This window comes from Pholcus phalangioides, unplaced genomic scaffold (genome assembly GCF_987345545.1).
Source record: "Pholcus phalangioides strain wild (caught in Gottingen) unplaced genomic scaffold, Ppha-v1.0 ptg000003l_1, whole genome shotgun sequence".
NCBI lineage: Eukaryota > Metazoa > Arthropoda > Arachnida > Araneae > Pholcidae > Pholcus > Pholcus phalangioides.
The window spans coordinates 20227825-20360906 of record NW_028301596.1 but is presented as its reverse complement, the minus strand read 5'-3'; the positions used below and the strand labels follow the sequence as shown (position 1 = coordinate 20360906).

Genomic DNA, 133082 nt, shown 5'->3' with positions numbered 1-133082 from the left:
AACATAGGCTGCATTTTTCCTCCAATGTATTTTCTATTTTCTGAATCTTTCATTTTACATTAAATAGTTCAAAAACTTTCAGGAAGTTAAGTAGAGGTATTTCTGGGAAAATATCCTGTGGTTAACATGAGTTAATTGTGCTTGAGTGACAATAATTCTGATGATGCTTGGAGCTAAAATTCAGCTCACGACCCGGCCCTTTTATGTTAGCTTGTGCATACATATCAACAAAAATGTTTTTTTAACTGAGGCAGAAAAATTATTTAAAAGAAAATCTTTGTTCGCCAAAAAATTAGTAAGCCAAGCTATCACTGTAAATAGAAAAAAAATTCATCTGATATAGCCAAACTGGGAGAAGGGAAAAAAAGTTATCCGGAACTATTAGCCGAAACTTGGAATCCTTGTGGACATGAAAAATATTGTTTTTTTTTCCTTGGTATGTAAATTTTTTAATCAACAACTGACACCTAATTTTTAATAATTTTTGTCACTTCTAATCCAAAAGGGGGGTTAGTAGCATTCTTCAAATATTTTCAATAGATGAAGATAGAAGTACTTTTATACGAACTGCCAGTAAAAGTAAACAGCATTGCAGTTGGAGCAGTGGTTCTCAAAGTGTGTAAATGGGGCCAATCTATGTTAGGAACATTGCACTGAGCTGTCGATATTGATGTATTCAGTGCTTTGAAGTGATTTATTATTAGACTGTGCTGGGAACATTGACTGAGGCAAGAGAGCCACTGAGCTAGTGGGTTAATAACCTTAATTATCTGTTACAATTTTTTCCAGATAATCTGGTGATGAGCTTTTCTTTTTTCACTTTTTTTTTATTTGAATTTTTTCTACTATGTATTCTTGATTTAATTTTTAAACTGTATTGCAATAAGAGAGTATGTGGTTGTAGCAAATTTAATCTGTTGTTAAATGCATAGATTATTAACCGCTTCCCTTACCATCCGAGCTATTCGGAAGGATCACACAAACTTTTCCGTGCTTTAGAGGTGTTTTTTTAGGGTGGAAAAAAGTTTTTTTTTCATTCATCTCAGTGTTATATATTTTAATTGTATATAAGAAAAATTGGTGATTTCATGACACAAAAGATAATAAGGAAAGGATAAGAGAATACTTGAAAATGTGGTGTACTTTTAAAGGTGGCTACACATGTAACTGCAAGCTTAAAAAGTGTACATGTTAAATTTTTCTGTACTGTACAAGCATGCTCAAGCATCTGTAGGATAATTTAGCATAAGCATTCTAATTGTATGAATGACTTGGAGATATTGATTATGCATGCGTGAATATGCCACACTTGCGCAAGTAAAACTAAAGGTGTGTACCAGTTTTCAGTGTTGGTCTATTTTGTTGGCAGTTTTTCTTTCATACTCAAGGACGAGGGCAGTCAAAGCAAGCTTATCACCCAAGCTTGGCATATTTCAAGTACAAATTGGCAGTGGTGGCTGCTAGGGCACTGCTCTAGGAGGGGTGTTAAATGTGAGTTGAGCTGCGCCCCTTCACAATTGGTCTTAGTGCAAGCATACTTATACTTTATAGTGACAAAAGGGAAATTTTCCTTGTTTGTACAAAGGCATTGAACATGTGTGCTTGCAAAACTCGCAATTACATAGCTGCCTTTATCCTCTTCAAACCCAAGTCAAAGGGGCTGTTCAAGTATTACGTAAGCAAATTTTTAGCCATTTTTGATCCCCCCCCCTCGCCCTTGTCAGCAAAATTTCGTCATCAGCTCTGCCCCTCTGAATCCTAACTCATATTTTCATAAAGGGTGCTTGATGGTGTAAGCATTATCCAAACCCCCTCCCCCCCTTGTCATCAAAAGTCAGCAAATCGGAACACCCCCCCCCCCATCGATGATGATGTAATACTTGAACGACCCCAAAGCTATTAAACATTTTTTTTATTGATTTGTATTTGTTGTATGTCAAATGCTCTTTAAAAAGAGATTTTTTCAATTTATTGATTAATTTATGTCAAACTTTGCTAGGACCATTTGAGTCAGGTCTTGAATTGAAAAAAGAATCATTAAAAACCATTGAAAACAAGGTACCTGGAACAAATCAGATCCACTGATCTTTTTTCACACATTTTCTTTTGTAAATTCAGATTTCAGTTTTGGGGATTTATCACTGGCTTTAACTATACATAGTCCCAATTTATAGCCAAAAATCTGTATTTAGTGTCATCATAGTATCATTTTTCTATCTCGTAGATGGTTTTTTCTCAGCCCAATGTATCAAGAAAATTTATTTTCTATCTTATGGTTATAGCTGGTATTTTTACATGTCACCATCTGTTCAGTTCTTTTTCAACATAAGAGTTATACTTATCTATGCTAACTGAAATATTTGTTGTATTAGATATCAGAGAGGTGTGATTGTATAGTGAATTCTGAAATTATTTAATGGTCTTTATAGTGAAAATAATTATCCATAAAGGATGGTATTCTATGTCAGCTTTGTTTTTTCAATTTGAAAGTATTAATGATATAATCATTGAAATTAATAATGTAAAGGTCTGTAATAATTCTTTATCTCAGGTATGGGTATGCATTCTGCCATTAATTGTAAATTATTAAAACCATGAGTTTAAGCAAATAATTTCAATAGACACAGATACAGTAAATTGAAATGCTGCAACTTATAGCAGAAAGTTTTTACTAATATGTTAAAACACTGTACTGTGTTGCATAGGTTTTTGAGAAATGTGGCTTTTTTTCCTCACTGTACACTTAAGAGCTATTGAATTAAAGTTATATATATGCAGGATTAGATCTTCTGAGAGGTGGCTTTTGCAGACCTATAGCAAAGAAATGGTTCTGGATGGTGTGGCTGCTTACTAGCTTTGATGTATCAGCCTTGAATGGCTACTACTAAACCAGACATGCACCTCGTCCATATTCCTCTGCGGAACTTCTAACAAATCGGTGCATGTTGGAATGTGTGTACATATAGTGAACCTTCCGTAAAATTTGTTTCTGCGTAATGCTTGTTGTGCTGCCATCTGCAATCAATTTTTTTTAAACTATGAGTTTTTGCTCAACTCATAGTGAGTGAAGTGTAATGAATGAATAGTTATACCTTGTAGGCCTGTTGCTTTTTGCTGCGAGACTTTTTAATGTGGAGATCGGCTCACATTCACGCCTCGAAGTTAGGAACCGCAGAAAACCAACTTCAGCAACCACCACTGCAGCGACGGTGGTGTTTGAACCTGGATCCTCGTGATGCGAGACCATCACTATGGTCACTATGACTGCTTGACCACCACAACGGCTAGCCTTAAATAGCTACTACTAAACCAGACTTGCACCTCGTCCACATATTCCTCTGCGGAACCTCTAACTAATTGGTACATATTGGAATGTACATGTAGTGAAACCTGGCGTGAAGTTTGTTTCTGTGTAATGCTTGTTATGTGTAGTGTGCTGCCATCTGCCACCAGTTTTTCTAACTGAGTGAAGTTATTATGATTGAATGAGTTATCATTGTAGGCCTGTTGCTCTCTGTGGCGAAGCCTTAAATGGTTGAGTGATTTGTTGTAATGTGGTCTGTCTATCCACTGTTACCATGTGAACTAACCTACGTTCACCCCGCTCACCCATACGCTGTTGGCTCTTGCAAGAATTCTTTTACCGGAATTGATGCACTCAAGATATATATGTACCCTTTTAACACCATGGCACATGAAAATCCCAGTGCTTGTACGACTTCTGAGATGAGAGTTACCCATGCGTCGGGCTCTAACAATTTGCTCATGATCAAATGCACAAATATCTTTTGTCTTGTTCATACTGCGTTTCTGTCACAGGCTGCTCATTGCACCTCTTTTGCACTTCTTTCGCCAGCTGTGTCTAATTCAATTGCGGTTGAGCATATGTGGTGTAAGTAAGTTTATACTCTTAAAAGTGTCAAATAAAGTCAATAAGTTAAATAGAAATAGGCTACTCATGGGTTTTCTTTGTATGATATTATTTACTATTTCAGTGAAATGACATTGGTATGTGTTTAAGTTTTCTTTGTTACCTATATTGAGATAACAATCTGAATTTTGTAATGAACCAAGTATTCATAGCCTGATGTTATTAAAAAAAATGTTCATGTGGAAAATCAGTGGTGTAATGTTTGCAAACTTTTTTTCCAAATATCAAGTCAGTTTATGAAATTTGCATTTTGGATATTCACACACCACAAACCTCTGATTGTGATTATTTGCTATCCATTAAACTGAAAGAAAAAAATACCAATAAAATATTTTCTCATATTTTTAAGCGTCGTCTTTTTTTTCAAGTGCGTGGAGTTCACGATTTCAAGAGAGTGGGTGCATGGCAATTTGAGGATTTACCGATTTGTACCATTATTTTTGGATGATAGAATTTGGCAAAAGAATTCGAAGAATTCTGTGTTCAGGAACAAAAGAAATTACTGCAGTAGGTAAAATGTAGGGAGTGGCTATGAGCGAGAGACATTTTCCTGGAGATCCTTGAGTATTAACTAAGTAAGTTTACTTAGTAAGCAACTAATTGAGAACTAATAAAATAGGTCTTCAAATTATCATCTATGTCACAGTCATACCACGGTCAATAGGCAGAAAAGCATATTACCGAACCTTACATTGACAGGAGGAGAAGAGAAATTTTGCGTCCAGTGATTGGTTGCAATGAGGGAGTGACGAAAGAAGCATTACGCCACCATTGGCGCGGTTCTTGGCGAAGATGAAGACAGAATAGCAATTGCTTTTCAATTTCCTTTTTTTTTTTTTTTTTTTTTTTTTGCCTACCGTTCTTTTTACTTCCTCGCGTAGTCGCAAACACTTTCCTACATTTTTATCGTATTCTAAATTTGATCGTATGAATTTGTGATTTAGTCAGAAGGGGGAAAAAATTGCCATTCTGCTTTCATCTAGAATTTTGCTAAGAACTCTGCCAATGGTAATGTTCTACATTCGTCGGTCATTGCGGCCAATCACGGAATTTAGAATTTCCTTCCCGCTCGTTTCAATGTAAGTATGCGACTGGGACCTTCCCTTAAGAGCCGATTGTGAACTTATCAGGGCTACACAACTTTTTCGGTCCACCGGCCAGTAATATTTCTGCCACTCGAAAGCCAGAAACTTGATACTTTATTTCAAACCGAGCACAACTCAGGTCTATCACCATCTATGGGCGATTTACTACCTAGTAAGTTGTGCACCGGAAGTGTACCTAACAGTCTGAGTGCGTATGTAGTGTTTGATTTTTCAGTGCTACTACAAAACCACACATGCACCTCGTCCATACTCCTCTGCGGAACCTCTAACGAATTGGCACATATTGGAATGTGCGTGTAGTGAAACCTGACGTGAAGTTTGTTTCTGTGTAATGCTTGTTATGTGATTTTTTTCAGTGCTGCCAACTATATTTCAGAAGTGAGTGATGTGCTATGATTGAATTACATTTGTACTGTTTGTTGGTTTGTTGCACTCTGTGGCGGGACTTTTTAAAGGGGGAGATCGGTTCGCATTTGCGCCTTGAAGTTGGCAACCACAGAAAACTAACTTCAGCCGACCATCACTGTGGCAACGGCGGGGATTCGAACCCGGAACCTCGCTATGACCACTCGACCACCACAGCGGGAAACTTGCATACAATATAGGGTGACCATATGACATATTTTATGGGACATTCCCGCAATTTTGGCTGTCCCAACTTTTTCTCATAAAATATTCTGTTTTCCCCTCTTATTTTCAGCGAGGGTTATGTGCATTTTTGAAATTGAGAAATAATATTATTTTCATGACATATTATGATAATTATAACTCAATCATAACTAATTATGAGAGGAAGTTTAGGCACTAAAAATGGACGAAATAGGCAGGCAAAAAGCCTAAAATAGGCACTGAAAAAAGGTACATATTTATAATTTTTGGAACGAAGACTAAAAGTCGAAATAAAAACTAAGGTATTAAGGGTCCGAAAATTAGCTGAAAATTGGTTGCATTTATTCCATCTACTGCTGTTTATAATTAACTGATTTATTATCCAAGTTAAATTGATTTCTAGCCCAAAATAAAATGTTAGTAGACCCTCAGGATTAGGTCAATTCCAGGGCCATCATTACCAGACATGGAGTCCGTTGAGAAAATGATACGTGGGGCTCTTAGTTGCAAATAATTCTCGTTTATTTGTTGTATTATTTGGAATGATCATTATCTTTTCTATAGTAGAAACCATATGTATATAGCTATATCTTGTTCTATATATTATACACTGCTCAAAACAATTAGGGAAGCACATGGTTTTAACAAAATTACGCAAAGATGTATACCGATAAGTAACATAAAATGAATCATCCATAATTTAAATCCTAGCAGGAAACGGAAGAAGAAAACTTCATATGCAAATCAAAGTTCATGACGTCAAAAACCAGAAAAACGAGATAAGGGCAGAAATCGGGATGTTGCAGAAACGTCTGTTTTACTGCCGTAACTGTGAAATTCGATTGCGCAGTATTGTTTTTTTGAGACAAGGTGACTTGAGGGTGTCTCAACAACGTGATTTACCGAAATCCATGGCATGGCGTGTTATAGGCAGACTGGAATCCGGGCAAACACAACGTAGTGTCGCGGACGCTGTTGGAGTCGCCAGAAGTGTTGTTGCAAGGCTGTGGAATCGATTCCAAGAAACAGGAAATGTTAGACGTCGACCAGGGCAAGGTCGGCCACGCGCCACTACAGCAACTGATGACCGGTATATACGGTTCACAGCCCGTCGAAACAGAACAAAGAATGCTACGCAGCTGCAAAGACGGTTGCTCTTGGCAACAGGACGAAGGGTGTCCAGCCAAACAGCACGTAATCGGCTTCATGAGGGAGGGCTCTATGCACGTAGGCCAATGGTCTGCATTCCGTTGACCCCACGCCACCGTGCGGCCCGAAGAAGATGTGCTGCTGAACATCGAGATTGGGAGCAACATGATTGGAGCCAAGTGCTGTTTACAGACGAGTCCCGATTCAGTCTGGAGTGTGACACCCGACGTGTTCTGGTATGGAGGGACAGGGGCACTCGAAATAACGCCGCATTCGTCGTTCGTGAAAGGTCACAATACAGACGAGCTGGTTGGATGGTATGGGGTGGAATCAGCATAGGCGGACGTACGGACCTGCATATCATTCGGAATGGCACTTTGACGGCCCGAAGGTATGCAGACGAGATACTGCGACCTCGTGTCATCCCTTACGCTGGAGCTATTGGAGATTCCTTTGTTTTCCAGGATGATAATGCCCATCGGCATAGAGCTCGTCTGGTGGAGAACATGCTTGAAGCTGAAACAATACAGCGTATGGAATGGCCAGCGTGCTCTCCTGACCTGAACCCAAACATGCTCGGACGACGCATTGCTGCGCGACCAAGGTCCGAGACTTGCAGATTGCACTTCTTGAGGAGTGGAACAGTATTCCCCAAAGTCTGATCGATAACCTCATCGCATTCATGACAAACAGGTGTGCAGCAGTCTTAGCTGTTCGAGGAGACCACACGCCCTATTAAAACTCATGCATAATGTCAAACAGTACTTTTTTTTATCGTTTACATGTAACCAAATTGTTGCCCTAAATCATCTTTTCATGTTTTTTCCATATTTTCAAAGAATTAAAGCTTAATTCCAAATTTTTTTACGTCTTTTTTCTGTATTGCGCATTGATACGCGTGTACTATCCATTGTATGACAAGACGTGGCTGTCTCGCACGGTTTTCTACACTTTTTTGCTTGTTCCCCTAATTGTTTTGAGCAGTGTATATTGTTCTATTGGCAAAGCCAGGACAGCACCGCGGGCGCGACCCCCCCCCCCTCAGCCCCGACACCCGCGACAAAGCCTCGCCGGCGTGGTCCACAGCGCCCCAACGCGCCCCGCGAAGGGAGACCCCCGACCAACCCCCACGAACCTCCACCGCGGACACGAGAGAGAACCCGCCACAGGACGGAGACACCACCCTATCAAGAAAAACGCGAAACGCCTCACGACAAGGGCCCCAACCGACGCACCACGCACGAAGCCACCCTACCTACCAACACCCATTCCCGCCGTTCCCCCGAACGGTCCCCCCCCCCACCCGAGGAGCCACATGCGTGCGTGACAGTCAAAGCCGCAATTTGCCCAAAGACATGTGCCACATCATAAAAAAAAAAAATACACTACAGATATAAACTGAAGAGCCAAAAAAACTGGTACAGGCATGCGTATGCAAATAAAGAGATATGGAACCAATCAGAGTACGGCGCTGCGGTCGGCGACGCCTATATAACACAACAAGTTTCTGGCGTAGTTGTTAGATCGGTTACTGCTGCTACAATGGCAGGTTATCGAGATTTAAGTGAGTTTGAACGTGGTGTTATAGTCGGCGCACGAGAGATGGGACATAGCATCTCCGAGGTAGCGATGAAATTTGGATTTTCACGTATGACCATTTCACGAGTGTACCGTGAATATCGGGAATCCGGTAAAAAATTAAATCTACGACATCGCTGTGGTCGGAAAAAGACCACGCAAGAACGGGACCAACGACGACTGACGAGAATCATTAAACGTGACAGACGTGCAACCCTTCCTCAAATTGCTGCAGATTTCAATGCTGGGCCATCAACAAGTGTCAGCGTGCGAACCATTCAACGAAACATCATCGACATGGGCTTTCGGAGCCGAAGGCCCACTCGTGTAAACTTGATGACTGCACGACACAAAGATTTACGCTTTGCCTGGGACCGACAACACCGACATTGGACTGTTGAGGACTGGAAACACGTTGCCAGGTCTGACGAGTCTCGGTTCCAATTGCTTCGAGCTGATGGACGTGTACGGGTATGGAGACAACCTCGTGAATCCATGGACCCTACATGTCAACAGGGGACTGTTCAAGCTGGTGGAGGCTCTGTGATGGTATGGGGCGTGTGCAGTTGGCGTGATATGGGACCCCTGATACGTCTAGATAGGACTCTGACATGTTACAGGTACGTAAGCATCCTGTCTGATCACCTGCACCCATTCATGTCCATTGTGCATTCCGACGGACTTGGACAATTTCAGCAGGACAATGCGACACCCCACACGTTGAGAATTGCTACAAAGTGGCTCCAGGAACACTCTTCTGGCTTTAGACACTTCCGCTGGCCACCTAAATCCCCAGACATGAACATATTGAACATTATTGAACATATCTGGGATGCCTTGCAACATGCTGTTCAGAAGAGATCTCCACCCCCTCTTACTCTCACGGATTTATGGACAGCCCTGCAGGATTCATGGTGTCAATTACCTCCAGCACTACTTCAGACATTAGTCGAGTCCATGCCACGTCGTGTTGCGGCACTTCTGCGGGCTCGCGGGGGCCCTACACGATATTAGGCAGGTGAACCAGTTTTTTTGGCTCTTCAGTGTATTAAATTGGTCCTCTGCAGCCATTGCCGAGAGAGGTATTCCGTGAAGTGCTATGAACTTTGACTCTTACGGGTTCTCCGCATCATCTTCGTCGGTGAGATCTTGTTCTGCATATTCGACTCGTCTGTTGACCAGTCTGGTATATCGCCCGAGTTGGCCCCTGTTTGCTGGTGTCGTCTCCTCGTCTGGGCTGTTATCTTCATCCAGTTTGGCTTTTTCTAGGTAATTTTTCAGGAATCTGACCATTTCCACCATCTTCCTTGTAGATTCAGGTAGATCAGGTAGATTGGTAGTATGGTGATGGTAAATTACCATAGATGGTGATAGACCTGAGTTGTGCTCGGCTTGAAAGAGATGACGTGAAGCTAATGGGGATAGTCGGGAATCTGATCGATAGAGAGTCTTGACAAATTTGAATACGATTGCAGAATGGGCTAATGAATGGAGTATGACCCTTAGTGTTGATGAGTGGTCCCTCATTTTGGTTCGAACAACCAACGTTTCATTTACAAGTTGAATGATGTTACTACCCCGGATACAACTAGGGTCAACGATTTAAGAATTCGCATTGACGAGCGGCTTAGGATTTTTTCCCTAATCACTTCAATCATAGAAAAATGTATGACAGAACTACACATATAGTAAGCATTACACAGAAACAAACTTACGTTAAGTTCAAACCACGTACTCGCACATTCCGGCATGTACCAATTCATTAGAAAATCTGTTGAGGAATGTGTACTAGGTGCATGTACAGTTATGTAGTAGTGGCCTAGGTTTTCTGAACATTGTTCAGCGGTGGTTAAAAAATCGATTACAATGCTTGATTTCATTCCTGAAAAGGTCTCTTCGCGTTCTCCCAAAGTCATTCTTCGGCTTTTCCGAGGCTTAGTTCGTCCTGCACGTATGCTGTTAGGTTAACAATAGCTGAAGCAGAGTTGGTTGCTTTAGCTGGTGTTGGTTAGGTTTTGGAGACCGTACTTACAGAGGGACATAGACTTGGTTGGGGGGGGGGTGTGCAGAGAAGAGGTACGTGTGCTCTTGTTCGCCCACAAGCTTGGCTTGAGCTATGAACAAAGACTTGATTTCTTGAATATGTTTATATTGGAAGAACGCAGGTTGCGAGGGATATGATCGAAGTACTCAAAAATTTCAATGGAATAGATATCATGGACCATGAGTTATTAATGCACCGTCACTCAACTGCTTTGTCAAGGGAACACCAGTATCGTTTAGTAAGGGACAATTCCAGGTTGTGGAGTCACGGGGAGTGTTTTCTCTTATAGGATTATTAATAAATGGAATAGCTTATCCCCAGGGGTGTCGTGAATTTTAACACAATTGATACGTTTAAAAAGAAGTACGATAGACATTAGTGGGATAAATCGAAAAGATATGCATTCTTAGATAAGACAACTATAATATTTTTTATGGGGAGTTGCATCATATATTATTGATTATTATTATTTTTTGGTGATATATGCTTTTTTATTGGTGATATTTGACATCCGTACTTTTATGGGCATAATTTTTCAGCCACCTCGTTGGGCGATTTGCCTGTTGCGGCCTTTGTATTTGTATGCATGTACAATAAATAGAGCCATGGTTTTGTTTGCAGTGCATTGGTGTAAAAAAACAAATCAAAACGTCATGAGCCCCAGAGCCCTGTCTGCTCCTACTTCACCTTGTGTGAGTTATGACATCAACTGATGACCTCTTGGAAGAGTCATCGGTCAGCTATACATATATAATCCAGTCCAATGCCTGAGCGAAACATGTTATGTGAAAGCATGTGGAGAGAGAGAAACAAATTTATATAAATTTCCTCTACTTTTTCTCACACAGGCTGTGATCAGCTGAAGCAAAATCATTCCCGTCTAACACCATCCGGTCAAAGGAAAGTTAATACATGGCAATACCACAAGTTCTCTATCCCTCAGATCACTTAATCGCGTTGAAATGCTGCTAGAAGGGGTTGGGTGGAGGGATTTCTGATGATAACTAATACCGAGAGTAGGAAAATTTGAAGAAGAGTAATTCTGTTGTCCTCAATGTTCAAAATATCCAAGTTTTACAGCCTCTGAAATTCACTAACAAAATTTAAAGATATGTAAAAATAAGCATTTATGGGCAGGAAAATTTCAAAAAGGCATTTTTAGTAAAAAAAACATTTTACCAAAAAAATTTAAAATTGGCAAAAAAAAAGGCATTTATTTCATTTTTCCTGAACGTCCGGGCTCTATTAATTATCTACTCTATAATATAAAATCACAAACTCGAAAAGGGCCTGTTTCTAAGCAACCGAAATTAGTGACGATTTTATGTTACGGAAATCTGTTACGTTTTGTTACGGAAGTCGGTTACGATTTTGGGTCAAGTATTCATTTAACTCTAGCATATATCGGGACCCATTTGACCCATCGGGACCATGTTATATGCATGTACCGAGAGGCTCCCACATCCTACATCAGGGCCCTTGGCTGGAATTTAGATGGCGAGCCCCCAAACCAGCTTTTCAGGGGCCCCTCTGGATCTCATTGTTTTCTTGCTGCTTTAACGTTGAAAAATTTGCGATAGCGAGAGCCCAAGATATATCCAGTCTGGGGGTCCCATAAAATTTGCGAATTCGGTCACGGGTAGTTGAGTGGGTGGGCCTGGATTTTATTCGCTGGTAAAACGAATACAAATAAAAATTATTCATGGCACTCGCAGCGGGGGATGACCGATAAGCTTCCAAGTCGGGGGCTCCATGTTTACAGGTTTCATTTTGGGGGCCCTGGATGAATCTGATTCTTTTTTTTTGTTTAACATTGTAGAATTTGCAACAGCAGAAGACCGAGGTAAATCCAGTCGATTCCCCACTAAAAATCTGATTATTGGGTCCCCGCTACTGGATGGAACCCTGGATTTCTTTCGTTGTAAAATTGATGAAAATTTAAAATTTACGTGGCCCCTCACCGGGGAGATGTCCGACAAGCCTCCAGGTCGGGGCCCCATGGAAATGTTGACAGGTTTCATTTTGGGTGTCACTTGATGAATCTCATTGCTTTTTGTTGTTTAACATTGTAAAATTTGCAACAGATCGGTAGCCGGAGATAAATCCTGTCAGGGGCTCCACTAAAATTCAGCGAATTGAAGTCTGGGGACCCCATGGGCAAGTTTTCTGGGGGTACTTGATTAATCACATTTGTTTTTTGTTGCTTTATTATTGCAAAATTCGCTTCTTCAGTAAGCTGGTGCTTTCACACGTCCCTTTCCATAGCACGCTGATGAAGTGGGACGAAATAAACAAGATATGTTGTGAAGAGAAGTTGGGGAATGGGGGGGTTGGCCGCCAAAGGCAGCAGGGGGGCAGAGCCCCCCTAGTATTCATATAAAAATATACTTTTCTCACATATTTGTCAACCATATACGTTTTCTTTTTTGGCGAAATTTAATTTTTGCTCATGCGACTTGTGGTAATCACATTTTCCGTCATTGGCGATTTTGTAGCAAGTTTTATCAACTTGTCTTTGACAATTTTTTTGGCCTAGCAACTTTAATTACCTACGGCAATTTTTTTGGCTGTAAATAACAACTTTACTTGGCTTTGACAATTTTCTCGGCTGTAATCGGACGATCAACTGCACTTGCCTTGACCTTTTTTTGACGATATCCGGTATTCATATGAAAGAAATATGGGCAGTTTTGGTATGGCATTTATCGTGTTGGTGGGTGCGTATTTATTTATACTTTTCAACCGGGGCAACTTTCACGGACCGGATGGAACCTCTTGACGAACCGTATATTGCCTGCGGGCCGGAGGTTATGCGTCACTGATTTATACGAAAGTTCACGAATGTATCTATAACTGACCATGTGAATTTAGAATTGAGCATTTACGTGATCGGGTGATTGAGTTGCGTCATTACACAGACATCTCAGAGATTACACAATAGAGATTTGAAAATACATTATAAAATGTCTCTATAACGCCTTGGCTTTTAAAAAAATTTAAAGATATTTTTTTTTTAGATTTTGTACAGAAGAAAAGTCCCTTTTACCAGGTTACAGCCGAAACGAAATTCTTCAGGTATAAACAGAATTTTCCAATAGTTAAATTACTCAAAATTGAAATGTAATTCCGAATTTAGAGAAGAGAAAATAGATTCGATTTCTGAAAATTTCATTTAGACCAGCAGAGGGCAGGAGCAGTAACCATGATGCAGATGATCACGTCGGTGGTCTTGCGCTTCCTGGGATACACCGAGTGCGCACAGTCAGCGTCTTCCCGAGACTTTTCTAGCGGTGACCATACTCTGCAGAAATTCGAGTCCGAAGTCTACGAATACGACGACGACGACGAGGTATGCATTGCTTACGTATTTTATAACTTTCTGGCTAGTCTATTCCATTTCACAAGTATTCGGGATCCATCAATGTCTTGGATCAGAAGCAGGTGCGGATCCTATGACTGATTTCTCCTCTCCTTCCCCCCCCCCCCCAAAAAAAAAGACTGGGAACAGAAATAATACAGGAAAATAATGGTTCTGGTCCAGTATAATACAAAATACAGGACTACGGTCAACTCTGCAGTGAACACAAAATGCTTATGTCTGGTTTCATTTCTGCGAGGTTACTGTTCGACACATCAGTGAAACAACCCATTCAAATATCATTTACGTATGTCGGAGTTGCTATATAGGTTGATTTTGATTCTGATGAATCAACCGTGCTCGAGGGCCGTACTCATGTACAGCCCGGTCCAATACTCATTCTCAAAATAATATTTGCTACCAATTTTCACCTTCCCCTGCTGCAACGAATCATCAGCGACGTGGGATGTCTCAATATTGGTGAATATTTGCTTCAGCTAGGACCACAGCCTGGCCCAATACGTAACAAGTTTGGGCATAGGTGAGTAGTGTGACCGCTCCATCATTGGCAATAATCGTCAAATGGTCGAAAAGGTTGGTCGAAGAGAACGACCAGCAGTTTCCCGCTCCCCAGCCTAAGACAAAGAAGCTGCCTTCCTTCCCGATCTGGTCGGAGAACTCCAGTAGTTCCAACGCACGTTGACGTGTTGGAGTGTTCTGAAAGCAAATATCCCCCAAGGAACATTGGTCCAGGCTGGGCCAGTGTGTATAGCCAGCCTACGCCACTGGGTGCTTCATTGCAGCAGGGGAAGGGAAACATCGGAAGCAAATATTTACGAAGGACTATTGGGCCAGGCTGCAATGTAAAGGAAATATAAAATCTCCTTTATTGCCCTTTATTTTTGCTTATCCGTTATTTCTTCTCTAAGGGCTGGACACGAGAGTGGCCCTGACTTTCCAGGATTGGCAATTTATCAGCAATTTTAGCGATAGTTGGCAGCAAGGTAGTAGTGAGACGTGGGGGGGGGGGTGCCATGGTGGCCTGTTTACCCCCCCCCCCCCGAAATACGAGGGAATGACTGAAAAAAAAGGGGAAAAAGATGGCCAAATCTGTTGTTCTATCACTGCCCCCCCCCCCCCCGAACGAAATTTCTTTCTACGAGCCTGGTTAGCAACTTTACTTGCCTTTGATAATTTTTATGGCTATAATTGACAACTTTCCTTGTCTTTGATCATTTTTATAGCTGTAATTGACAACGTTCCCTGTCTCTGACAATGTTTTTTCTCTATAATTTAGCACCTTGACTTGCATTTGACAATTTTTGTGGCGACATTTCGTGATATCCCGTATGGATTCCGATTTTCTGTTTCCCGTATTTTTATAAAGAAAATATGGTCATCCTTGATATTTATGATGTTGCGTGCATTGTTACTCTCCTACTGGAACACGTTCGGTGGGCCGGATTGAACGGGAGTGAACCCCTTGGTGGGCCGTAGTTTGCCGATCACTAACCTATGCTATCATCGCTGATCACCACTGGTCCGCGGACCATAGGGTGAGAAACGCTGGATTAGTAGATATTGTTTCAGATAATGTCTCTCAAAAGCACTTGAGATGGCAAAGCACGAAGCTATTTCAAGGACAACACAGATCTATTTTACAGAACAGTTATTTACACGTATTCACAAGCAGCGACGAAACAAGCTAAACAGAGTGCGACTTCTCTCACATACTAGAGATCTCATCTTGTAAAAGCTTAACAAACTGCTTTTAGTTTGGCTGTGGCGGCGCTTATATACAGTTAAAGAAAGGTTCGAGATAGTTCTACCTAGAACACCTTAATACATAATATGACCGTATCTTCATACCGTATATGAAGGCGTCTTAGTTCTACCTATAGCCCCCATACTCTCATGAGATCCCACCCTTTTCCCTGACGTCATGACGTCTCCAACCGGGGCTAAGACGCCTTCATATATTAAGGAGTTCTAACCGGGGCTAACGAGAAAGAGACCCAGAGGACCCAGTTGGTCACGTGATCATCGTTTCTGCTCCGAGTGCCATAGCCCTGTCTTTCTCCTTAGTCCCGGTCTCCAACTTATCGACGCTGTCGCCAAACGAGCCAAGTTTGTCGTCAATTTGGCGGGATTTACAGAGAAATGCGTTAATGGCTATGTACAGGTGAATAATAAATGATAAATAAGGACTATTTACATGGTTTTCGTAACAATATTTTCATTTATAAAAGAATCACTTCTCCAAGCGCAAAATAGGCGCACAAATCAATCATCTGCAGCTCGTCGCGACGCCTCGGACAAAGGTTGGCGACGCACACTTTGAGAAACACTGAGCTAGTGGGTTAGACACTCCTGGGAAAACGATTCAGAATTCTGTTAAATCTTGAATTCCTGGCCGTAAGTACGAGAAAAGTAACATCGGAAGCGCTTTGTTTTCTGAACGGGGTAGAAGTTTCCGACAAAGAAGCAATTGTTCCTTCGAATCTAGTTTTTCTTTTTGGTTGTTGTTGTTGTTGTTTGACATCATCCATGTCATCATGGGATAACATCAACGTTGCTTCCAACTTTCCGTTTCTAATTTAGCTTTGATTCCCGTCTTCCCCAAAGTTTTCTGGCATCGTGTGCCAGAGAAGGGTCGTATGCTGTGAGATTGGGCTCGTCCTAATGAAGGCTTGAAAGTATTTAAATTGAATTCGGAGTTAATACAACTCACACGAGTGCTGGAGATTACTCTGGAATAAATTTACGTTGAATTGTTGTTGTATGTGTATGAGAGAGAGAAGCGATCGTACTTCCGAAGGCTGGAGTTCGATCTTTGCTATGACCGCTGAGTGAAGAGCTGATTCTGATGGCGTATCTGTGATTCCTCCCGCCATTCCAGCGCCTATTTGATCCGATGTATTATCCGCGAGGTCCAGAGATTGTGCCTCATAAGTACACGAAGACTTACATACCCCAATATAAAGTACTCCCGGGTAAGCTTCACCTGTTCGAGGTAAGCAATGAGTTTCTCGGTGACTTGCCGTCCATCCCGGATCTGCCGAAAGCTCCGGGAGACAAGAGCGTCTACCGGCCGGACTGCAGGCCCCTGGTCGGCGGAGAAACGGGGACTGGTTGCTACCACCTGTTCGCTCAAAGCTTCGGGGTGAGTTTTTATGGTGACTTCTCGAAACATCTATTCATATCAAGAGGCGATTTATGGTTTTGCCAATTTTTCATTTTCTGCCCCTCCGAACTGGCCAACATGGGCTACAGCCCGATTAATCCCCCCCCCCCCCCCATAGATACGTTTTTATCTATAAATCATTCTTTGGTCACTCACATGTTGTCACACTCTCTCTTGGTCACTCTTTTGCTCATTCAAGGTCATTCATATGCTTTCATTTAAATATAAGCACACTTTCACTCGTTTAGATGTATCCTGGGAGTTTTATGCTCCCTCCCTCTCCCTCTCTAGGCCACGCGTTTGATCACTTTCATGCCTGTACATTCTCGAGGTCACTCTTTGGGTTGCTCAATGTTCTGTGGTTCATCTTTTGTTCACCAACATGCTCGCACACGTTCTAGGTCACTCTTTTTGTAGCTCACTAAACTACTCCCTCCTTCTCTAGGCCACTTTCCATTGGTGCCCATGCTTGGGGTGCTTTTCTGGTCGCTCACATGATCCCAAACTTTTCTGGTCACTGAAATGCTTGCACACTCTCAAGGTCATTCACATGCTTGCATTTAAATATAAGCACACTTCACTCGTTTAGATGTAGCTTGAGCTAAAAAAAGGGATTTCATATTGAAATGTGGCAGTTTCATGTAACGCAACGTCTTAAAACATTAATTATGAACTGTTTGTGTTGCATTTTATGTGTTATGTCGAGTTTCTCGTGTTGCAGCGCCATCTTGAGTGAAGTATCAAACTTTTATTATTTATTTAAAAAGAAACTAGACGCTTTGATGAGAGTATTTTGGTTCAAGCCACACCATTCTTATGTCAATCGGTGGATTTTCACAATATTAATTTTTAAAATGTGTGAAAAAATTTTCTCACCGGCCCTATTCAAATTTTTCCGGAGCCTAAAATTATAGGAGTTCTTTGTGGGTCCCACCTGCCCCGGCCGAAATCGGGCCCCCTTGTACTGTCAAATATTTTATCCTACCAACTCCCCATTCAATCCAAAATGAAAAATATTTTTAGAAAGCATTGTCGCCTACTCCCAAAGTTCTTTCACCCATGTGAGGGCTGCACTTGTCAGAAATGTCTAAAAATGCCATAAGTTCTGCTAACACATTCAAAAATACAAAATTGCAAATCCGAAAACCTTCCTCATTGACGTTCTCATCGAAATTCATGATATAATGTTTATATCTGATTACTATACTATAACTCCTATTAAATCCTGCAATGATTACATATTTTAAGCCGCGTCTATGGGTAATGAGCAATGACATTCTTCCCTATAATACCTATCATAGATAGGAATACATTTACATACAAATGTAAGTGAGAATCATTTACATATTTGTGCTATGAGACATAATTCGGTCGGAGTTGTCAAATGTCAGCAGCCAGTTTATATAATAATCTTCTCAATCGATAGGACGATTGCTTAATTCTATAATTCCCGCACACACTCATCATTTTAATGCACGTAGATTCCTATTCTTACGATCGACGTGTAGACTCTAAAATCGAAAGGCTCGTTTGAAAAGCTCTTTTTTTTCGACAAAGGAGGAAAGAGACGTGAAATCCCCCTGGAAAGGAGTTGCGCAACGCTGTCAGCCAAATGACTAGTTAGTGCTTAGGTCTGCAAGGCCGTTCGGAAACAAAAACGGGCCTCGAAACTGCTTCCAAACGCTTGATGATGATGGGGAATAGAACTTTGCAATGAGAGAAAAAGAGCCCCAATAAAAACAAAGGCTTTTTTTTTGTGTGTGTTTTCTTTACGATGTCAATGATAGTGATGTAATTTTTCCGCCAAACGAAAACCATGACCCGGCAACGAGATCTTTTCAGTGACATTGAGAGATAGGTCTTTTATAAAAGCCAGTAGATTTTTTGAAGGACTTCCTTTGCGTTTTTTAGCGACGCCTTCTGTTATAATGGTTTGTTTCTCGGATAGAGGAGAATATAAACTGATATAACTGTGTGTATGCTGAGGATTCGTCTATATGTAGTTTTTCTTCTAATTTCAAGAAAGATAGAGTAGTAGTGATATCCCGTATTTATGATCGCAATTTCCCGCTTTTTCTTTGACGAGGTAAAAATGACCCTAAGTATGGAGATACAAATTTTATTGTGAATCCATATGGATATTACTGTAATATCAATTGCAACAATTGATTAATTTTCCATCCAGTTAGAATTGAATTATCAAATCTGCCAGCGGAACATCTACGCCATCGTCACGGACCACCTCTGGTTCCTTTGACCATAGGTTGAGAAACGCTGTATTGGGTGATCATAATGGCCTGTGATTTTACGGGACATTCCAGCAATTTTCATCGTTAAAAATTTTTTATAAAAAATGTCCCTTTTTTTTACATTATTTTCAGCGAGACTTACTTGAATTTTTGACAACATGATTTAAGATTGTTTTTATGTCTTATAAATTTGACAATTTTTTTGCTTGTAATTGGCAACTTTACTTGCCTCTGGCAATTTTGTTTGGCTATAATTGGCAACTTTACTTGCCTCAGACGATTTTATTTGGCTGCAATTGTAATTTTACTTGTCTTTGACAATTTTATTTGGCCGTAATTAGAAACTTTACTTGCCTCTGACAATTCTATTCGGCTGTACTAATTGGAAATTTTTCTTCCCTTAATCAATCAATTTTTTGGCTGTACTTTGGCAACTTTATTTAGTTTTGGTTGCAATTGGCAACTTCACTTACCTTCGACACTTTTTGGCTGTGATTGGTGACTATTTGCGTTTGACAATATTTTTTTGGGATGTAATTGGCACCTCTACTTGCCTTGGGAAATGTTTTGGCCGTAATTGGCTATTGCACTTGCCTTTGAAAATTTTTTTGGCTTTAACTGGTGACTTTAATCAACACCATCTATAGCTAGATTAGTAATAGGAGGTGTTGCACCTACTTGCTTTTGGCAATTTTTTAGCTGCATTTGGTAACTTTACACGCACTTGGCGATTTTTTTTTTTGCGATAATTGGTGATATCCATTATGGATCCGATTTCCGTATTTTTATGAAGGAAATATGGTCAGCAGAGGAGTTTATCGCGTATTGTGTGTATTGATACTTTTCTACCAGAACACTTTCGCGGCTCTCGTCGGACCGCATTTGGCCCGAGGGCCGGAGGTTGTACACCCCTTCTATACAGGCTGTTCCAAATTGTTTGCATAGTGGATATCTCTGAAACCCTTGACTTTAGAAACATACTGTCAGTTACAAAAAGTTTTCAAATGGAGCAGTCTCTTAAAATCTAAAAATTTGTTTCAGGAGTCGTCAGGATACATTAAAAGTTGAAGAAATTAACTTTTTATTCCCTCCCCATGAGCTAAAAGTTCCAATTATTGAAATGTAGATTCACTATGAAAAATCACACTATTTTTTGTGTTTATTTACACTCAATTGTGAGTCCATAATTTTTTTTTGTATCAAGTGAAACTAGCATTGGCGCAACATCCGTTTCTGGAAGCAACTCTAGGTACTTTTGAGACCCCATATCTCCGTACTGGAGTTATTCAGGTATCTGAAACTTGGCATATCTAGAGATTCCTACAACCTGAATTAAATTTCTAAATTTGACATTTTTATTATCTGTAGTTCATGAGAAATTTGAACTCAAAGTTTCGTTATTTTGACACTGACTGACTCACAAATCATCAAAAACCCCAGGCACTTCTGGTAGCCCCAGAAACATGCAATTTGGTACGAACGTAGTGTTTGTGGGATACAGATAAGGGAAAATGTAATTTTGAAAAAAAAAGAGGACTACGGAACTTACAAAAAGAAATGAAATCGCATCAAACATATCACGTAAAATATGTGGCCGTCTCGAATTCTTTACCCGTAATAAGTTGCGATATCTGATGTAGAGCAATGTCTAATGCTGTTATTAACTGTGACACTTTGATTCACAAATCTCGCCAAGGCTCTACACTTTTAGTTGAAGAACATTTTGGGACTCGGAAATTACGCAGCACCAGGATGTGCTCTGGCTAAGTTCATTAATTATACGCTAACAAATGATGTGAATATAATGTGAATAAGAATACGTGTATTTATAGAATTGACTTGATTTTACATAACATGGTAAGGTGCAATATGTGCTGTGAAGCGGTAGAGCCTTGGGGGTAGTTTGTGAATCAAAGTGTCTCACTTAATAATAGCATTAGACTTGGCTCTACATCAGATATCACAACTTTTTACGGGTAAGGAGAAAATGTTTTTGATGGGATTGACATTTCTCAGTATTTCGGTATATTCTGAAATAATTTGTGCCCGATTTCCCCTCCACCACAAAATATACAAAATCGGGGCAATGGGAGAAGGGTCCTAAACATTTTCGGAACCCCGATATTGTTGAGACACAAACACACCCCACCTGGCACCGCTATTGCAGTGGAATCTCTATAACTCGACGCTTCAAAAGTATCGATAAACACGTCGACTTAAGCTTTTATGTTAAGTTAGCGAGGTTTCATTTGATCTCGTTCTCACGATTTTTAAATATCATTTCTGTACATAGTTTCGATTCATTCATTATACGGGGTGTCTACTCTTATCATTGTCCAACGGCTATTTCCTGAACCTTTGGCTTTAGAGACAACTTAGACAGATTTGATGCAGACAGATAGAAAAAAATGTTTCAAATGATGTCGTCCATCATCTTAAATGCCGTTCAAATGAAAAAAGAAAAACATTAATAAAAAAGTTACAAAATTTATATTTTCATACTGCCCTCGAACTGCTAATTAGAAAGTTGTTGCCCTGGCGAGAAGCGGGGAAAGAACACCGTAAACCAGTGATTCCCAACGTGGGCGTTGGAAAGTTTCAGGGGGGCGGTAGAAGCTACAAGTATAACATAGGATATCATGGGTTTGATTCCGTTGGGGGCGATGGGAGAAAAAAATTTCTGAAGAAGGGGGCGATGGGACTAAAAGGTTGGGAAACTATGACATAAACTAATGGACGACGCTCCTTTCCCTTTCTTCCCCCCCCCCAACTTTCCTCTCATTTTTTAATTCAAATATCTAAGCTATTAATGCGCTTCGTAACATAGAAATTTTTTTGTTGGCCTCAGTAGAGACAGGGCAACAACTTTCTAATTAGAAGTCCGAGGGGCTCAGGGAGTCAAGCCACGAGCCTACTTAAGTGATCTGAAAATGAGCCACGGGACGCTTAAATGCTTTGGAATTGTGCCACGGGTCACTTGAGCGATCTGTAAATGTAACGCTTAGTTCATTTTTACAAAATTACATTTGAGAGGTACAGACCACAGTGCCGGGGACCGTGCTCGGGGGGCCTCAGAAAAATGAGAAGTAGTTGAATTTTTCCAGAATTTGCTACGTAGGGTCTCAGAAAAATCACTTGGCCCGGGAGCCCATGATGCTCTTAAGACGACCCTGACAGGCCACACGTAACCCTCCCGGGCCACATTTGGTCCGCGGGCCAAAAGTTTACCATATATGGCTTAGACCGCGATTACACTATAAAAGTTTTATAAAAGGACTTTTATCAAACTTTTATAGTGTAATCCCGGCTTTAGAGCAGCGGTTCTCAACCTTTTTTGATCCCGGGGGCCGTATCTGGTATATAAGTGCTATGGCGGAGCCCCGTAGGCCTATTTTTTATTTATTCATCAAAGTTACTGATTTACTTTTATTATTCAAAACTCATTTATAATTTTTTTTTTTTTCAAATTTACCTTTTTTTTTTATTTTGCTCGAGCGGCCGCAAAGCCCCTGGGGGTTCACAAGGAGCACCGGTTGAGAATCGCTGGCTCAGAGGGTGGGTCGCAATGAATTCCTTAAAGAGAAATTTAGAGTTTTAGCATTGAAATTAACAGAAATTGATTATTGTAACATATAAAGAGTTATCTTCAGAAATTTCATTTTTTTTTAATGTTTTTTTTTTTTTTGCATCACAAAAATAAATTTTTGATCGTCATAGAAGTACGTGCGGGCTGGCATAGGGGGGGGAGGGCTCTTGCTCCACCCCCCCTTCCCCGGCATGCTTCTCTCATCCCAATATGCGTTAGGAGGTAGGAGGCAGATCTGACGAAATTTTGCTGACAAGTCGGGGGAAGGGGATCAGAGTTTTTCTGACTTTTGCTGACGGGGGGGGGGGGGGGGTCAAAAATGACTAAAAACCTGCTGACGTAATATTCGATGGCCCCTAAGGAGAGTCTTCGACAAAAAAAAAAAAAAAAGCAACGACAAAATGTTGAAATATACGTCGTCGTAAGTTATGCCGTGGACATTTATTAACTGCCAATACATGAGCAATTTCGGAAAATTAGTAGCGATAATTTATTACAAATCGTAGTCGACTTAAGCGGGATCTGACCATCTCGTGTCGAGTTAGAGAGGTTTCTCACGGTTGAATTCAGTATTGTGCCAATCATGACAATAATTAATGTCGAGTTACCGAAATTCTCTACTGAATTTTCGCACCGCGCGCGCGCGAGGTCTCCGCGTCTGCTCTCCACCGATTTTCAATGCAGTTTGTGATTTATTCTTGTTTTACACTGAAAACGGCGATGATCTAATAGAATTGATATTTTCTCCGTTCAAGTGGTATTTACATTTTTCCCGAGGGTTTCATATCAAAGCGATGTTTAAACGCTTCGAGAGAACTGGCGTTTTTCATAGATATTGTCATCGCTATACAGAAACGAGCCACGACATCAACTTGTATGACCTAAACTCATTAAGTTGTGGGCGTCACACAAGAAAAACAACTCTTTTTTTTTTCGGGGCACCCTTTTCTTCTTTTCCCCACAATTATTCCTTGTTTTTTCCTTATATTCTTTTATATTCCCTTCGCGAGATCAGAATCATAATAATCATTGTGGTTGTACATTAAATAGTGATCAAGATAATAGAGAGGTGGGGGTGGGGGAAGGGGGTGTCTCAGCGAATGTTTTATATGATAGACAACAAACACATTCAAAAAATGATTTCTTGTCCTTGCTTTTCGGTGATGCGGACCAGCGATCCGTAACCGCAAAAATTCTCAAAGTGATAGTGACGTCACGTGTGACTTCACCATCACATCGATCGAAACTTTCCTCGATGCTGGCGGAGTGTCTGTCCACACACACACACACACACGCACGCAAGCATCATTCGAATCCCGGCATCGTACTCCTTTTGCTCAGCACGCGAATCCCGGTATTGTCCGGATGCCTCCTGATCCCTGTGCAACGTGCTCCAGATTCCTCCGATGCTAATAATCAGCTACTAATGAATTTTCGGTTTTAGTGATCGGTGTTTTGGATATATAGAGTCGTGTACCCCCTCATTCACTAGACCGTCATGCCATATGTTGTGCAGAGGAATGATAACAGCCGGCCTGTCAAAGTCTATCTGGTATGTAATGTCATGCAATATAATCGAAATTTCTTCAAATTAAATCAATTTAGATCGATGTATATGTTTCGTTTTTGCCTTGAATTTTCGTGGTTAGACGTTTCAAATTACAATCACGTATATCGGCGTTTCTCAACATGCGGTCCGCAGACCAAAGGTGCTTCTTGGATTCGGAAAGGTTGAGATATATTAGTAATCAGTGTTTCTCAAGCTTTCAGAAAACAAAGACCAGCAAAATGTCTAAAACAAATTGACGGACCATTTGTGTCCCGTATTACGGGACATTCCTGTTATGTTCGTTGTTCCGATTTTTTTTATACATTTTGGTCCTGTTTTTTTCAATCGTACTTATTTGAATTTGTTCTGACACACACACACGCACAGAGTTTTCTGTTATTATACACATATAATAATTAAAATTATATTATGATAATTATCACAAAAATTATAAATACTCATTTCACACATTTGTCAGATTGTTTTTTCCGCAATTTAAATTTTGGCATTTTTTTCCCGATGACAATTGGCGATGCCCCGTATTTTACGGATCATTATTTAAGATACCAGTTTACCGTATTTTCCCTCAGTGAAAAATATGGTCATCAAATCATAATTGAATAATTTTTTTCGTGAAGCACTGCTTTTACACTGTACATCTTTGTTTATTGAGATTTGTAGCAGCCTTTTATCTTTCTACACTCTTTATAGCAATTTTAGCAGCAATTAGAAAATTGAATTTAAAGCAATAAATTGAAATTTTTGAGGGAAATTTAGTGGCATCCCGTATTTTAAGATCGTAATTTTCTGCATCCGCCTCGATGATGTGTGTGTGAACCTGAGTATGAAGGTATAATTTTATTTGAACCCATATGGACATTAATAATTACATCAATTCTGCCTGCTGACCACCAACGCCAGGGGTCTACAACCTCTCAGAGACGGCGGGCCAAACTGAAACTTCCCACGAAGCCCTTGGGCTACCGACTCATGTAATTTAGTGGCATCTTAATAGAAGGGACCAACGGGGACCCGAGTTAAGCAGTGACACAAATAATTGAAGACTTTTATGTGTTTTGCAATTATATTACATATTAATTACCGACTTTGATTAGTTCTGAAATAATTGCTTTTCACGTAAAAAGTTTTTGATTGATTACTGATCAAATTAATTAATTCTGAGATTAATTTCAATTTGAGATCACTTTAAATGATTCTGTAATTATTCATTTCGGTAATTCTGAAATTATTTCCCCTTCTCAATATATCTTGGAAATCTTTTCTCTTTCAATGCAATTATTCTTTTATTGATTGTGAAATAATTCCTATCAGAAATTACGAAATTATTTCTCTTATTGATTCATTTTAGTCCTTTTTTCCACTAATTTCGAAATTATTTGCTTCAGAAAATTCTGAACTCATTTCTTTCAGTAATATTCTGGATTTTCATCGATTCAGGAATTATTTCTCTCATTAATTCTGAGTTTTTATCAATTTGTGTTATTATTATTTATTATTTCTTTCATTCATTGTGAAATAATTCTTCAATTATGGAATTAATTGCCTGTTGGGATATGTGACGGTTGCGTGTAGTTACTATTCAAGACAGAAATGCATAACATATATTATGTACAGGACGAGAAGCGAACTGAGACATTGAGTGATGACTCGACTAATCACACGATGGCGCTTTGAGCGCCTACATCAATCATCACTCTGGGGGAAATGTCTTTCTTTTTCTTCGCGCACTTGTCGGCGGCGACGCCACAGACTATTACCCCCAGCGAGCAAGCGAACGTGTAATGTAGGATTACAAGATTAAGATTCACATATTGATGATATAAAAATTTTACAATGAAATGATAAGTAATCTGCATTTGTGTATAAGTATGTATGTGCGACAGGTTGCAATTCAATATTTTGCAAAGACTAATGCAAAATATGAATGTATTCGATGTAAACATATTTGCAAGGATGTGAAAAAAATAACGTAAATATAGGTACACATATGCGAGGGTGTAAAAAATAATGTAAATAAACACTCTTGTGCAAGAATGTGATAAATAATACAAACACATGCGAAAATGTAAAGACACAATGTAAGAATGTAAATGAGTAAAAACATATACAATCAAAAATAAGAAACAAATCGTTTTAAAAATGGACTTTTCGTCCATTTCCCACATAGGCTTCGAGCCCCTAAATCAGGCATCTTCAACCCATTGCTCGCGAGCATCACGGTACTCCCTGAAGCAACCAGAGTGCTCGATGTTTGTGTCTGATTTCGTGCTCGCGAGCAGTTGGTCAACACGCTCCATATACATTGAATAAACATCTTGTACAAATTGCATTCAAGGATTAAATTTCATGTAGTGGTGTGTCAAACTTGCAGTAAGGGTGCTCTTCTTTTGATGATGGGATGAAGGTAGTGCTCGCGACTGGAAAAAAGTTGAAGACCTATGGCGTACATCAATCATCGCTCTGGGGAAATGGATTTCTTTTTATTCCCGCCCGTGGCAGCGGCGACGTCACTCGTCTTTACAAGGGTTTCAACCATTTTCTGAAAATGATCGACGGGGCCACGACAAAAAGCTCCGAGGGACAAATATGGCCCCCTGGGGCCATGCGTTGAAACCTCATGATCCAAACTGTTTAGTTTGATGCAAAGAGTTTTTGATCTGAAAGAACGCTTGCTCCGAAAACATGGACTTCTCTTTTTTTTGTTTCCCCAATTCATTTTCTATTACCCGAGAAAATCTTCCGTTTTATATAAAATGCTTCAAAAACTTTCAGAAAGTGAAATGTGGGTACACGTGGAAAAATATTTCGAATCGGATATCAGTTGATCCGACTGGAGTGGTATTGAGTCTGAACAGATGATTAGCGCAAAAAAATTGAGCTTACGACACGCAGGCGCGGATCTACCTCCCCCCCCCCCCCCCATAGGTGGAGATTGACTTGGAAGTCTGGGGGGGGGGGCAAGGTCATTATTGCTAGGGGGGCACTATGATGATGATGTCAGCTCATATATACATATATACATTAGATCAGTCGACTCCACCTGTGACGCTGGGGGGGGGGGGGGCCCTGCCCCCACGCCCCCCCCGTATCTCCACCCATGCCCCCCCCCCAAGAAAAATACGATAATTTCTGAAATTTTTAAAACTTCTATATGATATGCGTTCAATTAATCAATCGTAGATTACCTGTATCAACGTGTGATTAAATAAATTCAAGAAAACTTCCATTTTAATGGGAAAAATCGGGGCATTTTTGCAAAAAAAATCGGGACGGAGAAGAAAACGGAACTGTCCCAGAAAATGCGGGATGTATGGCCAGAATGTATATTCGGAACAATTTATAAAAAAATTCAACCCGTCCCAACTGCGAGCTCTAGATCCGCCCATCACGACACACGGATGTTTCTTGATTGCGCGTCCATCCAGATATAAGTGTTTCTCACTTTTTCGTTAGCCGAATCCGTATTCGTTATTCGAGGCAGAAAAAAATCACGAAAAAACAAATGTTCGTGAGCCGGAAAGTTCGTAAACTGAGGTATCAAGTCCAACTTTTGAAAAAGAATGAAAATTAGTTTTTTGTACCGTTATTTAATTTATTACACCGCCAGGTAATTTTAGTTGCATTCTGACGACGTTAGATGGCAGCACCACAAGTGCGATACTAGTACGGAAATTTCACGACTTCGACATTATCGCCCACGACATTTCGTCCCCTGTACATTCCGCAAAGTACCGCCCCTGACAATTCATATCCGAGTCGCCCCGGCCATTTCACTTGCCCTGACCATGTGTGACCATATGAGTGGGTGAGTTACCGTATGAGTGAATGAATGACCGTAAGACTGATCAAGTGAGTGGCTAAGTGACCATATGAGTGCAACCAAGTGAGTGCTGAGTGGCCATATCAGTAACCAAGTGATATGGTCACTCGTCACTAAGTCACGGTATCAGTGACAGAGTTTGTGAGTGAGTGACCGTATGAGTGAATGACCATGAGACTAACCAACAGGGCCATCTTAAGAGCACCATGGGCCGGGCCAAGTGATTTTTCTGAAGCCCTACTAGGCAAATTTACAGGCATACTCCTCGAAAATTTCAACCATACCTCACTTTTGTGAGGCCCTCTTCTCTTGAGGTCGTTCCCGGATGGGCCGCATGTGTTAAGACAGCACTGTTGACCAAGTGAATGCGTAAGTTACCGCATGGGCGACAAATTGAAGGGGTAAATGACCGTATGATCATGGGTGGAGATACGGGGAGGGGAATAGGGGTGCAATGCCCCCCCCCCACCGTGTCAAAGGTGGAGCTTACTGATCTAATATATATGCGTATATATGAATTGACATCATCATCATGCCCCCCAGACTTTCACGTCTATCTCCGCCTATGCTTATGAGTGGACAAGCGAGTGATGAGTGACCAAGTGAGTGGGTGCATGATCGTATGAGTGACCAAGTGAGTGGGTGCATGATCGTATGAGTGACCAAGTGAGTGGGTGCATGATCGTATGAGTGACCAAGTGAGTGGGTGCATGATCGTATGAGTGACCAAGTGAGTGGGTGCATGATCGTATGAGTGAGTGACACTATGTGACCGTATAAGTGAGTGACACTATGTGACCGTATGAGTGAGTGACACTATGTGACCGTATGAGTGAGTGACACTATGTGACCGTATGAGTGAGTGACACTATGTGACCGTATGAGTGAGTGACACTATGTGACCGTATGAGTGAGTGACACTATGTGACCGTATGAGTGAGTGACACTATGTGACCGTATGAGTGAGTGACACTATGTGACCGTATGAGAGACGGTGAGTAACCAAGTGAGTGTGGTCACTCACAGAGTTATACGGCCACGCACTTGGTAACTCATACGGTCACTCACTCACCAATGCAGTCACTCGCACTCAGCTTCTTTTGTGGTCACTCTGTCGCTCATACGGAAATTTCCGGGGGCGAAATGTCGGGGCTGAAATTTCCAGATCCCGTAACGATCATGCTTGAGAGAATAGCGGAAAGAAACAAATTATGATCGCGTTTGTGTTTCGAAATTGCGATGTCGGATCAGAGAAGAAAAAACAAAAAAGTTTTTTTCTTCCCTCAACAAATATTGAATTCTGCGCGTCGCATTTGTGGAAAGCTCCTGAGCGATGATGTGGGGGAAGGGAGGGAGGTAGTGTCGACCAGGGGCGGCTGAAAGGATGTGCAACCCGCGTGGCCGCCACTTTAGGAGGGACGTCGAATCAGCGGTGATGCAGAAAATTTTATAGTTCAGAAGAAAAAGTAGTACATATACAGGGGTTGGACAAAATAATATGAACACCTGTGAAATGGGACAAAATCTTTATCAATAGGCTGTTGGCCCTCCTTTTGCATTAATTACAGCTTGTATCCGTCGTGGGATGGACAAATACAAGTCATGCCTCCAAAATACCCCACAAAGGTTCATTTATATTAAGATCAGGGAACTGAGCGGGTCACACGAGGTGTTGCAGTTCATCACGGTGTTCATCAAGTCAGTCTCCGACAATTCCAGCAGTGTGAACGGGCGAATTAATTATCTTCTTGGAACCACAGGTCGAGAATCGGGGAACAAATATTGCACCATTGGATGAAGATGGTCGGCCAGAATACTGACATAAACCACTCCATAAACTCGCCCATCCAGGACAACAAGTGGGCCGAGACCACGTTGAGACATCGCGCCCGACAGCATCACTGATCCCCCCTCCATGCTTAACAGTAGGAAGGAAACAATCAACGTTATAGGCTTGTGCTGGCGTTCTCCTAACGTAAACATGGAATAATGTGAATGACGATTCGTCTGACCAGATGACATTCTCCCATTGTTGTTGTGTCCAATTCTTATGTTCGTGACACCATGTTAGTCGTTTCAAGGCATTGCAAGGTGTCACCAATGATTTTGTAATAGTCACTCTACCTTGTATGTTTGCTGCATGCAGTACACGGCGGATAGTTTTTGTCGATACACCGATAGTTTTTGTCGATAGTTTTTGTAGATGTTATCTGGGATGCTATTATCTTGTGCTTTCTGGCCACAATTCGCTTCGAAACCCTTCTGGGGTCTATCAGCCATCTTCGACTTTCGGCCACTGTTATGCTTGGTAGATGACGCCTTTCCCTGTTTGCTATAGGCTGTCATTACCATTGACACAGTACTTCTCCCGACACTAACATGGGTGTCCGTTTTCATTACTGTGGGCCCGGCAAAACGGGCTCCAACAATCGTGCCTCTTTCGAAATCTGTGAGGTCAGTCATAACGAAGTTTTAACGCCCCAGTATACATCGCATCCGAACGCGATCACTGCTACGACTAGACGGATGTGTGCACATTATCGCCCACTAAATGGGTGAAACTCTTCCACATTAGAGGGCGGGCGTATACGACAGGTTCCCCCGAGTGTTGTTTTTTGCACAGGTGTTCACATCATTTTGTCCAACCCCTGTATTTTGTCTGCGAAATTCAAACTGTTGGATGTGTTGGATAGCAACACGATTCACATAAAAAACTGTAATTTGGGATGTATTTAATCTAGATGGGAGTTTCCGGGGCTTATCCGCTCGAGGGGCCGCCAAAATTATGTGGCATTTTTCAAGTTTTATAATAATACTTTTATAGTGTAATCCCGGCTTAAAATAATCCCAGTTTCCCGTATTCACCAAGTCACTTTGGATGTTTTTTTTTCGTGAAATGCACTTTTGTGTGTTTGCTGTGATTTGCAGCGGAGCCCTTTATTTTCTCGCCGTTCGCATCATATTCAGCAATAATTAGTAAATTGGTCATGAATCGCATTGAATTTTAATTCGAACTTTTTTGACTGCAATTAGTGGTACCCATATTTAGGATCGCAATTTACCGCATTTTCTTCGATGAGATATGGTATCCTTAAGAATAAACATGTAGTGTTTATTTTAATTCGTAAGGATATTACCAATATCAATATTACAGCAATTGAATAATTTTTCATTAATAATTAAATTATGAAGTCTTCCTGTGGACCACCTATGCCATGGTCACAAACCATAAGTTAAGAAACGCTAACATAGAGAGTTTGCAATCACGTAAGTGAACAAAAGAATGACCTACAGAGCAAGGGACCAGGTCATTGAGCGACCAAAAGAGCGTGTGCAGTCATGTGAATGACAAAAAGAGTAATTTAGAAAGTGTGAGCGTAGGAGTGACCTATAGAGGGTGTGTGAGCATGGGAGAAACGAAAAAGTGACCTAGAGAGTGTGCAAGCATGGGGAGGGACCAAAAGATTGTCTTGGAGAAGCAGGCGCATTTATTGGGGTGGGAGTCAAGTCGGTTAAAGCACAAGGAGGGGGAATTCGAGAAATGAGTGATTAAGAAAATTAGACTCTAGAACATTGGAGAAAAGCGGCAAAATTCATGTCCAGTGGCTTGAAATGCTCGCCTATCAATTCACAGGCTTATTCTAGAAAGTTTTAGTTTAATATCTCATTTGTATGCACGTTGGGTGGGCCCATGCTTTAAGACGGAATTGAAACGCCATTCTACATATACTTGAAATGCACATAAATGCTGAAGAATTCCTACACTAAAATACGCACTCCCTAAAAATAGAACTTGTAAAAACTAGAAATGAACGAAAGTCTTCAATAATTTTGGGGGGTCATGACCCTGGTCCCGTTGGCCGACCCGTTAAGGCTGAAAAAAGTAACATAAATGTATCGGAGTGGAGTGGGAATTCTCTCGTATAATAATACTGTGTTTGTCACGGGATTAGGGGAAGACAGTGAGAGGTCGCACATGATGGAACACGTCAGTTAAATTTAGAAAACGGTATTTTCCCGCAGAGTCTGAGAAAGAGAGAGGAGAGAGATAGACAATGTCACAGAGTATTTCGCAACGCTGCGTGCAAATGATTCAAGTTGGCGGCAACTTTTAACTCCCTACTGCTGCTCTTTCGTATCCTGTTGCTTGTTTTCCATCCGTTTGGCTGCTATTCAAAACGAAAAACCGATGCTGTTTTGAAGCTGGATGTGTATAATGCAAAGAGACGAGGGTGGAGACGAAAAATAGAAAGGGCACTTAACTCTCAGTATACATATACACACACGTGATAGTATGCAAAGGAAAAAGATAAATCATTCCTCTATATTTTCTACCTCATTAAAAGAGAGCATGTTTCTACGTCTCACACGTGTCTCACGAAATGTTGTAGGGAAAACCCTTCTCAGTTTGTGTTTGACTGAAAACGCTATCCTTCAGCAAAGCCGCCGTTAAGATTAAAAATGTGTGCCCCCTCCCCATGTTTAATGAAAAATATGTGAAGTCCTCTTATGGATGAAAAATGCCACAAAAATTTTCAAATCAAAAATTTTACATCACATCCGTGAAAACGAACTAAATCAATGACAATTTTTTTATAGTTAAATTATGTAGCCAAGTGTTAAAGTATTGTATTCAGATGAAAGTTCTAGAGTTCAAGTGTTCAGCAAAACTACTATCTTCGCTTCAAAAAAGTGTAAATTATCAAGATTTTGTGGGAAAGTTGTGAAAATCAAAATTTTCGCATTTATTTATCAAAAATGGCAAATTTCGCATTTACCGCATCTATTTCATAAATTCGAAAATTACGTATCCTTTCTTGATACACATCTAATAGATCATTGGTCAATTATTAGTAAACACCAGCAAATCTCTCACCGATGAGGCATCGAAAAATTATCAGCCATTAATCACTCACTGCCGGTGATGAGTAAGATTATAAAATCTTATTTATTTATCGTTATTAAGCTATTGAAACTCGATATTTGTTTTCGGTTTCCCTTTTATTTACTCTGTTTTCTCAGCTTTCACATCAGATGAAAAAAAATAATAATAATAACCGACTTGGCAACAGCATCAATCAAATCTACCAAGGTCTAGTCCACCCTGAACGACTAGATTTCACAGCAGAACCGCTATAGCAAGTCCTGTCTGTTCGTGCTCTTTTCAAGCCCAATAAAATCACAATAAATAAATAAAATATACAGTATATACAGAGTTAAATGATGTCCAAGGCCGCAAAAGGCACGTGATTATGTGATACGAGTTTCTTTTTGTTATACGCACTCAGATTCAGTATTAAGCAGGTGTACTCATCATGCTCAAGGAATTATAAAAAAAAGTCAAATGTAAGAAAAAGAAGTATGATAATAAATAGGAAGTAATGACGTCATTGAAAGGAAATATTGGAAAAAAGAATTAAAAACTAAAAAAAACTTTTTGATCAACAAATAAGCCATTTGTTTTTTTGTTTGGGTGCGTAATCTGCGTGAAACATTCGCCATTTCTTATCGGCACGTAACAGGTGGACTAGATACGTACACGTATCGTGAAAAAAAAGCAATAATATACATAACCACTAGGGATACGTCATTTTCGTATTAACGAAGTAAATGTGATAAATGCGAGATTTGCCAATTTTGATGAAAATATTCTATAACAATGCGAAAATTTTATTTTTACCACTTTTCCCCGCGAAATCTTAACTTACACTTTCTGACGCGAAAACAGGTTGTAACTACTTTCGTTGGGCACTCGGAAATTTACCAGAACTTTCAACTAAGTACAGACTTTAGTTCCTTTTGCGGATTAATGAGAAATTTCCTTGGTTCGAATTTTTTTTTCTTCCGGATGAATGAAAAATTTTTGATGTGAGAGAATTAACATTTTTTGAAAATTATTTCTTTCTATGAATGCAAAATTTCTGATTTGAAAATTTTTTTTGCACATGAATGCAAAATTTTTTGATCTGAGAAATATTTTTGCGGACGAATGTGAAGTTTTTGATTTTTGAAAAAAACACACACACACACATTGCGGATGAATAGAAATTAGTTTTAACTGGAAACTTTCCGGTTATAGGAAATTTTTTTGTTGTTGCGAAATTTGGATTTTTTTTATTTCCTATCAATTCCTCTAACAATCACTAAAGAAGTGGTATGATTATAACTAACCTTTTTCTATAAAAAATGGAAATCCGGATTTCAATGTTTTATTATAACTTGATTATAAAAGGGGAAAAGCTATCCATAACCCTCACATTGTTTCAAGATTTCAAGTTCGCTAATTTCAAAAACGTAAATGCGCCATCTGTGTGTGCCTGGCAAAGAACAGTATGACATTGATAACAACAGTTTGAATAATCAAGATAATGATTTATGTAATCGATCAGATTGAATATTGGTCGGTGTTTTTTTTAATCATTAGCGAAAAATAGATCCGCATCACACAATTTCCCTTGCAAATGCATAGGGGGATTGTCACACACACACATATATATATATAGGCGTATGCCTAGGAAGTTTCGTATTCCTAGAAATGCGTGGGAGTTGCGTGTAATCCTTGAGAAGCGTAGGTGCTTTGTCTGCTCCTATACATGTGTAATGCGTTTAGAAATGCGTAGAATGCGTGCGCACCCTCCTGTAATGCGTTGAAAGCTTTTCACATCTAGAAATGTATGATGGGCGTCAGCACACCGAGAAAAATGCGCAAGAGGTTTGCGTATCCCTAGAAATTAAAAGAACGCGTTTGAAACCTCTTGAAATGAATAGAAGGTGCCTGTGAAATCCTCGAAATGCGTAGAAGCTGTGTAAACCTCTCGAAATGCACAAGTGTGCGTGTGCACCTCTAGAAATTCATAGCTATTCGAAACCTCTCGAAATGCACAAGTGTACGTGTGCACCTCTAGAAATTCATAGCTATTCGAAACCTCTCGAAATGCATGGAAGGTGTGTGTATGCACCTCTAGAAATGCGCAGAGGTTATGTGCACTACTCGAAATATGAAGAAAGTGTGTATGTGTGTGTGTACCTCTTAAAATTCACAGAAGGCGTTCGGAATTGTGTCGAAATGCGTAAAAGGTGTGAATTTGTGCACCTCTTGAAATGCACAGAAGGTATGTGTGTGTGTGCACTTCTTGAAATTCACAGGCGGCATTCGGAATTCATCGACATGCGCAGAAGGTGTGTGTGTGCATACCTCTTGAAATGCATAAGGGTAGGGGGTGTGCGCGTGCAGTTCTCGAAATGCAAACGCTTGCGCATTCCCTTGTTATATTTGTAGTAACAAATGTTTTACACGTTTTCATCACTTCACTCGTTTTTTCCGCCATCGCTGATCATTTTACGCGTACCCCGAATGGTTTTTCACTGTCCCCCGAGGGTATGCGTACCGCAGGTTGGGAACAACTGCCATAAAACGGAAACCCTGCTATATAAAAAGCCGCTCTCCCAATCACACCAAATAAAGACATACTCTATCCTCTTCAAGCTACTGAAGGCCAGCGTCTTCGGAAATGTCTCTGCGACGACGAGACTTGCATACATTGGGCACCTTTAATAAGAAGCGTTCGTTTGCATATCGTTACATAAAAGAGGAACTCGTGCAGTGAATACTCTGAAATAAATGCGTCTATTTATGAATTACCATCTACGACAGGGACGACAGGGATTACGCTCTTCATATCGACGCACGCGATGCGAAGCATATCAATTCCCCTGCTAGTCATCTAGCTAGTTAACATTCGTATCACTTTACGTATAGTCCCGGTGTACGCAACTGGAATACTCAAATCTTCTCTACTCAATGGTATTTATGTATGTGTATGTGAAATTAGTGAAACCACAGCCACAACTAAATACTTAGTCAGCTCGGGGAAGTATGAGTTTCCGCAGGGGTGGTTTGAGAAGAGATCGCTATCCGTGCGGGTCCTATTTTTGGTTCCCCTTCCCCCAATCCACCTTTTTCTTTAGTCAATAAAGTTTTTGCTCCCCTTTCAACTCGGATTTGGCGCCCCATCTACAGCGGCTCCCCCGTGTGGCCACACGAGTCCCGTTTTTTCAAGGAACTTACTTTAATTATCCAGGTGTGTGTTTCCTGCAAGTAAGCTTGCTCTATTTTTACTAGAATCGGGATCGAAAATACTTAGCACAATTTATAAATTTGTATTTTTGGTTAAAAAATTCAAATTATTATCGATAGAGCGTGGTTGTAGTACGTAGAATGAAAGCAGGTCATTGGAAATATGCAAATCAGAGTCCTGTAAAATGCTTGGCGTACGATTAAAAAGCCCATTTCTTAATTTGCCTGTCATTATCGCTCACATAAGGTTTTCATTGGTGGATGAAGGGGTGAAGTGTGTTGGAAACGTTCGTAAAGCTTCAGCCGGCGATTCGTGGCTGAGGTGAAACAACACGGAAGAGATTAAAGAAAGGTTCGTTCAGGTCCAATCAGTCGTTTTGGACTTTCGTACAATATCCTTTGTCGACGAAAATTTGAACTAGAATGTTTTCTGTTCCAAAAAAGAATCCTCTTCGTGAAAATAATTTGTTCGCACAAACCACATTCAAATATACCAATTCCTTCACCACCTACGAATTCTTTTTACGAACTTTTTTGAACTATTTACGAATTTATAGGGCACCCTGTGCACAAACGGGAGAAATAATTTCAGAATCTGCAAAAAAAGAAAAAGCAAAATAAGGTAAATAATTTACGGCACAACATACGCAGTATAAAGACTCCTAAAATCCAGATCATGGCTCATCGCTCTGTCTCAATGAAGAGATTTTAGCAGGCGGTCGAATAAAGCCTGGGCCATGCTGGAAGCTGTGCATATGTGTGTTGCGAACCTAACGTGAAGTTTGTTTCTGTGTAATGCTTGTCATTTGTGGTGCTGCCATCTGACGTCAATTTTTCTAACTATGAGTGAAGTGTAATGATTGACTAATTGTATCGTAGTAGGCCTGTTGCTCTATTTGGCGAGACTTTTCAACGGGGAGATTGGCTCGCATCGGCACCTCGAAGTTGGGAACCACAGAAAACGAACATCAGCCGACCACCACTGTGGCAACGGTGGGATTGGAACCCGGCTCCTTGCGATGCGAGTCCGTCACTATGCTCACTCGATCACCACAGCAGCCACAGACAGTATTTCATTGATTAAATCTAAAATTATGTAGCGGTTACATGAATTTGGTTTGGTGAAATGGTTTTCGTACCTAGCGGTTTAAGAAAAATGGGTAAAGCAGTGTTTCCAAACTTTTTTTTAGTCATGCCCCCACCAAAGCATCTTCCAAAATCCTGAAGTCCCCCTTCCCCCCCATAAAAGACACACACATGGAGGGGGGGGGGGGATATGCGGTCCAAGATGATCGGAAATTGAAAAAAAAAGTAGAAACAGTTTTCTTTTTTTTAATAACGCGATCTTCACGTATTCCCAAGGGATCAGCATGATCCGTCCAGAGAATTTTTTAGTATTAGTAGACATCCATGCTCGAACCGGGATTCGAACCCAGACCTGCGCAGTGAGAAGCTAGTTCCCTAACCACTCGACTGACAGGCGGTATGAAACATAAGTACAAAATATAATAGTTATAATATTTTGAAAAAATTCTTCAAATGCTGTTTCAGTATGCGTTTCAGTATCAATGCTGTTTCTCTCTGCGCTCTTCTGAAACCTTAAATTTACCTGTATCTTCCCCCCCCCCACCCTCCCTCTCTCAGAATCCACGTGGAGGAAGCCGAAAGCCCTATAACATGGTCTAAAGAGTATATGAGTTTTCAACCTTCAAGACAGTTCCAGGCAAAAAAAGAATAAAATCTCCGTGAAGCCCAATGGCCAATAAGTCATACTGTGGTATCTTGATTCTTGCAGTAGCGTCTTAACGGTTAAACGCAGCGGGGCCAAGGGTTTCGGGGCAAACAGGGGAAACCCTACATTATTGGAGAATTTTACTTATTCCGAGATCATTTTTTTTTATTATACATGTATATAAATATGAATTTTCGTTGATACTTAAATTATTTCCTCATTAAACATGACATTTCATTAATTTGTGAATTATTTTTTTCATTAGATATGAATTTCTTTAATTCGGAAATTATTTTTTCATTAAATACGGATTTTCATTAACCCTGAAATTATTTCCTTATCAAATATTAACTTTCATTAATTCTGCAATATAGAAAAATTTTCATTTTTTACATATTTTTTTATCAAATATGAATTTTTATAAATCATGTGATTGCTCCCTTAAAAAAAAAAATCGAATTTTCCACCTTAAAAATCATATTGCCCCCCGTTAGGCGTGGGCCCCACGTTGAGAATCACGAGTTCAAAGAAAGGAAAAGAACCCCCCCCCCCCCCCGCAGTTCACAAGCCATGGAGGGGGGATCGGAAACGCATTACTTGTAGTACCTCTTAAAAAATTGACAAAAATATTTTCATAAATTTTAACATACCTATTGATAAATAATTTCTCAAACGCAGACGCAAATAAAAACACTCGTGAAATGACCTCATAATGACATTTGATATAATTAACAAATTATTAGTTCTACACACATCCGCGAAAATTCAATGGTCTATCAACATCCGTAATGAGCCCTCTTTATATCATAGGGCTCTTCGCCGGTTAATACGTGAATTCAAAATTGTACATTACGCGATAATTACAGCCGAATGAGAGAGAATAATAATAATAACGAAAAACAAAAAAAAATGAATGCATAATAAATGTCATCGTCTAATGAGGACTTCATAATAAAGCGGAAGAGCCCAGTGTGAAAACACATCTACAGTGAGACCATGTAATCATATCTGAGTTCCTCTTCCGAATCGGCTCTACACATTCTTTTTTTTCCCCTCTACATCTTTTAAGCGTCAAAAACAGCTGAAGTAAAAAGATACCGGGCCGAGTGAATGATTCCAGTGTCCAGTTACACCACTGAGCGTGTACGAGTTTCGGCGTCCCGTATAATTTTTATATTTTTGTCCGGTTCGTCTCTAAGAGAAAACGTTGTATATATAGAGGAAAAGAAAAAGGCTTTTCGTGATTTCCTTTTTGAATTGACAAGAGCAGGCACCCAGAGATAGAGATAGAGAGGGGAGAGAGAGACTGGCAGGGTGCTCGGTGATTTCACAGGATTCATCTTCTATCTTGGGAGAGACAAGTAGTAATAAGGAAAGGCGGCGTGTGTTCGCATCATGGTCTTGAAGCATTCGTTTCGATGGAGGATACACAAGGTCTGTTTACATATCGATTTTTTTTTTTTGTTTTCTTAAATTTAACTGCTCTGAATTATTCCGGTGAGTTACTAAAGAAGTGGAGGCGTAGCTGAAAAATACCAAGTACAATACTTATTAGTGAATTTTTGATCCAAGTTTTCATTTTCTTTGTGTTGTTACACAGCATAGATATATTTTGGAACTTATATTTTTAAACTTACACCGTACGGTGAATTTCGAAGCACAGATTTAAACAATGTTATGAAATTAGTTACCGTAATTTGTAACAAAGAAATGACTTATCCAGCTTTTAATGTCAATTTTTAGCTCTAGCGGTTAATACTAAGCCACGGCTATTCAATAACTTTTTTTTTTAGAATTCGAGGGATTCTGATGAATTTTCATAAACGTTTTTGCATTTTCAAATATAACTAAAATACAGCAACCCAATATAAAAGTATAAAATATATAGTATATTTGGGTAATATGGAAAAGCTGGGTGATATGAAACACCTGGTTTTCCTCTGCCTTCAGATTCGGCTTCCAAGTGGAGAACGATAAATAAATTCAAAATGATTCCCATGCTCCGGATGCTATAGAGTCAGTGTCACTCGGTTGTCACCCATCGTCACGGCTGTTATAGGAATTTGTTTTTTCACTTCCAGAATTTACTTAGGCAAGTTTTCAAAAGTGTTTATTAACCAGTATTCGAAATGCGTCCAATAATTTGAAACTAAGCACAATGTACATTACAAGTGTTGTATTTTATTGGGTTGTGCTCATTTTTATCTAGCAGTTCTCTCCGGTTAGATAGAACGCTATTTTTTCACTGATGGTGTGTCGGGTGTAATATGGAGTACTATAAATATTACCTAAGATGGGCTAACATATCTCTTCAAGATGGAAAATAGTTTAGTAAAATAGAAGAAAGGTCTGGAAATGATGTGTGTCATGTTCTGGGTGGGCCCATCTTGACCGTTTTGGGGCAGAACAGGAAGATTGCATTTGCGACTCCAGTAAATAGACTATGACACCACCGCATCATCAAAACTAAATAAACAAACGATGAAATTTTTATTTTTCATTGTCACAGACTCATTAAATCTTGTTTTCGATCAATTTGAATTAGTTTTTTTTTTCATTTTGAACTCCCTCCCCCTATTCCATATTACCCCAGAAAAAGGATTTTTTAAAATGTCGCCCTATTTTTTACCTATGCACCCTGTGCATATTAAGGCGAATACGACTACGAGTCTGTGATTCAAACTTGACATTCATGTACTTTTTCCCCGCATAAATGGAAGCGTAAGGTTCATGCATGTGCAAGCGGTAAAAACTTTCTCATCCCTTTGAGTTTTTTTTTCTTCAATATGTTGTCATCCATTAATTGTCATGCAAAAGGCACCAACTGTTCAACTCTGAGGTTATTTATTTATTAGCACGACCTTGTGCCGACGACTATTTTTTTTTTAAAGTCTTGCTTCAAGTCATAAATATAAAGTTACGTATCTCTCTTTCTATTTACGAGGTTGGTTCACTCTTTTGGATATTTTTCCCGACTTATCTCTATTCAAAGTAAACTCAGGGAAAAAATGAAAAAAAAAAAATCTCTTATCTTCCTTTCCTTTGTGCGTCTACAGTGTGTCATATAATAACTTTTTTCTCATTGTTAATAGAATTAAGGTGAAAGCGATTCCACGAATTTCCTTGTTTATATACAGTAGATGTAATCGAATTTGCTTGAAACAATTTCTAATGAACGAATAAACCCCGGGAGAGGGTATTGGTAAGAAACTCTTTAGTTAAAAGAAAGAGCAACTCATATTTTCCAGTTTTTCTCAATATTTTGTTTGGTTTTATTGTTATGAGTTTTATCAATGACACGAAGCATTACGCTCAAATACTGCTCCAGTATTTCTTGCTAAAGGAATGATTAAACCACCCTATACAGTATAGCCATAAGTCAGTGGGCAATTTAGAGTTCAGAGACTTTTTTTTTCGAATTTCTACAAAAATACTTGATAAATTGTTCTGAAATTTCAATCCCGTAAACCCTATTCATATTATCCCTCACAATTTACAGTAAGAATTTAATCACGAGTGTATTTAGGAGACCGCCAAAAAAATTGAATAAGAGAAAAAATGTTTTTGACCAAACTCTATATCAAAAAAGGCTGCAAATAATTTGCACTATAACACTTTCACAAAATATTTTACCTAACATTTTCAATGTTTATATGCGTTTTCTTAAAAATTTCACATATTTTCAGAAAGCTATTGATGCTGCTTCTAAAAATCCGAATTTTCATCCCATGGTTTTTGCTTATTTCAAGAGTGGAGTTTACAATTAATGTTTACTAAACTTACCGAGAATGTGTCTACATAAAAATTACACATTACAGTGAAATTTGAAATGAAACCAGTTTCGTGTTTCATGAAATATGTGCATTTAAAAAAAATAATTTTCAAGTACGCATGCCGAGAGATATCAATTTTATTTTTCACAATATGATTGCCAATTACATAGAGCAACTTTGGTGAAAATTACAGTTAAAAATCATGAAAAAACAATAAGATATAGGCGATACAGTGAGCTGTATTCAAGTCACTTCCCGAAAGTAGTTGGATCTCAATAGCTATTTTTAGAAGAAGCTGGCGTTTCGATAAAAATTCCATAATATCGACATATGTATGTTTTGTGAAAAGTGAGTAAACACCAGAAAAAAAGGCAACCGCATCCCCAGAGTGTGATTTTTCTCTCGAAGCACGTGCGAGTGAATTTCTCCTTCTCAGAAGCAGATGTTTATCTTGGCATGTTTTCTCGGATGAAAAGACCTCTTGTGGAAGACGTAATGGATAGAGATGACGATGGCAATGCCTCAAGGAATTATTATTCACAGTCGAAACTCCCGCGTCGACGTAACCACGTGGGTGATGCGTTTTCTAGCAGGAAAGAGCAAGGTTCTAAAAACGAGTTTAGCGGCTCTACTTTACTCATCTCGGGTGGGAGGCCGCATAAAAAAAAAGCTCGAACACATGCGATCCACATTCACATGTTCCTAAAAACGAAACTGTGTTGTTATATTCAACGAACAGCAGCTTGCTTATCGCTAAATCGGGCGAATTATTGCGTGTAACCAAAGAATTTCAGTGAGAAAGATGGGCCGCCATTTTAAAAATGTTCCTCAGCGATATAAGATGGCGATAACTTTTCTGAACAAGACTTGAAAAGTCAGGGAAATGCCCATGCCTACTTTCTTCTTCGGACAGTCTTCGTCCTTCTTTGGTCATAGGCGGAATTTCCGTTTCACCAGGAGGGTGAGTTTTCTTTTTTCAGAGAGTTTTTATTAGAGATACGTACATTTTGCAATAAAAAAAAATTCGAATCGGAAATTTTGCATTTATTCACAAAATTAAAAAAATAATAATTGTCAATTTAGGAATTTTGTATTCATACGCGAAAAAAAATTTTGGTCAAAAAATTTGAGTTTATCCGGAAAAAAAAAGAACCAAATTTTGCATTCATCCGAAAAGAAAAATTCTTGCGTTCATCATCAAAAGATTTGCGTTCATTTGCAAAAAATTCTCAAACGATTAAATTTTACATTCATCCGAAAAAAAATTCTCAAACAAAAAATTTTGCATTTATTAGCAAAAATAAACTAAACCAACTACACAATTTTTTTTAAAGTTTAATTACGTAGCCAAGTATCAAAGTTCAGTATTTAGTTGAAAGTTGTAGAACTATTTCCTTATTTTCGCTCCAAAAAGTGCAAAAATTCTCAATATTTGGCAGAAAAGTAGTAAAAATTAAATTTTTGTATTTTTAATCAAAAATGAGAAATTTTGCCTTTATTTCGTAAATACGCGACATTATGTATCCTTCGCTGTACGTGAAATACGTTAGGTGCTTTTCTTTCCGGGGTATTTCCGAATAATAATTATCATTGTAAGTATTAGGAAATTGAGCAGTTAACAAAATAACAAGAAATGCTCGGTAATAACAGGTTTTGCAACAGCTTCGTGTGTCTTGAGAAACAAAAGCTTATTTATGAGGGAAAAAGGAAAATAACGTCAATCATATCAACAAAATCTGTCAGAAAATTTTAATGTGTGTATTTTGTGTGATGCACGTGTTTTTCTCCTCCCGGAATGACTTCAAACAAGATGGCTCCTCGTCAACACTAAACAACACTTTAGCTCGTGAAACGAAGAGCTTTTTCCTCTCTTACTTATTCTGGATTAGTTTTTTTTTTCGCATCCCGCTTATATACATGTCCTATAATCAACCTCATGGCCTCTACGTCTTGGAGACGGGTCCTTGGGATGTGTTTTTTCGTTAGTCATTCATAGGTTTCTTGAGCCATGGGTCATGGCCACTGTGGTGGTCGAGTGGTCACAGTGACTGACTCGCATCGTGAGGACTCGGTTTCGAATCCCATCTGTGCCACAGTGGTGGTCGGCTGAAGTTTGTTTTTTGTGGTCCCTAACTTTGAGGCGCAAATGCGAGCCGACAAAAAGTCAGAGAGCAAACATTATAAATATTTCAATTATTACACTTCACTCAAAATTTTAAATATAGATAGCTGTAGTAAAATCAGACACAACACTTAGGTACGCACTCAGGTTGTTAAGTACACACACTTTGCTCCAGACTCTGCCATGAAGCTGGGCGGGATAAGTCTAGTGGCAGAGTCCTGCGTTTATTCATTCATTCAGCTATGGGTCATGACCCACACTGGATTAACGGGGGTTTTTGAGATGAGTCGTACAAATCCATTTACAGCCTCAGATTCTTGAGTTCACAACCCAAACTTGCTTTGCAGGGGCTTCTCTGATGAGTCGTACGAATCTTACGGCCCTGTTATACTGAATTTGCGTCACTGATTTCACTAATTTAGAAGAACAAACAGTCCCATGGGTTGCAAAGTTGATCTTGATGTTGATTTTTTGTTGCTGCTGATAAAGGTTAAGAAACTCTGTCTTTGAGAAATAAAATTAGCAGAACATTACTTTTTATGGAAAAACCAGCGAGCATAGCGCAACAATGAAATAAAATTGGATAGGAAATGATCGAAAGAACTGATACTGTGTATGTCTCTTGTCGACAGACCTGTACCCAGTGCCGTCTTAAAGCATGGGCCCACCCGGGCACCTCAAGTTCATAAGGGAGTCTCGTGATGATAATGAGATTTTGTGCATGATTTTCGAAAGAAAGCATATGAAAATTTATAAAGGAACTTCCGGCTGATTAGTGACCCCAGAACATCGATTTGCCGGGTGTTGAGACGGCCCTGCTTGTACCCTCCAAATGCTTACAATGGACTTCACCAACTTTCAACCATTTCTGTTCAACGCATATCAAAAAAAATTGCGCATTTAAAAGAAAGGGGAAAAAAAGTAATTTTTTGCTAGTGTCATCTGGTGCCGATTTGAGACACTAATTTCTGAATTGATTCATATTTCAACAATATGTTTATCTGTTCTTTTGAATAAATTACTGTTTTTTTTATATAGTTATAATTTTAATAAAAAAATTATTACAGTTGAGCTCAATTATAGAGAAATTTGATGCAGTCAAACATCGGTTAACATAATTTTTTCTTATCCTGTTCTGGTGGGAAAATTTTTCGAGACAGTTTCGGTATTTGTGCGTTTCGAAGTTTCGGTTTTTTCATTAGCGTCATCTATCTGAATTTGAATGCGGTAATTTTTGATTTCACAAATATGAATTCTGGTCATATTTTTTTGACTTTCTATCATTTTTTTAAATCCAAAAAATCAATTTCTCAAAATTTACAAAATAATTGATTATTTTGATAAGCTAGGACCACTTATAAAATAATCGGATACAGTGAAATATCGGTTACTACGATGTTTCTTATGCTTTCATGACCTGGAAACATTAAAATAACGTTTGAAAACTTGATTCCCTTTGCAATGTAGTATTTCGTAGTGCTTATTTATTATGTTTTGAATGTAGGAACCAGAGCTTTTTTTTGACAAATGTATTTCCCGATATGCCCAGGGCATGTAGAAATTTTGACCGGGGCAGGAAACTTTTTATATGCCTATATCAGGAATGCGCAATCTCCGGCCGCGACCCACATGTAGCCCAGGTTCCATCCGGCCCGTGAATGGTGTTCCGGTAGAAACGTATCAATACACACAACTCGATAAATACATTTACCTATATAGTATGGCTATTTTCTTCATAAAAATACGGGAAATTAAGATCCATACGGGGTATTGCCAATTACCGTCAAAAAAATTGTCGAAGGCAAGTAAAGTTGTCAATGACAGCCAAAAATATTGTCGAAGGCAAGTAATGTTGTCAATGACAGCCAAAAATGTTAAAGGTAAATAAAATTGTCATCTATTGTTAAAATTGCTGCAAAATCACCAATGACGGGAAATAGAGGGCAACTGCAAGTCACAAAGGGTAAAAATGTATATGCCAAATATGTGAGATAAATATTTTTATATGACAAAAAAAAAAATGATGATGAAATCGCATAATATAATTTATAAGCCATGAAAATAATCCTTATTCGTAATTTCAAAAAATCAACTAAGTTTTGTTGGAAACGTGCGGGGAAAAATGGGGCATTTTAGAAAAAAAATAGTGGGACTCCACACAAATTCATGAGTATATCCCGTAAAATATGGGTCACGTTGTCACTATTCATAAGCAAGTTTCTGGCCCGCAAATACCGTATATTTGGCTCGTGCACTGAGAAGGTTGTGTACCCGTTATATAAAACGTGCTTTATGGCTGAAATTACTGTTATCCGTCGTAATCGAAACCCGCTGTAATGATGAATCGTATCAGAATCCCATTGTGATAAACGAATGATGATAAGATTTCTTTTTTTTAGCTCTTAATATGAACTTAAATTGAAGCACAATAAAAAGGAAAACGATAGTTTATTCGGCATTCCGAGATGTCGTGTGTCATTAATTAATTTGCCCGGATCGTCATAATCATGCCTCACGATGCCTATCACCGATCCAAATCTTTCCAATTCTCCTGTGATTCGTCTTGTAGAAGATTTCTCAAGACAATGTCATACTCACCATCTTGTCGTGTTCATTCTGTTTTTCAGTTCGGTGAGAGAGGGTCTGGTTTCAGACCCAGGGGTGAGATCCAGGACTTCGAGAAGATCCGCGATGATTGCTTGAGGAGAGGAGTGCTGTTTGAGGACCCGGAGTTCCCGGCCGATGGGTCATCGCTCTATTTCAGCCGGTCATCGCCGTCATTCATCGAATGGATGAGACCAGGGGTAAGTAAACGTTGAATTTTAACTGATCGAAGCAACTGACAATGTAGTTGTCACACACAAAGAAAGACTTATCTGAAATCGCTTCTCTCGCATTTCAACTTCAACAATGCAGGTTGTCCCTGAACTCTACCTCTGACATAAGCAGGGCTGATAATACACTTCAAGACAAACAGCTTTACGGATGGAACCCAGGGTCACAACTCACTTATTCGTTGGATACGTGCATCCCAACATTTCTGAAGCCACCAAAATATGGTAACCCTGCTCACATCGTGAAGAGAGACTGGGATATGTATTCTTAACTGTCTACATAGAAATCGCCTCTTTTCTCATGGCATTGTGAGTGGGCAGAGGAAAGGAGGTAAAATATTTCTCCCTACATCATTCCAGGGTTACTCTGTAGGAAAATTTTTCCCCTCCTTTTTGGCACCAGTGGATTAAATTCTATATTAACACGCACGGAACATAAAAGTCATTTGCGACCCCTAGGTTCTATTGCATCGGGAAAATTTTTTTGTCTTGACGTACTATAATTTTAGCCATACAGTTCTGGAACATCCTGCAACATACCGCTGTTTCAGAAATGCATTAGAAACTTCTAGGACAGGTATGTCCAAGATACAGGCACGGTAGCCCAGACCGATAAGATACTCGTCTAAACATTCAAAGGTTGTTTAGGTGTTTTAGAGGTGTTGCGAGTTCGATACCCAGTATGTCCTTGTCAGAAATTTTCCTGATGCGGTGGTATTACAGAAACGGTGGCAACATGACCACAGAAAACGATTGCTACCGTAGGCAATCAGTCCTACACCGAAGGGTTAGCGCACCAACCTCTCGGAATCGCAATAAATTGTTAATCTCTGTCTGATTCACTCTCGTGTGCATAAGATGACCATGGTGCCACAAAAATGATCAAATGTCCAAGATAAAACTTGGAGTTATATATCGACATGATGCCCCGCAAATGATGTTTTTCACTTATTACAGTGCGCCACATAAGGTGAACAACACTAATTTTGAGTTTTAAGTTATTTAATGTAAATTGTGAAGCATTACACATTTTATGCAGGATTCCTGCCACAAATGAAATAAACACGCAACAAAAATGAAACATAAATTGCTACATTATAGCGAAAACAATAAAAATGTGTGCCACAAAAGTTTGGGCACAAATATTAAATACACTTTTTTAGAAATCGAGTAAATAATTTTAGTAACTTATGTGATTGCCATTGCTTTACATAACATCAAACACGATTTTCCATCGAATGCACAAGGTTTTGTACCAATTCTAGACAAATCCAACCGTACTTTCTCATTCGCGTTTTTCAGTACTGAAACCGAAAAATATTGTTTTCCCCCCTCTGCTATGCATTGCATGTGTAAGGGACTACATAGGTTTTCTATGGGGTTGAGGTACAGACCGAAAGCTGGCCAATTCAGAACCGAGACGTTTCTAGCTCGGAACCACTTTTTCGATGACTTTGAGGTGTGAATGTAAGCATGATCCCCTGCTGAAACGTCGAGCTTGAAACACCATTTCTCCGAAATGGTAATAAATAGCTAATAAATAATAAATAAATAAAAAGCTAATAAATAGCTTTCAAGTGTTTCTTGATGTTGCTGAGCTATAAATTTACTATAGAAGAGCCCGTGAAAATTCTGGTCTGGGGGCCCCACCCTTGGAGGGGAGGGGCATGCTGTAGGTAGTACGTGGATTGAAACTGAGCATCTCTCAGCTACAAAGGATGCTCGTATTGAAGTGTGTTAGTTTTATGCAACGCAAATACTGCAGTAAGAATTCATTAATTATGGGCTGTTTGTGTCGAGTTTTATGTGTCGTGTCAAGTTTTTTCGTGACATAGCGCCATCCATCTGTGAGTCGGATTTGACGTTTTTGTTTAATTCATAACAAAAAAAAGAAGAGAACAACTCTACCGCCATGACAAGTATTTTAGTGCAAAACCGAACTTTTTCATGTCTATCGGGTGGATTTTTTTAACTAATCTGTCGTGGACTTTTTGCCCACCACGTATTTTGCATTTTAAATAATCATCTTGAAACGATTTTGAAAAACCCAAGAAATTTCTAAATTGAAGATTTTGCATTTGAGCTGCTCTATACACATTTTGAGTGACTCGAGTATGAAACAAAAACACACAAACTATAGTTTTCAGACCGTGTTCTCTCGGTGTTTCACTAAAAAAGAAAACATTTCTGCCTAGGATATATGTGCAGAGCCGAGACTCTTCGTGGAAGGAGCCACTCGATTTGATGTCGTGCAGGGAGAGCTCGGTTAGTACATTTTGTTGACGTCATTTTTGAATGCGAATGATTTTTAAAAATGTCTTCCGGTGACGGGATTTCACCGACAGATAAAATTCACTGACAAAAATTCGCCGACAGCAATTCACCGCAACGCAATTCAACGATAGGAAAAAATTCACTGATGGAAAACTCACCGCTGAGAAAATTCACAGAGAAACAATTCGTCGTCAACCGTTCGTCACCAGTGAGTTAAAGACCAAGTGATTGAGCAAGAGTGAATGAGTATGTGAACGAGTGAGTGACCGTAGGAATGACCAAGTGAATGTGCGAATTACCTTTGAGCCACCGTATGAGTGAGTGGGTGAGTGAACGATTGAGAGAACCAGTGAATGACCGAAGGAGTGATGGACTAAGTTAGTGATTGAGCGGGGCAGAGACAGTATGAATGAACGAGCGAATGAGCGAATGAGTGACTCACTCATTCGTTTATTTGCTCATCCACTCACTCACTATCTCACTGTCAATGACTTGTTTGTCGGTAAATTTTCCTAGAGATGAATCGTCATGTCTGTGAATTGCGTAGCGGTAAATTTCCTTTCGGTAAATTGTGTGACGCTGAATTGTTGGCGATGAATTCTCCGCATACGCTAATCAACAACACAATGTTAAATAGTAGAGAAGAGATTAGAAGCATTTTTAACATAAAGCCTACTGAGCAATATCTATTTGAAACGCGCTTTCACAAGCAAAATACCTTTTTGAATCCTTCCCCCCCCCCACCCCCGGGAATATGTACCGTTTCGTGTGGCGAGATGCATAGATAATGGTGATAAATTTGTCAATGTACAGGGACGAAGGTAACACGTAATAACGAGGTTAACATCGAAAAGCGCCAATTGTGAAAGAAAATAAATGAATTTGGCTTTTAATGGGATTGAATATTTTAGTTCATTTTCAATTAGCGGCAACCCGCTTTGTGTGAGGGAATTGTGTTTTGGTATGTCATATGCCGGACCATCTTAAGATCATCATAGGCTCTCGGGTAATTTGATTCTTCTAATGCCCCCCCCCCCCCCTCCACACTTGGCTAGAAATACCTGATCACCAATTTACATATTTACTCTTGAAAATTGTTGCCAGATCTCATCATCATGAAAGCCCGCCCGCGCCGTTTCCGGGTGAGCCCATGTGTGTTAAGACGGCACTAGTCATATACGGTGTTCAATTTGTTTTCTCCTAGGTGATTGCTGGATGCTGGCAGCGGTGGCTAATTTGACCCTGAACGAGGCGCTGTTCTTCCGGGTCGTACCCGACGACCAGTCGTTCGTGCAGAAGTACGCCGGCGTGTTCCACTTCAGGTTCTGGCAGTACGGTCGGTGGGTGGACATAGTGATCGACGACCGGCTGCCGACCTGCGACGGACGTCTCCTGTACATGCACTCGAAGAACCACAACGAGTTCTGGAGTGCCCTCCTCGAAAAGGCCTACGCCAAGTACTCCTCTAATACTCGATTTTTTTTGGACATTATCGTCAGAGACGGATTTATGTGTTTTATCCATTCTAGTCCAATTTTCTTGACCACTCATTCCTTAAATTTGCTCCCTGAACTACAGCCCGCTTAGTTCGCCCCCCTTACCCAGTAAATATGTCTCTCACATGCTTGCACACTGACCTGGTCTCTCTCTTGGCTACTCACATGCTTGCACACTGTGACCAGAGGGTCTGCAAGAAAGAGAGTGGCCAAAACAGTGTGCAGCCATGTGAGTGACCAAAACAATATGCCAGCATGCGAGTAATTAAAGGAGGGACCAAGCCAGTGTGCAAGCATGTGAGGGACAAAAACAGTGTACAAGCATATGAAGGACTAAAACAGTGTGCAAGCATGTGAAGGACTAAAACAGTGTGCAAGCATGTGAGTGGTGCTTGCACGCTGCTTTAGCCCTTCACATGCTTGCACACTGTTTAGTCCCTCACATGCTTGCACACTGTTTTAGTCCCTCACATGCTTGCACACTGTTTTGGCCACTGACATGCTCATAAAGTCACTATTGTGGTCGCTCACTGACCCGATGCCCTTGCTCTCCAAGCAAAGACATATGTAAGGTTTTGCTGCCCTCGCATTCTAATTTTCTTGATCACTCATTCTTCAAATTTACCGTCCTGGACTATGGTCCGCTTACCCCCCCCCCCTCCCTGTAAATGCACCGCTAGTTATGGAAATTTTGTATTCCACTTAACTGAATTGTAAAATTTTATTTCATTTCGTCTCTGTGAAGGTTGCACGGGAGCTACGAGGCGTTGAGAGGCGGCACCGCTTGTGAGGCTATGGAAGATTTCACCGGAGGGGTGACGGAGCTGTACGAGCTCGACAAGATCCCCAGCAATTTCTACCGGATTCTTCTGAAAGCTTTCGAGAGGTGGTCGCTCATGAGCTGCTCCATAGAGGTAACACGCCATTCCGTTTAATTATGGCCGCACTGTATATCACGGTCAATGTTCGAAGTGATCTAGCTTCTCGTATTCGTAAGCGATACGATGGGCGAAGTGGCTGGCCATTTCATGAACTGTTTAAACTTCGAATATTGGCCATATATAGCATATGGGCTCGAATAAGACTCAAAATGAAAGTAATTTTTTCAATGGAATTGGTTGTCGAACCACTTTTATGGGAGAGATATGTTGATAAACCCATTTCAGAAGTCACCAATATATTGCAACTTCGCCAAATCAGGATGAGTGGCAGGGAAATTTTTTATTCTTTCAAATCCCTAGCAGTAACGGGGAGTAAAAAGTCCCTAAAGTAAGGTTGCTTAACGCTTTTCAGCCATGAGTTCAGCTTCGCGACCCATGCGACTTTTTGTTCTTCGAAATTAGTGACACAACCAGTGATGCAATAAGTATAACAGACTGTAAATGCATCCGTACGACTCATCTAGGAATCCCCGCGACCTATAGCTCAAGAATCCCTGACTGTAAGCAGATTCGTACGACGCTTCTGAGAAGCTCCCGCGAATCAATTTTGGTTCGGGACCCATAGTTCAAGCCCCTGGCTGTCACTGGATTTGAACGACCCATCTCGGAAAGCCCTGTGACGACGCCTGGGTCTTAAATTACATGATAACAAGTGTTGGACATAACAGTAATTTGCGAGCCTAGGTTTCATTACGAAAACTGACGTGTACTGTCAAGAGTCCTGGGCTGACGCGGATCTTTGACGATGTGGGGGGATTGTGAAAGTTCGTTTGATCGTCTCGTATTCTACGGGACAGAAAAATTTTCCAATATTATTTGCCTCCTGGGAGGGGTGGTCATTCCCATTACCTCTTCCTGCGCCTTAGTGAAAGCAGGCATCTTCAGCTACGAATGAAGCCGAGGTAGACATCTTCGGCTTCAGTCGTAGCAGCATTTCATTCAGCTGCGAATGGAGTAGAGGAAGGCTGATCCAGGGCGATGTATCAGAAAAGCGACTAATTGTGTAGGTGCATTGGATTATCCCGTACTTGGCAGACAAATTTTCCCCATATAATTCGGCTTTTCGGGGTAGGGGAGGAAGATTGCGCCACATCGCCCCCCCCCCCCCACCGCACCTAGTTCTGGGACACCCTGTATGTATTTAGGAATGAAATTTTGGAAGAATATCTTTGTGTACTGACAATTCTTATATTTCTCATTTACGCCCGAATAATATGACACTAGATTAGTTTAATGTCTGCCTACTTTCCAAAAGCCACACCCGTCATACATTTCCTTTTTTTACTTTGCTACGTTTTATTTTTCATTACTTATGGGTGAACTGTGGAGCGACTGCTATCAGTCAGATGATGTCATTGGAGAAGCAGCATTAAGAATCCCTGTTTGCATGTGTGGTATGTGTATCATCTTTCATGTCATTGCGTAAAGCCACCGAAATGGCTTTTTTTTGGGAGTGTCTTTCATGAGAAGGAGAAAAATTGTTTGTGCATTATGGGAAAAGTCTCATCGATTTCTTCTCCAAGAAATAGGACAAATTCTTCTTAAAACAAATAGCACCTACGCCAAGATGAAAAATTTCATACATATTTTAATGAATTGTGATTGATATCAAAATAAACCTTTTTTTGATTGTAGGGGAATCACATCCACTCATCACTTCCCCCTCCCTTCAATTCTTTCTGATTAATTTTCCCCCATAGAATAGGGGTTTCCTTCCCTTTAGGATTCCCATCATCTCTTCTCTGAATGCTTTAAATGAATTATTGAAGAATTAGTGGCGTTTTAATGAATGGGTCGACACAGGGCCAAGGACCCACCCCCAAATTATTGTATTTTTTATAAATTAATCTGTTTAGTACACTGACCTATATGTGCTCGTATGTTGCGGCACTAGAGTGCAAAGTCTAGCGTTTTCGCGAAGTGGCCGGCCACCTCACACATTAACCAGAATTTCGGACACTTTTGAGGTGCTTCAGGTCACTGACCACTTCGCAAAGGCGCTACACATTGAACATGGACTTAAACACATGTTTAAGATTTTTGATATACCCTGAAGGTGTTGAGAAAGGTTTGCATACACATTATGAATTGTGCAACTTGAAAATATACATTTTCAGTGCTTCTTGTAGTATGAATGACGAAACAAATCTGAAGATATTTCTGACCGAAGGCAGACATCTCTGCAGGTCCGACTGAAGCAGAGGTAGGCAACTAAAGCTGCGAGTGAAGAGAAGGCAGCAACATCTTCAGCTGCTAATAGAACGGATTGCTGTTGTAGCTATGAATGGAGCGGAGGCAGGTATTTTCAGCAGCGAATGAAGAGGAAGCAGACAACTTCAGCTGCTAATAATGCCGAGGCAGGCATCTTCAACTGCGAATAGAATGGATTGCCAACATTTCCAGATATGAATGGAGCGGAGGCAGTCATCCAATGAAGTCGTAGCCGGGGGTACAGCGGGTGCTCCAGCATCCACAGTATTTTGTAGCACCGGTCTGAGCACCCCCAGAATCAATTGAGAAATCAAAATCTCAGTCGGAGCATCCACGGGAATTTGAACACTTCCGACGCCTCTGCAGGCATCTTCAGCAGGCAAATCAAGTGGAGACAGACATCTTGAGCAGAAGCAGTCAACTTCAGCTGCTAATGAAGATGGGGCAAGCAAGTATCCAGGGGCATGTGAGGAGAGAGGTGACTTATTGTGTAAGCTCGTTGGATTGTCCCCCTATCTTACAGGACAGAAAAATTTTCCGAAATTATTCGGCTATTTTGGAGTGACCTTTTTACCCAGGATCCGAGCCTGGCGTCAGTATTAAGGAGTTGGGCCGTACCTGTTCTGACGTGAGAACGTGCTATGTCCCACTGAAGGAGATGTAGTGGCTTTAACGACTTGAATGACCAACCACACGGTGTATTATTTTATTTATATCTGGTACTTCCATAAAAGTATGCAATTTTGATCTCGTTTTTTGAGCCTCGTAATAGTGATGCACTAACGGTATTTACATTCGTTATGAATAAAAATGCATCGTAGTCGTTGTCATTTTCGTTCTCTTCCAGCCAGACCCTAACGTTGTTGAAATGGAGCTGCCGAACGGTTTGATCAGAGGTCATGCTTACAGTATCACTAAAGTCAAGATGGTGAGTATTCGCCGCGTCCGTTTCTCACAGAAATCTGTGAAAAAAGAAAATGCAGCCAATTCGGTCGGTCTCCGATAACTCGATTATCTTTTTAACTCAAAGTTTTCACTCAGCTTCAGAACTTTTCCGTATAATTTAGCGTTAAAATTTTCCCTTAACTCGAAGTTTTCTTTCTTTAAGTCAAAGTTTCCGGGAATGAGACAAATTTAAAAAAAAAAAACAGCATTTAATAATAGAATTTAGCGTTGCAATTAAGCATTTAGCAATGGAATTTAGAAGGGCGCGGTAGCCCGGTCGATAAGATACTCGCCTAAAGTATCGAAGGATGTTTAGAGGTGTCGCGAGTTCGATACCCGGTTCGTCCTCGAGGGATTAGCGTACCAACCTCTCGATGAGTATAAAAAACAAGCCTGCCGTTCGGAATCGGCAATAAATTGTAGGTCCCGGTCTAATTAGCCCTCGTGTGCAGAAAATGACCGTGGTGCGACTCAAATGATCAACAATGGAATTTAGAAGATTCAATTAGCGGATTCATTTGTTTGCTTGCAAGATGTGAATGACTTTCTTACAAAAGAAGGACAAAAAGAAAAGAGACAGTAAATAATCTTGTATACACTTTATATATATAATTTGATTCATTTATACGATCATCGTGTATGCGTCCGTAATACAGAGAGAGAGGGTATGTGTACGTCTAGCTTATTTTCTAAATACAGTAGCGCATCGACTGTCCGAAACAATTGGGGGACTGGGGGTGTTCGATAACTGATTTTTCGGATAACCGATCATCTACGGGAAAAAATTGAACCAGTGTCATAGGAGCAACATGAAACAAAGAAACGGTGATATTAAGCACAAAACTATAAATATTTTGTATCGCAAGACTTACAAATAACACAGAGAACTTACTATCTAGTTTGACAAGTCCAAAATGGCCATTAAAGTAGGCCTGCAGTTTAGGAAAAGAAGCCCAAAATTTTCTTTTGCTTCACAGCTCAGATTCGTTTTTTTTTTGCCGCTAAATCCCGCAAAAGACAGCAATCGGAACACACACACAACATCACATTCTTCTTGTTTTTCTAATCACTTCATAACCGTCTTCATTCAAAGCAGTGAATTTGCCGACTGGAACTCTTTCGGTTAACCGATCTTTCGGTGATCGGTATTCGGCTAATCGATGCTCTACTGTATTCTCATTCAATAATTAAATTATAATATAACTTGTCTTTTCGACTTCATTCATCTCCAGTAGTTTTAATAATACGACATTCTCATAAAAGTCGCACTTTCATTTTAATAAATCTTTCCCCCCCTTTTCCACTCTGAAATCGAAATTTCTCTATAAGTCGAACTAACGATAACTCGGGAGTGTTTCGTTAGCCGCCGACGCACATTCGAGTTATCGAGATTTGACTTGTATAGTTAAATTTACATATTTACGTCGTTTAAAAAAATATTTCTTCCAGTATTTACTGATTAAGTCGCATTATATACGATTTTTGTAGATGCGTGTTTTAGCTCTAATGAACATCGTTCTGTGTTGAAGGTGGAGGTGTCGACGCCTCGAGTGACGGGCACGATTCCGCTCTTGAGAGTCCGAAATCCTTGGGGTAACGAGAGAGAATGGAAAGGTGCTTGGAGTGACAGGTATGGCAATTATAATGTGTCTAATCAACACGCAGTTCATTAGAAGTGTCAGTGGACACTGACGTATGAGTAAAGTATTGACCTGGAAATAAAATGTATTTCAGTGACGATAAACTTTTATTATTATTATCATTATTAAAGGTCCCCAGAATGGACTCTCATAGGCGAAAACGAGAAGAAAGAACTTGGCTTGAAGTTCGCTGCTGATGGAGAATTTTGGTGAGTTTTGGAGTCTTACGCTATTATTAGAGGTTGAATTATACGGGGGGGGGGGGTTCCCCAAAACTGACGGGTCTATTTGAATAACGAATTTAAAAATACAGAACGCGGTAAGCGGTAGAAATACTCCGTTTGCTGGGAAGACAGTAAATTTTCATTCAGAGGGAATTTAGAAATTACAGTCGGATTCCGTTACAAAGAACTCAAAGAGATCGGAAAAATCACTCCGTCATAACGAAATTTCGTTATAAAGGATGTCCAGGTTTTTGCATTGTTCCTACATAAACTTATCTGGGGGATTAGAAAAGTGTTCGTTAAAACGAGATTTTTTTCGCTATAACGGGATTCAGCTGTAGTTACAAGTTTTTGCGACAAACTGCACTTGGGGGGCAAAGAATAATATTTTCGAAAACTAGAAAAAAAAGGAGGACAAAAGAGCGAATTTTCGAAAACGAAGGATTTACAAAATTTTCGAAATAGGAGGACGCTTCGAACATGGGCGGAGATACGGGGCGTGAGGGAATTGCCCCCCCCAGCGTCAAAGTGGAGTCAACTGATCTAATGTATGTATGTATATACGAATTGACATCATCATCATCTCTTGCCCCCCAGCAATAATGACCGTGCCCCCCCAGACTTCCATGTCTATTTCCGCCTATGGCTTCAAATGACATCAAGAGAGGGGGGGGGGGGGAACATGTCCTCTTAAAGGAGGATGTCTGGTAACTAATGCAGGAACACGTTGTGTGCTTGTTTTGGGTTATACTTGTGCTGCCATCTGTCTATCATATTTTGAAGTGAAATCAGCAAATGTCTGAATTTCGATGTTATGTAACTATCGTGCTGTGTAGGGCTGCCGGTTCTGTGCAGAGAGAGAGATTTGGAGCAGGCTGGCCAATTTGGCCTATATTCGTTGATGAAATAACCTTTTTTTTCTTCGCAGGATGTCCTACAAAGACTTCATCAAGCATTTCTCCAGGGTCGAAATCTGTAACCTGAATCCGGATTCGCTGGACGACGATCCGCTGACGAAGGTGTCCAAGAAGAAATGGGAGATGAGCATGTTCGAAGGCTCCTGGGTACGCAACTGCACCTCCGGTGGATGCAGGAACTTCGTCGGTGAGTTCTGCTATGTATCCAGCACCTCCTATCTCCAGGAGGGTATATCACTATACTTCTTGAACATGCCCGTGTCAACAGTATCATGAGACCACGGGAAAAGGATGTTCTGAGGACAACCATCAGGCTAGAAACAAGAAACAAGAGACTACCCAATAGCGTAGCGGAGGGGGGGGGGGGAGAACTTGAGGGTCTGCCCCCCCCCCCGAAATGTGAGAAAATGATCTAAAAAAGGGGAAAAAAATGGCCGAATCTATTGTTCTATCACTTTGGTTTCGCCCCCCCCTCCGAAATGGAAGTGCTCCCCCCCCCCACCCCCCGAACGAACCCGAACGAAATTTCTGGCTTCGGGCCTGAGACTACCAATTCGCATAATAGTGCTTAGTTTGGGAAATATGTAGTACCACCAAATCTTTTTTCGTCATAGGGGCATGCAATGTATTCCTAGGCAGGGCCGACATTTCAACTTTTTCCAGGGGGGGCAAAGAACATGTACTCAATGTATGTATATATATATATATATATATATATATAGTATATACCATTTTTAATGTATTTTCAAAAGCCAGGGGTAACAACCCCCCCCCCGACCCCTCCCAAATGACGAGTCTGGTCCTAGGGAGCCTATGCGTTATTACGATACTGACTAAGAACAGTGGATCGTATGAATGTGGAATGCAATTGCTATCTGCGCAGTTGGAGACAATGTTGTATGTGCATATTCTGAGCCCTAGAGAGGTTCCAATTTTCTAATGTCAGATTCTCCTCATCTGTGGCCACATCCATCTGGACGTACCACTCCTTTGCCACACACCAACTCCGGCCATATTGCTATACGCAATTTACTGCCGTTAACGAGTTGGGTTAGAAATGAAGGCGTTTCAAGCTCGTTAGAAAAAGTACCTTGATATTTATATTCCCCCCCCCCCCCGTTCAAACCTGGGACCTGACGGCAACCGTAATGGTGGCAGAGGAGCATCTTACCACCACGCCACTCGAACGCCATCTGGACATACTTGTACTGATTAAATCTCCTTAGGAGCTGGGGAGTCGGTTCGACTGATGGCTACAGCTCGTGACGTCACACTTGCGCTCAGAGATGGCGGATGGGTTGCCTGGAGTTTGAAGGAGCCCTAGCTTTACGTATGCTTAATATGAGTCTGTAATAGTGTGATTAGAAGACAGATGACTGAAAATGTAATGTTTTTTTTGATACGCAACAGAGTCATTCTGGATGAATCCTCAATTCCGGGTCGTGGTCGAGGACGTCGACGAAGACGACGACGATGACATGTGCACCGTGATAGTCGCCCTCATGCAGAAAAACAGGAGGAGCAAGAGGAAGATGGGACAGGAATGCTTGACCATCGGCTACGCCGTCTATCACGTAATTACTAAATTTACCAATACTCAATAATGCAATTTGGAGTAGAAAACTACGCAGGAGTGAAATCTTTGCGGTAGATGAAATACGCAGAATGTATTATTTACGTCTTTAGGAAAAAATAGAAGCATTTGGTTTTCTTAACCCATTTACCTACAAGCTTTTGGCAACAAATTTAGATGATCTATAATTGACGAATCGGCGATGAACCTGGTAACCTTGCCCCAACCTAACCGCATGTTAAAAAGAAAAAAAGAATATAATGGACAAGTAGAGATAAGGGAGTGTGTGTGTACAGTAGATTTCTCTTTTCTCTCAACCTCATCGCTAAAGTTTTCTCTTTTGCTCTCACATGTATATAGTAGAAAAATATATCATATGGGGGGGGGGGGAAGGAGAGATCAGGCGTAAACAGAAAAAACGAAAAGCTTCGCGATGTGTGACGAGAAAGGAATGAAAACACAGAGAACTACACTGAATATTCCACTGTTATATTCCACTGCGTTTGGACGAAATATTTCGTCCGTGGTCATAAAGGGATTAAAGCCAGGTCCACACCCACAGCATTACGCAGCTTTGACCAGTGGAAAAACCGTTTTGGGTGTGGCGACCCAAAATCTCTCGCAGTGTGATAGCCCAGAGACCAGCTTTTCTGCGGGTCAAAGCTGCGTAGAGCTGCGGGTGTGGATTCGATATAACACGCGTATTATTTCCTCGTGAGTGGGGGTGACCGTGTGACCCATATTTTATTGCCCTTCCGACGTTTTTATTTTGGTGTTTTAAATCTGGATGCAGTTTCGACCGATTAGCAATTTTTTTTTTGTAAGGTGGCTAGCATATTCTGGCAGCTTACGCCCAATTTGGCAACCTCCCACATTTTACATTATTTGTGTCCCTATGAAATATTGCCATATTTTGTGAGATACTTACCCATTTCCTTTTGCTGTCTCGGTTTTATCGTAACACCAATCGGCAGCTATTTTACTGAAACATTCTTAGCCATCCATCTTTGCATAATGTCTATGAAGGGGGGAAAAAAACAATGCAACAATGGCAATGTGAAATCATTCATAACTGCCATCTAGGTTTTGGAAGGAAATCAAAAAATTCACCCCCCCCCCCCACCATTATTTATTCATCAATACAATATACAATATATGAAGCGTTATCCGTTTATCCAATAGAAAAAAAAAGATTACTTCCTATCTTCACAACAACCCAGTGTCCCTCCCCCTAGTCCTTTCTGATAATGCCTAGGCGGTTTGCATACCACTAGATATACGCAAGAGAAAGACCCACGTTGCATACCCCCCCCCCCTTTATATATGTAATATAAGTATGATTAAAATATAGATATGCAATGCGTATTCATAGAAAGGAATTTAACGCACGTGTGTGTGTGTGTGTACGCCTTGAAATGCGTATGATAGTGCGTCCCCCTAGAAATGTGTAGTGGAATTGCGCACCCCGAGTCGTCTTAACACATCGACGTCGGGCGAAGTGATGTTTCTGAGGCTAGGCCTACCTGCTAGGAATGCCTGCCTGTCACTGTCAGTTTGCATTCTTGCTTGCTTTCGAAAATTGTAATAAGATTAAATTTTTGAGGCCCGGCCTCTTTTCTTCTTCTGTATCTGAGGCCCGTCATCTGCCGGCAGTGCTTAGGTGGGCCCATCCGTTAAGATTGTATACCTCTTAAAATATGAGTAGGATTGAGCACCCCTCGAAAAATATGTAGGATGATTGCGTGTTCTTGGAAATAAGCTCACGGAACGTGAGAACTACCCCTTCAAATGCATAAGATTGCGTACCAATTGAAATGCGTAGGATATTGTGTGTTCTTGGAAATGAGCTCAAGGATTGTGCACCCTTTGAAATGCGTAGGATTATTTGTGCACCTAGAAATGTATAAGGAACTCATGTCTAGGCGCACGCAATCCTAAGGAATGCAGGGGCACGCAATCCTAAGGAATGCAGGGGCGGGGAGATGTTGTGTTTTAGACCCGTGAGTGCTCGCCTTGAGCTTCGTGTAGGAGCTCAAGGCAAGCACTCACGAATCCTAAACACTTAGAGAATTGATTCCGGGGATGACCGAACCCATGACATACTGTGGGTGCACAGCATCCCCGGCTCTGACGCCACTAAAGGAATGTGTACCTCTTTAAATGAGTGGTATTGCGTACCCCCCTTGAAATTTATAGGATGATTGCATGCCTCTTTGAAACTCGTCGGATGATTGCGTGGCCCTAGAAATGAGCTCAAGGAATGCGTACCCCTTAAAATTCGTAGAATTTCATACCCCTGTAATTTTTAGGAGGATTGCATACCCTTGAAATGTGTCAATTCAATGAATAGGAATTTGCAGGATGATCGCGCACTCCTATCCTTCCTTCACAAGGGGGTACGCAACACCCCTTGGAATGCGTAAGATTGCGTACACCTAGTAATTTAAAGGATTATACGTACCCTAGAAATTTGCACGAGGATTTCGTTTCCCTTGAAATGCATAGGATGATTGCGTGCCTAAAGAAATTGGCTCAAGGAATGCGTAGGATTTTATACGCCATAGAAATTTGTGGAGAAAGAAAGTAAAGGGAGCTTGCGTACCCCTATGAATGCGAAGATATATACTGCGTCATAACATAATACTTCCGGCACAACTCAATCGGTAGTAAATTGCCTATGGTGATAGGCCGTTCTTGTGCTCGGTTTGAATGAATGAATGCGTCATAACATAATGTTTTTTTTTACTTTGCTAGTCTTTTTCCCACTATTGCTGATCATTTTTCGCGTACCCCTGGGTGAACCGCAACGTACCTGGTATATAAACCGCTCTCCTTTCCCTAGGGCTATACATACCTCAGGTTAGAGCTGCAACATAAACGATTGCTCAAAGTTAAACATGAAATAATGTAGAGGCCTCTCTGGTGTGTGGCTCAGGCTTATTCAGCATAACGAAGATCATACATTTGAGTATTATTGAGTGAATCTTTTTTGGCATTTATAGCATTTTTTTTTTTACAGCTGAAGCATCCGGACCGTTTGCCAAAGCCGTTGCCGAAGGATTACTTCAAGTACAACGCATCGGTGGCACGATCGAACACATTCATCAATCTCCGAGAAGTTAGTTGCCGATTCAAGCTGCCACCGGGCACCTACTGCATCGTGCCATCGACATTCGACCCAGGGGAGGAAGGAGACTTCATACTCAGGGTATTCACCGAAAAGAGGAACATCATGACGTGAGTTTGGACAAACGCTTTTTTTTTCTTATCTTGAAGTAGAGGTTTTTAGATCCACTTTCATCCAGAGATTCTTAGGATGTGGGTCACGAATCAATCTTGCGGGTCCTGGGATGGATGGTAGGAATCCATTTATAGCCAGGGATTCTTGAGCTATGTGTTCCAACTCGAACTTCATTCGAAGGGGTTTCCGAGGCTATGGACCACGATCCAAACTTGAGTCGCAGGGGCTTCCTCGATGAGTCGTACGAATCCCCTTACACTCCCGTTATAAATGCACTTTTATTGCGTCACTGGTTTCAGTAATTTCGAAAATAAAAAACAAAACAGCCCCACGGGTCGCAAAGCTGATCTTGTTGCTGATTTTGGGTCGGGGCTGAAAATGGTTCAGAACCTCTGTCTCAAAGTGATAGCCGAACGGGGTCACAGTTCCTTTCAGGAAGAGGAAGAACGTTGACCCCTTCCCTCGATATTGTCCGGATAGCTTTCCAGCAGGTTCCGGTGTTGTTTTAGCCTTTCTTAATTAGGTTTCGGTGTTGATTAGTTACAATAAAGAATGGTGTTGAATTAAAAAAAATACTAATAACTATAAGTTTTGAATAGTCCCCTGCAGTTTATTCAGCCAAACATTGCTGAATGGCGATAAACCGGAGATTTTTTTGCAGGGTTGTCACGAGTAAGTTATTCGCCTAATACAAAATCTCCTACTGCTAACCAGATCATGGCCCGCCGCTCTGTCCCAATGAAGAGATTGTAGCAGGCGGTCGAATAAGGCCTAGGTCCATGCTGGAAAACCAAACATCAGGGACGGGCTTGAGTATTTTGCGGCCCGGTGCAAAAAAAAGAAGCTTCGTGGCCCTCTAAAACGGGGTTTCTCAATCCCCCCAGTGTCCATCGGCACCATGGTTTACATTGGCATCCATGGTCATTAAAAAGCCACTCGGCTATAACTTTTTACAATAGTGAAAGCTGTTCCATAGTTAAAAAAATTATGGCAGATGGCAGCACTACACATAGCAATCATTACGCAGAAACAAACTTCATGTTAGATTCACAACACGTACACGCACATTCCAACATGTACCAATTCGTTAGAAGTTCCGCAGAGGAATAAGGACGAGGTGTATGTGTGGTTTAGTAGTAGTAGTATTAGTGCCAGCTGACTATCGAAAAAATTGTAGGTGTTCCCTCAGACACTCAAAGGTGGTGGTGACCGCGGCACATTTCAGATCAAGTAAGTGTCCCGCAGTGCAGTTCCATATTACTTAACCGGTCTGCGGCACATTTCTAGATTCTGTAAGTGAACACGGCATATTACACAGATCACTTGATTCGATCTGCGGCATATTTCAAAAACACTTGAGTGGCCTACGGCACATTTTCAGATCACCACGGCACAGTTCCAGATCAACCTGATCACGACATATTTACGGATCCCTTAATTAAGTGGCCCGTGACACGTTTTCAAATCAATGAGAAATGGTCCACACTCTCCTAAAAAACTGAACACTCTTATCTTAAACACACCGGCGTATGCCGGAACGCGTTTTGCGTGTATATGTGAGGCCCTAACGGTATTTATGTTGTCCAAATTATGCATCTGTCGTGTTCTGGTGGTGTTGCCATCTGTTTTCAATGCTAGAAGTGAAAGTGGCAGATGCCCGAATTTTCGTGTTGGAAGAAAAGTTCTACCTGTGCTAGCAGATTTTACTGTGTTTGGTGGCATCTGTCAATATAGACCAGTTTCCCAAACTTTTCGTTCCGTCGCCCCCCTTCATCAGAAATTTTTTTCGCTCATCCTCCCCTCCCAACTCAAGTAAACCCATAGGATCCCATGTTAAATCCGTAGGTTCTATCGCCCCCTTGGACCATTCCATCGCGCACCAGGGGTCGATATTGCCCACTTTGGGAAACACTGATATAGGCTATAGAGTATGATTATACCATTTCAATTGTTCTGGGTAGGATTATGCATTGGCCTACGAAAATTATCCGCTTATCATTATTTTTTTTACATCATTTAACAGTTAACTCATATCAGAAACAAACACAAGCAACAAGGCTCTAGACGCGTGCGTGCTTAATTTAATACCATCACGGTAGAGTAATTTACCGAACCTGCTGCCAGAAACGAACGGGTACAACACATCATTCACGGAGCTCTCTCCGATTGAATGCAAAACAAGCTTGAGATAAATAGAAGCCCCTCACGAAAAAATAGGCGGTTTCGGTTAAAACGCTGCCAAGGCCATTTTTACTCGAGTGTTTTTTTTTATTATTGTTATATATTTTGGTTTAGAGCCAGCCTAACGTGCCAGGAAAATATTTTTATAATAAACTCTGGACACGTATCTTCCATTACGGCATTGTGTCAACACGATGTGTCATCGCATTATATTAATTATTTTCGCATACTTGATGTGTAAAATGACATATTTTGGTCATTTAGTTTTTGCGTATGGTGTGCCTTTCTAATAAATTGATAGCACATGAGTTTATCCGAACGCACTTGTTTCATGCAGCAAAAAAGTAGTCTTCAATAATCATTCCCAACTTCGAGCCGATCTCCCCGTTAAAAAGTCTCGCTACAGAGAGAGCAACAGGCCTACAACAATACAATTATTCAATCATTACACTTCACTCATAGCTAGCAAAATTGATGGCATATGGCTGCACACTACATATAATAAGCATTACACAGAAACAAACTTCACGTTAGGTTCACAACATGTAAACGCACATTCCAACATGCACCAATTCATTAGAAGTTCCGCAGAGGAATATGGACGAGGTGCATGTATGGTCCAATAGTAGTCTCTAATAAGCACTTTAAATTACTACTACTTTTCTACATAACTGTACATCAGGGGGTGTCAAACTCAATTAGACCGTGGGCCATTTGCTTCAAAATGATCTCAAGTGGGCCGCCAATTATTAAAAGTTAACAATGAAAAATCTATTAATGAATAATAAAAATTTCTTAATTGGTAACTAAAAATTTTTTGATTGGTAATTAAAATTAGTAACAAACATTTTCATAACCGTTCAATTGCAATCGAAAGGAAGTGAAAGAAGAATTATAAATAAGCCATGAAATTAATCCCAAACTATCAGCCAAGATTTTTATTGGTCAACTTGCGGACACATAGAAAAATAATTGAAAATATTATCTTCTAAATGGCTTTTGACCAAATTCATTTGACAATTAGAACTTGTCAATGCATCCTGCGTATGTGTAACATTAGCTTATCTTTCCCTTGAAGTTTGTTACTTAATTCATTTAAATGTCCCGTAATGCCAATTAAGAATGCTAGCACTAGTTATATGTCTCACCATAGGAACAGTTACGTTTAAAAGTGAAAACAAAAATATATTTTTTATAATTTTATGACGAAACAATAAATGATTTCCTTTGTAATGAAGTAGCACATCGAATTTGTTATTCCGTTTACAAGAAATTGCGGGAATTAGCCCTTCTTAAAGACCCTGGATCAGGTGAAGTTGAAAGTGTTCGTGTCACAGGGTTGAGAACGCTGCTGCGTATTTCCTAATCTTTGTAGCAAAGGACTCGCTGATAGATGACGGAATGGAAAGATTGCGGTTTAACCCTTTAATTGGCAATGACGAAATATCTCGCCTCCATAGAAACCTATTATTTTAGTATTGACAAGCCCATATAGTTTGAAAAAATGATTTCTCAATGTGAAAACTCCCCTTTACCCCTTAGTTTGCACCTTCTGAAAATCGGATGAATGCCTCCTACTCCATTAAAAAAGATATGAAATTTTGAAGGGGGTTTAGTAATTTCTAATTGCAGCTAAAAGAGTTAAGAATGTCCAAATACGTCTTCTTGAAGCAAAATTTATATTTTTGACAGTCACTGCTGACGCAGCTCGTCGGACGCTATTGAAAAGTAATGTACATTTGAGGATTTTACTTCCAGCTGATCACTCAAATTATCAGCTATTGCCGTTATTCTTTCGACCTCAATGTGTGTCCCGATACAAAAATATCATAAAATGCTTGCACACATTTAAGACAGGTATTTTCTGCAGCATTTATCATCCATTTCTCAACCAAGGAGATGCCGTTAAAAAGTTTAAATTATTGGATTTCTCGCGAGTATGTTGTGATTTCATTATACGAAGCGACTCTCGCTGCCGATTCATTGTTCCATACAGGGCCGTCTTAAGAACATCATGGGCCCCCGGGCCAAGTGATTTTTCCGCGGCCCTACCAGGCGAATTCTCGAAAATTTTAACTGGTTTTCATTTTGGTGAGGCCCCTCTTTTCTTATGGCCCCCGGGCCCATTCGTTAAGACGGCACTGGTTCCATAACATCTTTACATAAATTCTCTTCATACTTTTATCGAAAAGATTATTTAAAAATTTTCAAATAGAAAAAAAAAAGTCATTTTTGGATCTTGTTGAGACGTCGCGGGGATTCAACAGTTCCTTCGGGGGAAGAGACCGCGAGTTTGACATGCTTTTTTTTTTTTTTTTCAAACCGAGCACAACTCAGGTCTATTGCCATAGGCAATTTACTACCTAGTGAGCAGTTTCACATGCTGTACATGAATCTTGTAAACATTCCTCTGAGGAATTTTTAGCGAATTGATATATGCCAGAGAACGTGTGCTTCGAGTTTGTATGTGGCTCTAACATATTCACGTTTTCAGACTTTATGAATTTTTCGGTGCTGCCATCTGCATTCCATATTTCAAAACTTTTGATGACAGCAACACTGACGGCAAAATTAATGAAATCAAAGCCGTGAATAAAACGAACCACATTTTGTCGAATTCAAAAAAAAAACCCCATCATTTTAAATTATTTTGGCTTGTCTCATGGTCCTCTCTACAGCTTTCAATGGAGCCCGCTGCTATGCCGTCAGTCGTGCAGGCATCGTTATGGACTCACTTCACGAGGATACAGGTTCGAACCCCACTGACGTCGAAGTGGTGGTCGGCTGCCGTTCGTTCGTTCTCTATGGTTTTCCAACTTTGAGGCACGAATACGAGCCAATCACTAATTTTAAAAGAAGTCTCTTTGCAGACAGTAATCAGGTCTGGCATTTAAAACTGCCACACAATACAACAGGCAAAATAGCCCGCCCAGTTGTTTGCCACCGAATACGGAAGATATTGGCGGACCGGACACACCCCACTTCACATCTCAGAGATATCGTAGAGTTCTCGAAGGATGGATGTAATCGGAAATTTATTAATTTATGTGAAAATAACAGTTATTTCATATATACAAGAAATCTGGAATAAAAAGTGTATAATCATACATCTTTCACAGTTAATCAGTCCTTAATCGTGAATTCGGAAGACACATGGTGGTACAACAGACATTCCTCCGAAACAACCTTCACGTTAAGTACGCAACACATATACGGTACATTTCGACATGCGTCAGAAGTTCCTCGGAGGAATGTATACTAAATGCCAATTCCATTTAGGTGTAACATAATGCGCCTCGGGCAACTTGATTTGAACTATTGTACTACCCACTGATTTCCCATGATATGGAAGCGCTCTATGCACTTGAGGTCTATAAAATTTGTATATTTTCTAGTTTTGTTGAGACATACGTAAATGAATGTTTCGGAAAAATTTTGTCGATAGAGGGCTCTAATGAATTTGTATTAATTTATGTTTGTTGTTTCGCAGGGAGTATGATGAGGACGTCAGCATGGAAAAACCAGACGAAGAGGTAACTACAATTCCTTTTTTCCCCATATACATAGAATTGGTTTTGATATCAAGTATCATTTTAGAAAAAACAAAAAATTATTTGGTGTAATGTACTTACACTGTTAGAGAGAGTTAGGCAAATTGGTCAGGGAAAATGTTTGGAATATGCCAAAGAAATTTGATGAAAATCAGGGAAAAATTCTGTGAAGAGGAAAATCTGGAACTTCAAAAAATACAGGGTGTTTCATAAATTCGTAAATAGTTTGTATAGTATATGTATATTTGAATGCGGTATATGTATATTTAAATGCGGTACAAATTTTGTCGACACAAGGCACTGCGCGAAAGTCCAGTAGGAGTGGTTGGACCCAAACATTTCTTCAATCTACCATGTGTTTGAAACATACATGTCATAGGACTCTGATTTGCATATTTCTAGTAATTTGCTTTCGTTTAGAGCCCTCTATCGACTAAAGTTTGAAGTACTTTTTTTCCCTTGAACCAAAAAAAATCCCCTTCGTGAAAATATTTTTTTTCGCAAACCGCATTCCAATATACCGATCCCTTCAATTTTTATGGATTTTTAAACGATTTACGAATTTATTGGACATACTGTATACGAGAACAAAATTTTAAATACTAGAAGAAATAGTGGAAAATGGATAAAAGAAATCATTCCAGTGTTAATGAAAAAACTCCGATTTCTTGAAAATTCCAAATTAATGAGAAAAATAAGTCCAAACTTGGACGCCACTGCTCGCGAAAGGACTCGGCGTAGGCTAAGGGCGACCCTGCAGGCAACTAATACGCTACAGATGCACTAGATTTTTTACAACGATACCAGGGTTTTTTTTTTCCAATTTATAGGAAAAAAGTAAAATATTATTTTGTCTATGAACAATATTTTTTTCCTCTTTTATTAACAGAAAAACGATCGAACAGATACGGCGCAAGAAATGTCAGATCCTACAAATGTAAGGGGTTGATGGAACTAAAAATGCATGAATCCCGTTTACATTTTTTTTTTTTTGTTGTTGAACTTTCTATGGATACACACCACACAAGGAAAAAAAAAATTCCTACAATTTTGAATGAATTTTCCCGTTTTTATCATTATTTTTCCTCATTTCCTGCAACATTTTGTGGATAGTTATTCTCATTATCCTTTCTTAACTGTTGTTGGTTGAAATTTTGTTGTTTTAAGTTGAATTTTGGTTTCGCATGTAGTTTTGAGTTGCGGTCATTTTGTTTTCTCTCTTTAAATGATATGATAATTTTGGTTTCCTCTCCCGTAGTGAACTTTCTTTAAAAAATGCTTCTCCATATGCGTAAAATTCGTGTAGTGATTTTTTTTTTGTTTTGCGAAACCAGATTCAACAGCAACAGAAACAAGAAATGCCAGAAGACGATGAAGTGAAGAGTTTCTTTGCAAGCATAGCTGGAGAAGATCTCGAGGTGGACTGCTTTGAGCTGCAAGAGATACTCAATCACGCGCTTAAAAAGGGTAAATTTGATTTCGTTCATCAATTAATTGCTTCGAAATGCTGTTCATTAAATTTGCTCTTTCCTTTAACAATTGGAATGAAGCTAATATATTGTGTATTACAATCAGTTTGTATCGTAAACGGGGTAACTTTGGGACAGCAGTTTATTTTTGGCTTTCGAATTTCCGGCCAATGCCATATATTGCATTGGTTCGCCGCGGCCGATAAAATGCATGACATGAAATTAAAAAAACGGGTTACTTTTCCATTATAATCATACCACTTGGTTCTTTTTTTTGTCTTGGCGAATTATGTGCCCATAAATTTGTTATTTTTTTCAACAAGACGTACGGAAAGAACCAAGCCTAAGTGCGCCAATTCGGTGTTGAAACATACGGTATGGTTATAAAGGAAAAATTTCGAAAATAGAAAGAAAATAATCCGCTGCCCCAAAGTTACACCAATTTACGGTATTGAAAATTATATCGAACCAGAATGCATGAAGCTAAAAACATGTGTGATACGATTTACAAAAATGTGCATGAAATAGTTATGAACAAAGATTTATTTTATTTCCGCTGTTTTTGAATACAGTGGTAACTTCACATAAAGGTTTATCATCCTCGAATAAAGAGGATATATTCTATCTGCTTCTATAGCTTAGTGGTAGCTCTCGTTCCTCCTACGAAAGGCTGTGATGCGTCACGAAAGACAATTTATTGTACAGGTTCGCTGGGGTCATCTCGTATTTTACACAGGCCTATTTTTTTCCATATACTGTAATTCAGCTCTTGGGAGAGATGATCATCTACCCCGATCCGCGCCTGGCCCAGGGTTTCAGAGATCGATCTCATTTACCTCATTTCCCTGCACAGCCGGCATGCCGCGAAATACGAGTCACAGAATCTGGAAAATTCTTGTTTAAAAATAAATATTAATAACTAATTAAATTAATATCTTTCAAATACACCTCTATCTTTGTCTAAAAATCTGTTGAATGGGGGTAAATATATATTGTGATCCTCATTAAACCACGTTTTTCTCGGCATGCTGGGAACGGAACAGACCCCCAACATTCAAAAACCCGGTGTCCCTCGAGTTTCACGGCATACCGGCTAGTGCGGGGGGAGATGCGGCATAAAAAAGTTTTGTTCATTATAAATTCAGTTTCGACCGAAGTTAATACAATAAGTAGAAAGGTTCTCGCTCCTGAATGAGGGTAAATAATAGGAGGTCCGCGAAAACAAAATATGGTCCAAACGAGGCCATGGGCCCATAAAGAAGAAAGGGTCGAGGAAACATTGCAGTTTCAGCGATCTTGGTCGTCGTTCATTTGTTCAAAGTTTCTCAGCTTCCATGTGTTGAATGAGCCTTATCTCGTAAGTTTCACTTTCGCATTGAACATTTGTTCGCAAGTCATAGGCGGAGATAGACTTGGAAGTCTGAGGGAGCACGACGATTATGATGTCAATTCATATATACACATAATTATCCCCACCCATATCGCAAGTTGAAATATTGAATATTTTTGCTTGTAACTTACTCACACGTCAAAATGCTTGAGGTACAACTGTATCCAAAATCACAATACTACATACTTGCATTAAATGTTTTTCTTCGTCACTTAATAATAGCCAATCTTGGAAAAGTAGGGATATAAAAAATATTTCACAAGTATTTCAAGAAGTTGTAACATTTATACAGGGTGTATAGCTAACAGCTGGCACCGCAGTTTTACTGGCAAACCGTTGATCCTAGAGGCATCCTTCCAATTAGAAAAAGTATCCAAATAACGTGTAGAACTCATATACATCATTCATGTTGCAAAAGGGATGTATAGTTATTAAAATGAAAAAAAAAAAAAAAAAAAAACTCCTTATGGACACCCTGTGCTCAAAAACCCAATTGAGAAGTCGTTGCCCTGTCTCTCCTGATGTCAACAAAAGAAATTTCATGTTTCTAAGTGCAATATTCACTGAGATATTTGAATTCAAAAATGGAGGAAAGTTGAAACAAAAAAAAAACACATTATATAAAGGCGGGTAAAAAACGTTTTTTTTTCTCTTTAACTCTTCTAAAAAACGTTTCCTGTTAGTTTTTTTGTTTTTCCCCAACTCTGATCCATTTTTCAAATTCAATTATCTAAGCCAATATTGCACTTAGGAACATGAAATTTCTTTTGTTGACATCAGGAGAGACTGTATCAACTTCCTAATTGGGTTTTTGAGCACAGGGGTATCCCTGTCCATAGTTTTTTTTCCAGCCCCTTGCAATAAGAATGACATATCTGAGGTCCACACGGTAATCATATAACTTTTCTAATTGGAAGTATGCCTCTAGGATCAATGGTTTGCCAGTAAATTGCGGTGCCAGCTGTTAACTATACACCCTGGATACCTTTTAGTGTAATTCAATGAGGGATGTTTTTCCCTAATGGAAAATTGTTTATATTTGTTTATTTCTCATAATGATGTGTGATAATAATCTTTTATTTTTTTTTATATTATTTTTCTTGTGTGGCTGGAAAAAATTAGATACCGGTAAGAACAGTTTTGATTTGCAAGCTTTTTTAGCAGCTTCCTAGAGGGTTGTGTGTGTGTACTCGGAGTAGAAAAACTGCCCTATCAACTTCTTTTAGTGCAACTCTATCATTTCAGCTTGAACAAAATGCTTGATTCACTTTTATACATGCAAAATCTCAAAATCGGCTATAACTAAAACCCACATATTTATTATCTATGCATATTGCACTTACTGCGATAGCTTATTAAAATACTAACAAACTAACGAATGATTAAGATTCATGAAATCTTCAGGAATTGTAGTACACTTGTGTAATCATGTTTCTTTGCAGAATCTGACCTTTTTGTCTCATCACATTTCTATATATCTTTAAATTTTGTTTAAAAATTTCTATATTTCAGCACTTATTAAGAATGAACATTTTTCATGGGATTTTGACCTGATAATTAGTTTTATAATGCTGTATTCTAATTTTGTTGGTAGCCGCATTTCACCCCTAGATGTCATCTCTTGTCAGAATTGTATTGTGTAGGGGGTATTCTTATTATTCTCTTCATATTATTTCGGGGAAATTCTCCCATTTGCCAAGTTGTTTCCTCTGCCAAAATTTTATGTTAATTGCTATAATACTTCCTCTGTATTTATGATCAGACTATCTATTTGTGCAAGTTTTGTGGAGTAAGTTTATAATCTCTGGGCTCCCACTCATAATATTAGAAAAAGTAGGACTAAAAAGCAGGACAGGGAGGGTACCCACCTTAGACAACATAATCATAGTATAATAACAAAAAAAACCCTCCAAAAAGTTTTGCTTTTTTTAAATTTAAAAAAATAATAATTCATAGCACTATATTAGCATCTTGTAAGATTGACTCTACAGCCAAAGCAAAGTGACAAAAATGACTTAGTTATAAAAACAATTTTGGGACAAAGCAGTGAACTAGCAACCCCAGATAATTCTTTCTTGTCTCTCTTTACAATATAAATTACATTCCTTTTTGGAGTCTCTTCCTGTTCAACAATGCACACATCAAATTATGAAGCTGTAAGTTTTTTTAAGAATGACGCTCTTTCAAGACCACTCCTACATGGGGAAATTATCATGTTAACAGACAATTAATGATAAACAAACAGACTTTTGTCATGAAAAAATTTGGCAACATAAATATGTTTGGGTAATGCATACACACACAATTTTCTTGCATGTACCAATTTCTTAGAAATTCCCCAAAGGAATGTCTACGAGATGCATGTACAGTTAAGTAGTTATTGTAGGCGTCAAATGTAAAAAATAAAGACTGAAACTTTTCAAGCGAGCGCAGAATATTGATTTAAATTAAAAACACCATAATTAAAAACAGCCATAACACAATCCTTGGGAAAAAAAATTGTCATTCTTAGAAAACAAATGCTGTTTGTTTTTTTGCTAATAAATGTGAAACTTCCGATTTCAAAATTTTTTTATTGCAAAATTTTGATTTTTTTATCAAAATTTATATATCTCTACTTATGAGGAAAAGAAATTAAAATTTTGAACACTTTATAAAAGACTTTGAGACATTCGCGTATCAATTAAAAATGTAATTTTATGAAATTTCTTGATATTGGCTGTCAAGGAAATTTCCATAATGACATTCACTTTTTTATAGAATTCAACTTTGAAGGATTCTCAATGGACGTATGTCGAAGCATGGTTGCTATGATGGATGTATCCTTTTTTACGATACATAATTTTAGGAACAATAGCAAAAATATCTGTGCCATTCACACAATTCACATACTTATTAGCATTATTATTAATAATACTAAAAATTATATATATTTTTGCAATTACACTTCATAAGAATAATTTTGTATTCATCAAAAATTTAAAAAGTACAGTGGACGCCGCTTATAATAAACGTTTTTCAAAAAACCGTAATGAAAAAAAAATTGTAAAGGGGGTGAACACTTTGAAAGGGGAAATTCAGATGATTACAGTTGAACCCACATTTAATGTCAACATTTAATTTGGAAAATTCTGGAGCTATAATGAGTTTGGCATTATATCAAATCATGGTTTAACATGTGTAATCCCTAGAAAAATGGATGATTTTATTGAAAACTTCTGTTGCTGAGGAGGGTTGGCGTTATATTGATGAGGAAGTGGGCACTATAGGGTTTGACTGTATTTGTGAAAGTTGGGACCATGAAAATAAGTTGTACAAATTGGAAAAACGTTTTAACAGGGAACGTTATAAGAGGCTCTACTGTATATAATAACTGACATCATAGAAAAGTTTCTTCCTGAACTTGACACCAGGTGGACAGGTCAGGAAAACTAGGAATGGAAGAATTCAAGAACTTGTGGACTGATATTAGAACTTGGAAGGTAGCTATGACTTTGTTAATAAGAGTTTTGCATAACTTCATATTGGAACTGATTGCATGAAAATTAACCATTATAAAGTTACTTCACTGCTTAGAAAGTAACACCAGCATGATAATATTGAATGCGTTTCTTTTGTAAAACTATTTGAATCACTAAAGTAAAATTTTGCTCTTTTACTTCTTTTAAACAGAATGTCTTCAAAAAGTATGATATCGACAAGTCCGGATCACTCAGTACGATAGAATTACGAGCAGCACTCCATTCAGCAGGTATATCTTATTTCTCCCGCCTTTGAAAAAAAACACTAGCTTATATTAAACATAATGTGTCGACATAAATATAGTTGACTCTTGATGTTCTTCTTTGGTTATTGTCAAGATAAAAATATAATATTCATTTTCTAGGGTATCGTCTAAATTTCCACATCCTTAGAGCCCTTGTTCTCAGGTACGGCAAGAAAGGTACTATATCCTTCGATGATTTCATCGCTTGTACAGTGAAACTGAAAACGATGATAGGTAAGAAAACTTTTGCAATTTTCTTTTACATGAGTCGAAATTTACTGTTGGTATCATTTTGTTGTTTGATAGCCTTAATTGTTGATTTTCTTATTGATACAAGTTGTATATACAGTCTGACCCTGATATAATGGATTTGATTCAACAAATTCCTTTATTTGACGATTTTTGACTGAAATTCTGGCCAAGACAAAGCTCAAACCCCTATTTAACGAATGAAAAATCTTGGATAAAACAAATTTTTTTACCAAGTATATATATATATATCCTTAATTTTTTTTTCGCATTTCTTGTCACCTAAAACTACAATCGGAAGATTTGAGGCCTTCAGCTTTTCCATATGGACAAACACAATGAAAGAGGGGGGGGGGGGGGCTGGAACCTGTTCCTTTTTTAGTAGAGGATACAATAAAGTCATTTAAGGCCCATTTACATGGGAAATAGCCCAATTAAAACCAGGTTTAAGAATTTTCTTTAAAACCTGTTTGTATGGACCAGCATTTCACCCCCACTTCACTGAAGTTGTCAGAGGTTCACGCGTAAAGGATTGCGGGAGAAAGGAGGTTACAACTATAAAGATCTGCAAGAAAGAGGGGGCAAAGCCTGCTCCCCATTTTTTCGTACAAAAGAAATAAAGTCATCATACGGGTTGCCAGAACTTCCAATACTATCGTAATATTGTATGCAAACGAGGCTTTAGAGTGTGGGTGGGAACATTTCAGTGGCCAATTGGTGTACACCATAGCCAGGGCCATAACTAGATGCTTGGTTAGTCGGGGCAAGCTTGCATTTTGTAACTCTTTTCCTGTAATTTTAAAGGAGAGGTTAAAGGGTGAAATTTGTGACCCTCTGGACCAGCGGACGTCTGCTCCCCCTCTAGTTACGGCCTTGACCATAGTTTCCTAATTTTTTTGTTCCATCATCCCCTTTCCTTCAAAGTTTTTTCTCTCACATCGCCTCCCCCCTAACTCTTGCAAACCCATAGGATCCCACGTTATACCTGAAGCTTCTACCCCCTCCCCTAGACCATTCCATTGCCCACTTTTGGAAACATTAAGTGTACACCAATACCATAAACCATTGTGCTGTCTGCATGTAAATTTCAATAAAGAAATAAAGTTACTTCAAATTTGTGCTCTGCTTTTACAAGCAAAGCATGGCAGGTCATTTGAAGAGAAAGCATTTTTTGGTTAGTGAAAAAACTACAAGTTTGACAGGAGTCAGTAATAATGTGGGAACTACCAAACAAACTTCTATCGAGCACATCTTTTCATGTATACTGGCATATTTCTTAAGTTAATATATGCATTTTTCAATTGTTTGTAAGAGAAATAAGTTGTAACACCAACCCCTAAAGAGTAAGTAGCTTTTAAAATTTGCAGTTTTGAGTGTGTTTATGCTTCTGATCAATTTGATCCCGATTTAACGATTTCCTTGACTTAACAAATAAAATGTTCAGTTCCTTCTGCTTCCTTACATCAGGGTTCGACTGTATATATACATTTCAGAGCCAAAAATAACCTTTTTGGATATGTGTGTGGTATACACACATTATTAAAAAAAACTGTTATTATGAGACAATAATTTTTGCAGTTCCTCAGTTATTATTCAACACATCATAGCATTTATTCTCATCTATTTTCAGAAACATTTCAAGAAAAAGATCTGCTAAAAACTGGAAAAACCATATTCACGTTGGACGAGGTGAGATTCCATTGCATGTTAGAATTTTTGTTATAAGCGAGATGTATTGAATGATGTTTGCTTTTTGTGTACTGTGACCTCTGAAGTTAAGGTATGGTATTTTACGTTATGTCGAGTTTATTTGCAATACAGAGTAATTGATAATTTCACTGTATGAGTGAAATTTTGAACTGTTTCTTAAAATTTATATTTAAAGAAAACAAAAACTCTCTATGCCATACATGCTCAACCCATGGCCTTGTGACCTTAAACCAAATTTTGTAAAAATGAACTAAATGACGCATATACACACTGGAGTGACTGCAGTGCACAGTTCCCACATCACTTAAGTGATCCACAGTATGCTTACAGATCACTCAAGAGGTCAGTGGTGTAGTTCAGTTCCTCATTCCTTAAATTCCCTGCAGCCCATTTCCAGATAACTTAACCCTTTGAAGGGCAGACATTTTCCCAAAACCCATAGAAAACAATGTAAACGGGGAGTCCACTATGGGTAACTGGAAAGGGTGAAGGGACCTGGGCATATTTACATATCACTCAAGTGATCTATGATATGCTTACAGATCATTCAAGTGGCCCACGGCAAATATCCAAATCACTTAAGAGCCAAGCATGGTACTTTGCTCAAGAAAAACGGTCCTAAATAAATAAATAAATACACACATACACGCACACACACACACATACACACACACATATATATATACATATATAAGGATTTCGAATTTCTCTTATTTTTTTTCATGTTAAAAGAAGTAGCGTAATGAAATCAGAAAATTTTGTGTCACCCTTAGACTCCAATTTAGCAACCACATTTAGAAAACTTTAGGTGCCAATACCAATTTTCTAATCCTGGTATTTGTTCTGGTATGTGACCTGGGATTTGTCCAGTCCAAAGAGAAGTCCAGTTCAGAGAGAAGTTTGCAATCACAAACCCATGAAGTGGCCTGTGTACCCCTAAAGGATGAGCATCCCTGCTCTATGGCATGCAGGGGTGTTGGAAGTGTTTCACACCTGTGGATGCTCATCTTGAGCTTTATATAGTAAATTTCGATTTCTGAATCAATTTTGGGAGGGTGCTCAGACCGTGGGTGCTGAAGAACCACCAGCAGCACCCCTGGTTCTGATGCCCCAGACATCACGATAAGTATTTTAGTGCAAATCACACACATTTTTGAGTCAACGTGTTGATTTTTAAAAAAAATTTTATTTTTAGAACTGCGTCACAGACTTTTTACGCACACCATATTTTTAAAGTGAAATCCATTAAACTGAGTATAAATAATTTTGTTTCCATGATTCTAACTGCTTCCGATTGTCATTGTAATCCTCTTGAACAAATAAATTCTATCAAATATCTCGGTGTTTATATGTTGACTCTAACCTTAAATGGAATTTTCTCATATCACAAAACTTCACAGCAAACTTCATTATTTGTTGTACAAATTGTTTTACCTCAAATTTTATGTCAATTCCTCCTTCCTTTCAGTTTTTTACTACTCATTTTTTCACTCTCTCAACTACTCTATGGTTTAATCACCTGGGGCAGTGACTACATTACTAACTTCTATCCTTTGATCACTTTGCACAAAATAATACTTACACCGATAACTAACGATTATATATATATATCTACAACTTTTCCATTCTCTAAATATATAATCACTTTGACATCTCTATTTCTTCAAATCATTACATATTTTATTTTAAAAAAACAACATTCTTTACCTCTGAACACCTTTCATTCTTCTGCAAGAATCATCTCCACCTATTTACTCCCTAGAATCTATAAAACAATTGGTAAGAAACATTTTTCATATCTTGTCCCTTAAATTCTATAACTCTTTGCCTAATCATCTCCTTAACAATAAAAATGCTATCTGTTTTCAATAAATTAAATTGAAGTTTTTTTTTTAGAATAAATTTCCCTCTCCTATAACTTCCTTCTTTCTCCCTTACATCATTTGGACCTACTTTACACTAAAATGAACTTTTCCCCCCTACAATCGGAATATTATCACCACATGCCTGTGGCCACAATGACCTATCAATTTGTACTGTATTTAGTTGTTGTTTTTTTTTTTTTTGTTTCTTTTCTGTTCACATGTGTTAATTTTTTTATCATTTTATTTATTTATTTATATGCTTACATGATTCATACCAAATTGTAATTTGTGATTGCCAGTAAAGGCCATCTGGCTTCTTGGTAATTCCCCCCCCCCCCTTTTCTCTGTATTCCACATTTCTCACTAATAAAGTATTGTTGTTGTATTACTAAAACAAAAAAAAAAAAAAAAAAAAAAAAATCACAAAGATATAACAATATAAAACACTTTTATAGTTAGTCGATGTAAATTTGATTCTAATGCATTTTCATTTGTTTTGATTTCAGTGGGTGGAAAAGACCATGTACAGTTAAGCATTCGCCAGGGAATTTTAAGATTATTTGCATGTGGACAATACATTTTTTTTACTTATCACATGATTTTTATTTCATCGCTTTTAGTTTCTTCCCTCTCCTTATTGTCTGTCAGTATTAAATGATTGCCAAAGTGTCCTATAAAGGTTTTTCGAACTTAATTGCATTTCGAAAGAGTGTTTTGAATTTTCCGTCTTTCTATAGAAATACATGAGAGATTAAATTATATAGATCTTGAAAAAGTATATTTATACACATAACATATATCATTTATAAAAGGGTAAATTTTCATACCAACATTCCTACATCATATCAATCTCTATTTTCCATAATTCGATAGTTTATCTGATATTGTAAGTGTCCTTAACTATACGTATTTAAATATCTGCAAGATATGCCTTCTCTTTTTCAAAAAGCCTTCTAAGAGGAAAAATTAAAATATCAATTTCATCACTATCATTATATGAAAAAAAATTGTATCATATCTTAAAAAATAATTCTAGCGATTATATGTTATACATTGTTGAATGTTGTAGAGCATTTTTTAAATAAAATATTTACTGTTTGAAAAAAATAATTTATTTCATTGCACTTATACATTCTTTTTTTCAATATAAATCAATATATATAGACAGTCATCTCTCATTAATGTGACTTCCTTATTTAAGTGAAATAATCAGGGAGATGTGAAATGTGTCATCAGCAGATTTGATGAGTATACAGGGGTTTTCAAAACTCACGCCATATATGTTAGGGTGCGATAGAACACAACTAGATGAACACAAATCACCATACAAGCATGGAGCTCAAGTGGTTGAGTGCTAGAAAGCAATACAGGCTGTGTCATGAAATGATGAGGAACAAGATAGACAGAAACAGAATGACAGGATACCGATGAATTTAATAAAAATGTTCTATTCAACAACTTCCAATTACAAAGAGACATCACATGAACTGCTCAAAATTGCTGCAGGCTTTACGCAGTCAGTGTAGTGGCAGCATTAATCAGACTTACAAAAAGAAATTATTAATGGCTGTTAGGCTAAGGGAGGCAGCATTTCAGAAACTGTGCAGATTGTTAACTGTTCATGTGCTGCTATGGGCGAGAATAGGAATAGCAAAATAATGCCATAAAGAATAAGCGTGTCATTTATTTACTGTATTTCCCTATCTTCTAAATTCCCCAGACTTAAACCCGATTGAGCATCTATGGTACTGCCTCAATCAGGTTTTTCACCCAAAGACCAGTGTTTCCCGAAGTGGGCGATGAAATGGTAGAGAGGGCGATAGAAGCTACGAATATAACAGCAATCCTATGGGTTCGCTTGAGTTGGAGGGGAGGGCGATGGGAGAAAAAAATTTCTGATGGGGGCAATGGAAAAAAAAGTTTGAGAACTGTGTTATAGACTCTTTACTGAGCACTTTTCAGCAGCTGTTACCTGCGCTGCAGTCAGCATGGCTATTGGTGGTGGGCCGAAGTCAGTTTTCTGCAGTTTCACAACTTCACAAGCATGATTACGACCCAGTCCGCTATTTGAAAATGTCTCTCCGTAGAAAGCAGGCACAGCTTCAATACAATACATGTATATATAACACGAAAATGCAGGCATTTACATTTTCACTTCAAAATATGGAATACGGATGGCAGCACCAGTATAATACACGGCTGTGCATGGGTTGTGCAGCGGTAAGATGCTAGTCTATCACCATGAAGGAGGCTGCTGTTTGGTATACCAGTTTGATCCCGAGAAAGCATATACATAACAAGTTTTTTCCCAACCAAACCTAAGTCAACTATAGATACATGGCATCTTCATTTCCAAATTGACTCAATCGGTAGTAAAATGCTGTATGGCGACATGACCGCAGTTGGTGTGTGGTAAAGTAGTAGTATAACACATGAAACAAACATAACTCTGACAGCATAAACATATTAGAGCCACTCAGAACACGCATTCTGGCATGGATAAATTAATTAGAAATCTTGCAAAAGAATGCTTATGAGGTACATGTATGGTTAAGTAGTAATAATCAGCATGGTTCCATATCTTCTGTGACCACCTTTTGAATCCTTCTCAGCCCATGCAACCACTGTCTGGGCTGAACATTGTGGTTACTCTGGATATTTACTGGTGGTCCCATTAATGTGAGTCAACTGTGTCATCAATTATCATTCAATAATAAGTTTCAAGAAAAAAATTAAGTACAGTAAAACCTCTCTTAACGGACACACCTCAGATGCACTCACCCGCTCTTTTAAGGCCAAATAATAATCTCCCCTTGTATAATAAAAGTATGTATTTCAAACTGATTAATGGTCACCCTCTTTTACAGATAATGTTTTTGTCCCGTCGATGTCTACAAAAGAGAGGTTTTACTACATATTATCAGGCTTCAACCTAGCTATTTCCCAGAGGGTGTGTCTGTGTCAGGGTGTTATAAGATTATTCATAATTAGAGGACAGCATGTCATAATAATTTAGGATGCTGCCAAAGTACTTCAAGATTGGAGAAACCTACTGCAAGCAGTGCTGTCTTGACACATGGGCATGACCCGCGGGAACCTCGAGTGTCACTGGGACCTCTCTGGGATCTACAGGGTTCCCATAAATTTGTAAACAGTTGAAAAATTCATAAAAATTGAAGGAATTGGTATATTGGAATGAAATTATTATTAGTTATTCTCACTGAGGGGGATTTTTTTTGGTACAGAAAAAAAAATAGTTCCAATTTTTATCGATAGTGGGTGCTGCAAACAAAGCAAATCACTGGAAATATGCAAATCAGAGTCCAATAAAATACAGGGCGTACGATCAACAGCTCATTTCTAAATTTTCTTGTCAGTGGCGCTCACATAAGGTTTTCATTGTGATGTTAACATTGGTGGATAAAGCACTATTGGTAAAATTGTTTTGCCTCAGCTGAAACTTCACAAACGTTTCGGACACAGATTGAAGAAATGTTCAGGTCCAATCACCCTATTTGCTTTCATGTAGCACCCTTTATCGAAAAAAATTTAAAATAATTGTTTTTTCTGCACTGAAAAAAAAATCCCCCTTTCGAGGAAAATAATATTTTCACAAACTACATTAAAATATATCATTTCATTCAATTTTTTGCAAATTTTTAAACAATTTACAAATTTGTGAGATACCCTGTAGTTGCGCTTTTCAAGGATACGATGTAGAGATGATTTTTTTGGATGAAAAATTGAAAATTTCATCGGGCTCTCGCCATCAAGGCGGGTGCATCAACAGAACAAAACAGAAGCACTAATAATTTCCATCCTTGGAGTGTGTGTGTGTACTATGAATTGATTCTTAACATTAATATCCAATTAATTTGATTTGGGAATGTTAAAATTTGGAAACATAATTAAAAAAATCCTCAATTTCAGTTTAAAATTCACAGACTATTATATATTGAAAACAGCCAATTTCATCTGTTCATCATTGTATTTGGAAGCCGGTCTTTAATGGGTCATCTTTCTCGAGAAAAAAATCATGTTCTCCAGTATAGAAAGCGGTACCAGATACCTCTACCACAACAGCATCAAATTCACCGCATTTCGTTTCTTCAACAACTTTACCGGTGAAACCTATTTTTGTTATACCAAGGAATTCTTTTTCCTCGTTGAGTTGGACATATTTTTTCTTGAATTGGATGGCCATACGAGCTGTAACTCCTGATCCCGTCGGAGAACGATCAACCTTCAATGATTCAAAAAAATAAGAATTAAAAATAAAATAAAATTTCCTAAGATGTTCTCTTTCTCACAGAAAAGTAAACAAGTGTAGTAACAGAAAAGTAAAAGTGCACACTAAAACTGAATACAAAACATATATACAGATAAACTGAGTAAAATTGTAAACGGTAGAAAAAACATTCCATTTTCTCAAACATTATGATACATAGATTTTTGTGGTTTCACAGTTTTTTTGTCATAATCAAGTGATACAAGAACGATTATGATGCTAATATTTCATGACGTAGGATTTATTTTCATGATGGAATGGTCTGAAACAGAACCAGATGTAGATATTGGAGATACAACAGAGTCCTGATAATCCTATATAAATGGAACAGACCACAGATTATTGAAAACTCAGATTATTCTAAAATAACAGGAAACACCTTTATTGGGGGGAGGGAGGGGGTCCCCCGTATTCATTTAATGGGTAAATATAAATAGTAAAAGATTATGAAAGTAGAAGGTCCATTCTCTGGCAAAAGGGTTAATTAAACAGTCAGATTCTTTTGAATGAGATATAATTGTCCCAACTTGTTTTATTTGGATCTACATATTAGTACTCATTCCTACCAGCTTTTAATTCAATGGTTGAATGCTTTACAACAGTGGTTCTTGAAGTTTTGCCACTCAGGGCTCCTGAAATAGAATAAAAAAGAACCACTTCATAGCATACATCGATATCTACAGCTCACTGTGACACCCCTAACAAGCCTAGAAGCAGAAAAGCACATTTTGAGAAACACTACTTTACAGATTATGGCTATCAACAGGGGCCGTCTTAAGAGCATCATGGGCCTAGGGCCAAGTGGTTTTTCTGAGGCCCTACCTGGTAAATTCTAGAAAATTTCAACCGCATCTCATTTTTGTGAGACCCCCCCCCCTTTCTTGAGGCCCGGGTGGGCCCATGCATTAAGATGGCACTGGCTATCAAACTATGTCCTATTGAAAGGTAGGCTGACTGGTGCTCTAGCCCTGGAACCTGATATGAATTGTATTATTTGCTTGAATGTCTTCTTTAACATTATGATTTTAATGTAGCAAAAGATTATGACTGTGAAAAGTTTTGGTCGGGGTACACAGAAGACATGCTTCAAACTGAAACTACTCACAAGAAAAGGAGATAAAATGACACAGAAATCGTTCTCACTGAAAAACAGTTTTGAGAAGGAATTTCAAAAAGTTTCAGCACCAAATTATATAGAACCTTAAAATTCTGAGACTCTCCTCTATATGATCATCAGTTCAAAGGTGGCCCACACATAGCAAATGTTGGGGGGGGGGCGGGGGAGGTCTCATGCCCTCCAAGTTTTAATCAAGAATTTAATGTTTTAAAAATATTTTTGTGGACAAAATCTCAAAAGAAAATATGTTTTAATGCTATTTTAATCAATTTCTGTTAATCTAAATGCTTTTTGAAGGTTGACAACCCAAAATTTTTTCTAGAAGAAATTTATTTTGTTCCCCCTCTCTCCTAAAGGCAGATGCTGCGTAATGCTTCTATCTGAACCACCCCTGTTAGTTCCAGCGTCAATGCATCAGTTGTGTTACTTTTTAGTAGCAACATCTCCATAAAAAGCTCCACTGAAGGCAATATTCACTTCTACTGTTCCAAATTTCTAGTCAAGTTTTAATCTTCTAAGTTTCTCAGGTCTGCCCCCCACCCCTCATTAAGCTAACCTATAGGGAGGGACGTTTAAAAGAATCAGTATTTTCGAAGGTATTCTACTTGGTTGTGGAGTACCCGCCTTTTAATATGCATACTATATTACTTTTATGAAATTATAATACCAAATCTCATTACCATGAGGTTGCCCCCCCCCCCAAGATGTCACTACCCATAAGATCATTGTATCTGTAACTTCTATTGCCCTCGGTCAGTTTCTGGGTCCCTATGAGGAATTATTGCTCAATTTTAGAGTATATGTCTCATAAACTCTAACCTTCTTACCTCTCTTTTGGCAAAAACACAGATATTTTCACTTGGCTGATCAGTCTCTGAATCTTTTCCGTCCGTTATGATTGTACCGTATATGAAAGCGAGATCAGAGTCCTTAGGATGATGCAATGGAATCTGGTGTTTTACTGCTTCTGAGGAAACAAAAGAAAATAAATTATCATCCAAAGCATGTTCGCAGAAAGTTCATTTAGAGCAGTGTTTTCCAAAGTGTCTGATGAAATGGTCCGGGGGCAATGGAACCTATGGATTTAACATAGGATCCTATGAGTGCACCTGAGTTGGGGAGGGCAATAAGGGAAAAAATTTCCAAAAAAGGGGGCAATGGAACAAAAAGTTTGGAAACTACGATTTAGAATGAAATGTAAGTTTGATTATATTTATTCATTTGCTCTTCACATTTAAAAATAACTTTAAAAAAAGTCTTGTTAGATCAATTTCTTTTGCACTTGGCATGGCTTATCTATTGCTGTGTGCAGAGCACACGAAATTTTACTGCACGTTAGAGGTAGCTATCTCCCCCAAAGCAGAATGTTTAGCACTGTTCTGCGACGAGCCCTCGGCTGACTGGAAATGTTCTGTGGTAAAAATCCCCATACATGTAATAGTGTTTTTTGCACTTTTTCTTAAAATTCTTCCGAACTGTTCTGCAGTAGCGCTAATTGTTCTGCGACGTACGTCACAGATTTTGGCACATTCTGCTTTGGGGGCTATCTGTAACCTGCAATATACAGGTTGTTTGCAAACTGTTTAGAAAAATTGGAGGGGTGATAGTACCATTCAAGATAAACAATATTTACAATGAAACTTATGGTTGCAATCCACTCAGAGTCAGAAAAGTGAAACAAACTAGATGTGGTGAAACTATGGCATGGCCACCATGCTCATCAGACCTAAATCTACTGGTGGATTTCTTCTTGTGTGGCCACATGAAAGCAATGGTGCATATGAAACCTGTAGACCAGAAGCGGCTTGAGTGATGTTGCAAGGGGTGCGATGCACCCAGACTGCGTGGCAGCTTAGGCTACCAATGATTATTATAACTTTCAAAAATTTACAATAGTAAAAATTCTTTCTTTCAAACTGAGCACAACTCCAGTGTATCACTATGGCCAATTTACTACCGATTGAGTTGTACTGGAAGTGTGAGTGTGCGTGTGTGTGCATCTAACAGTCTGAGTGCGTATGAAGTGTTGTGTGTGCTGCCATCTATATTTCAAATTCACATGATATCACACTATTGAGCCATACCCTGACAACAGAGATGTTGACAGTGCCATATTAAGGCATGGGGCCCACCCAGGCACGGTCCAGTGGTCTTAAGTGTAGGGGGGGGGGTGGTCTTATAAAAATGAGATCTGGTTAAAATTATTGAGAGAAAGCATGTAGATCAGTGGAAAAGTACTTTTAGCTAGATTGGGGCCTCTGAAAAATGATGCTCTTAAGACAGCCCTAGATGTTGAAAACATTTAAGGGAATAGACAGGGCCTGGAACCATACTACCATGAACAAGAATTTTCTCTGTTACAAGGGGGCAAGTGTACATTTTGGTGCCCCCTCCCAACCACTAATTTTTCTAGAACGGTCAAATAAAGGCAAAGAAAAAATTTGGCATCTAACTTGTTTGGTCTCTGGAGCACCAAAAAGATACCTTTGAAATGAGTTTCTTAATAAAAGTCAACCTGTTATATTTGCTATAAGTGAAAGTAATGATGTCTTATCAATGAGAGCTGTTACGTGGATTAAGTTACCCGGAATAATAAGAACAATAAAATAATCCTGTACCAAAGAACGAGACAGTTTCTTCAAAAGCAGGACGTTTTGCATGTTGAAAATGCAGCTTCGTACTAAAAAAAAAGAAATCGGGTTCATCCCACATTCCTCTAGGATAAATCCTTGTTAGCCTTCCAAAAGAGCCATCTTTAGGGGCGGCACACAAGTCTTTGCATCTGAGCACAAGAAAGCTCGAGCTGGTCCTGCTGTAGACTCTGCAGAAGATCTTGTTGTAAGAATCCTTGTCGCAGCCAGGTCCGCAACTAGATACTTATTCAGCCAGGTCAAAAGAATGCATTTTGGCACCCCCTTCCGTCCATTGCCCGGGGCACAAGACCCACCAGCCCCCACCCCCCAGTTGTGGCCCTGGTTGCAGCAGACAAGATCAACACAATACCAGGAGTCTATGAGACGAGATGCTGCACCAGCCCTTCATTCGCTCACATGAACTTAGCAATGACACCCTTGGACATCACTTTGAGCCTTTTGCTGATCTGCATGCAATTGTGCAATTTATAATTTTGTTGTCTTGTTTTCCCACTGCTGAAACTGCAACATGAACAATTTATGCTTTTCTGACACTCAGAGTGCCAGACCATAGGTTCCATTGTAAATATTGTTCTCTTTTGATGGGTACAATCACTCCTCCAATTTTTTGTAAACTGTTTACAAACATCCTGTGTATCTATCTCTAGTGCGCTACAATAGCAGCAATATTTTGTATATTTATATATCTTAGAAAATTATACTAACAAAGAAGAATATTTTTCCAATCATTCTAACCTGTTATTTGAGTAGCTGCTTCCACTAATTCCGGAATAGGGGTGAGTCTAACATTCATTGCCAGATCGGAATCAGCAACAACTGCATAAAAAGCTCCGCCAAAGGCAATATCAACCTCCACTGTTCCAAATTCCTTTGTTTTCACTTTCGCTCCTAAAATATATGTAATTAGAGAAAATTCATAAACTTCAAAAACACAAGAAACTATGCTGTGATTCCGCTGAAAACTCTTGCTACACGATGAGCTAGACTCAGGGCAGCAATGACAGAATACCACAAGAAAAAAAGCTAAAATATATGGTAAAAGTCAGCTTTACAAAAGTATGTGATAAATATAAATGCCACAACAGACAAAATGCTCACCGAGGTGGCTGAAAAAAGAGATGCCCATAAAAAAATATGGATGTTAAATATATATCTGAACTATATCAAAAATACAGCAACCCAATAAGAACAATAAAAATCCAATTAATAATGTATTAACTGTAAAGAAAATTTATGGTTGTCCTAAGTATGGATAGCTTCTCGATCTATTTCACTATGTGTATCGTATTACATTTAAAATTAGTTAATTTAATAGAGCATACTATATGAACGTATGAAAGATCGTCACCTATAGTAAAAAGAGATAGAGGAAACAATACACAGCTATCAGTTTCTATCAGAACAATGTATACTTTCGTAAATTAACATGAAAAAAAATCAAGAATTTTTTTTACTGTGTACAGCAAGCATGTGAAAAAATATATTCAAATACAAATGCCACAACTGGCAAAATGCCTAATGAGGTGGCTGAAAAAAGATGTCCATAGAAATGTGGATGCCAAATAATGTATAACCAAAATACAGCAACCCAATATAAAAGCATATATAACGAAAGAAAAAACGAATAATTAATACTATATAATACACTGCCCATAAAAAAAGACGACGGTTGTCTTAATTTTCAGTATAGATAGCTTCTTGATTTACCCCACTATGTCTAACGAACTACTTTTTAAACGTATCAATTGTGTTAGAATTTACAACCCCTTCCCCTGTAGGTAAGCTATTCCATTTATTCACAATCCTATCAGAGAAAAACTCCCTGTGACATTTCAACCTAGAATTGTCCCTTAACAATCAATACTACAGACCACTTTACCACTCACCAACTTCAGTCATATATCGCCATACGGTAATTTCCAGCCAGTGGAGTTAGGTGGGAATAGTGGAAGATGAGCATCTTACCACTGTGCCGCAACAACAATCAATACTGGTGTCCTCTTGTCAAAGCAACTGATTGATGGTGTATTAATAACTCTTAGTCCATCCTATACATCCCATTGAAAAGTTTAAAAAATTCAATCATATCCTCCCGAACCTGTACTCTTCCAATGTAAACATTTTCATAAAAATCAAGTCTTTCTTCATAGCTTAAGCCCTGTGTACCAATGAGAGCATGCTTAACTCTTCTCTGCATCTCCTTAACCAAGTCCATGCCCCTCTATAAGTATATCTCCAAATCCTTAAGGGATACTACAATCCAAGACGAACTACGTCCCAGAGAAGTAAAAGTACCACTTTAAGAGAACACGATGAGACCTTTTAGGGAATTTAACTGAACGTTCTGTATGCATTTTTAACCACTGCTGAACAATGTTGAGAAAACCTACGCTGATTGTCAATGAGAATTACCAAATCAGCAATCCTAGTTGCATCTAGACTAACACCACCATTTAACTGGTGAAATGTAGGTTGTTAGAACCAAAATGAGTGACCACGTACTTGTCAATGCTGAAAATGAAAGATTACTTTCCTATAGAGAGAAACAATGCCACTCTCCGCTGTTCATATGAAGTACGAAAGTCTGGATAACCAAGTTTTTTTGTTTATCAGAAAAGTTTGGAAAAAAATTCTGATTCAACTGAGGGGGGGGGGGGGTGCACTAGGGCCGTCTTAAGAGCGCCGTGGGCCCTGGGCCACATGATTTTTCGGAGACTACCAGGCAAAAGAAAAAGCACAACTATGTGTGCTCTTCAAAAATTTCATCTATCTCTTTTTGTGAGGACCCTCTTCTCTTGAGGTGCTCGGGTGGGGCCCTGTGTTAAGACAGCACTAGTTTCTCCCTCCAGAGTAATGCAAATTCTGTAATTTGTACGAACAGCGGAGAGTGATATCGTTTCTTTCTATATATCGCCATTGAGGGCTAACATCATAAGAGCTATTAGCTGAGCTCGGAGGCTGTCCATGCACAGTCCCGTTCATCATTCATACATAAGCTCTAAGGAAAGAAAATATCTGTCCTCTGTAGCTCAATGTTAGAGCACTTGCCCAGACAGTGAGAGGTTGGTGGTTCAATTCCCCCACAGAGGAATGTGAATTTTTTTTCCAAGCTTCATCTTCATATCTGCTTGGTTATACAGGCTTTCGTACTTCACATTACTTTCTTGCCTAACGTTATGTATTGTTACTTTCTGAACAACCCTTGCATTTCAATGTGGCCAGAGATCGATTATAAACTCCTTGAGTGGCCCACGGTTTCAAAAATATTTAGTAGAGATATTTTTAGGTGTACTACAGATTAAAGAAAATGTACCAAATCTAGACCTGCCATATACTTCTTCATGAAACATCTATTCAAAATGCCATGACGTAGTTGAAGAACGTTGTTGATTTTGATGTACGAAATTATTTTTTAAACTCTCATAATTATTTACACACAGCAGTGGTTTTTAACAAGAGATGGAAAATTTTGTTATCATATGAGTTATCGATCCCATGTATAATTATCATCCAAAGGGGGAAGAGCAGAAATTCAAATTAAGGTTCACTATGCGTGCAGCCTACTCAAGAACTACAGAGAGTGAGATTCGACAGCAAATATTCAATCATAGCCAATATCATAGAAATAGAATAAGAAATGCTTACCAATTTTATATACAAATGCTGGCACACTTTGGAATTTCACTCGTCCACTGAAACCAGCTTTATATTCAACATAAGCTTTGACTGGCCCGCAAGGACACTCAATGACAACTTGAGTTTCAGGACAAATCAGTTCCACAAACTTTTTATCGACTGCATATCTTCCCAATGCAATGGTAGCGTGACCGCACATTGTGCTGTATCCGTCGTTATTAATAAACAGAACACCAAGATCAGCGTCTACTGTGCATGGTTTAGTTATGATGGCTCCATACATATTAAAATGACCTCTCGGTTCGTTCATCAGAAATTTGCGGATGTAATCATAATGCTCCAGCGCATATTTCCTTTTCTCCAGGATGGTTGAACCTTTCAAATCAGGGTATCCAGCTTCTACAATGCGGACAGGTTCACCAGCTGTGTGCATATCACAGGTCTTGATCCGTAATTCCACACGATTTCTATTCAATACTTCCTGAATAAATATAAGAACATGCAATGAAATTTAGCCACCTTATATCGTTCATTTTTAGACAATGTCTTTGAAACTCGTATCCCACTGGAAGACCTATAAATTTGCATAATCTAACTCTTTAACTGTGCCTAATAGTTGGATACATACAATGTAACCTTACTACAACAATACTCAATGATAAATAAAAAGTATTAAATACATTAATATTTTTCCTTGGTCCGCAGAGTATCATAAAAAATTGAGGTTTCACTGTATTTCTTCCTCTGCCACAAGTGAAGAAATTTCCCTTCCTCAGCAGCAGTTTAGAATGTATATATTTTGTGAAAGATAGATGGCACTCAAACTAAGATGTTGCCAAAATCAGTGTTGTTCAACTGCTGCGCCGTAGGAATTTCCAAATAATTCATATAACCATTACATAATTTTAGATTTATTTTTAAATATTATACCATCTCTATATTGGTTTTTATTTCTCTCTCTTACAAGGAAAGTACATTCATCTCACCCAGAAATACCTAAAAACAAAAGAATTAGAGGCGGAGTTCAATTATTAAAGCACGAAAAATTATAAAAAATTACAATAGGTGGCTACTTATCACCTCTTGCATTCTTCGGCGATATCTATAAAATTTTCTTTTCACTCTCTAACTCCCCTTTTCATTTTCTGTTGAATACTGAGCAAGGAGAATAAAGAGAACAGAAGAGGGATGGGAGACAAAAAAAATTTTTTTTTAATTCAGTGCTTTCATGTGCATTACTTTCTTCCCCTTCCAACTTCCCTTTCCCATTCTTTCTTTTTGTGTATGCTGTACATGATTATGTGTTGCTTGAATGACGTCATTAACACTCTAAGGTTGTGGGATTTTTTTTTTGTCATTCTTGGCCTCTATTGGCGTTCAAAATATTAATACAGTAAAACCTGTCTTTAACAAAATATATATCAAGCGAAAACCTGTCTTTAGTGTAAAAAAAATCCTGATGACGTGATTTCAATGTCAAAATACACATTAAAAAACCTGGATTAAAAGGAACCTGTCTAACGTGGAAATGGAAAGGAAACTTTCACACAAACACTACGATTCTGTTCCATGTGTGTGACCAATATACCAGTACAAAATAATAGAGTTCCATCAAAATTTTTTATGCAATTCTTGCTTGTCAATGTGAGTTTTATTTCACCCAGCCTTCAAATTAGCCAAAAACTGTTTTCATACTTTATGGTATGGTTTTAAAAAGGCATATGTAGTGGTATAGTTACTTTCTTTAACTATAACAATTTTTTTTTCCGGCTTTGTTACTACAGAAATCAGTGTAAGGGTTGAATTTTTAAATGATACTGAAGACTTACAAAATTGTATGCTTTCAGTGATCGCTGAGCAGGAATTAAGAGTGTGGAGGGGGATAATTGCCCAGATGGCAAAATTTAGGGATGCAAATCATTAAATTCTACAGTGTTCGGGATAGCAAAGTCATGTTGCCTCCACCTCACAAAAACCATAGTTACAGCTCTGGTGCTGAGGATTACATAAACATAGACGAAAATGTACAAACTGAACCCAACATGACAGATATTGACGCCCTCACTGAAAATTTCAGAAAAGTAAAGAACGTAAATGCAGTTAATTCACATGAACACATTTTATATATACATTTAAATTAATTAGTTTATTTTCAAGAAGATTAGAAGTCCCATAGGATATGGACCGAGCCATCACATGGTTGGTTAGTTAATTTTCGTGATTTATTTTAATTTTATTTCAATTACATACAAGAAAAAAGAGGACATCAAGACTTATCGGTCAATCAGTCTCTCTTGTCTCAGTAATTTATAAAATCTTCACCGAAGTGCTGACATATAGGTTTGAATCCAAATTGGACGAAGCCCAGCAGGATTTCGAAGTGGATTCAGTACAATGGATCACATCCAAACAATCAGGGAACTTATAGACACACATAAGGAATACAAATTACCATTGTGTATGGCCTTCATTGATTTTGAAAAAGCGTAATTGGGGTAGAGAAGACTTACATCAATATCATCAAGAAAATATATGACAAAGCAACTGCAACGATTCGTTTGGATAAAGGAAAAGAAAAGATTAAACTTGGAAAAGGAGTCAGACAGGGTGATACTATCTCACCAAAACTCTTTACCACTGTTATTCAGAAGTATTCAGAAAAATGGACTGGGATGAGAAAGGAATAAATTGAAAATTTTCTCAACCATTTGCGTTTTGCAGACGACATTGTTGTTACCAGCAGTAATCCAGACGAACTAGAAGAAATTAGAACACTTCTCTCCCCTAATTTCTTTCAATGAATCTGCAAAAGACTAAAGTTATGTTCAACCCCTTTACATTGAAGAGGACAATCTTGATCAACAAAACAGAGAAGTAGAAAGCTATGTATACCTGGGACAAGAAATTACCACGGACAACGGAATCATTAATGAAATAAACAGAAGGATCAGGATTGGATGGAGCACTTTTGGCAAAAACTAATTCTGAAGAGTCACATGCCATTATGCCTGAAAAGAAAAGTTTTAACCAGTGTGTGTTACAGCACTGACTTATGGAGCTGAAACATGGACACTCACAAGCAAGACAATACAAAAGCTACAGACAACACAAAGGTTTATGGAAAGATGTATGCTAGGCATCACTTGCTGATGATGATATGAGATCATTACATAATTTTACACATTATATCAATTGAACCTGTATGAAGCGGAAAGACTTTTTTCATTGAACACAGGGTTCAATGAAAAAAGTCTTGGTCCTTTGTGATTCCATTGAAGATAGGCTTTACTCTATTCGTAATTTTTTGAGTGACCCATAATAATTCTGCCAGATATTTTTGTGCATATCTTAACTGATTTACGATCAAGGACGTAATATTACATCCAAACGCCAGTGGAATAAACTCAAACAAGTCTATCTGTTTTCTTTCCTCTCTACTCGTCACCGCAAAACTTTGTTAAAACCCTATATAAAAAAAGTTCTTTTCATCTCCGTGATGAGGAAGAAAAAACTTATATTCTAAGGTGAAATAGGTTGTACTATATACATGTACGCAAGAGGGGGAAAGAAAACAGGTAGGTGAGGGCGAAAAGAAAAAATATATACTTCGTACCTACCATCTCTTATCTGTAAGTATTATAGATAAGAGATAGTATAGTCATATATACTGTTTTCCTTTCATCGGTTTGTTTTTTTCTTACTTTGTCTAACATGCCATCACGTTAGAACAAGGTTATTAAAACTTGTATCATATTTATCGCAGATTCGTCAAGCAGAGATCATCCAAATTTCTCGCCAATCGCTTGTGAGGGAACCACTTAATGAGTAGAATTAGAGATAAGTTTTTAGACACTTTTTGAGAACAACTTTAGACCGTTTCCTTCTTAGCCTGGAAGAAAGTCTGAATTATTCCTCCTTTGTTTTCCACCTGCCCTCAAATTATTTCTTGTTTATATATTTTTGTCGACATTCAAATTATTTTTCCTATATTTATTGACTTTAATTTCTCCCCCCCCCCCCCAATGTATTATTTCTCACCATTGAGAGATTTCCCCCTTTAATCGAGATATGTGTTCACACTGGAACATTGCTTGAAAATTTTTTGATCTAGCAAGCCTTGTTGGCAAATACTCTCGGTAAAGTCCTTGAGCTATCAGAGCATTTTATGTTTGCAGCACAATACGTCTGTCCGTTTTGCAAAAACAACCACCTCTTCTGCAATCCAGGATAAGTGACAAAACCAGTTTTATGTGTTCAAATGACAGGGGTCTAGAGCACAGGTCTGCAACCTTTTTTTTTGACTGTGGGTCAAAATCAACCAAAATGTGTGTATTAAGATTGCTCTGGAATATAATTATACTTTATTTTCAGAACTCAAGTGGGTCACTTAAAATTATGAAATGAGTCGCTCTGTGACCCAAGGGTCATAAGTTGCCGAGGCCTGGTCTAGAGATTGGAACTTATGAAACTCTGGCTATAATGTTTCAAATGTGTTTTTCTTTCTCCTTCCCTCGAAGAATTGAATTAAAAGCACAGATTAATGTCATTTATTATCAGTACACACTCCTGTTAAACATTACTCAAAAGACGGCCCAATGAACACACCCTAGCGTGTCCTGGCGGACACCCGAGCAAAAGTACACCCGATGTCCTTTACCTACTTAGTACATTTCTGACAAAGCAAAACGGGAGAGAGAGAAATATAGGAAATAAATCATTGATTTGAGTCAGGGAGGACAGGTTCGAGGAAAAAGGGGGGGGGCACCATATCCCCCTCTTAATTTATCTCATGTTGGTTTTTTTTTTGTGAGAGCTACTAATACACCCACATCTTCAACCAGAACGAGACACCCGCCAGTGCTTTAGCCTTGGACAATTCCACCTTACTATTCGAGCGAAGCACCTTTACGTATTTCAACTCAAACTAATGTGGGGTTAAGTTACTGAGGGGTACCGCAAGGAGGTAAACTTAGCAAAAGACAGTGTAGGAGAAAAGTTGTATTTTTCACACCCCTCTCTTCATATTTGTAGACTTTTCCACTATACCAGTGACTCTCAAACTTTTGTTCCAGCAGCTCACTTGCCCAATTCATGGTTCATCTGCGGCTCTTCAGAATGGTTTAAAATTTTCATTTATAAAAAAATCGACTTCAAAGCATAAATTGGCGCACAAACTAATATCTCTGCGATGCCCCTTGACAAATGCTTTCATACTGTTGCAATAGTGTCTCTCCCAGTAACTAAGAGACCAGAGTCACTGCCAGGGCTTATTTGACCGAACTTGCAATCTAATGTCGTTTCTGAATGAGAACAAATCATGCAAAAAAACCTTTCCGATCAGCAGAAAGATATAAAAGAATTCACAAAGTCATGGAATAGAGCAGAAAGAATTTTAATTTTTTGGTCAGTCCACTGGATAAAAGTTGGTTTTCTGTGGTTCTCAACTTTGAGGCATGAATGCAAGCCAATCTGTCCGTTTATAAGTTTCACCGCAGAAAACAGGCACTAAAAATTCACACACAACACTAGACATGCAGTCGGACACCCACACTTCTGGCATGACTCACACAATAGTAAATTGTCCATGGTAACAGACCAGAGTTGTGCTAGGTTTGAAAGTTCAACGGATAGTTTTGAGGAAAAGCTAAATTCTATGCAATAACGTCTTAGAGAACCCACGACTGGAGAGTTCTGTTCGCATTCACCTTTGTTAGAGCAAAATGAATTAAAAGACAATAATTATAATGCAGGCACTGCAGAAATTTTCTAAAACATATAACCAGCAAAGAATTAAAATTCGCTTATAATGGGAAGTCCATTATAATGACAATTTTCCCTGTGATTGTGAGCTCTTATTATAATGGACTTTTACAGTATTTAAATAACCATTCTTCACACAAACTCTCATAAAAGAGAATGGAAAAGAATTGGAAGGCATAAACAGTCGTTTTTTCACTTTTATTCAACATTTTTCCAAACACGAAAAATATCAAGTTTACATCAAAGCTCACACATGTGAAAGAATACAGTGTGCATGACAATCATATAGCTCATGACTTCTTCAACACATATATATATAAACACACAGACACGCAAACAGCTTCGTCGAAACACTAAAACTGACAAAGAAAAAAAACAATGCTCTAGTAATTGACACACACTTGTGTAAGTATTTAAACTGCTTGAAAAGACAGATTCGGTAATTACAGAGCAAAAATTATGCAAAACTGTTTCACACGCAGAATCAAAACTACAGTGATATTGATGAGTGAATCGTCTAAATATCTCAATACAGTAGAGTCTCGAAATTTCGAGGTTCCGGATATTCTGAGGTGCTCAGATTATTCACAATTCTTTTCTCAAAGCCTCTGTTTTCTACCAACAATGAGTTTTCTTTCATTTTTCTTATGAAATACAAGTAATTTCAGTCTTAAGGCAGAGCTATCTTAATAGCATCATGAAATTTCAACCAGATCTCACTTTTGTGAGGGTCCAGGTGGGTCCATGCATTAAGGCAGCACCACTGCATAGATCAGGGCAAGATTATTTTCCTGAGCTCCACCCCTTACCTGACTTATACTTGTGCACCAATTTACATGCTTAATCTTGAAAATCACAACCAGATCTCATTATCATGATTCCCCCCCCCCCCACCTCTGCACTTGAGGCCATGCCTGGGTGGGCCCATGCATTAAAAAAGCAGTCTTAAGGGGTTCAGTCTTAGACTGGGTTCTTTGGTGGACTTTCAGGTCAGAACTTTCCACAGACCTCTCTATAGTAAATTTACACGGTCTGTGCTCATTACAGGGGTGCAAGCGCCCTCATCCATTTTGGAGCAGAAATTTTGAAAATGGAGAACTAAAAACTAACTATATCTGCAATGTAAGGAGTAATTTTTCTGTGAAATGCCAAAAATAGTTGGAACGAATAATTCTAAATAAATTTCCTTCACGAATTAAAGTCCATTTAAATTTTTTCAAAAGTATCTTATGTCACTACTAAAACATGCATTACTGAAATGACAAATAAAAATTATTCGACTCTTTTCAAATTAAGCACTATGCATACTGAAAACTTAGGCAGCAAGAATTTCTGCTGCTTGAATAGCAAAATGCAAAAAAAAAGTGTGTGCAGAGTATAATAAGGGTTTCTGTGAAAAAAAGTTAGCTTCTCACAGGATTTAAAGAAATGATTAAATTTAAAAGCAAAATGCAAAAAACGAGAAAAATCTCAAAATACCTTATTTATTTAAACAATTTCTTAACATAATAGCATGTTAATAGATTAATTTTTTTTTTTTCTGCTGTTTTCTGAGCCTGAAGCCTGTTACAATATTTTCTATACAAATTATGTGTCGCTTTCAGAAGTTCAGCATCTCAATGACAATTTTTTCAAATTTTTCATGCCCTTGAACATAAGATTTTGTGTCTTATTCCATTAAAGCATTGGATGCACAGATTTTTCACTGTTCAAACAGACTTTTGTAAATACTGAACTCTTTCACTGTCTGCGTTACAATGTGCTAAAGATAAAAAAAAGCCTTCACCAAAACTGGAAAAAATTTTGACTTTTGGACTGTTTTCAAGGTTACAAAGTTTGAATATGTCTGCCCGATATCTATCTCTCTATTCTCTGAACTGATTTCACTTCTTGTAATTCTTTGTATTGTAGTGCAACCCATTCATCACACATAATTAATAGTTCTGTTTGTGCTACAATGTTAAACAACATTCCAGCAATACGTGCGGGAGTAATGTACCATCCAAGCAATGCATGAGAGGGAGTACGAAAAACAAAAAAAAGAGTTCAAACAATTCATTCTCTCTAACATGTTTTGGAAAGGTAGGACATTTATATATAATAGGTATCTCACAGAAGTTATGTATATAAAATGAGCATGCTCCTAGTACAAACTCCTTCCTTTGACCATTGTTAAGAGCATGCCCCTTCCCCACCAACGCAGGGGTGGACCGTGCGGCCATATTGGGAGCTGCTCTAGGAAGGGTGCCAAATGAAGTTGAAAAAGTAAAAAAAGCTTTGTTGGTCAAAAAAAAACGTGGTCGGTAGCACCAAAAAAAAAAAAATAGGTTCTGCGTAGGAAGAGATTTTTTTCCCTCGAGATGCCTGTTTGCAAAATCCAGATTTTTGTGATGTGAAATTGTCATGATCGGCAACCACCAACGATAACCATGCGACTGCATAGTGGTTAGATAACAAAACTAGGGATATTTTAACTGGAGTTTTTACAGATCCTGTTTTCTCCCAACGATCATCGAAAAATTTCGGTAATTTAAAGTAGTAAACCAATCCCCTTTTCGAATCTTCATAAAGGTGCGTGTGCAATCTTGTGGGAAATGAAGCGAATTTACACCATCTTTGAACACAGGTTGGTAGCTGCGAAATTACAATTTTCAGTATATAACCTGCAGGAGAAAAAACGCTCTCTGAAATTGGAAAATTATGTATATTCATTCAGGGACTTTGATAGCCCGCGGGTTACACCTATAACAGTACAGGGCTTTGTACTTCAAGGTAGTAGAGTTACTTTCCAAGGTAACGAGATAATGTGATTGTGATAGATGGTGTGTGTGAAGTGAAAAAAAATTTCCCCTCTGCATCTTTTTCTTTGTCTTGGAAAGAACGCATCCTGTGAACAAAGTTTTCGTGCTTCTTTTACCTAAATTCCAGGTACCTCTGCGAACCACAAACAAGAATTGGCGCAAATGTGCAGGGATCCGGCACCTTGGCGCACCATGTAGCAAGAGAACCGTTTTGGCGCAGTTTGGCACAGCTCTTGCACCCGTCATTATAACGACCCAACGTTATATCGATCATTCCATTACAAATGACTAGTAGGATAAGTCCTAAATGTTTTCACAGAACTGTCATATTTTTTTACTTTTGATATAATGACCCTCCCAATATAACATCCGTTTTCAATGGGACGAAGGTCGTTATATGGAGTGTTGACCGTAGTTGACAAAAAGAAAAAAAAATTCATGCTGGGTTCAGGCCCTCAAGCCCCTGTCAGTCTCATTTACAAAGGGGCCATGTCCCCACAAGGGTAGGGTTTGACAGGGCTATAGGCTAGAGGTCCTGAACAATTCTTACATTTTTTTTCACACTGTAAATTCACTATGGAGGAGCCTGTGAAAGATCTCAGCTTAGACACCCTGCAGCAGGATATAGAGGCCATGAAAGAGGCCATGGGATCTTGTATGTAATTTAAGAACAAGACAGGTAAGAGAGTAGGTTCTTCCCCCCACTTAAAAAGTTGTTTTCTATTACTTTTCAGATAATCTGAGGTGATCTCGGTCCCGTTTATCTCAGATTACAGAGACTCTACTGTAAAATCATGTGTGCATTTATTTTTTCAAAGATTATATACCAAAAAAAAAACCCTACCAGAAAAGTATTCAAGCAAACTTTTAAATGATTTCTGAAAATGTGATGTAGATAACATGAAATTTCGCTTGAAAAAGGGGGCAAAAAAAAAAAAAAAAAACTAAAATAAAAAGCTTTGACATTCAAAACCGTTTACATTTTTTCATCACTAAAAAAATTGTTGGCACATAGCAGTTGAACCGACCAGAAATGCTTACAGTAACTCTTTACAGGAGTGAAACATATCTTGTGAACCTTGTATTAGTGAAATGGAAGTCACAGACCTCTTTTCAGAACAACGAAGGTAAGAAAAAAAAGAGAAATTATTTTCTTATCCAAGCTTACAGACCCCTTGAAGGATTCCCAATGGGTCTGCAGACTTCTGGTTTAGAACAAGTGCATTAAATTATGACGTAAAATCAACGGGGGTAGAGCAAGTGAAACCACTTTGTACTAAAATAAATCGTTAGCGAGGACAGAATCTCATCTGTTCGGTATGCTGCAGTCACGATCATATTTTACCTCACAGTTTTTCCTCCGCCTTTCCACAGTGAAAAGGATGCTATTCTTCTTGTGAAGAATAAATTTCAGATGTTAAACACATCGTTAACAATTTGAGATGTTTTTGACAAAGGTTCACTCCATTGGTACATGACCTAAAGTTGATCTTTGTGCCACCAATAAAAATTCCTATGAAGAGATCACAAAATGAAAATATGTATCATTTCCATAATTTTAATTGGATTAAATGGACCATCCATTAAGGATTGGGGTAATAACAAAACACACCCCCCCCCCAAAAAAAAAATGTTTCCATCAAAAACCCGAGCTGCTATGATTAATGCACAGGATAGACACGAAAAACTTATTAAAAAACCTCATTCACATGAACACTTCCAACTACCCACAGAAACATGATTTTTGTTTATCACTAACAAATCGGCCCAACATTGCCATTCAAGGTCATATGTGTATTTATCATTTCCGAAAAAACTTTCTATTCTAATCCAACAGAACTATAGCATCAGTGAGGTTTGCAGATGTTCTCGTTGTCACCTTAAATGTTCATGAAATAGAAGTTTTAATGACAACACAAATTTTTTGTTTTGCAGCATGCGATATATGGCAGGGGTTGCACAACCTTCAGCTCGGGCTCCATTCGGCTTGCGAAAAGTATTGCGGTGGAAAAGTATCAATAAACGCAACATGATAGATACCTAGGTTGATCATATTTCCTTCGTAAAAATATGGGAAATCACCAAAGAAAACAATTGTCAAATGCGAGTAAAGTTGTCACTTACAGCTCAAAAAATTTGTTAAAGGCAAGTGAAGTTGCCGATTACAGCCAAAAAATTTATCAAAGGCAAGCAGTCACCAACTATCGCTAAAATTGCCACTATCAAGAATTACAGGGCTACTGAAAGTCGAAATAAACTGAAATTCACCAAAAAAATATGTTTTACAAATATGTAAAATGAATATACTTGACTATAATTAATTATGATAAAGACATAATTATCACAATATAATTTATAAGTCATGTAAATAATCTTAATTCTTGCTTTTGAAAATTCAAATAAGCCCTGTTGAAAATGAGAAAAAAAAACAAACAAGATATTTCATAAAAAAGTTAAGACAGTCAAAAACACGGGAAAGTCACGTAAAATCTGGGTCACATGTGGTCACCATTGCGAATGGCAGAAATACTGTATATCTGGCTCGCGGACTGATAAGGTTGTGCACCCCCGATATATGGTAAGGAGTGGCAATTAGTACTTGGAACAACCTTCAACTTTCCGGGTATAACTAGAACATTTTTTATAAAAAAAGTAAATTCATTAAAATCGACACAATTGTTTTTACAAACTGGAACATTTCAGTTTGTAGTATCGAAAGTTTGTAGATGGGGGGTGGGGGGTGGAGGAAGACATTTAAAAAATTTGACATTGTTTGGGACCAGAGGACTGGTTTGTAAAAAGTGTGTCAGTTCGTATAACCGAGCATCAACCGAAGTTAAAAAATTCTCATTTTTAAACTTTACACGTCACATGAAATTAATTTGTTGAATGCAGTTTCAACGATACAGTTATACTCTGTCATAATGATACCTTGGCTATGACATCGATAATTAGCAGTCTGGACTGATTCCAACAGAGAATAACATCAATGAACCTTGCTTATTACGTTAATGAAAAGCAACCACCAAATTTTATGACAAATTTTTTGCTACTTATGTTTCTCAATGACATTTTTCCAAGAAATTCCTAATTAGAGCTCATCAGATCCAGGGAATATTCGTCTGTTTTTCTATTTATACCTATTGTTGCAAAATATATATATTGCATGCTTGACACTCAGATATTGGCATGACCAATATACAAAACATTTCTGTATTTTGCTATTCCAGACTTTTTCTCATAAAAATGTCCCATTTTTTTTTTTTTTACAGAGCTTGTTTTAATTCATAATCTTTATCAGAATCATGAATTAAGGTAATTTGCATAATTTATAAATATGCAATATCGTAAAGAATATGACTATATTCATCGCATATATTTGACAAGTTAATTTTTCCTCCCAATGAAATGTGTTTCAATACACTTGCTGTAACACTATTTCTTGTGCCAAGGGTTATTTATATAAACAATGTTTGACAATTTCGCCTACATCTGGCAACATGGTTAGTGAGAATCAGTGATATCCCATATTAATTTTGCCAATTTCTCATATTTTTCTCAATTAACTATGGTCACCCTAATCATGAAGAAAAACTTCAGGCATAGTACTTGATTGCTCCTGATCATTATTTTCACCAAATAACATCAATCTCAGTAGGAACCAATGTTTTTTTTAACACACACACAAACAAATTTTTTTCACCCCACAAACCCATCAAACACAACATAATAACACCTTGGTTACAGCGACGAAATTGCTTGAAATCTCTGATGTCATTATAACGGAGTTTGACCATATTTTCTATTAATAAGGGGTTGAAGCATATAGGTTTGTATTTCCTATTATATTTAACGATGACAGATGGAAGATATAATGGCAGGAGGAAGTTTTTGATAATTAACACTAGTTAGTGTTTTTTTAAGATGACCGCAGAATATCTCAGCTGAGATTAATTCAAACTGAAAATACATCAAATTTTGACAGGAAAATAACAAAAATCCAGACATTAGTTATAATGACAAAATCTTGAAACAAGGGTACAAACTATTATAAGGGATTCTGAATGCAACGATATTGGATTCTACCATTCCAAGTAGGTACAAATTACATGCAGCGATATTCGGTGGGACAGACAACAAATTTTTCCTTTATTGACTGTTTGACTGTGGGAGGGGAGAGAGAAGAGGAACCAATCTTTTTTTTAACACACACACACAAACAAATTTTTTTCACCCCACAAACCCATCAAACACAACAACAGCACGATTTGTTCATTTGCTGGTCACAGAATGTGTTACATATAATACCACCTTCAAATGGGGGGGGAGGGAGAAGTTTTTTTCCCCGAAGAATATTTTAAAGCATCATAGTTTTGAAGGTTTTGTTTCCAACAAAAAAAAACAATAATAATCTCTAAATGGCCGTTACAACAGAAAAAATAAAAAGGAAAAAAAATCTGATATAGATGAATTGAATGACATCACTGCTTCTGAGTTGCCTGTCGCCTTAACAGGATGTATATTTTTTCCTTTATCCAGTCTTTGTTGTATGGCGCATATGTTGTGGTCGATTTTTGGAATCTACAAATATTTTTGAAAAAAAAAATCACATAATTAAAATAGACTTCAATAAATAATCAATGAAAATATGCTTCATAAAAAAGGATTGATCAGTACAATTAACAAAAACGAACTGGTAGTGGAGCAAAGGGGTTAAAATAACTGTGGATAATTTTAAAAATTAGGGATAAATGTTGAAAGTGTAGGGGAAGAAAACACACTCTTGGAAAGAATATTTTCGCAGTACGTAGGAACGGGAATTTTAGGCACCCTATTCCAGAATTCGATGAATTTTGCAAGTCACTGGCATTGATACATACAAGGCAGAAATAAAATTATTTCAAGTAGCTGTAAGGGGCACAAAAAAAATAAATAATAATAATAAGCAAACGCTATTTGGCACAGAAAAATATCAATATATGAGTTACTAGTAGAGAAGGATGTTAATTTCGGTGCAGTGTGGCACAATTGGCACAGAAATTCCATCCCTGCACGAGTTGTCTCGTAGTTATTTGGATTCAAACTCAGACCTATTTGTGTGATGCTCAATAAGACGCATTCACATCAAAAATAAATTTCATGGAAAAAAAGGCAGGTTAAATAAAAAAAAACTTGGGGAACTCTACACCAGAGCATAAAGTTTGAAACCCAACGTTCAAACAAACTAAAAATGTCACACTAATTCAAATCATCAGGCTGTGTAGAAATTCAAAACCATTGAAACTAAAGGGACAATAGAGAAGATCATGGCTTGTTAAATCAAAGTATAATTTAAGTACGAGTCTTAAGAGCCAAGAAAGATTTCCCCTTCTGGAAAAACTGTCATAAATAATGAGAGAAATAGAAAGCTTTTCCTCAGCCCAATATATCAAGGAAACAGATACAGTAAGAGTCTGTTATAAAGACAGCTCAAAATCCTGGGGAAAATTGTCATTATAACGGACTCCCCGTTTCTTAGCAAATGCTTTTTGTAACATTAGCTATTTGACAATTGCCTACAAATCTCTCGTTATAAGCTGAACTCATTATAACAGACTTTTACTGTATTTTCAGGATATTATTCCAAGGTAAACTTGGAAAGAAAGGCCATTTTGTCTTTGCAGGGACTTGAACCCAGACCCTCTTGCAAACCGGGCAAGCATGCTACCATCTACACCAATGGAGACACGACCCTGACTTAACGCACTGTAGCACGAGGCACTCCACATACTAGAGGCATTAGTTTTTCTCCCAACTTCAGCAAACAGCCCCCAAACAAGGAAGGCAGGGTTGTGTCTCTATTGGTATAGATGGTAGCATGCTTGCCCAGTTTGCAAGAGGATCTAGGTTTGAGTCCTGGCAATGACCAGATGATTTTGATTTCTGAGTTCAACTCGACATAATATCCAGAAAATATCTGTTTTTTTGTCCTAAATAATGTTTTCTTGACGTTCCAGGAACTTAATGATTTCTCAAGTCAACACTCAAAGTTATAACTGTCATGAAATGCAAAAACTTTTGGCAATCCTTTGATACCAATTTAACAATAGCGCACATAAACCTTTAGATACCAATACCGATTTTCTAGTCTCTGGGGTGACCTGGCACACGGGATTTGTCAAGCCACAGAAACTATCGCACCTAAATTAAAGGTTTGTTTTCAGCAGTCCCCATTTTGAAAAACTTGAGTTACTTACACGAGGCAGCTTAGATCTTCAAGCTGATCAATGAAGTCAAAAAGCTGGCTGATGTCATAGGTGATGGAGGCTGTGTTAGGATTCTGCTTCTTGAGATGCTCCTCATATAGGAAACATACACCTGAAACATTTTTCGACAAAGTAAAGTACAACGCTATCAAACGGAGTATTAACGACAACAAAAGTATCGCCAAAACAAACACATTACCGAATCTCAACATGCTTTAAAAATTCGAGTGAAATTAATATATCCCAACTGTGAAAACGAATTAAATGGGCAATTTCAAAAATAACGTGTGTGTGGACCTGTGATCTCCCAACCAAAAACTTTGATAAAATTGGCCAAAAATTATCCAAATTTACACAATAAGACACGGGCATAACAAATCTGCTTTTAATTACAATTTATCAGCATTTTAACTGCTTCCCGCCCACATACTGCCCAAACCCTGGCTGATTATCAGAATGATGCGCATTTTCAAACCAGAATACAGCAGTCACAAGTGAAAACATTTAGGTACGCAAACGATTACTTCAGATTACATAAAGAGCATAAATTCTGCAAATGTTATCGAATTCATGCACACATGTCCAGGACAGCAACTGGATACTATATCAGCTGGGACAAGAATGCATGCATGTTAATGCCCCCCTCTAGTCTAATGTCTAGGACACCAAAACCACTTACTTCCCCTAGTTGCGACTCTGAACATGTCTATAAACATAAAATAGGGGTCATTGATTTGTAGGAGTTTGACCACTACTACTTAACTGTATGTATGCACATCTTACACACATCCATCTACAGAATTTCTAATGAATCGGCACATACTAGAACTTGTGTTCCCAGGTCCAAGTGTATGCGTGTGGCCCCTAAGGTAGTTATACTGCCAGAGTTGCAATTATTTCATGTCCTTGCGGATGCTGCCATTTTTCTGCCGTATTATATTATGATAAATGCTTACATTTTCATGTAATGTTAGTATCACGTTGTAGGTCTATCTGCTCTCAGGGGAGACACTTTTTCAAATGGAAGACCAGCTCACACTCGTGCTTTAAATTTGGAAAATCCCAGAAAACCAACTTCAGCCAACCACCACTGTGCCACCAACAGGGTTTGAATCTGGATTCACACGGTAAGAGTCAAGCACCATGCCCACACAGCAGCAATATACAACTACTAACCATACACAGAAACCTGTACAAATTTCTCTGCAGAATTTTTAACAAATTAGTACAAGTGCCGGTACGTGTGTGTGCGGCCCTAACACATTTGGGTGATTCTCAAGAATCACCCAAATGTGTTAGTTAACATTCAATATATTTGGAACAGGAAATTTTGTTTGCCGCTTTATATTCCTGTTTCTGACAAGTACCACTATTTATAACTTTTTTCTTCAATAGATTTTTTTTTAATTTGCTTGAACAAATTTTGATTTGTTAAGGAGATGCCCTGATCTTGGCTGCCCCCTATCTAATTTCTGAAATTTCGAAATAACTATCTTAAAACAAAAATACTGTAAAATCTCCTCTAATGGCCATCTCCGCGCAACAGTTACATTTTTTGGAACCGAACGTATCCATCCATTACAAGAAACCTCAGAACGATTTCCGAACAACGGCCACTTTCGACATGGAGTCGAGAAAAAGATATGCATATCGGACGAGTAAAAATAATTTTTAGGGGAGTTTTTCAGCTTCCCCCATCAAGTTCGGGGGGAAGATTATGTATACTTTTTCCTTGGCAATGCTAAATATTGAAGCAGTGGAGAGGGAAAAAACTTGAAGAGATCATATAAGGGGCAACAGAAGACCCATTGTCAGTACTCTAATCACTAGAGCAGTGGTTCTCAACCTTTTTTGACTAGCAGAGCCCTTTTTGGTATATAATTTCTATGGTGGAGCCCCGTAGATCTATTTTTTACTTATTCAGCAAACTTACTGATTTATTTTTATTATTTAAAAACATAATTATAATTATTATTTTTTAAATTAACTGTTTTTTTTTTTTAACTTTCCTCGAGCGGCTGCGGAGCCCCTGGGGAATGCATAAGGAGCCCCAAGGGCTCCGCGGAGCACCGGTTGAGAACCACTGCACTAGAGGGATATGCAAGTTATTCGATTACTAGAAACCCTTTGTTTATTTGGCACTCCCTACTCTAAAGGATGGTACCACCATCTAAAATGGTGCTCGCAAATCGGAATAGAAATGTCCAGGGTATTAATTTTTTGAGAGGGATGTGGCAATCTTTTTTTTTTTTTGTTTTTCAACAAGAATGTATGTCAGCTATCGGATTGGACTTAGGAAAACCCTGCGAAAAAGCTGTAGTGGAAGGTCCAGTGTGAACAAAGAACTATTTGGGGTTGTTGGTACACTGTCTTGGTCCATTTCAGTTTTTCTTGTTGGTTGTGTTCTACCTAAGCACTGCAAGCCTGAATTTTAGAATGCCAGTGCTGTAGATTGATTAATAAATTATTATAATACATTATCAAAATATATTCATACATTTTAAAACATAATCAATTATATAACTACCGTAATCAGTTACAGAATGGATTGTCATTTCACATGCTATATATACATAAATCGTAAATGTTAGTGTCTTTTTTTCCCAGAAATAAAACTACCCTCTCCCAATAACGGCCACATTTTCATGGTCCCGTTAGTAACCATTGCTGGGAGATTTTATTATATATTCTTTCTTTTTTTTCAATAATATATATTTTTAAGGCTAGTATGCTTTCATATTTAATTTTTTTCATACTTTTAAATTTTTTAATCTATAGTTTATAGCTGAATGAAAATTTTCTTTTTTTTTCCCCTATTCATGACATTTGGAAAACATTGGCTCAAGTGCTATCAGCGTTCACTATAGCCCTACGCATCAAAATTTAATCTCTCCAAATTTCATTGAGAAGTGAAAATACTCCTCCAAATTGTAGGTAATTTTTTCAAGTCATTTCTCACTGATAAATAATAAAACAAAATACCCATCTATTTACAGAGATGAGTGATTACCCTTCAAAATTATTTCTTCGGATGACACCCTGCCCACCGAATCCTACACCACCAGTTGCCACCTATCAAATTTTGTATTGAGAAAGAAGTTGAGAATGTAACCATCACTTGAACATCTTTTTAAATCAATTATAATTGTAGATTACTTCACAAATTAGGTTTACTCAAGAATAAACGGGCGTGTTTTTATTAAATTTCTTTCTCCTGCTACTTTTTTTTTAATGAGAATTGAAAACTATTTTCCCTCTATCACGTGTTCCAGTTCAGAGGCATCTATTATTTATGAAAAGCACATGTTTAGCTTTTGATAATTGTTGCAAAACATGTAAAAATGTCTTTCTCCTGGCATTGGATAACCAGAAGAAAGGTTTGATCATACGTTAAGGGAGAAAAAAGGAAATAAAATCCAAATTTCTTGGTTGCAACATTTCAAGTTGCAGTAATGTTTTATCTAAAGACTTTATTTTTTGAATGCAACTCATGCTCTAGCAAAACAGGGACACATTAGAAATCTGTTGTCCCACATAAAATTGACAAAAAATAGAGAGAGAAATAATGCAATTGATGAAAAAAAAGATGTTCGGAGTATCAGTGCTCGTCAAAGTTGAAATTAAATATCAAAATGCGTGGAAAAAATTTTGTGAGTGTCAAGCATCCCAAAGCAGAATATGCCGAAAACTATGACGTGCATTGCAATGATTGAAGATTCGCAGAAATAGGCAAAATGCCACACCAGATCTCTTAACATGGTTAAACGTTAGTGAATATTTTCACCATTAATTTTGAACAAACTTTGCTGCTGACTAATTTTATGTATTAGCAGATAAAGCAGTGTCCATACGATTTTTTTTGGTTGGAATGTAGCGCATACACGTGTGTATAAGCTGACTCCCCCTCCCACTTCCAATTTCGTGAGAATGACCCATTTGTATTGTCAGAGTTATGCATGTTTTTGTGTTATACTGGTGCCGCCGCCACCTGTTTCACATACTTTGAAATGAAGATGGTAAATGCTGGTACTGATTCCATGGTAATAATTATAATGTGTTATAATGGTAATAATTATAATGTATTATAATGGTAATAATTATAATATATTATAATGGTAATAATTATGATATAATAATAAATTGACGCAATCATAATGGGTGAGCACTGCGGAAGACGAAATGCGCGAGCCCATACTCTTTATTTCAAAAAACCAAGAATTGAGAATAAAAATGGTTGGCTTAAAAAAGGAATAGAATATTGAAATGGCAAGCAACTCACCTTCCATGCATTCATTTACTGACTCGTAGTCCGAGTAGGTCCTCGTGTCTGGCCTCCCTGGTTGCACTAACAAAATTGTGTGTGACTGTGGAACAGAGAAGCACATACAAAACTGAGCCGTCACGTATTGATGAAACGATCACAATAAAGCAATTACATAACGGAAGAACCAAGAGGAATGAAGCATGCAGATTCACCGTCAAATATTGTATCGATACGAATGCAACATAACCATTCCGTCATTAATTCGACAACTGCTACAGAAAATATAAGCAAGCATGCAATGAAGTAAGGGTTGCCAAAACTAGGAAATACAGAAGTAGTTGTCAATTTTGGCATGTTGGCGCTGACCACACTTAGGGGCCATTCAAGTATTACGTCATCATCGATGGGGGAGGGGGGGTTCCCGATTTGTTGACTTTTGATGACAAGGGGGAAGGTTGGTATAATGTTTACGTCATCAACCACCCTTTATGAAAATATGAGTTAGGATTCAGAGGGGCAGAGCTTATGCCGAAATTTTGCTGACAAAGGGGGGGAGGGGGTCAAAAATGGCTAAAAATTTGCTTACATAATACTGGAATGGCCCCTTCGAAAAATTAGTCACCACGGCAACCCGGAGCTTAGGATTTGTCAAGCCCTGCGGTATACTACTGTTTAGAAACTATTCATGCATTGCAAGGAGCTATTCGCTATGCCTACCAACAGGATAAGAACACCCAATAACATTTACGAATAAACAGAGGGAATTGTGTCTATGACATATTGCCGTTTTGGCATAGTCAAAACTTGGCAGCAAAAAGGCAAATAATAAAGATATTGGAAAATAACTTGAGAATTCATAAATTTGTTTCCATTTTTGAACATACAAATGCAATTAACAATAAAGAAACAGCTATAGTATAATACCTTATTTTGGCATTTTCCTTTCTAGCCTGATGGCGTTTTCCCCCCACGGTCAGTCATTTTCTTCCATTGGCGGTTTTTTCTTTTTTGAATTCTTACTGTTGCTTACTTTTGGTCGTCTCAAGATGAAGTCACTAGTATCAATGGGCTATCATGTTGGAGAGCATGCTGTCTGAATCCATTGAAGTAAATGTTTTTGTTCATCTCATTGTATTGTATATACTAGAGGTTCTCAAACTGTGCGCTGCCAACCTTAACAGCAATAATGACAAAGTTTTTTTCGAAGAGAATCTTTGTTAAACTGCTTTGAGGAGCCGCGGATAAGTGTTGATTAGGAAAATGGGCGGCGCTGGTGGAAAAAGTTTGAGAACTCCTGGTACATAGTTTCCCCCCACAGTATGTTTTACCTTCTGTTTCTCTAGTCGAAGGTTGCACATTCCATACTTCCATTTTTATTAATTTTTTTGCATACTGAACCTTATACATTGAATTTGAATTCAGTAATTGTGTTTTTATTAAAGCAAGAGACTGTTTTTGACCAAACCAAGAAAGACTTGTAAAAGAGGGTCCCGATTTTTAGCCTAGATTCCATAAATAGGGTTATGATAAATTTCATCAATTTTCAATTTCGCCAAGGTTTTTTGCTCTTCGACGACCTATATTTCTTCTTTTTGCTCACCAAATGCCTTCAACATCATGAAAATCAAGATAGCCAAAAAAAAAAAAATGGCAATTCTTTTTTTGGAAAGCTTGAACATCACGGTGAATAATTCTGGTACCAACGAATAAAGTATTTGCCTCGGGATTCCCTGATCAATTACATTACAAACCCAATGTCAACTGATTTTCTCAGCGATCAACGTTTGAAATCATGCTATCAGCAAATTTTGAGTGAGAAACTATAATTTCTCTTGCAGGTATAAAAACTGAAGTAGCTTCAGCTTTTATTGCTTAATAAATTTCAATGTTGGCGAACATGATAACGAGACCTAAGACGCTGACAACAATAAAAAATCAAAATGGTGCTAAAATAGATAACACGATAGCTTGAAAAATTGCAAAACAAAACGCCAAGGTTTCCGCCATCTTACAGAATCTTAGCATGTTTTTTTTTATAGCCCAGAGTTTTTAATCCAGAATCATGTCCTTAATTTTTCTAACCCGTTGTTCATTCTAAAATACGTCGCTTCATTTTCAATCCCATATCTGGTCTAGGCGGTATTATATTTTTAATCTTGATCCTTCATTTAGTCTGAGTATGTTTGTTGTTGTTTGTTATCATAGTTCGTTTTTTATCACCATTTTTTTTAACAGCCATAATATAATTTCTTTTTCGCGAAGTGTTTTTTAATTCTTTTCTTTGTCAAGAAAAATGGGAATAGAGCCATAGTGTGTGTGTGATCTGCCACCTCCCTTGGCTAATTTTTTTTGATGCAAAAAGTTGGCAAGGCCGACATCATGCCGTTGGGTAGCGGTATCTCTCTCGTTCTTTCTATACAGGTGGCCAGTGCCGTCTTAACACATGGTCTCACTATGGCCCAGCCCAGGGGCCTCAAAGAAATTAGAACCGGTTGAAATTTTCAAAAATTTGCCAGGTACGGCCTCAGAAAAATCATTCGGCCCAGAGGGTCCAGGATACTGTTAAGACGGCCCTGCAGGTGGCGCTAGTTCTACGGGGTTTTCAAACAGTCATTTTATTTTTTGTTTACTGTGCCTTTTGAAACGCCCTTCCACAATGGAGTATGTGTTAGTGTTGGATTATTTCGTTTTGGATATCATTGTCTCCCTGGTTGTACCTTTTAATATTTCCATTCTTATTACTTTATGCATACTAGCCATAGTATCTGGAGTTTTAATCCTGCGTGTTTCTATTGACCAAACCCAGAGAGACTTTTTATGTCTGGTTTTATTATTTAAAAGAGAGTCCGCAGGTTTCTATTTTTTTTATTACAGAGAATATCTCTTTCCATCAGGAGGAGCCATTGTATTATTTAAAAGAGATATTATTATCATTGTTTTATTCCCAAATATAATTCATTCTGAAATCACGTTTATTTATGTTTCATTTTTAATCTTCACGCCTTATATGTTTTACAGAGAAACCACCAGAGTATTTATTTTTCACCAGAGAATTATTCATAACCCAAAGCTTAAGAACTTATTTATACGGTTATATTTCAGTCTCATATATAATTCTGCATTTAGTTTAGAAAGTAATATTTATTATGCTTGTTGCCTTTCGTTATTGTTTTCTATGCCGGCGATTTTTTTCCCCACCGCCTGTAGTTGTGGCCTCTGTGACTTACAGTTGGGCTATCTGACGTGTTTGGCACTGAAAAAAAAAGTCGCCAATGGCATGTTATACTATAGCTATTCAAAACACATGTCCAAAAGCATGCAACCATTTTAGTTTCTGTGATTTCTCGTCATACTTTCAGACGTTTCTCTCACCAACTCATCGCCAAAAAAAGGATTATACTATAGCTGTTCCACATTAGAGATTTTTTTTCAGCTCCACAAAGACATTAGCACACACAAAATAGGGTTATATATAGGCTTTTTGTTAACTAACACCGTCAAAGAAAAACACTGGAAAAGACTGGTTTTGGTGTAGTCAGAACAACCAAAATGGTAAATCATATACTGGAAATCAAATGGCACAAATTTATGAATTTCTTTTCTACCATTTTTTTTTACATAAATGAAATCAACAATTCGTCAATTTCGTTCATATAATGGAACTAGGACCAGATTTCCACATGAGCGAGTGGGAAAATTGTAAGGGCCCTCAGGGTGATTATTAGGACTCAGATTTCCGTCTTTGCATATTTTTCAATTTTTACGTGATAGAGTATATTTTCAAAATTTTAAGGGATATTGTGCATATTTCATAATTCTCTACAGCAGCAGTTCTCAACCTTTTTCAACTCGTGGAGTTGACTCCTTTTAAGTAAAAGAAGTTCTATGTTGGAACCCCATAGGCCAATTTTTCAATTATTCATTAAAGTTACTGATTTATTTTTACTATTTAAAAATATTTATAATTATTTTTTTTAAATTTTACTGTTTTTTTATTTTCCTCGAATGGCTGCGGAGCCCTTGGAGAGTGCACAAGGAGCTCCAAGGGCTCTGCGGAGCACTAGTTGAGAACCGCTGCTCTATACAAAGTAATTTTCTTTCTTGCTGTTTCAATCCCGCTTCAGACTGGTTTTTGCGGGATTGGAAAATCGCCTCTCACGAGAGCTTTTATGGCTATGATTTTCATGCTATAAAAATGGAACGTCGTTGCTGATTGGTAAAAAATCCTGAAATTCAGGTTTTTCAACCAATCAGCAATGACATTGAAGTCTTAGAGCATAAAATACTAGCCCTTCAATGGCACTGGTATGTGGCTGTAAATAGATTAATCATCTGAATCAGTGTCTGCGATGGTAACTTGTGGGAAAAATTGGTAAATGGAGGAATTTTTTTAATGTTTGTGGGAAATTTTGAGTTTTTATCAAATAAAAAGAATTTATTTATTTACTTTAATTTTGTGCGATGCTTTTCTAAAGCTAAACACACTACTTGGCTAGGTATACAGAAGGCAGCACGTTAATCCTGAATTTGTAGGGAAAAACGTACTAAAAAAGAAATTTGACGAAAATTTTGGCCAGATGAGATTAGTTAGTAAAACGAAGAATTTTTGTTCATACAATAAGTAATGATTCAAGTCAATTTAGACAACATCAACACTTCTCTTTTCATTCTCATATTATTTTGCTAAAACTAATGTTATTTAAGATATTAATGAAAATTTTTTAGGACATATTTTTTCATTTTATAAGGCATATTTAGTTTTTTAAGAGCATGAATGCATTTTTTACAAAGCATATTTTAGAAGTTTATAGAGCGTAAAAATCATAGCCCTAGTGATTATTAATAAAGTTCCTGTGTACTTCAAGTAGTTTTTCTCAAAAACAATTCATCCGAATACAAATTTTTAGGGTATTTCAATGAGACCATGGGCGAAAAATTTAAACTTTTTACTGCATTTCCTTTTTTTTTCCCATGGTTCAAATAACGTATATACCAAGTTTCAATAAAATACACTTACCAGAACGTAGCGCTACATAGGTCGGTGCCCCAAAGCAGAATGTTCAGCACTGTTCTGCGACGAGCCCTCCGCTGACTAGAAATTTACTGTGGTAAAAATCCCCATACATGTAATAGTGGTTTTTTTTTGTTTTTTGCACTTTTTCTTAAAATTCTTCTGCAGTAGTGCTAATTGTTCTGAGACGTACGTCGCAGATCTTGGCATGTTCTGCTTTGGGGGGTCGGTGTAGTTTCAGTATACTGACGCTGCTCAGACCAATGTAGCGCCCTATCTGGAGTATTCCATTGAAACTTAGTATATATGCTATATGGTCCATGGGGGAAAAAGGAAAATTGAGTAAAAAATACCACTTTTTCATCTGGTGGTCAAAAACTGAACTATTTTTTTATATGCAAGTTCCCTATCGTGGTTTCATTGAGATATCCTACAAATGTGGCCGTGTTCAGATAAGCAGTTTTTGAGAAAAACTACTCCGAGAATTTTATTTTAATCACACAATATTATTTACTGACTGACCACAAATTATTGACACAAGTCACGGGGGGGGGGGGGGCATGCCACAATCAGGCACTGAACGAAACGAATGTTTCTCCCCGTTCAGTGCTGGGGCCCCTTCATACCGAATATATAGAGTTAAAAAAAAAATTATAATCGTCCTGGGCTGGAGCCCTGTAATCCCCACTGTTTGTAGGAACCATGATAGCCATTACCAAGTCGATGACGGAAACCACGTGTTTACACGAACTACTGCCTCAACGCACCGAGACTAGAAAAATCTAAACCATTTAAAAGCAATAACGACAATCAATACATTGAAATACATGTTAAGCGAATGAAAATTGATCCAAAATACATATTATAATCAACGATTAAATTTGAATTTTAATTCTTCATAACACTTTCGGTGGGAAAAGGACGTTCGTTACGAAAGAGTTCGCTGCTGTGGATAATGGATGTTCGCGATTCGAAAAACGTTTGCGTCGGATGAAAAGGCGACTTTAGCAAATGAATATGATATTACTTTACGGATGAGAAAAAGTGTTTTACCATCTTGGAAAAAATAAGATGCTCAAAAAACCTCTTCGTCCGACGAGAAACAAAACAAAACAATATTGAACGACTTTAGCCTTTGCAACGACCGCTTTGAGACTTTTTTCTTTATCCATGCGTGTTAGAAAAAACAAATTTCTTGACATGAGAATTTAGTCTGGCGGTAAAAATTGTAAGCTTAATTTTTCACTGTATTACAAAAATTATTGTTCACATAATGGATTGCGTGACCATATAACGTCTACCTCCCAGGACAGAAATACTTTTTCGGACTATTCTGCTGACTCATCGTTTGATTGAAAATGCTCATTTTTTCCAATCATGCTGAAAAAACTCACTTTGAAGTCATTTAATTATGAACTCGTTATTTAAAGCGAGCTCTGCACCCATTAAATTTCCCGTTTTTTCAAATACAGTCATGCTAGTAGTGAATTATTTATTGATATAACACTGGAACACCTGCTGCCATCTAAGAAATATAGAAGGAAACTAGTACACGCCTAAGTAGATTGACTGTCATTCAAGCATTACGTAAGCAGATTTTTAGCCATTTTTGACCCCCTCCCTCCCTCTTGTTAGCAAAAGTCAGCAAAACACTGACCCCCCCTTGTCAGCAAAATTTCGTCAGCAGCTTAGAATATTTCAAAAGAATACTCAAAAAAATAGAATACTTCAGCTACATACGCTTAGAATACTTCAAAAACAGTGGTTGATGACGTAACCAACCTTCAAACCCCCTCCCCCCCCCCCTTGTCATCAGAAGTCAGCAAATCCGAACTCCCCCCCCCCCGATGCTGACGTAATACTTGAATGACCCCTAAACAGGGCCGCAACTAGATGTCGGTCAGCCGGGGTAAGTGCTCATTTTGGCACCCCTTGTAACGTTGAAGGAGAGGTTTGAGAAAAAATTTGTGCCCCGTCTGGTCTAGCACCCGGGGCACGAGACCCAGCTGCTCCCCCCCCCCCCCCAGTTGCGGCTGTGGTCATAAACTACTTAATTGCTATGATAAGCATCATAACGCCGTTGTTCCCGAGCACCACGGTGCTCCCTGAAGCATCCAGAGTGCACGATGCTCGTGTTTGATTTCGTGCTCACGAGCACTTGATCAACGTTCCACCTGTGCAAATCGTATTCAAGGATTGAAATCATCCTGATTTCATGCATTCGTACGTCAAAACTCGTCGTGAAGGTACTCTTCTTTTGATGACGAGTATAGACAGTGCTCGCGACAATAAAAGGTTGAATTGGACATGCCTCAGCAACTTGAAGTTAGAGAAACATTAACATTACATTTTACTCATATCGAATTTTCGAACCAGAAGCTCCAGAAGCATTTGCTATCATTGGCAAAGCTTGGCAGCAAATATTTCAAATGCGAGCCGATCTCCCCCGTTAGAAAGTCTCGCCATAGAAAGCAACAGGCCTATAACGGTGCAATTAATCAATCATTACACTTCACTCGTGGTTGGAAAAATTGACGGCAGATGGCAGATACACACAACAGGCATTGCACAGAAACAAACTTTACGTTAGGTTCACAACACGCACGCACACACACATTCCGGCATATACCAATTGAATAGAAATTCAGTAGAGGAATGTGTATGAGGTGCATGTACGTTGAGTGTAAAATAGTAGTAGCAAATACATCAGAACAATGAATTTGGCTTGAAGGATATTGTAGCTAGATTGTGTTGGGGACAGAAATTTTGAGTTCTTGGCACTGGTATTATAGATGATATTAATGAAACCAGTTACATCACTGGGATCGTTTTCATTTCGTTTCTTTCATATTGTGGTTCTTCAGTAACTTATTCTTTTAATTTTTTCATTAGTTTCACATTATGCACAGGAGCTGCTGCAAAACTTGACAATAGAAAACTTCTAGGTGAGCGGAAGGGATTAATTCATCATTTCACATTCATTCTTATGGGAAAAATTCTTTTTCGGTTTATGAACGATTCGGCTTACGAACGGACTTCCGGCACGAATTAAATTCTGAAACCAACGGTTGACTAAATTAAGAGGTGGTGCCTGAGCGCCATCTCTTTCATTTTGCCCTGGGGCTATGATGCTGTTGAGACGGCAGTAAATATACACTTTTTCAGATAAATATTCAAAATTTATTTGAGTTTCGTAGAACAGCCTCGTTATCATCAAGAGTTCCGTGTGTAGGTCCACCTAAGCCCCTGACATAGAGAGCGTGCAAGCATGAGAGTGACCAAAAAAGTGTACAAGTGCGTGAGTAATCAAAAGAATGACCTGGTGAGCGAGAGACGAAAAGAGTGACCGAGAGGGTAAGAAAGCATGTGAACGACCAAAAAAAAAAAAAGACACAAAGGTATATTTACGGTGTAAGAGGGGGAGCTAAGCGAGAAGGGCAGTTTATATATATATATATAATTTGAAAGAATGAGAAGTCACAAGAAACTTCTTCTCAGAAGAAAGACGCACACCATTGTTTACCGTGCAAAATGTGTGTGACCATACGTCCCGCTTTCGAAGTAGAAAATGTTTTTTGTGTTTCAGAATTATTTTACCATTCCTAATAATACAAGATAACTTAATCCTTGAAACAGCACTTATTTTTTGTGAGCCATCATCATCACTTATCCCGTAAAGATGATATATAACCAGCTTATTTTTATTAAGAAATTTTTTTCAAAGTTGTTTCTGGTACTCCAGAAACCAGACAAATGAGAAGCGGAATTTTTCCTTGGCTTTCATTTGACTATTGTGGAACAAATTGTGGGTTAGGGCATGCCCCTCTCTCATTCTAAAGCAGGGCCTCTAGGCTGGGATCTTTTGAACCCGCCCCCCCCCCCGTCCAACTTCCCACGTGCTCTTGTATAGTTAATTTAGCCTACAGCCTGGAAAAAAAAGCCAAAAATTATGAGAATTGTCCCGGGCTTTGCCATCCCCACCCTTGTGGGGGACAGTGGTGAGGGAACCAAATTGCACACTTGCCCCTTGTGATAGAGTACAGGAGCGGCACTTGGCCATGCAACCCATTGCGGCCGCATGGGCAAGGCCGTCTTAAGAGCATAATGGGCCCCCGGGCCAATTGATTTTTGTGAGGCCCTACATCGCGAATTCTCGAAGATTTGAACCGGTTCTCATTTTTGTGAGGCCCCTCTTCTCTTGAGGCCCCCCGGGCCGTGCCCGGGTGGGCCCATGCGTTAAGACGGCAATGCGCATGGGACGCTCATCACTCACAAAATGTGGAAAATACACATTTTCAAAGATAAATAAAAAAATATCTTAGAATAGTTCATTTGAATTCCTACAGATGGCAGAACACTATTAAACCTGTAGCTTTCTTGAATGCGAAAACGACCAATTAAAAAAACCGATTTTTTTAAAATAAAATTTGAATTTTTGTCACTTTCGGATTTATCCGTGGATATTTTATCCACAAGAAGTGAGGATTCTCGGATTTCAGAATTTTCGTGTACTTTTCGGGAAACCCAGAGCCATCTAGACACACGAGTCCCACCCAGGAACGGCACGGAGACCCATGGCAGTAGGGCCTAGGCCACTGTGGTGGGTCGAGTGGTCATAGTGACAGACTCATCGTGCGAGGACCTGGGTGGTGCCCTGAAGTTGGTTTTCTGTGGTTTCCAGCAAGCCGATCTCTTCATTAAAAAGTCTCAACACTGAGAGCATCCGACAGACCTACAACGGTACAAAATTCAATCGTTATATTTCGGTCATAGTTTGAAAAATTGATGGTAGATGGCAGCACTATATCAGGCATTACACAGAAACAAACTTCGTATCTGATTTACAACACGTACACGCATGTTTCCACATTCACCAGTTCGTTAGAGGGATAAGGACGAGGTGCATATGTGGTTTAGTAGTAGTAGTAGTAGCAGGGCCCTAGGCTGGGATCTTTGACAGGGACTCCAGGTCAGACTGTTCACCCCCCCCCCTTTCCCCCAATACGAATTCTCTGTGTGAAAAAAAAGAATGATGAGAATAATCTCGGGCTCCCGAATAGGGTCCTATCAGCCCCACCGTCCTTGTGGGGGCATGCGGGGACTTAAGTTGCACAGGGCTTTTGCGATAGGATCATACACTGGTGTGCAAAAATTAAGGATGAAGCTGAAAAATTGTGGTCAAGTACTCTTTACGGATGAAAGCAGACTTAGTCTGACTAGCGATTCTGGACGCATACACATCTGGAGAGAGCGGGGAACACGCAATAACTCCTCCTACATCATCGAAAGGGACCGGTTCGGAAGTGGTAGAGTTCTCGTTTGGGGAGTATCATGCTTGGTACCCGAACATCTTCCAACGTGGTTCAGTTACTAGTGCCCGCCATTGTACCGAGGTTCTCTTTCCTCACTCGCGTCTTTTTTAGAGGTGTCATGAGTCCTCAGTTCCTCTTCACGTACGGCAACGCTACACCTCATCATACAGTGGTTGTCGCAGAGCTGTTGGAAAGTGAAGATATTCAACGTATCGATTGGCCGGCATGGTCCCCGTATCTAAATCAAATCAAACACTCTAGGGCAATGATTCCCAACGTGGACGTTAATGCCCCCTGGGGGCAATGGAATGTTCCATGGGTGGCGGTAGAAGCTACGGGTATAGCATAGGTTCATATGGGTTGGATTGCGTTGGGGAAGGGGGGGGGGCGATAGGAGAAAAACATTTCTGAAGAAGGGGGCGATGAGACAAAAAAATTGAGAAACTACGCTCTAGGGAGACACATGGCAACACGTCACCAGGCGCCAGCAACGATTCCGGAGCTGCGATTGGCACTACAACAGGAATGAGCAGCAATGACTCAACAGCTCGTTGACAACCTTGTACTCAGCATGGGCAGACGATGTAAATCCTGCATAGCAGTCAGGGATGATCATATAAACGAGCAAACCATCTTCCTAAAGGCTGGATTTTCCTTTCCAGTCACTTGTCACAGATGTTTCGGTTTTCTGTCCAATTGTGCTCGAGGCTAATTTTTCAATAAAAAGTTCCCTTTTCTCCTTTGGATTTCTTTTTTTTAGGAAAGTTTTGTTTACTTTTTCCATGTTCTTGCGTCTTGGTTATCTTATGGCAGTTTTTATGTCGATTTGGGACACTTTTGCACGACGTTACAATAAAGAAACAGTCTCGTCCTTAATTTTTGCCCACCAGTGTAACAGTGACCCGCGGCATAGTTGCAGATCACTTGAGTAGTCCCCGCGGCACATCCCTAGATCACTTAGATCCCTAGATCCTCAGTACACCTCATGTTTAACCCGCGGGTCAAACACTAGATCCCTAGATCCCTAGACCCTCAGTACACCTCATGTTTAGCCCGCGGGTCAAACATGATGCTCTAAGTGCTTGCACACATTCTATCTAGATCACCTTGTGGTCGCTCGCAGGCATCGAACACTCTCTAGATCATTTTCTTGATCTCTCAGTGAGATCCGTATCCTGCGTTTTCTAGGCGGATTTATGATTTTACCACTCATCTCTCATTATACTGACCACCAATTTCCTAATTTTATTACCCTGGGCTATATACACGACAATTTGGCCCCTCCTCCCTGTAAATACATCTGATGAACACGTGAATAAAAATATCAATATAAGTAGCTTATTGTCGGGGGGGGGGGAAGGGGAATCCATGTCGTGGGACCCATCACGAAACAATTGTTCCGAATATCAACAATAAAATAAATTATTCTCGTGACACGACAAAAGCATCACGGTCCACGAAACAATCGTTGCAGTTGTTAACGGCTAGATGGCAGCACCTCAGTAACATGGAAAAAGATTGGGATCTGAACACGGGAGAGAGAGAGAGAGAGGAAAGCAATATATTTTGGGATAAGGGAGGAAGAAGATGAGAGAAAAAAGTACAGTAGAGTATTTCTTTAAAAAGAAGGTATAATACCACAGAGCTGGTCTTTGTGAATCCACAGGAAAAAAGTGTCTCGTTCTCCACTTGACACGGAAAAACCTTCGATATTGCCGGAGGGCGACTTACGCAAGAGCCGGTAAGTGTTTGTTTTTCAATACGAAAGTATTACATTAATAAGCAGCACCTGTTGAGAGCGATCACAAACTTTTCGAAATGAGTTCATCCGAGCGTAAACAGAAACTTGACATTCGGATAAAATGAAAGCTGCATAAAGATCCTTTCAGAAAATATGCGTGGTAATATATGGCAATTCCAAGGAATATGCTTATATTAAAGCATTTTCTCTTCCTTGGATGTTAGTCAACGTTTTCTTGTCCTTCGGAAAGGCGGGATTTTCAAATCACGCTAATTATGATCATTATACGTTCGAGGGGAGTTCAAGTTGCATTTTTGTAAGAAAATCAATATTAAAAACTAAAATAATTAAATTATCAGTGTTGTACAGCACAATTGACACAGGAGTGTTTCCCGAATTGAGGATCGCGGGTATCTTGAAATTAACATTTTGAAAGACCATATTTCGCTTTAACGAAAAGATGAAAACAACAGGAAGTTAAATAATAAAAAGTGATAATAATGAAATAAAAACAAATTCTAAATTAACGGAGAAAAATAAATAAAAAATTATATACAAAAAATAATAATTATTAAATTGGAAATTGTAAAAAAGAAAAATAAATATGAAGTTAAAAATTATAAATTAGAAAAAAATTATAAATTCAAAAGAAATTGTAAAAAGAAAAATTAATATCAAATTAGAAATTATGAGCTTTAGATTAAAAAGAATTAAATTATGAAGAAAAATAAAAATTATAAAATAATGAAAGATGAGTTATAAAGAGTAAATTGAAGGTAAATTCGAAGTCAATTAAAAATTAATATATGTTTCTATATAAAAAACTTATTTTGGCTTGTTCAAAGAACATTTTTTTCGACATCAATGATCATCTTGTTCTGGTTTCAAGTTTTCTATTCCTTGAGTATGTATGTACTTCTACTACTAAATTACAAAATATGCATATTTAATCATTTATGTACGTACAACGACACGATAAAGTAACAATATTTATATAATTAAAATTGAAAAAATGTTTCTCAATTTTTCTTTTTCAACTATCGGAGAACTGAATTAATTTTGTGAAAAAATTGTGTCGATTACAAGATGACATTAATTACGTATATCGTCATTAGAGCTGCCCTTAGGGTCGCACAACATTTGTAGCTGCACCTTTTTTTGAAATAAATAAAATGAAGTAGTTGTGGTTCAAAAAATGAAGAAAATATTTACAAAAATATCCGAACATAATATTGGTTATTAAAAAAAGAAGAGAGGAAAATTATTCGTCCCGTAAATGGGTCCCATATCTGATAAATTTAATGACAACCACAAAAATCATGTTCTCATCTCCAAAAATCGAGTTATTACTGTGAAAGCTCGTACATATAAAAACCTATTGAAAACCGTAAAATATATATATATATATTAAAATGAAAATTATAGAAACAAAAATAAATATTGAATTAGGAATTATAAATTTTAGAATGAAAATAACAAAATTATGAAGAAAAATGAAAATTATATAAAATTTAACTATAAAAAGGTACGATGAAAAAAAAAAGAATCAGCGTGGATATAAATTTTGTTTAATTCTCTTAATTTCATATTTGTTGAGTTGAATGAATAAATGATTGATTCAATTTTTCTATTTTGGAAAATAAATACTGTATACAGGGTGTCCTGTAAGTGATAAAGGGGCTTTTATCTCATTAACCATCCGTCGTAGAAATATGATTTCAGTTCAAAAAATGATCAAAAGGCGTTCAAAAATTATCCTGTACCAGTTTTGAGAGTGGAAATACAGTGCGTCACAAAATAACAATACGGCCTGCTTGTCCTCTAACGTCTGATTAGAAAGTTGTTGCAGTGCCGTCTTAACGCATGGCTCACCCGGGCACGGCCCGGGGGCCTCAGAAAAATGAGTAGTTGAATTTTTCGAGAATTTGCCAGGTAGGGCCTCAGAAAAATCACTTGGCCCGGGGGCCCGTGATGCTTTTAAGACGGCCCTGAGTTCTTGCCCTGTTTTTTGAGACGAACAAAAAACTTTCTAACCTCAATATTCGCGGATATATTCGAATTCAGAAACTGGAGAAAAGGACGACAGCACAAACGAAGGAAAGGAGCGTTGTGTTCGTCAGTTTTTTGCTGTTCTTTCATAAATTTCCAAAATCTATGAAAGAATAGCAAAAACTAACGGACGTGGATTTTCTTTTTTGTTGTTGGCCTCAGGAGGAGAGACAGGGCAACACCTTTCTAATAGGAAGTCAAAGGACAAGGAGCCGTATAGAAATTTAGATTTTTATTATTCTGTTACACACTGTATTTTCGTTCTCAAAATTGGTACAGGGTTATTTTTGAACGCCTTTTGAGCATTTTTTTAAATTGGAATCATATCTCTACGACGGACGGTTGATGAGATAAATGCCGCATCAGCACTTACAGGACACCCAGCATACTATACTTATACATGGAGGGTATCATGGAGAAAAATTTTCGATTGTTTCTTTTGGCGATATGGAATATTATACTTATCAGGTTGATATGTGTCTGAAATTTATTATTATATAAAGAAGCAGAAATCTCTTAAATCATTTTTAATTGGTTATTGGTTGATTATAACTTGTCAGGGGTGCACAATCTTTTTCAGCCCGCTGGCCAAATACAGTATGTGGTATTTCTGTCGCTCGCAGGCCAGGAAACTGGAATAAAGTGACCACGTGACCTGTATTTAACGGGACATTCCCGTAATTTTGGCCGTCCCGACTTCTCTATAAAATTTCCCGATTTTCAACGAATCTTACTTGAATTTTTGTTTTTTACTGGAATCAAGGATTTAGATTAGAAATTATAATATGATAATTGAATGATTGATTATCATAATTAGTTATAGTGATGTAAATAAATTCATTTTATATTAAATACATAAAGTGAATTTATTTTATTCAACAAACTTAGCATTTCAAACACGTTTTTTTAGTGAATTAAATTGAAATCAATTGTTTGAGTTGCGGTAGTCCTATATTTCCCGCCATTGACAATTTTTCACAGCAATTTCACCGATAGTTGGCAATTTTTTTTTTGACAATTTTTTCTCGCTAATTAGCAGCGACCCGTATGGATCCTGATTTCCCGTATTTTTATGAAGGAAATATGGTCAACCTTCTTACTGCTGATTCTTTTCTACTGGAACACCTTTCGCCGGATAGAAGTCCTGGGCGGGCCACATTTGGCCAGAGGTTTTTCACCCCTGCAGTATACGATGCATTGGAAGGCTAAGATACTGATATCTATTACAACAGCGTTTCTCAACCTATAGTCCGCGCACCTGAGCTGTTCCGCAAAGATGGGCCTGCTCAGCTAGTCTGCAGAGAGCCTTGAAAATATAATGCTAATAAATGGAAATTTTATTCGGTTGCATTTTTACTAATATTAGTGATACTCACATAGGTGCAAATTAAAAAAAAAAAAAATCAGGTCTACCTGTTCTACAATACTACTGATACCAGTAGGTCCACAAATATTGTAACTCAAGAGTGCTCAATCTTTAGGGGTGTGTCGCGTGCCACTCAATTGATCTGTAAGTTTACCATGGATCACTTGGGCGATCTGTGAATAAGCCGCTAATTATATAAATGAACTGGAAATGTGTGACGGACCGCTTTTATCTGGAACTGCACCACGGGCTGCTCAAGTGTTCTGGAACTGTGCCGCAGGTCACTTAAGTTTTCTGAAAATATGTTGCTGACCACTTAAGTAATGTGAAAACTGCACCGCCGGTCACTTAATTGATCTGTGCAAATACAAGGCCACAACAGGCAAAATGCCCAGCGAGGCGGCATAAATGTGCTGTGGGTTGATTTAGTGATCTGGAACTGTGTTCGAGCCACTTAAGTGATCTAACTGTGCTCGAGCCACTTAAGTGATCTAACTGTGCTCGAGCCACTTGAGACATCTGAAACTGTATTGTAGGTAAGTGATCTGGAACTGTGCTGTGGGTCACTCAAGTGTTCTGTGAATATGTCGCTAGTCACTTGAGTGATCTGGGAATGTGCTGCTGGTTACTTAAGTGATGTGAACGTGCAGCAGGGGGCACTTAAGTGATCTGGGACTGTACAGGGGGTCACTTAAGTGACCTGTAAATATGCTCCCCGTCACTTGAGTTACCTGTAAATATGCCCCGAGTTTCTTAACTTATCTGAAAATGCACCGCTGGTCGCTTGAGTGATCTGGAACTGTGGCGCGAGTTATACTTGAGACATCTGAAACTGTGCCACGGTGATCAGTAAATATGTCGCCGCTCCCATTTTATCGTGCTTCGAAAGGTTGAGAAACGCTGTAATTCACGAATTTGTGGTTTTCTCTTGTTATGGGTTGTACATACGTGGCTCCAAGTTTCATGCGGCACAAATTTCTGGTTGATTGGCTTTTACTTCCTGAAATGAACCCGTGAATGAACCGTGCCGAATGTGTATCGCGTTTATAATATCATTGCTATATTAGACAGAAACTAGGGTGGATATGGAAAGGAATGGAATGAAGTAGTTTGGCTTCTCTTCCTGAGTCATTGGGGCTTTTATAAAGAGAAAAAAAGGGCGTCCCATCCTCCTCCCATCAGCACATTTTAAAAATAGCGACTGGTAGTTGGTTGCATCTTCTTCTTGTTCTTCTTCTCGTCGTGTCGCGCTTCCTTATGACGTTCTCATCAGCTTTGATAGCTGTTCCTCTTTATTTTTTTCGATGCATTTAATGGCTTTCCTCACTCGACGGAACTTTCTACTCCCATTACATATGTACAGAGTCTATATCAGGGACTTACGCGAATCTCTGCGAATCCTGCGTTTTCTGTGGTTTCTTCTTGCTTTTGATTCGTTTTCGGTTTATTTTCGGTTCGCTTGCTGAAAGTAAAATTAGGTATTATAAACTAGCTAAAATAATATGGATTTCTTTTTACGGGTTATAGAGCAGGACAGATAGCTAGTTCCGTAGGCTCCACCATAATACTCCTGCTTCATAGAGGAATTGCAAGAATTTTGCTTTATAGAGGAATTACAAGAATTTTGCTTCGTGGAGTCTTACATTTAATTCGTTTCGTAGAGCTCATCGCGGGGATATTGTTTCTTTAGTTTTCTTGGTTTATATAGAATCTTTCACAGTAATCTTCATATATTATATCACAAGAATTTTGCTTCATGGAGTTTTTCACAGAAATCTTGCTTCATGGAGTTTTTCACAGAAATCTTGCTTCTGTGGCCTATCATAACAGAGCTTCTGCTTTATAGTCTTCATAGACCATGGAGTTACCGGGTGCATTAATCACGTTTCATAGAGAGGAATCTATATCACCGGAATCTTTCTTCATCGAGCCTTTTACAAGTATTTCGCTTCGTATAGTTATAGTCTATCCAGGGCCGCAGCTAGAAATGAAAATGAACTCTGTCGCCTTGTCCCGGGTGCAGTATCAATTTTAGCTCCCTCCCCCATCCCTCCCGTAATTCTTAACGGAAAAAAGATTGTATTCGTAATTCAGTGTATTCCTGATCCAGCACCCGGGGCATCAAAACCCCTACCCGCCCTTAGTTGCGGCAATGAGTCAGGGTCTTGCTTCATAGATTTTGAAACAAATTTTGCTTCATGGACTTTAAAACAGGAATTTTGCTTCATGGACTTTAAAACAGGAATTTTGCTTCATGGACTTTAAAACAGGAATTTTGCTTCATGGACTTTAAAACAGGAATTTTGCTTCATGGACTTTAAAACAGGAATTTTGCTTCATGGACTTTAAAACAGGAATTTTGCTTCATGGACTTTAAAACAGGAATTTTGCTTCATGGACTTTAAAACAGGAATTTTGCTTCATGGACTTTAAAACAGGAATTTTGCTTCATAGTTTATCACAGGGGTTTCGCTTCAAAGAATCTATCACAGAAATCTTGCTCCTAAGGTCTATTACAGAAATCTTGCTCCTAAGGTCTATTACAGAAATCTTGCCTCATAGAGTCTGTCACAGGCTCTTGCTTCGTATAGTCTTTTACGGGAATCCTGCTTCATGGAGCCTTTCACAGAAATCTAGACTCATAGAGTCATTCATCATAGGAAACCTGCTTTGTAATATTTCACAGCAATTTTGCTTCGTGTAGTCCGTCAGAACGAATTTTGCTTTACGGAGTCTATCAAATGAATCTATCGAAGGAGAGGAAAGGAGTTTAATTAAATGTACGTATATAGCTTTAAAATAAGTAAATAAGTACGCTTCCGGTCACGTAGATAATAGTTCTGAAAATACGCGTACTACGTACGTATTACTAAACTAAATAAATGAAAAAATACGTACAAAAAGGCGACAGACTGTCCATTTGTACAAAAAATGCGTTATGCTTTTAAATTAAACACTTGAAAATAAATTGAGTAATATTCTATTTGAAAGTAATTTATAAATGTAAACAATTTTTTTCCATTCAATTAAAATTACTTGTTGGATTCGTCTGAAACCTTGACTTTGACTCAAGTGAGTATCATCGAAGGGAAAAGAGCGCTTTTTAAGGTGCAAGAACACGGCGCTATCAACCTATTAATAACACCGTCTGACCTTGCGACGCTTTCTTGTTTTTTTTTTCTTTAAATTTGGTTTTTTGTGTGACCTCAACTCCTAAGTGTGCCCTTGAATGTTTCGCTCGTTGAATCATCGTCGATTAAAGACTATAAAAGACTTCCGTAATTTTGGGAATTAATTAATTGTGTCGTCATTACGTTGTTCTAAAAATCTGATATTCGAGGCTGGAGTCTAAAATGTTATGATATATCCATAATGACGAAAGATATATTCTACAGAATTGATATTTGAAGGGGAAAAAACAATCACAGGTTCAGACTTTAATATGCGAATTTTGCACAGATCTGTCCAAAATTTTGTACATGACGGTCGATCTGGTACTCACTGTTCGCTTCCAGATACGTGATTCTCGCATCAAAATTCAATTTTGCTCTTCCAAATTTCGTTGAGGAGTGAAACTACTCCGTCAAATTTTAGGCAATTTTTTCCTAATAGTGATTTGTTTAATAATAAAAAATACCCCTTAAAATTTTGGAGGGGGGAGAAATTACTCTTCAAATTCATAACACTGCTGATTCGTGAAGGTATCCAAGACATATATACATCGATGGGGCATCGTTGTACCCGTCTGGACAAGGATTTATCCTCGAACATCAATCTCTATCTACACTGAATAATTTCCGATACTTTCGTTATTCGGTACGGTACAGGACCATCGCAGGAACCAAGCTTCGTAGAGTCTTTTACAGGAATCGGGGTTTTCGGGATAATTCAGGTAATTCAGGGCAGGGCCGTCAATTCAACTTTTTCCGGGGGGGGGGGGCGAAGCACATCTACTCAATGTATATATATATACCATTTTTAGTGTATTTTCAAAAACCAGGGGGGGGGGCAACGGTCCCCCTGCCCCCCTAAATGACGGGCCTGATTTGGGGGGGTCAGGGGGGTCGTTGCCCCCCCCTCGTGGCTTTTGAAAATACACTAAAAATGGATATATATATATATATATATATATATGCGTACATTGAGTACATGCTCTTTGTCCCCCTGGAAAAAGTTGAAATGACGGCTCTGATTCAGGGGTTCTTTATGTTTCGTGTCCTACAGACCTGTTGTACCCGTTAGACCAGTGATTCCTAACGTGGACGTTAACGCCCCCTTGGAGGCGATGGAAAGTTCCAGGGGGTGGTAGAAGCTACGTGTATGACATAGGATCCTATGGGGGGAAGGGCATAGGGTTCCCTGGCCCTTGCCCTATAGGGCCAGGGAACCCTATGCCAATCAGATTAAGGCGGCTCACCTTTACAGAATAACAATCAGCACAAAATAATGCAAAAAGAATTGTTAATTGTTTTCTCGTCTGAGCTCACGAACACACCGAAACCTCTGCAATGACTGACGAAAAGTCCGTGTACCCCTGTTTAAGAAAAACTCCTTTATTAATTGGAGGATGTGTCTTTTCTTTTCAGGTCCTGGTGAACGTAACTGGATAACTTTGACAGTTTCTCAGTTAGGCTGACTTGACATCTAGAGATTAAAAACATGTAGGATTCGGAATGATTGAATAGTACATTTAACGTGTGCACGCATCGAGCGGTGTGTGTGTGTGTGTGTGTGTGTGTGTGTGCGCGCAAGTGAAACGATGGCTTCGTGGAATCAGTGGAAAGAAGTCCAATCCACTGATGGTGGAGGCTCACCTTATCCTTGGAGTCGCCGGAGGATGGACAGCGTCGACGAGACCGCGGCCAATCAGACAATGACTTACGCGGATATTGTGGCCTCCCAGTCCCAGGATTACGTGGACGAGAAGGAGCTGGAATTTCGGCAGACCATCCAGCACTTAGCAGGTGAGTTTGGCTCATTGCCAAAGAACTTTTGATTTTTATATTTTTAAAATTTACTAGAAAAACGAGATGCCCACTTCACAGAGGTGAATGGGTCGAGACTTAATTTCTTAATATCTTTCGATTTCTAACCCATTCTTCATTAACAAGAGTTTCATAGCTTACTCATGAACAGTTTCTCAGCCCTGATTCTATGATCATGTGACCGAGTCTTTAGGATGAAAACGTTTTCTTTCTGGATTACTAATAAGCATTTGATGGTCAAACGTGGTAAACTTTGACCTGAATTTTCCCAGTTACTGGAGTTTTCATTGTATGTTGACATTGGATCAAAGCAATAAAGCGTTCAAGGTTTTATGAACGTTTCGGACACAGAAAGGTTCAGACCTGCATCACTTCTGCTGTATTTTCATGCCGCTCCCTCGATCGACAAAAAGTGAACTTTTTCCTATACCAAAAAGAATCCCTTTAGTGCGAATAACTTTTTCTCAAACCCCATTCAAATAGACCAGTTCCTTCAATTTTCATGAATTTTTAAACGAATTAGTGTGTGATACCCTGTGCATTTGATTTGAAAAAAAATTGAATTTTTTTTCCGCTTCCATGTTGTGCAATTTGCTCGTCGTAGCCGTCGAGTTTGAATGAAGTTTTATTAGTTTCAGTTGTAGATAGCTTATAACAGAGACATTTGAATTATAGACACCGTTATGGACACCCCGTACTGCTTATGTCAGAATTGAAATATTTTCAGTGTTCACGAAGATAATATATACAATGTGTCAGACTAAACGGATGTTTGTTAGATCTGTGATTAACTCGTCTTCTACAGCACTCACCTTTATTCAAAGAGAAACAATTGTTTAACGAAATGAATACTCTGTACTTGGTTTTCTTCAGCACAAGCCAACATTTTCTAGAATGAATATAGGAATATAATTCACCAAGAGAACGAGGGGCTTTTCGGTATGCATCTCGGATCATTCTCCGTATAAACGGAGGAATGATATATTCGTAGGAATAATGCGTAAAGGTTAAAAGGTAAATTATTATAAGGCGTCTTGAGTAGAATAGAAAAGAAGAGAGGGAGTAAGGGTAGAGAAAAGAAACCCAAATGGATATACGTACTGTGCATCCCATCTTCTTCGTTGGAAAATTTCCAATAAGTTTTATTTCTTCTGTGTGGATTTTGTGCCAAAAAGAACCAACCGCATATAAACAAGAAGAAGATCGCCCCCTGTCTCTTACCATAAGATTCTGCAGCTCGATGATGCTGCTGATGATACAGTCAATGATGATGATGCCGGGTACTGGTAGAAAACAGTCGTCGCCGTCGTGCATTTGTTTGTGCGCTTGGAGCAAACTACACGTACATCAGTGGTATTGCGTGCTGTGTACGGCAAGGGGTTAGACAAAGAAAGAATGGAAAGATAATTTTTTTTTTGGTGGCAGCAGTTGGTCTGCCGTGTGATAGACATCTTTATTTCTCTAAAAAAGAGAGAGAGAGAGAGCGAGCAGTTTTGAGGACACTGGAAAAGCAGCCAGTCCCCACGAATGGTGTAAAAGTCATTTTTCAATCAACCAGGGTCAATTAATCAAAAATTTTCATCAATTATTAAGGAATTTTGCTTCGTACAGTCATTTACACGAATCTTGCTTCATAAAGTCTATCGTAGGAACTTTGCTTTGTAGTTGCTTTTGCAGGAATCTTGCTTCATGGTCTATCGCAGGGATTTCGCTTTGCAGAGACTATTACAGGGATTCCGCTTTGCAGAGACTATTACAGGGATTCCGCTTTGCAGAGACTATTACAGGGATTCCGCTTCCTAGACACTTTTACAGGAATCTTTCTTTATAGAGACTTTTACACGAATCTAGCTTCACATAGAGACTTTTACAGGAATCTAGCTTCACATAGAGACTTTTACAGGAATCTAGCTTCATATAGAGACTTTTACAGGAATCTAGCTTCATATAGAGACTTTTACAGGGGAATCTAACTTCACATAGCGAGTTACAGGAATCTAGTTTCACACAAGAGACTTTTACAAGAATCTAGCTTCACATAGAAACTTTTACAGAAATCTAGCTTCATATAGGGACTTTAACAGGAATCCAGCTTCACATAGACTTACAGGAATCGTTTAATATAGAGGAATTATATCACAGGAATTTCACTTTGTGGAAACTTTTACAAGAATACTTTCCGACTTATATCGGAATCTCACTTCATCCAAGACAATGAACAAACAATTAATAATTGGTTGTTAATTTGGTTTTGATTATAGAAAATTTAACATTTTAATTCGTCAATAATTGATTAATTACGATGAAATTATGGACTGAAACGAATGAGTTTTCCCATTAATTCGAGAAATAAAAGGAGAACAAACCCCAAGGGTTCAAACCAATCTGGCACACCATTAACTAATTCTAACGTAGGTTTAAAAAAAACGCATGAAGATATATCTCTGACGTAATACTATAATTAACTTTCCTATAATTTAGCGAAAAAGAAATCAGGGTGTGTGTTTGATTCGGAAGAGATATACCATCGAGAGAGAACCAATTAATAATTCATATTCCGTTTTTTATTGGCATTAATCGTTTTTTTACGGATATTTTACGCCCTCATCTACCAACCGGATGGATCTTAATCAAATGAATATTCATTCATTTTATTCGGGTTAACTGAACTCGGCGAGGAGATAATGCCATCGCTATAATGTTATCACATGAGAGTGACTGAAGACCGCGTGGAAACCGAAAATTCGAGCGTAAGAATCAATTAATACAGGGTTAGCTCAAAAGAAATCGGTATTTTTTTTTGCATTTCGTAGGAAGATAGGTATTTAGAAGCGAGATATATGCAAATTACTTGCAAGAGTTTGCATATTTAAATTTTTAATTTGCAATTAGTGACAAATGTATGAAATAGCAAAGGCAAATAACTCTGGCTATATATATTATCAGATTTAGAATTTATGGTTTTGTCGCCCTTGACACATTTCTAGTCTAATTTTCTCGACCACTCATTCCTTAATTTGGTCGCCCTAGGCTATAACCTGCTTAGCTCCCCCCCCCCCACTTCCTTAGTAGACAACACATTACAATACTTTTGATGACAAGGGGGGGAGGAGGGGTTGGATGATGCTTACGTCATCAACCACACTTTATGAAAATATCAAATATTCTTGATGGCATCATACTCGGTGCGCCAAATACGAGAAAAATCTTTCGCTAGTTTGTGGGCACCTGAACTAACTTTCTCCCTAATGATAAATCCCTTACAGAGCCACTTCAGCGATCTCTAAATGTTTCACGGATCCTTCAAGTGCTCAGGAAATGTGTCTCCGGGCTGCTTAAGTGCTCTGGAACTGTGCAACGCATCACTCAAGCGATCCGTAATTATGGATCACTTAAGTAGTAATCTGGGAATGTTCCGCGGGTAACTTGAGTGATGTAGAACTGCATCGGGGGCCGCTTAAGTGCTGTAAAATTGTGCCACATGTCAC

General features: G+C 38.5%; 3 protein-coding genes across 13 annotated transcripts in view; 2 read left to right on the top strand and 1 right to left on the bottom strand.

Annotated features, from left to right (window-relative positions):
• Window positions 1-16398: 16398 nt before the first annotated feature.
• On the top strand, window positions 16399-79468 carry LOC149088239 (calpain-B-like). Of its 8 annotated transcripts, none has more exons than XM_089245654.1 (20): window positions 16399-16938; window positions 46516-46692; window positions 48918-48987; window positions 50201-50453; window positions 51238-51406; window positions 54492-54572; window positions 56119-56219; window positions 56361-56438; window positions 57382-57557; window positions 58781-58944; window positions 61963-62180; window positions 67856-67898; window positions 68806-68853; window positions 69251-69383; window positions 73536-73594; window positions 74189-74257; window positions 74448-74526; window positions 74662-74775; window positions 76421-76479; window positions 78872-79465. In XM_089245654.1, the coding sequence occupies exons 1-20, from the start codon at window positions 16690-16692 to the stop codon at window positions 78896-78898; spliced, it is 2367 nt and encodes a 788-aa protein (XP_089101780.1). In that variant the 5' UTR covers window positions 16399-16689; the 3' UTR covers window positions 78899-79465. The 8 variants fall into 8 exon arrangements, with proteins under 8 accessions (XP_089101780.1, XP_089101789.1, XP_089101806.1 ...); XM_089245680.1 differs by lacking the exon at window positions 16399-16938 and adding an exon at window positions 24033-24346; XM_089245689.1 differs by lacking the exon at window positions 16399-16938 and adding an exon at window positions 39269-39427.
• LOC149088238 (trans-L-3-hydroxyproline dehydratase-like) lies at window positions 79455-115280 on the bottom strand. Of its 3 annotated transcripts, none has more exons than XM_089245727.1 (5): window positions 115195-115280; window positions 90070-90541; window positions 87160-87312; window positions 84598-84737; window positions 79455-82608 (listed from the first exon to the last, which is right to left on the bottom strand). In XM_089245727.1, exons 1-5 carry the CDS (start codon window positions 115195-115197, stop codon window positions 82348-82350), a joined length of 1029 nt encoding a protein of 342 aa, XP_089101853.1. In that variant the 5' UTR covers window positions 115198-115280; the 3' UTR covers window positions 79455-82347. The 3 variants fall into 3 exon arrangements, with proteins under 3 accessions (XP_089101853.1, XP_089101866.1, XP_089101859.1); XM_089245740.1 differs by lacking the exon at window positions 115195-115280 and adding an exon at window positions 100746-100821 and having other exon boundaries at window positions 82212-82608; XM_089245733.1 differs by lacking the exon at window positions 115195-115280 and adding an exon at window positions 90991-91047 and having other exon boundaries at window positions 82212-82608.
• Window positions 115281-121011: 5731 nt separating this feature from the next.
• The window catches only part of Msp300 (Muscle-specific protein 300 kDa), a 326596-nt gene continuing 314525 nt past the window's right edge, over window positions 121012-133082 (top strand). For both annotated transcript variants that reach the window (XM_089245642.1, XM_089245623.1), the window contains exons 1-2: window positions 121012-121194; window positions 129196-129573. In XM_089245642.1, coding sequence (XP_089101768.1) covers window positions 129369-129573 — 205 coding nt within the window. In that variant the 5' untranslated portion in view covers window positions 121012-121194; window positions 129196-129368. The remainder of the gene's footprint in view (window positions 121195-129195; window positions 129574-133082) is intronic.

What these genes read in the sequence shown, in the direction of transcription:
- LOC149088239 (XM_089245654.1), top strand. Translation starts at nt 16,690, where the DNA reads ATGTATTATCCGCGAGGTCCAGAGATTGTGCCTCATAAGTACACGAAG. An exon ending in GTATCACTAAAGTCAAGATG is followed by an intron (nt 54,573 to 56,118) that starts GTGAGTATTCGC and finishes TCTGTGTTGAAG; the next exon opens with GTGGAGGTGTCGACGCCTCG. An exon ending in GAAACTGAAAACGATGATAG is followed by an intron (nt 74,776 to 76,420) that starts GTAAGAAAACTT and finishes ATCTATTTTCAG; the next exon opens with AAACATTTCAAGAAAAAGAT.
- LOC149088238 (XM_089245727.1), bottom strand. An exon ending in AGCATTTGTATATAAAATTG is followed by an intron (nt 87,313 to 90,069) that starts GTAAGCATTTCT and finishes CATATATTTTAG; the next exon opens with GAGCGAAAGTGAAAACAAAG. An exon ending in GTGTTTTTGCCAAAAGAGAG is followed by an intron (nt 82,609 to 84,597) that starts GTAAGAAGGTTA and finishes GAATCATTGAAG; the next exon opens with GTTGATCGTTCTCCGACGGG.